Source organism: Aricia agestis, chromosome 18, assembly GCF_905147365.1.
Source record: "Aricia agestis chromosome 18, ilAriAges1.1, whole genome shotgun sequence".
Classification (NCBI taxonomy): domain Eukaryota; kingdom Metazoa; phylum Arthropoda; class Insecta; order Lepidoptera; family Lycaenidae; genus Aricia; species Aricia agestis.
The window spans coordinates 6,787,504-6,908,828 of NC_056423.1; the positions used below are offsets into that span (position 1 = coordinate 6,787,504).

At 36.6% G+C, this 121,325-nt stretch overlaps 8 protein-coding genes and 1 long non-coding RNA gene across 10 annotated transcripts in view; 5 read left to right on the top strand and 4 right to left on the bottom strand.

The window, feature by feature from the left end:
• LOC121735801 (mitochondrial pyruvate carrier 2-like) overlaps positions 1-1,519 on the bottom strand; it is a 3,519-nt gene extending 2,000 nt beyond the window's left edge. Inside the window, exons 1-3 of one of the 2 annotated variants that reach the window (XM_042126760.1) lie at positions 1,314-1,489; positions 1,196-1,236; positions 388-622 (exon numbers count right to left, since the gene is read on the bottom strand). In XM_042126760.1, the coding sequence (XP_041982694.1) occupies positions 395-622; positions 1,196-1,236; positions 1,314-1,401 (357 nt within the window). In that variant the 5' untranslated portion in view covers positions 1,402-1,489 and the 3' untranslated portion in view covers positions 388-394. Of the gene's footprint in view, positions 1-387; positions 623-1,195; positions 1,237-1,313 lie in introns of those variants that run through there. The other variant, XM_042126761.1, reaches the window with a different exon arrangement.
• Positions 1,520-2,837: 1,318 nt separating this feature from the next.
• LOC121735800 lies at positions 2,838-4,745 on the top strand. The gene has a single exon (XM_042126758.1). The coding sequence runs from the start codon at positions 2,969-2,971 to the stop codon at positions 4,649-4,651; it is 1,683 nt and encodes a 560-aa protein (XP_041982692.1). The 5' UTR covers positions 2,838-2,968; the 3' UTR covers positions 4,652-4,745.
• Positions 4,746-8,239: 3,494 nt separating this feature from the next.
• Positions 8,240-16,742, bottom strand: LOC121735802. Its single transcript, XM_042126762.1, has 5 exons — positions 16,702-16,742; positions 15,626-15,694; positions 14,373-14,471; positions 9,054-9,152; positions 8,240-8,377 (listed from the first exon to the last, which is right to left on the bottom strand). Exons 2-5 carry the CDS (start codon positions 15,666-15,668, stop codon positions 8,280-8,282), a joined length of 339 nt encoding a protein of 112 aa, XP_041982696.1. The 5' UTR covers positions 15,669-15,694; positions 16,702-16,742; the 3' UTR covers positions 8,240-8,279.
• A 3,606-nt stretch (positions 16,743-20,348) lies between these two features.
• On the top strand, positions 20,349-39,134 carry LOC121736012 (UDP-glucosyltransferase 2-like). The gene is made up of 8 exons (XM_042127035.1): positions 20,349-20,588; positions 27,094-27,187; positions 28,195-28,384; positions 29,602-29,793; positions 32,367-32,586; positions 33,307-33,526; positions 34,381-34,615; positions 38,866-39,134. Exons 1-8 carry the CDS (start codon positions 20,454-20,456, stop codon positions 39,122-39,124), a joined length of 1,545 nt encoding a protein of 514 aa, XP_041982969.1. The 5' UTR covers positions 20,349-20,453; the 3' UTR covers positions 39,125-39,134.
• A 2,897-nt stretch (positions 39,135-42,031) lies between these two features.
• Positions 42,032-45,563, top strand: LOC121736014. Its single transcript, XR_006036958.1, has 3 exons — positions 42,032-42,104; positions 43,620-43,621; positions 45,537-45,563. It is a non-coding gene; the product is annotated as an uncharacterized LOC121736014 (long non-coding RNA).
• A 259-nt stretch (positions 45,564-45,822) lies between these two features.
• On the top strand, positions 45,823-57,803 carry LOC121736013 (UDP-glycosyltransferase UGT5-like). The gene is made up of 8 exons (XM_042127036.1): positions 45,823-45,988; positions 49,006-49,093; positions 52,541-52,730; positions 53,490-53,681; positions 54,848-55,067; positions 55,652-55,871; positions 56,537-56,756; positions 57,435-57,803. The coding sequence occupies exons 1-8, from the start codon at positions 45,848-45,850 to the stop codon at positions 57,694-57,696; spliced, it is 1,533 nt and encodes a 510-aa protein (XP_041982970.1). The 5' UTR covers positions 45,823-45,847; the 3' UTR covers positions 57,697-57,803.
• A 3,387-nt stretch (positions 57,804-61,190) lies between these two features.
• Positions 61,191-79,803, top strand: LOC121735901 (UDP-glucosyltransferase 2-like). The gene is made up of 9 exons (XM_042126899.1): positions 61,191-61,386; positions 70,106-70,261; positions 70,551-70,641; positions 72,283-72,475; positions 76,180-76,377; positions 77,058-77,277; positions 77,498-77,717; positions 78,615-78,834; positions 79,278-79,803. The coding sequence occupies exons 2-9, from the start codon at positions 70,109-70,111 to the stop codon at positions 79,555-79,557; spliced, it is 1,575 nt and encodes a 524-aa protein (XP_041982833.1). The 5' UTR covers positions 61,191-61,386; positions 70,106-70,108; the 3' UTR covers positions 79,558-79,803.
• A 101-nt stretch (positions 79,804-79,904) lies between these two features.
• On the bottom strand, positions 79,905-92,041 carry LOC121736195 (UDP-glycosyltransferase UGT5-like). Its single transcript, XM_042127284.1, has 8 exons — positions 91,856-92,041; positions 86,890-86,980; positions 86,191-86,371; positions 84,017-84,208; positions 83,457-83,676; positions 82,221-82,440; positions 80,454-80,673; positions 79,905-80,175 (listed from the first exon to the last, which is right to left on the bottom strand). The coding sequence occupies exons 1-8, from the start codon at positions 92,000-92,002 to the stop codon at positions 79,905-79,907; spliced, it is 1,542 nt and encodes a 513-aa protein (XP_041983218.1). The 5' UTR covers positions 92,003-92,041.
• Positions 92,042-92,915: 874 nt separating this feature from the next.
• LOC121735902 (UDP-glucosyltransferase 2-like) lies at positions 92,916-105,350 on the bottom strand. Its single transcript, XM_042126900.1, has 9 exons — positions 105,331-105,350; positions 98,710-98,853; positions 98,059-98,161; positions 96,662-96,851; positions 95,721-95,915; positions 94,973-95,195; positions 93,955-94,174; positions 93,512-93,731; positions 92,916-93,192 (listed from the first exon to the last, which is right to left on the bottom strand). Exons 2-9 carry the CDS (start codon positions 98,851-98,853, stop codon positions 92,928-92,930), a joined length of 1,560 nt encoding a protein of 519 aa, XP_041982834.1. The 5' UTR covers positions 105,331-105,350; the 3' UTR covers positions 92,916-92,927.
• Between the last annotated feature and the right edge of the window lie 15,975 nt (positions 105,351-121,325).

Sequence of the window (121,325 nt, forward strand, 5' to 3'; positions counted from 1 at the left end):
TCTGTTCGTATGGAATATAATAAATATTTTATTAGTTATTACCCTTGGTATGTAATGAAATGATTTATTAAATAAATCAAGTGTCATACATATTTGTCATATTAATTTAATGGAATTTCTAAGATGAGAAATATAACTATTCTATTTGCATACTCATAGAATACAGCTTGTATTTATTTCTTGTCTAATTAAAACTACCCATGTCTAACTGATCAATGAAAACAATATTAATCTAACATATCACAGTAAAAAACATATCTACTAAGAGCACCATGCTACGAGTTGTGTTCGTAACAGCACATACAAAATGCTCTATGACATCTGCTAAATATATAATTTAATGAGATTTGCCTACATTCCCTACTAATTGTCATTTCAACTATACAATTGTCTATCACTGTTTGCTCTTTTTTGCCTGTTCATATTTAATGGCTCGCCCTATTTGATAGAGACTCGTCATGGCTACGAACACATTGACGGCAAAGAGACTATAGTTCTTGGGTATGATGACAAGTGAGTAACGAGACCAGATGAGTCCTGTGGCGGCGAGCGATACTGATTGAGGGATGGACAATGTCTCCACAGGTCGATTAAGGTCACCCAAACCAGCGATCACCAAACCCTGAAATTGTTAAACATGTCAACCACAATTTTTTTAATTCATGCAGTCAAAGCATTGGTTTTACACTCCATACAGTCACAGAAATGACTCAAATCTGTTGTTTATAATATTGCTTTTGAACTGTAAGAATTATAATTCAGTTATGACTTATGAGCAATGAATTTTGTTATTGATGACTGAACTGAGTGAAATGATATTGGACATATTTACAATGTACTCTCACCAAGCCATAACAACTTAGAACTAGAATTTACCATTAACAGGCAAAATATTATAAAATAACCTTTCGTTAATTCTATTTGTTGTTTTAATAATATTAGATATCACACTCTCTTTCATCATTCTTATCTACTAAGCCATCAATAATTATTGAAAGATAATCTTAAAAAGAAACTGAGAGTGATAAACATAAAATTCTAATGAGAGAATTTACAATAGAAAATGTAAATGTTTATAATGTAGGTATTGGAAGTCATTAGCATTGGAAATGATGTTGTTTTCAATCAAACTCGTTATTGACCTTAGTAAGAACAAGGTTTTATAATAATAGAGCGACCTTGAATAAAAACTTACCCATTTGAATGCTGGCGCCCAGAAAAATATGGTTTTTGGACCTAAAATATAAAAATATTTTATAATTACGTAGCAGTGTTGGTTCGGATTTGATTTGATGCTTTAAATCATCACTTACCAGCTTCATGTTCCCAGAGGGGTCTTAATTTTGATGGAACAAATTTATCAGCCGCTGATACAAGAGTTTTATATACCACTCTGGACATTTTTTGTAAGTCTATATTTCAGTTAACTAAATATATATTTTAGGGCTCCAACCACACAATCATCAAGGCACAGACTACCAAGATCATCAAGAATTTCAAGAAAAGACCCCGTTTGGAAATTTTTCTGAGCTTATCACTTATCAGTTTGACATTGACGTTTTTAAACAATCTGTCTATGGTTTGTGGCTATATGGGCAACGCTCCCTTTGCCTGTCCCGACCGGGACGAATTAAAAAAAAATTGTCTATGGTTTGACAGCCTGTTTTTTTATTTACTATAGTAGGCTACAGTTTGGCATTTTTGTGACGCAAGTCGCAACTTGCGAGTTGCGACTTGCGATGCGTTTTAATACTCAATACTCATACAGCATATCTACTGCGGTCTGTGTACAAGAAGTTATTAAAAGGTGATATTGTTAGTAAATACTTAAATAATAATAGATCATTAAATATTATGATTATGTCATTATGTGGCGGTGCCCACAATTCACCTAACATTCCTGCATCGCGCTATCTAAGTTTTCTAACGGCCGTTCCCAATATTTGATCTATCTCTGGTTTTGCCCTACTAGAGATAGGTAGGATAGCTCACAATTGACATAAAATATAATTTAATTTATGTCAATTGTGAGCTATTCCTATCTCTAGTAGGGCAAAACCAGATATAGATCAAATATTGGGAACGGCCGTAAGCGCGTCGGTATAATAATATATTATACGACAGCTGAAATATATCACGTGGGCTCCGGCCTGACCGAGCATAACATCTCGCTCGGTCAAAAGATCTTTGTGGCCGCCACGCTTATTCCCACAGGACACGCCTCCTTCATCATCATTACTCTCCGCCCCTCCGCACCGCGCCAGCCAGCATCGCCTCATCGGGTACCTCGTCCACTAGCCGCAATATACCGCGGCCTGAGCGACTCCGCATCGGCATCATCGGGCTTTCTCACTACACCAACCGGTCAGCAAGCAGAGCACATCTCTCCTGGTCAGCACGTAGCATCGGCCCCGCACGGCAGCGCGACAGGACTTCAAGATGTGGAGTGATGTGGCGCCGTGGCGGTACCCACAATTCGCCTAACATTCCTGCATCGCACTATCGAAGTTTTCTAAGCGCGTCGATAAATATATACGACAGCTGAAATATATCATGTGGACTCCGGCCTGACCGAGCATATATAGTATATACCACCTCGCTCGGTCGGAGGTTCTTTCTTTGTGGCCTCAACTCACATTCCCACAGTTATTATTTCATAAATAGCTTTACAATATGAATTACTAAAAAGTATTTGCACTTTGCACTCAATAATTTTAAATGAACCGTGTATTGTTCATCTTTCATCTGTATAAACTCTATAGTCTATGGATAGCAGACGCGAAGTCGCGAAATGACTAGTAATCTGTGGAAATGATTGAATGCGTGTGAAGTGTGATCAAATGTGTCAAAAGGGCTAAATTAAATTTAGCTGTTCTTTGTTTACTTTGCTTTTTTACGTTTCTTTTTTACTTTTTCCTTTCATTTCTGTGTATGGATTATCATTTCGTTTAAAGTTTCACAGTGTAATATGGGTACCAGCACGATGGGGAGCGATTTACACAGTGATAAGCAAGACAAAATGTTGAAACTTCAAGCCCGAAAGAAGGAGCTCGAATTAATGTTGGCCTCGAAAAATGAGGAATTATATAAGCTATGCGTTCAGGAAGTTCAACTCACTGGTATAATGCCGCCAGAAGCACCTTTAAGTCCCGAAATACCGCAACGGGAGAGACTAGGAAGTGTGCGTAGCGTTGACAGGTCTACCGAAGGCACTGATGTTCACGACGGCTCCGATACGTCTTCGCGACGTTTGAGACAAGGTATAGATCGCGTGCATGACTCCGATCCAAACTTGCGAAAGAACCTAGCCCATAGGTTGTCCACCCCGTCGATATCAGGCATATCCACAAAGAGTGCGCAACCACGGCATGTGAGACGGCCGGAAATAAACTCCAATTTCTTTCCTTCGCCGCCGCACGAACGCAATCCTGAGACTTTTTCAATTCACCCTTCTCATACGTATCCGGCTTTGGCTACAAGACAGGATGGTCACAGTGACATCATGAATGATTTACAGCATGGTCCGGTGCACAGACACCATACCATGACAACAGAATATTCAAACAAGATATACTATAATAGTCCAACAGAGGCTCACAGTGTCTCTAGACTGCGGGAAACACACTTTAGCAGTAGTCATCCAGATATAACCACACATTACACTCATGGAACGATTGCACAGTCCCCGGTACCCACACACAACGGAATGCGAAACACCCCCCTCATATACCAATATGCTTCTCACTTAAAGGCACAGAATCAGCATTTAGGTGCTTTACATCACCATCAGATGCAACCGAAGCGCCGGGCCGATGGTGTGAGACGCAACACCTTGCAAAGGACTCAAACATACCACCTCACTTCTCATAGCGATTATAATCAACATTTGGAGAATATGGGTGAACCGTACAGGCCTCCAGCCCCAGTATATCAACATAGATCTCAGCCGGACATCCAAGAACCTGTAGAGAGAAGACAAGCACCTATAGAACGAAATATACCTGTGCCCAACACTTTGCCATTACGAGAGAGAAATACGATACGAAATCCTATGTATATGCAGCTCCAAGTGTCCACAGAAGATTATGGTCAGGAAGAAAGAAGACCGTATCCGAATGCAATGAGTCCACTCAGTCAAATGTCAGGCTATTCCCAGGGGAATTTTGATTCAGTCAGCATGAACAAGTTTTCACCTCTCTCTCAAGATAACAAGGTCAAAGAGAAGCAGTGGTACGAGACATCTTTGGATTCTCCAACTAAAGAAGTGCCCGTCCTGAAGAAGAGCCCAAGTATCAAACGAACTCCGAGCATTGGGAACTCTCAGACTTACGAGGTAATGATATCCTCGGGCCGTCACTCTGCAATGCAAAGTCCAAACCAAGTGCCTCAAAGTCCACCTGTGCTGTCTACAAGTGCAGTGTCACTGGAGTCTCCTAAAAACTTAACCGTTATAGAACAAGGCAAGTGCATTCCGTACAGAGAGGAGACCAAACCATTTGAGATGTCAGACTTCTACAAATATTCTACAAAGTTCCGACAAGCCAATGCTCAGAAACCCTCGGGTTCTAACCATCACATCAGTATGTACAATAAGTTACCTGTTGATGCAATGCAATATAGCCAGGATCAATGGCATAGTCAAGGTAATTAAGAAAAGACAAATAATTCTAGAAACTGTGCCCTAAATGAGCCTAGAAAAGCCAGTTAGTATGTATATTTTTTGTATTTTAAATTCTAGTTATAATATTAGAAAAGTTACTTAATTTTATTATATTATTCTAAGTATTGCTTAATACACAATAATACACAAATATAATTTGTATAATAATATTATACAAATATATAAAATATGATGTAACAGAAATGAAATTATAAAATATGTTCAATAAATTGAATTGCCATTTTAATAAATTAGTAATAATGACTGTAGATGTTGTAAGTTACAAAACTGTGATATTTTTATCCAGATTTTATTCTCAAAGAAATGTTTCAAGACCATTACTAAGTATAATTTGGTATTGGTAGTGATATTACAAAATGAAACAATGCAAATTCAAGGTCTATTTGATTAAGAACACAACTTAGGGTGAGGCCAAACGAGCGTAATTTTGTGAGTTGTGAGTCGCAGAATTTCAGTCACGTAAATTATTTTTCATACTAAGCACAACTCACAAAATTCTACCTGTGTGAATGAAGTAGGAATTTTCTATGTAACTGAATGCAGCAGAATTTCCGCCAACCAAAATTCTGTGACTCACGAGTCACGACTCACATATTACGCTCGTTTGGCTTCATCCTTAATGTTATGACTTATGTTACTTTATGCTTTAACAAAATATGTTATGCCTTAAAAACTTTTAGGCCCTAAAGTTTAGGGCCTGTCTGCACTGCGAATTTAACCGCGCATATTATTATTTTGGCGAATTTATTCATACAAATTTTTCATTGTCAGTGCGGATACTCTCATCAGATTCAAATTCAATTCAATGTGTTACAGAATTGCGAAACAAAATCCCCGCGTAATTCGCAGTGCAGACAGGCCCTTACTGCATGTTAGATTATTGCCAAAAGAGTTGAATCTGAATATCAAATAGATATGGGTACTTTCAGAAATCTTTAAATAATTATTATATTGTAATTTGTATGATGTCTAAGGCCGGTATAAATAGTCAGTACTCAAGATGCATCTCGGTCTCAAGACGCGGTTCGCCTCTATGGTTGGTCCAAAATTTGACAGCCAACCAATCACAGAGCCTGAACCGTGTCTTGAGACCGAGATGCATCTTGAGTACTGACTATTTATACCTGCCTAAATGATGAAGCAAAATGAGGGAACATAAAAGACTAAGCAAATAACTCACATAGGAAAATAGAAGCTGTAAACTTATTTACGTTAATTAATGTTTATATTATCTAGATTCTAGGGTCTATTTTATTGCTTAAATGTCAGTACTTTATTATGTGTATTGTATATTACCCATTTATTTGTAATGTGCTCTATTTAAGTTATAGTTTGAATACTAATACTAGTTAAACAAAGTCATAATTTAGTTAATACAATATAATATTGTATGCTTTTCCCACCGCTTACACAAAAAAAAAAAACTTACTCAACTTTTCAGGGTTATATCGGCAAAAAAGCAAGAAATATTTTTTTCAATCATAAACATTATTACTAGTGTGTATGATATTTTAATGTTTGAAATGTGGACAATGGACATTTAAAATGCATTTTTAAAATCTAAAATTATAACTTTAAAATTTTAATACTGCTGTAAGTTTTATTGCATTTAAACATTACAAAAGAACATAACATTAAAAAAAAATTAGTATACGTTTTTTTAGAGTTGCAGTCTGATCAAGTCTTATTTTTATTATTTTTATATTTTTTATTTTTATTTGTAGAAAACTCTGATATAATAACTCTGATTAAACTGTAGTAGCTAGTAAATGACTTGCCGCATCATTAAATCATTATAAAGATTGCCCGTTATAATTAATTAATTATATTTTGCATTTATTTTAAGAATGTCTATATATGCTTTAAGAAAATTGGAACATCTAGTTCTGTACAAAAAATTTATACTACTATAGCGCCATCTATTGTTAGAGATGAAAAACAAAATAAGATTTTATATTTTGTGCCTTCAAGTAATACAGTGGTATTTTTAAACCGACTTCCAAAAAAGGAGGAGGTTTTATTTATCTATGAGAGTGATATCTAATTAATATAGGACCTGTCTAAAGGCAAATTCTGTGGAGTCCAAAATGGGCCAGAAAAATGGAGATGTTGCCAATATGCCATATTTTTAATAATAACTTGCCAAGCAATATTTAATGCTTGCCTCTGCTAGGCCTCAACTCTGCCTTACCTACTACAGTTTTCGTCCAGTTTGCCAACATTAAATTTAAGCCTAGGATAAATTATTGTTAAAGGGATTTGGGATCGTCAAAAATTCATGAAGTTTTAAGTTGTGTGAATCGTAACATTAACTAATAATTATTTTTGTAAAGATTTATTAAAAATTATATTACTTAAATTATTATACATTGTGCATAATAATTATGCATTGTTTTATGTGTAAATAAAGAATTTAAAATATTATTTTATTGTATTTTATTTTTAAACTGGGCTGTGGTAACAATTTATTAGCATTCAAAACTTAATATTGCAAAATAAAAGGCAAGGGTCTACCAGAATCTGATGGCAAAAAGTGAGAAAAGAAATTGACTAGCAATACCGGGGTAATTGGAATAAAACATTTTGAACGTGTTTTGAACCTTTTTTAGGGTTTCACAAAGGGTATAAACGGGACCCTATTAGTGAGACTTCGATGTCTGTCCGTCTGTCTCTAGGCCGCTATAACAACAAATACGGTACTTAAAACAAAATAAGATTAATATTTAAGGGGGGCTCCCATACAACAAACGTGATTTTTTGGCCTTTTTTGCTCGATATCAAATATCAATAAGTAATCGTGGCAACAGGTAGCCACTTGATATTTTCACAAAAGTCTTAATAATAATATGTTGACTTCAATAATAATTCATAATACTTAATATTAAAATAAAATGAAAATTTAAGGGGGGCTCCCATTCAAAAACACAATTTTCGGTCTATTTTTGCTCTATAATCGTACCGCAATTCAAAGTTACCCAAAATGACTGTAAATTTTATTATTTTATGTACTTACAATACATTCATGCAAATAAATAAATTGAATTGAATTTAGGTACTTGCTAGGTAGTAGGTACATACTTAGAAGGAGAAAATATCATCCATATAATATAAGTAGGTACTAATATCATAAATACATGCATAAATGCGATTTGCGAAAGTGTGTCTGTCTGTCTGGTATAGTCTGTCAAGAAAGTGAAGAAATTAAAAAGTGGCAACATCGTAGTGTCATCCCTTTTTTCTTAGATTGATTTGAAAGGGATGACACAACAATGTTGCCACTTTTTAATTTCTTCACTTTCTTGACAGAGATACCTCTTCACGCTCAAACCACTGAACCGATTTTGCTGAAATTTGACATGGAGATAATTTGAGTCCCGGGAAAGGACATAGTCTAGTTATTATCGCGGAAAAATGTACGGTTTCCGTGCGATAAACGAATTTTGGCACAACGTATCTGCGGGCGTCATCACTAATCTACTAGTTATCAATAATCAAATAAAACCAAAACTTTCAAGATCTGCTGACGCACAATATTTTTATTTCTGTCAGACCATATTTTCTACGTATAATTTATGTTTTTTTCTACAATGCAACTGCATTATTGGTGTGATTTTGATTTGTGCACTTTTAGAAGCCAGGCTTGTAGCGCGCGTTTCCCGGGGTTGAAACCGCCATTCAGGTAGTCGTCGTCACCACCTGAAAAAGCCATAAGTACTAAAATTATGTTTATGAATAAGAAAGTGTGTCTGATAACACATTATCACCACCTAAAAATAAAGTAAAGCATCTTAGAAACCGTCAAATATTACTAGCAAGGGCGGATCCAGGGGGAGGGTCATGGGGGTCATGACCATGGGCTGGGTCCAGGACCTAGGTGAACCACATAGTAAATAATCAAAATTAAATTGTAAGTTCTTGTATCTTGACCACGACTATGTGACCCCCCCTGGCGCCAAAGCTGGATCCGCCCTTGATTACTAGGTATTAGGTAATATTAATTATTAAGTATAGGCAATTATGCGACTTGCGAAATGTGTGTGTCTGTCTGTATGTTACCTCTACACGCGCAAGCCGCTGAACCAATTTTGCTGTTAATGGATATACTTTGAGTCCGGAAAAGGACATACCATACCAAAATTCATCAACACAAACAGACATACAGAGACATACAGACAGTGGCGGTCTTACCTATTGCGAGGCCCCGGGCGGCAGGTCTTTGCGAGGCCCTTTGTCTTACAAAAAATACCTTGCGAGGCCCCTGCAAGAGCGAGGCCCCGAGCGATCGCCCTATTCGCCACCCCCTAGAGCCGCCACTTTTCCATTAATTATAATATTGGTATGGAGATTTATATTAATTTTATTAATATCTTACCAGCTCCGTTTAGCTGTCCGTTGACACACCCCTCGTCCCACACGTTGACGCAGCGTTTACCGGGGTTGAAACCCCCGTTCAGGTAGTCGTCGTCTCCACCTTCAGGATATGGGGGGATTTGTTAATGCCAACAGAATTAATCATCATCCGGATATGATTCAGAGGTTACCTAATACTTTGGCTAGCATTAGGTATAAGGGTCAATTTATATTAGCGCAGAGTCGAAGCGCATCGAAGCGAATTATTAAAACTGAACATAACAAATTCAACCTCCAAAGTGTTAACGCACTTTATTACTTCTGAGAATTTAAAAAGGCGCGCGCATCCGCGCGAATTCGCGTGGATGCGCGCGACCAACGCTGATTGGCCTCGCAGAAGTAGGCGCCCATACAGTCGGCATGGCCGCGCCATGCCATGCCGACTGTATCCAGGGCGCCGCAGACTCGATCGCACAAAAAGTCTGTCGTCTGCGATCTCTCGTAGTGTATGCGTTGCGCTCTAGAGTTAAGGTTGAATTTTCTGTGTTCGGTTTTTCAAAATTCGCTTTGCTTCGCTTCGACTCTGCGCTAATATATATTGACCCTAAGTAATTGCCAATAATGAGATCAGGCGCAGAATCTTTGATACAATATATATATTTTTTTATTTATTTATTTTAATGCACAAAACACATTAAAATCGAAATGAAATAACATGATAAATACAGTTTATCCAGGTCGGATTGTAAAGTAACATATGTGCACACTATTAAAAAAAATACTTTTAAACTATAAGTCTATAACATTAGCTCATTAGGGCATTTTCAAAAAAATGTGTACCCCTGGTTTTTACCTTGTCCCTTGACTTCGCTACAGATTAATTAATACATTCACGTTTGTATAAAATTTTATTTAGTATGAGATTTATAAGGGTTTTTAAGTACCGAAACCTATTAAATTCACCTGTCCCCTTCCCAGAAGTTGTAACAAAATCTTTAATAACTATTTTTTTTCTTAAAGTAAGTTACTTAAAAAACATATGTTAGATTCCTAAATACTTAATGTATCAATTGAATGTCTTGTTATTGAAAAATCCAACATAATTTAACTACAAATTAATTAAAATTATAATCATGAAAAAGCAACCCGACCGGAATGTTCGGTTTAGTGACCGTTTTTTTTAGTTTTATAAACATACTACAAAAATATTTTCGGCACTAAATGATAGCACTATATTTCATTGTACATCGAGAAACTTCAATTTGAATTTAGTAGTTAAAAATCTGCTACAAGACGCGGACGCAGGTTGGATGGTTCTTCAGGAATGGTTTATTTGTTCAGATAAGTGACCATATTTTGTAAGCATTATTATACTTTCTCCAACTGTTTCTACTGTTGACACGTTGCAAAATTAGCTTAGTATTTAGTATAAAAAATGAAATTGTGATAACTATTATAGGTTATTTACAAACACTTTAAAAGTAAAAGAAAGTAATATTACGTGACTTCCGACTTGTGACTTTTCGTATGGTCACATATAATGGAACGGACAAGTCACAACAGGCGGAAAGCATAAGGCTTAGTTCACATTTTAAATAAATTATTTTTTTATTCACAGATTTTATTAAGAAAATTGGAGATTTTTAAACTGGTACGATTAACGTACAAATATATTTTTTATTACTTATGTGTTAAGGTGACGCCGCGTTAAAGTAAAAAACCGTTTTGGATATGTTTTAGATTGCTAGTTTTCTATGAAAGCCCGGCCCGGCCTTTCACAGAAAACAAGCAATGGAACAGCAAAAAATGGAAAGGGCGTAAGCGACAAAATAGTTTTGTCGCGTAATTTAAAAACCATAAATACATTTCATATAAGCTATGGGCAAATTAAAGTGTATGCTTGAACCAAGCCATGTACAAATTTGGAAGCTTAAATCACTCTCCTCTGTTGGAAAAATAGGAATCCTTTTTTTTTACACAGGTCTATTTGATTGATTATTCTGTGTTATAAAAGTTGACCAATCGTGTTATGCTATGGGTAAATCAAAGACAAAGACATGATAAATACTGACAATGAACTTTAATTTCTTAGCTTTAGTCATTGAAAAATCGATATCGCTACAGCCAAATTATCAAGGCGTCGCCTTTACTTAACAATAACAAATATTTAAAATTTAAGTACCTAAAAGTTTTTTTTTTTTAATTTTGATTTTATTTCCACTACTTTTCTATCAGTAAAGTTGAAAATCATTTTGTGTCGTTGATATTTGCAGATTTATAATAACTAGACATCAGATTATATTCATTTGCATACTTGCATATGCAAATGCATATAATGTCACTTTTTAGGCGATAGTGCATATTTTGGCAATTTTTCGTTGATAGTGCATATTTCGGTAGTTTAACTTCCATGGGCATTAAGATTGCAATCGGAAAATGTTGGTAGAAAATTATTATTGGCGTATAATAAATAAATAAAAAGTCTTTATTTCAAGAAATTAAAAATCCTGGATTTTATGAAATTATAAAAATTGGCGCTTTTATTAATGTCACTACCGGAAAAGTCTTCAAAAAAATAATAAATTTTAATATTAAGTGACTTTTGATTGTGCATATTTTGTGCATATTTCGACCATTTTTCGTGCATATTTGCATGGATATTTCGGCACTTTGATCGTGCATATAATCCGATGTCATTAATAACTTAGGAATTCGTAGACATGTGAACACATCTTTATGATTATGAGATGTTCGTCCCTCTAATTATTGAAGTTAAATCTATGAAATCAAAGAATTTTTTACTTTTATAAGTAGTGCAACAATAAAAATGTTTAAATAAAAGGTTTTTGTGTTATAAAAACTCCTTTAAATATGTTAAATATTACTTACTCATGTAAAAAAATGAAAAATAACCTAGTGGTTGGGTCACATAGTCACACTATGGATTAAAAATAATTGCTACTCTTGTTGATCCTTGAAATTATCTAAATTTTTTTTAATAAACAATTAAATATGCATTTCACTAGATTAAATTAACGAAGAAATCCATTTATTGCTGTATTTTTTTGTATTAAATTATATTTTACATTTAGTCGCACAACGGAATCTGTTTCATCGAAAATTCGATTTTGTTTCAATAATATCAGAATAATATAACGTTTTCAGCGTTCTTTTTAACTTATTCCATTAGTTCAATATTTTTCCTTGTATATGACATTCAAAAAAAGGTAAATAAATGACCATAAAAAATATAGACATATTTTTGCAAGGGTACACGTTTTTTTGAAAATGCCCATTAACTAATACTTCTAATTTATGTATTTAAAAAAAAAAAAGAAAAGAAGGTGAACAATAAAAATAGTTTAGTAAAAATTATTTATGATTTTATAGAAGTAAAGAAGATCAAAGAAGATGCGCCTATTCTCAAGAGTCTGTATTTTGAGATTAATAAGCCTATCGTGATAATTTAAATTAGAACGTCCTGGGTTATAACGGTAAAAAAGAACCTTGACAAATTTCCTTTGTACGCGCTCAATGTCCTCTACGTGGACTTTATAATTTGGAGACCATACGGGGCTCCCATACTCTAAGATAGTCCTCACGAGAGTTAAGAATAGATATAGAGTACTGTTAGGTTTTTTGAAATCTTTAGTTGTCCTTAAAACAAATCCTTGAATTTGATTAGCTTTGCAAATAATGTGTTCATAATGAGCACGAAAGGAAAGTTTCTCGTCAAAAAGGACACCCAAATCTTTAACAACTTGAACGCGGGTAAGTGCTTGACCATCAATGCTATATATCCAGTTAACTTTATTACGTTTTTGAGTGAATGAAATAACAGAGCACTTACCAACGTTCAAGTACATATGATTTGCTTTACACCAATCTGATATTTTGTCAATGTCTCGCTGAAGGGCCAAGCAGTCTTCATTTTTAGATACCAATCTGAAATGGTCATCTGCGTACAATAGACAATTACAAGACAGTTCAAGTATTAAATCGTTTATGAAAATCACGAATAATAGAGGCCCTAGGTGGGAACCTTGAGGTACTCCCGATGTAACATTGGCTGGTGAGGAAATGAAACCCTTCAACGCTACTAGTTGATTCCTTTTTATTAGATAGGAGCATATCCATCTATACAAGTTTCCATGAATACCATAGGACGCTAATTTACGACAAAGTAGGTGATGATTTACTTTGTCAAAGGCCTTCGTAAAATCTGTATATACGGCGTCTACTTGGCCACCAATGGAAAAAGCTTGGCAGAGATAATTTTTATACTCCAATAAATTTGTGACAGTTGATCGACCCTTTATAAAACCGTGTTGCTTGTGTGAAAGAAGTGGTTTCATGTGACTATAAAGATGACCATAGACTAAAGACTCAAATATTTTAGCGAAACAGGAAAGAATACTTATAGGTCGATAATTTATGCAATTTGTCTTATCGCCACTTTTAAATATTGGGATAATATGTGCTGTCTTCCAACGGTCAGGGAAAGCTCCACTGGCTAGAGATTTATTGTAAATGATAGTTAGAGGTATTGATAACTCCGTAACAAGCAGCTTTATAAAATAAGGGGGTAACAAATCTGGTCCAGCACCTTTATTAAGATCTAGTTTTTTATTTTTAATATTATATCACTTTGTTTAATTAATACATTGGACAACGTGTCAGGTATGCAATTGCTGTTAGAGCTAGTGCAATAGTGATAATCACATTGGAGGTCATCATTGCTGTCAAAAACAGAAACAAAGTAACGGGAAAAAAGATTTCAAACCTCCTGACCGTTTGATGACGATTTACCATCAAATTTGACAGTGTTCGGTATTGAAACGTTACCTTTTCTGTTATTTACATACCGCCAAAATGATTTCATGTTAGTTTTACAGAATTCTCGGTCGCGGAAATATATTTGTCATAACATGTTTTAGTTAGAGCTTTACACCTATGTCTAAGCATAGAGAACACATCATAGTCCAAGGGTTTCCAAATTTTTTGTAAAGTTTATGATATTTATTTTTTTCTTGGTTGCATTTTATTAAAGCTCTACTATACCAAATAGGGGATGATAAAGTTTTGTTAGATACGGTAGGAGTATGGTTTTTTATTATTTTAAAAAGTGTGTCATAAAAGGCATCTGTACACGAGTTAATATCATTAGATCGTTGAATCTTTGAATTTTATTTACGACGAAGTTACCTGATCCCACCTTAGCTCTTATTTAGTTTTACACAATTAACTTAGTGACTTTTTTTAGACCCTTGCGTTTTAATAGCTCGCAGCTTTACAAAGTTCACACTTAGTTTCTGTCTGAACTAGCACTTAAGGAACTGACCAGCCCCGTTCAGCTGTCCGTTGACACACCCCTCGTCCCATACGTTGACGCAGCGTTTACCGGGGTTGAAATTCCCGTTCAGGTAGTCGTCGTCACCACCTGAAAAATTCATACCAATATTATATATGTGAAATTGTCTGACTGTCTACCTCACTCTTAATATTCTTAAGCTGCTAAGCTTGTGTAGATGAATTTAGATTAAGAAAAGTACTACCTATGACTTATAAGTGCCGAAAGGACATTTAATATTTTTACGGGAAACTTTACGGTTCTCGTGCAAAAAAGTAGCGGAAAACATTAAGAGGATGCACTATGGGCGAGAGAAATTGAAAATAGGTATTTGAAAATGTATTGCTGTCTCACCAATATCAAGTCTCCCACCGCAGAGCGCGATAGAGACAACACGACAAAAGTTCTAATAAAAGAACAGAAAATCTTCGATTCGTTGTCCGCTGATTCCTTCTCCAAAACTTAACCGATTTAAGTACTTTTTTCATTAAGAATTAAAGCAAGGCTTGAGATGTGTTCCTATGTTTTATTTTTTTTTGTATATTTTAGCCAGTTTTGTTTTCTGGGTGTTTGAACACAGAGGAAAATCTTACCATTTTTTTGGATTTTTGGACGTTCTTATCTTTTTTAATAATAAAATTATGACAAAAAAGAAAACATAGGGACATGCTAATAGTGGCCATAGATTTTCAGGAAAAAATCATAACTCTACCGGCATTATCCAGGGAGGAAACAGGGGACAGCGTTTGTATGGAAAAATGGCGGTGTGGACTCCTCTTAAAGTATGCAATATCCGTAATAATTATTAATAATGTTATGATTTTATGAATATATTTTATACCGTGCGATCTTGAGTATGACAATGCAATGAACTCCGGCGTGCAACCGAGAGCTCAAGTGCACCTATATTTATACTTATTCTTGCATTTTTATCTTATCGTCTTGCTAAAAATACTTTTTAATGTTAATAAAATCCAACATCTTTATTTTTAGATAAGTACGAACTTTTTTCAATGCAGTCAAAATAATGATGTATTGTGTACCTAGTACCTACCGGCTACCGCAACGGTTCTCGTCAGATTTCCTTTTTACTTTAATATTTAATTTAGTTGGCTTGTTTTTGGTTAGCTTCCCACCCAAGAAACAGTACTTCTGGGAAACTGCGAACACTGAAGATAGTTGTATGTCTCGCTTCTTCTTATGGCTCAGGCTTAAAGTGTGAAAGAGACGAGAGAGAAGTATACCTGATCCAGGGAGTTGGCCGTTGATGCACCCTTCATCCCACATATTAACGCATGGCTGGGCACCTGCACCTATAAGAAAGTCGGGCCTAAAATTGGTCTCTATGTTGAGCGTTTATTGTTTAAACTTTAATGATATCATAGCCGTGTCCTTACACGGCTAGGTTACTCAGCTGCATATCTTTATATTGTATTTAGCTGTTTAAAAAGTGTGGAAAAAAGGTACCAATTTGAAACTATGGCTTTTAAAGGTGATGAATGATGATGCATGGATCATGATGCATGAATCATGATGCATATAAATGGTATAAATGACCTTCTTTGCACCTGCATACCTATTACCAACAAATTTAATAGATATCGTTTATCCTGTCTTGATAATTAATCACAGGAAAGTAATTAAAAACACTAAGGTTGGGTTGCACCAACTAACTTTAACTATAACTGTAACTTTAACTATAAATTTAACTTTAACTACAACGCAACATGTCAAATCTTTGGTTAAAATTAAAAATGGACGCCGTCAAGACGCCATATTTAGCCATAACCATAGAGCTCGACAAGGTTTTAAATGCACGTGGTGAAAAAAGGAACTAACGCTGTCATCATACAAAAACGCCATTTTTGACAGTTCTCCTTTACCAGCAGCGCCCCGCCCACGTTCATTTATAAAATTATAACCTTATTGGACCAGCTGTCATCTGTCAATTTCTCCGGTCAAAGTAAAGGTTAAAGTTAAAGCTAAATTTAGCCTTAACTATAACCATAACTTTAAAGGTTAACCTTAACTTTAACCACGCCTCTGGTGCAACCCAACCTAAAATTCCTCCTCCCACATTGAGTTAATATTATAATGTATAATTACTTACTTGTTAATTTTTTTTTAATACAGATTTCTAGCCAGTTATGTTGAAATCAAGCCAACTACGCAGAAACCATTTTGCCCATGTACAAGGCACTCTCTCTAAAATATCTTATTAAAATACTAAAAAGATTCAAGTTGGCGGCGTACATTCGCTTAAAGACTCATTGAGATGTATGTACTTAGATTTAAGACTTTTGCAGAAAAAATGGAATACCTAATGGAATAGTGAAATTGAAGTCTCTTTGGCGGGTCGTGCTATTGGTAGATCAGTCATGTGACATGTCGGGTCGTTAATGGAATAATGGCACATAGGTGATAGGACAATTTGCTCGTCTTGTAACAAACATAAAGGACGTGTAAAATCTGGAATAGCTTACCAACTCGATGTCTCGCATATATTCCACAGACAGCAGAAAAAATGCACAGCAAAATGTAAAAAGTCTTCATGGTTTTTGGTTAGTTTATTGCTTGATCAAACCTATTCAAATTGATAAGGACTGTGGTTTCTGGTGCGTTTTATACGAAATATTTTAATTAAGTTTTGGCCACTTGAATATAAGTGCCACTTGTTAGAAGTGATTTTTTAGAAACTGCGATAACTCTTTATTATTATTGGCTATAAATTAATTCCGATACAGTTTTTATCAGATTATTTTTATTGGTGTGGAGATTCTAGTACAGATCATAAAGTTAATTTACCTATACCTACCTAGCGGAATAGAGCAACAATCTCGAGCTGTCAAACGAAACCGAAATTGGTTTCATCTGTGTGAAAAATATGTGTAAGTATACACTTACACAAGCATGATTGAACATGATTTCTATGAGATTAAATTGTCAACGTGCGGCACGTGCCGACTAGACGTCAAAAAAAGAGTGCTGCTGTCATGTATCACACGTCTCTTTTTACTACGCAGTGTTACTGATAGTGACATCTCTCTTGCTCAGGCCTTTGCTTCTCTATTCAGCTAGGTATATTAACTTTATGGTACAGATTATACGTGGGAGAGCCATGCTTCGGCACGAATAGGCCGGCTTGACCGGAGAAATACCACGTTCTCACAGAAAACCGGCGTGAAACAGCGCTTGCGCTGTGTTTCGCCGAGTGAGTGAGCTTACCGGAGGCCCAATTCCCTTCCCTATCATCCCCAATTCCCTTCCCTTCCCATCCCTACCCTCCCCTATTACCCTATTCCCTCTTAAAAGGCCGGCAATGCACCTGCAGCTCTTCTGATGCTGCGAGTGTCCATGGGCGACGGAAGTTGCTTTCCATCAGGTGACCCGTTTGCTCGTTTGCCCGTTTTGCTTATTTCATAAAAAAAAAAGACCGTAATGTGCCGTAATCTAACCAATGCAACGTTTGGCAGGACAGTGTCGGATGACACTTGGACTTTGTCGGATTATATACTCCCCAAGAGTTTCCCGTAATAAAAGTTTTATTTGAACTAATGTATATAATTTTCCAGAAGAATTCACGAACAAAAAATTTTAATAGTACGTCTTCAACGTAAATGAAACAAAAACTTAGGATATTTAGATTTAAAGATAACATTATTATTATGTAATAGACAACATCTAGCTCTGCTGTAGTCAAAGAAAACTTTAAAAATAATAATTGTTTGTACTTGGACTTTGTTATACAATAAAGAGTAGGTGGTACGTGGGAGAGCCATGCTTCGGCACGAATGGGCCGGCTCCACCGGAGAAATACCACGTTCTCACAGAAAACCGGCATGAAACAGCGCTTGCGCTGTGTTTCGCCGAGTGAGTGAGTTTACCGGAGGCCCAACCCCTACCCGATTCCCTTCTCTACCCTCCCCTATTACCCTATTCCCTCTTAAAAGGCCGGCAACGCACTTGCAGCTCTTCTGATGCTGCGAGTGTCCATGGGCGACGGAAGTTGCTTTCCATCAGGTGACCCGTTTGCACGTTTGCCCCCTTATTACATAAAAAAAAAAAAAATTGAATCTGTATTGAATTCTTGCCAAAAATATAACCATCCAGGCAATTTCAGTATACAGTGTGTAACAAAAATAAGTGATAATACTTTAGGGTGTGTACGTGTTCCTTGTAGAGAGTTCACCGTGAAAGTAGCAGCGCTGAAAGACCAAAAATTTTTTTCACTTTTGTATGGGGAAACTCGTGACGCTCGGGCCCTTGTCCATACAAAAGTGAAAAAAAGTCTTTCAGAGCTGCTACTTTCACAGTGAACTCTCTACAAGGAACACGTACACACCTTAAAGTATTATCACTTATTTTTGTTACACACTGTATATGTAGATACCTAATTATTACATTGTTATATTTTACCTTTACAGCGCGCAGCGTGAAGAGGTAATGACAGATAGACTGTATATTATATAATTAGAAAATTAAGCGAAAAGACGGAAGACTGTCGGATATACTTTGCGTCCATAATACAAGTATAGCCATATTTATCTATATTCAATAATGTCTGTCTGTATGTTACCTCTTGACCGGTTTACCCAAAATTTGGAATGGTGTCCCTGAAACACTAAAGAATACCGGTTTACCCAAAATCTGGAATGGTGTCCCTGAAACACTAAAGAATACTTCGAGTCCTGGGAAAGGACATAGTATACTTTTTATCCCGGAAAATGTACGGTTTTACGGTTAAATTTTGGAGTGTAACGGAGTTGCGGGCGTCATCTATCTATACTAATCTATACTAATATTATCTATACTAATATTATAAAGCGGAAGAGTTTGTTTGTTTGAACGCGCTAATCTCAGGAACTACTGGTCCGATTTGAAGAATTCTTTCAGTGTTAGATAGCCCATTTATTGAGGAAGGCTATAGGCTTTATTTTATCACGCTAAGACTAATCGGAGCGAAGAAATAGAGGAAAATGTGGAAAAATCTATACTAATATTATAAAGCGGAAGAGTTTGTATGTTTGAACACGCTAATCTCAGAAACTACTGGTCCGTTTTGAAAAATTCTTTCAGTGTTAGATAGTCCATTTATTGCGAAAGGCTATAGGCTATATTTTATCACGCTAAGACTAATAGGAGCGAAGAAATAGAGGAAAATGTGGAAAAAACGGGGGGAAATTATTTGAAAGGGTTTATTTGAACGCGCTAATCTAAAGAACTACTGGTTCGATTTAGAATTTTTTTTCAGTTCTAAATAGCACATTTATTGAGGAAGGCTAAAGGTTATATTTTATCGCACAAATATTAATATGAGCTAAGAAATAGAGAAAAGTGTGGAAAAAACGAGGGAAATTATCTGAAAGGGCTTATTTGAACGCGCTAATCTCAAGAACTACTGGTCCGATTTGAAAAATTCTTTCAGTGTTCAATAGCCCAGTTATCGAGAAAGGCCATAGGCTATATTTTATCACGCTAAGACTAATAGGAGTGAAGAAATAGAGGAAAATGTGTGAAAAACGAGGGAAATTACTTGAAAGGGGCTTATCTCACGAACTACTGGAGCAATTTTGCTGTTATTTGGCACACATAAGAAGTAGACCACGTGAAGGATCATAGGCTATTTTTTGTGGACTAATTTGTCTGTGAAATATCTAATTTACGCGGGCGAAGCCGCGCGGAACGTTATATTTCGCGTGGTCACGACATCACCCGTAAACGGCTGAACCCATTTTGCTGAAATTTGGTATAAAGATACTTTGAGTCCCGAAAAAGAACATAGGATACATTTTGTCCCGGAAAAATGTGTGGTTCCCACACAATTTATTTTTCTGATTTGCGCGTAAACGATTCAATCGATGTACGGGAACAACTATAATCTAAAGTCCACGCGGACGAAGTCGCGGGCAACAGCTAGTGATCTAATATTAAGCATGCGAAAATAAGCGTCGCATATATTATTATCGGTCAAGACTCAAGCTGCGTAAACATTGAAAGGGTTTCCAAGGCTTATCGAGGTGCAGCTCATTCCTTAACCTTGCTCTGTAAGCTGCTGACGTGTCGCCAATCGCCATGTTTAAGTGTCTCCTGCTGCTGTTTGGAGTGTGTAGTGGGTATAAGGTGCTAGTGGTGTTCCCTGTACCTGGCAAGAGTCATGCTATTTTGGGAGAAGCGTACGTCAGGCATTTGCTCGAAGCGGGCCATGAGGTATGTTTATTAATTTATTTATTTCAGTTTTTCTAATTTAAAGTTAACCCTTTGTTGAATATCGTGTTATCTCTTTCATGAACAGGAAGAACAGAGAACAGATATTCAGACATGATATATAACACCGGATCAACCTTAACCCAGCGGTTCTCAAACTTTTTTGGTGGTTGAACCCTTTTAAAAAGTGTCATTTTTGTCTTTTGACCAATCGTGGGAGAGCCATGCTTCGGCAAGAATGGGCCGGCTCGTCCGGAGAAATACCACGTTCTCACATAAAACCGGCGTGGAACAGCGCTTGCGCTGTGTTTCGCCGAGTGAGTGAGTTTACCGGAGGCCCAATCCCCTACCCTATTCCCTTCCCTACCCTCCCCTATTCCCTTCCCTTCCCATCCCTACCCTCCCCTATTACCCTATTCCCTCTTAAAAGGTCGGCAACGCACCTGCAGCTCTTCTGATACTGCGAGTGTCCATAGGCGACGGAAGTTGCTTTTCATCAGGTGACCCGTTTGCTCGTTTGCCTCCTTATTTCATAAAAAAAATCACAAAAATGAAAAATGTTTTGATTTTCAACAATAATTATTGTATCCGAGAGAGATAAATTATAATTTATCGATTATAGCGATCGAGTCTGCGGCGCCCATAAAAAATCTGTCGTCTGCGATCTCCCTAAATCGCATAGTATATAATATTATATACTTACCAATGGCTATAGCGACTTATGAGAACTCGCACATTGCATCCAACTAAATTGTACAACTAAATAATTGGACACCAATCGTATAAAGAAGCGCGATTCCTTTCCGATGACCTACAAATTGAAAAGTTGTCCAACTACGCAATTTAGTTGTACTGTACTTATTATCTATTCTGTGGTTGTACGATAGTCGGCCAAATTGAAATTGTAAGTCTGCGGGGACCCTCAGTCAGCCGCAGCCTTGACGGGGGGGATTTGGGGGGGCTGCACCCCCCCAAATCCCTCCCACCTTCTGGAAATGTTGCTTATTACATAAGGGGACTATAAAGGAGAAAATTATCCATCTCCGTTATTGTACCGTACTATTACCTAACGCGGACGAAGTTGCGGGCAACAGCTAGTCTAATATATAAAAATAAGTCGGGTTTTCCTTCCCGACGCTATAACTCCAGAACGCACGAAGCAATTTCCACGGTTTTGCATTCGTTGGAAACGTCTTGGGCTCCGTGAGGTCTATAGAAAAAAATCAGAAAAAACTTCAAGACAAAAGCAGGAAAACAGGGAAAATCATTTTATGGCAAAATAACGTTTGCCGGGACAGCTAGTAATATATAAAATACTATCCACAAGAGACTACGTAATAATATGCTTAATGGAGATAGCTAAAAAGAGAAAAATAATTATTTTTAAACAAAAAATTTAAACCGACTTCCATAGTAAACTGCCTCTAAAAAGTATGAAATAATAATTCTTACTCTATTTAAGTGCCCTTTATAGGATTGGCCTAAGCCTTAACTATATCTTTACTCAATCTTTATAATTTTGAAGTCGGTACCAGCTCCTAAAATTTCTGCGATTCTCGACATAGCTATAACTTACGTCAGCTGGTACCGACTTCAAAATTAAAAAGATTGAGTAAAGATATAGTTAAGGCTTAGGCCAATCCTTTAAAGGGCACTTAAATAGAGTAAGAATTATTATTTCATACTTTTTAAAGGCAGTTTACTATGGAAGTCGGTTTAAATTATTTGTTTAAAAATAATTATGTATGGACAAACTCCCCAACTTCACGAGTTTCCCTATACAAAAGTGAAAAAAAATTGGTCTTTCAGCGCTGCTACTTTTACAGCGAACTCTCTACGAGGAACGCGTGCACATACTAAAGTATTATCTCTCAGTTTTGTTACAACTTACACCCTATAGACTGAGTGAGTGGAGTTGAGTATGCAAACAGGGCCGCATTCTGTTCATGGTATTGAACTCAGAAAAGCATGCAGATTATGATTTTGAATGTTGCCGGGTGTTATATTGCTGTATTTTTTAAACCATTTTTTGTAATGGACCGATATAACTCCCGGCAACGCGTAGACATTCTGAAAAGATTTGTTTCTTTACTCAGAAATAAAACAATTTTTATTACTTAGTTATTTGTTTAAGAGGGCGACTAACCCAAAAAATCAAACATCGTCCTTCTCTCTTCACACTCACGCCCGTCTTTCATATGCCAGGTGAAAAAGGACGACGCGGATCCATCGCCAAATTAGTTTTTTCTCATTAACTCGATAAATATACAACAAATTTAAAAATCCGCTAGATCAGTTTCTCAATGATAGAATTTTATACAATGTGTTAAAATATTTCTTAGTTCAATGCACGGTTATGGCAATAAATGAAAAATTCGTGAAAATTAGATGCATCTTTGTGATTTTTTTCTATCGAGAAAATTTTAAGATATCGTGTTTTTGCGCAGATCGAATTCTTGGAAATATAATGTAGTATCTAATTTTAGAAAATGAAACAATTTGGGGCTTATTTTCAAGTATAAAAATGAATCATAAAATTAAAAATTTGGGTTAGTAACTAACGACTAACCCAAAATTGTCAATTAAGTATTAAATACTAGATGACGGCCGCAACTCCGGTGCACTTTCACATTTATAATATTAGTATCTATGGGTGGATATAATATTATCGTTTAGTTGAATAAAATATATTTAATAATTTGCTTTAGTATTTACTTTACGCAAAACACAAGTCAATCAGATTATAAAAACACTAGATGACGCGTTATAACTCCGTTGCGACAAAATTCGTTTATCGCCCGGGAACCGTACATTTTCCGGGATTAAAAGTATCCTATGTTGAATGAATGAAAATGAAAAATGTAGAAGAAGAAAGTGGATTATAAAATGCAGGCGGAGGCATGTCGCACCAAATTTAACATTAATTCATCTATACTTATAAAATTACATGTCCTGACTGACTGACTGATTCATCATCGCTGAGCAAAAACTGTAAAAGTTACAGCCACGAAATTTGGTGAGTAGGGTTGTTTTATTAAGTAGACACCCACTAAGGAAGGAATATTGAAAATTTTACCCCGAAGGGGGTGAAATAAGGGTTGAAAGTTTCAATGAAAGTCCGTCATTTCTTGAGTTAGAAACATGAAAGTTTATTGACGTTTGCGTTTGACGTTTGCTTAAATAGGGTCCGTTTTTACCCTTTGTATAAGGAACCACAAAAACAAAAAGGAGAAAACTATCCATTTTTGTTATTATACTATGTTAACGCGGATGAAGTCGCGGGCAACAGCTAGTAAATCATAAAATATACCTCCGACTGTATTCTATAATCCACTTTCTTTACATACAAGATACGCGCTAAAAACATAACCCTCCTGGCAGTCGAGTAAAAAGACAGACAGACACACTTTCGAGTTTCGCATTTATATTATTTAATTATAATAAATAAATAAATAAATAAAAATTAAAAAATAAATAGTAAAAAAAAATATTACGTCCATGAGTAAACTCTATATTTCTCTTTGTAATAATTACTAGCCTCACTTAATATACGGTACTTACTTCCCAAAATTGTTTTCGGCAGAGTGAGATTCCCCTAGTTAACACAGGTAACTTTACTTAAAAGGGGGTCTCAAACACTGTTATTAGTTTGTGAATAAAGATTTTGTATTTGTATTGTATTTTATTATTACTTATTAGTACAATAAGTATAATTGTATGGATGCATTTTTGCAAGTTCTATGTTCGAACTCCGGTTGTGGATTTTTTGTAAGTCAATGTCGGCTAGAATGCTTTAAAATTACATTGTAATATCAGTTTCTCAGTTTAGTGCGAAATAAACATTTTGCTCAATATAATTTATTAATACTTAAGTAGATATTTTATTGCTATTTTATATCTAGATATTATGTACACCACATTATTATCCTTTTTTTATGAAATATAGCAAAAACCAGCCATTTAACGCGGTATTTATATTCTATTGTTAAAGGTACATCGTAATAATATATTGCATAATATTACGTTATTTTATTATATGACACATTTTGCATTTTACGTAGATATAAAATATAATAATATTATCCCACCAAAAACATTTTCATGTAAAAATGTTGCCAAGATGAGAACATAATATCGTGTCAAAAAGTAGTGAGATCTCATGTAGAGCCAAGTTTCTAACCTTACATACTCAGCCCTAAATCTAAAAACATTAATTTTACCCTAAAGCGTGGCAAAATATTTGATAATAATATTATAATGTGTCAGCCGCACCAGAAGAATCTAAAAACTCTACACATTAGTCAAAATCGGTGGCCAGGCCATTTATCATTAGTTACTGTATATAAAGTTCAAAGCCCTGGCGAATAACAAAATGGCCAAAAAAACAGTTTTGATGATCGGTGAGTCAGTGACCAAATTGTGGATTTTTGGACACCTATAAAATCTAAAGTATAATAGCTACGATATTCAAAATTTGCGCATTTAATAACTATACCCATGTCATTATATCTTAAAAATTTTAACTATCTGGCATTATTCAAACCAAAGTTACGAGGGTTCAAAAATACGACGAAACGTTTCGAGAAAAGGTAGGTAGTGCCCTTGCGCGCTTCGCTTGGCTCATCTTGGCGGGGGCACTCCCGTGCCCCCAGATCTATTCGGATAACGTCCGCAACTCCAATGCGCCAAATTAGCTTATCGGGCGGGAACCGTACATTTTTACGGGATAAAAAGTGTCCTATGTCCTTTCTCGGGACTCAAAGTATCTCCATGCAAAATTTTAGAAAAATCGGTTCAGCGGTTTGGGCATGAAAAGACAGACAGACAGACAGACTTTCGCATTTATTGTATTCTCTTTATTATAATATGAAATATAAGATATTATAATATAATACACGTCCATGACCAAGGAACCTTATGAATGATTGGAATCATTCATTTAAGCAAGGAACACTGAAAACTTTTTGTCCGGTGGTATTCGAATCCGCAACGCCGGTTTGCGCCGCCCGCGCCAGCCCGCCACGCGCTCACCCATTGAGCCACAGAGGTCGTCATATTAATTTAATGATGTCATTTTATAAAACCAGACTACTCAGACAAACTGCACTCCCTAGTTCCAAAAGCGAAGGTAGAATTCAATAACATAACCGAAGGTTAAAATCTAGAAAGCGCTATTCATATTGTTTTATTTATTTTTATTTATTCGGACAACTCACAGCTATTTTTATAAATTAACCTTCGAAATTAACTTAAGTAGATTGTAACTATGTCCAGCAGTGGACTATAGGCTGATATGATGATGGTGATGATGAAATTGTAACTATGTATAAGCTATTTAAAAAGTTTTCGCAAATAGTTGAAAATGAAAGTGTACAAAATTATTGTGAAGTTAATCGAGCACACAAAAACAAAACAAAGAAAAGTTAAGAACTAACTAATATTTAAAAAAAAAGAGCATTATTCATGAGACATGGTGTAAGAAAGTTGTAAAACAGACGAACATATTATTATAACCCCCTACTTTTTGGAAGTCGGTTAAAAATAGGTAGTTATACTATACTTAATACTGTATTTACACTACCTATTAAAAATTTGTAGTAAGTATAAATAAAATGTCAACAAAATTTGTTGATAGTTGTCGCCTACCTGAAAGTTTGGTGACTGGTGTACCTGGTTGACCAAGAGCACTGTCAGCACTGGCGGGAATGTGCTTTTAGACAATTTGATTGGCCAAGAGCACTGTCAGCACTGGCGGGAAAGTGCTTTTGGACAATCTGATTGGCCAAGAGCACTATCTGCACTGGCGGGAAAGTGCTTTTGGACAATTTGATTGGCCAAGAGCACTATCTGCACTGGCGGGAAAGTGCTTTTGAACAATTTGATTGGCCAAGAGCGCTATCTGCACTGGCGGGAAAGTGCTTTTGGACAATTTGATTGGCCAAGAGCACTGTCAGCACTGGCGGGAAAGTGCTTTTGGACAATCTGATTGACCAAGAGCACTATCTGCACTGGCGGGAAAGTGCTTTTGGACAATTTGATTGGCCAAGAGCACTATCTGCACTGGCGGGAAAGTGCTTTTGAACAATTTGATTGGCCAAGAGCGCTATCTGCACTGGCGGGAAAGTGCTTTTGGACAATTTGATTGGCCAAGAGCACTGTCAGCACTGGCGGGAAAGTGCTTTTGGACAATCTGATTGGCCAAGAGCACTATCTGCACTGGCGGGAAAGTGCTTTTGGACAATTTGATTGGCCAAGAGCACTATCTGCACTGGCGGGAAAGTGCTTTTGAACAATTTGATTGGCCAAGAGCGCTATCTGCACTGGCGGGAAAGTGCTTTTGGACAATTTGATTGGCCAAGAGCACTGTCAGCACTGGCGGGAAAGTGCTTTTGGACAATTTGATTGGCTCGTCTCGCCACTCTACTCGGTACTAAGGCCCTAACATCGGCTTTAGCTATCTTCGTTATCGAAGCTACCCTACCTACCTAAATACTCTGCTTTGTTCCAGGTAACTTACATTACGCCTCTTCCAATCAAAGGAAACTTGCAGAATCTTCGTCAGGTCGACGTGTTTAAAAGCACCAAGCTGCTACATATGGCAGGTAAAGTGTAACCACGGAACATTGCTTCTTGCATTCGGATTTCCGAATACGGAAATCGAATACGAAAACGTGTGTGGCGATTATGAATATTACGACAAGTAAGCAACAGGCGTTTGACAGCAGATATTGCACAATATCTGCTCTCTGTTAAAATTTTCGTATATTAATCTGATAGAGATATTGTGCAATAATATTATGCAAGTAAGTACTGTCAAACGACGCCTGTTGCATTACTTGACTCAAGGTCCTACGAGCAGAATACCTACCAACCCTACCCCTTTTGTTTTTTGAATGTATTCCTTTTATGTAGTAAAATTTTTCACTAGAATAAGTATAATTTATGTGGACACAAGAATTTAAGACACCTAACAAAATTTAAGTGCATCTAATAGTAATGAAAATTACTAAAAGTAAAGACGGGAATTCGACTCTAGTTTTCTACGGGAGATTTGAGACGCCAAGGTACTATAATGCAGATTGCTACGCAAAATATAATGTTGAAAACAGTGAAGACTAAAATAATATTGTAGTCGCTTTTGGTGTTACAGCATTTTGTAACCGAGTTCCAAAAAAAGGAGGTTCTATGTTCAGCTGTGGATACCCAGCCCCTTCTACCAGCTAAACGGTTGCTTCTGGAAATGTGAAAAAATTCACGGGGTAGGAAATATGCTGAATTTAAAAGGAAAACTATCACGGCTAAGAAGACTTCATAAGTTATTGAGTTAATATTCGATCAACAAAAAAAATGTATTCGTAGAAGTATAAAGGAACTTTCCGTTCAAATTCCTTCGAACGGAACTGAGATGATGTTGTTTTATACTCGTAGTAGTGTTTTACACTACTAAAGTATAAAGGAACTTTCCGTTCAAATTCCTTCGAACGGAACTGAGATGATGTTGTTTTATAGTAGTGTAAAACACGTTATAAATGTGCATTCATTAACTATACAAAAATTATCAAAAACTAGCGGAATTGGCCGGTTTTTTATCGTTGATTTTGCTTTGCAGATGTATTTGATCTACAGAAGCTGATGTATCACACCCTGGATCTTCAAGGTCCGGAGATGATTTTCGATATGATGTACGAAGTAGCGAGTTTGACTCTACGCAGCGAACCGGTGCAGAACCTCATCAATGATCCCAATGAAGAATTCGACGCAGTCATTGTAGAGTGGCTGTACAATGAGATGGGAGCTGGGTAAGGGAGGAGCATGGCCAAAAAGCCACTGACACGTGGCTTATTGGCCATGTTTACCTATATGCCCAAAAAGCCACATTTGAATAGGTTAGGATCTAAAAAAGAATTTGAAATGAATGTCGATTTTTTTTTAATGAAATAAGGGAGCAAACAAGCAAACGGGTCACCTGATGGAAAGCAACTTCCCTCGCCCATGGACACTCGCAGCATCAGAAGAGCTGCAGGTGCGTTGCCGGCCTTTTAAGAGGGAATAGGGTAATACGGGAGGGTAGGGAAGGGAAGGGAAGGGAATAGTTGAGGGTAGGGAAGGGAATAGGGTAGGGGTTAGGGGATTGGGCCTCCGGTAACTCGGCGAAACACAGCGCAAGCGCTGTTTCACGCCGGTTTTCTGTGAGAACGTGGTATTTATCCGGTCGAGCCGGCCCATTCGTGCCGAAGCATGGCTCTCCCACGTCTAAAATATAATAATACGATAGGATCGTTCTGATAAGTGGTGCAGATAACAACGACTTAAGAAACTCGTGTTTCTAAAAAAGTCAACCCCTTGCTGTTTTAGTATTGGAAAAATTTGGCTTCTAAGCTATTTCTATCTATATACTTTTGCTGGAACTATTTGGCTCTCACTTCTTCACGCTCAAACCGCTGAACCGATTTTACCGGGTACGGAGATACTTTGAGTAGTGATAAAGAACATAGGATACTTTTTATCCCGAAATAATGTACGTTTCCGGCGCGATTATTGAATTTGGCGCAATGGAGTTGCGGGCGTCATCTATACAGTTTGCAATTAAACCTTCCTGCCAATTTTTTTCCAGGGCTTAGGTATCATTAGGAGAGTTCATTTAACCAAAAAATAGGGTGTTATTTCTTTTTCAATGACATATTTTATCCCATTGAAAATCGTTGCAGAACAGTCACTCGCGGCGCGGGGGAATAAGCGGGGATACGCGGTTGGAGGCGCGCGCGCGACGGCACGTCACGCGCGGCCGACGCATCGTGTCCATTAATTGTAGTGTTTTTTAGGATAACTTTCGGAGAATATTTTTCAACATTTTAGTATTGAGTGATTATAAAAGAAAAAATACATGTATTCTTATTTTTAACAAGGATCAATATATCAAAATTTGGCAGGAAGGTTTAATTGCACCCTGTATAATTAGGATATCCGATATAGGGACTTTATCGTGTAAGAATTTAACTTCATTTATTTGTTGCAGCTTCTCCTCAGTATTTGGTTGTCCGTTGATCTGGTCATCCTCCATGGTCCCACACACGTCGATCTTGTCCCTCATCGATGAGCACATCAATCCAGCGTACAACAGATTCCACCTGTCCAGGCAACACTCGCTGTCTCTGGCAGATCGGGCCTACAACTTGTGGATACACTTACGGCTGCATTATCATAAATGGTGAGAAATATTCTTAGGTTAAGCTACATTTCTTCATAAGAATAGGTTCAACAGTTTTCTTTTGCCCAGACTATAATATGTTATAAATCTTTTAGCAATAGCCTAGGATTTTTGCAAACAAAAGGATCATAAATTAAAAATATTATAGAATAATTAGTTGACGGTAGCAGTACATATAAATAAAATTATACAGTAGACTATCTTTATACAAGTAACTAGACAGAATTAGACCCTCCGAATCGGGTGCACGCAGACATAAGCGAGACTTTCGTTAACATAAAATAACAGAACGATGCAATAACACGTCGCGTAAGATATAAGACTAAATGAAAAATATACGCAAAAAGCGTGCCCAGATAATGTTAGGGCCTTTTTTAACATGGGGAAATGCTTAGGCATCCCCGGCAATTTGGGGATATCGGCCGGGGTATGTGGGACTCCTGTAGTCTACCCACTAAAATCTCATGGTGCTCCACTCCTTGCTTAAGGCAGAGTTGCGGGTACGATAAAACCTACCGCAACATATAATGTTACGTCCTAGGGGATTATTTATTTATTTATTTAACTCTTTGTTGTACAAAAGTAACACATAAAGATACAATTAACACGGAAAGACGACACAAAGGAACTGCTAATATTTCTAAAATAAATCTCTTACAGCAGCTCTATGGAGAGATACAATGTAAAAGACAGCAGATAGGACGTGCACAATCAATAGTTATTAACTAATTAAACTTGTCGCGCAAGCTGAAACTGAGTCTGTGTTGCACGGATTTGATTTCAAGGTCAAGTCTAAGTTCCTCTACTGTATGCTATTTGCACTTTGGTAGTAGTACTATGCACATTTCTGTGACTATGCAGCATTGTATTCAGTAATTTACATTGTTATTATGTCGTTCTATATATAATTAGCTAAATGGCTATTACAGGATCCATGTCATTATTACTAACGACATAAAAACTATATAGTACAAGCTATCAACAATGAAAACAATCAACAATGATTACAGGATTATTTTTTTTACAAGCTATCAACAATGAAAACAATCAACAATGATTACGGGATTTGATTTTGATTTTTTTTGGGACATTTAAAGCAATTTATTGCGTAGATGAAATGTGATTCCTTGTAATAGTTTTTAAATACACGTTTAACAACTGTGTTTCTGCCATTAAAATAATGTCATTAAAATACATAAAAACCAACAACCAGAAGATCGCGCGATCAGACGTGCGTGTGTTGTACTATAGCGTAAGGGATAAAATTAAGAAATTTAAAAAACCCCCTCCAAAAAACTTTAAAAAGTAATGAAATAATATTTACTGACTTTAAGTTTAAATAATTCCTAAGAGTAAAGTAATATTTTAGTCCATAAATGTTGTCACGGTGTGTCGGGGGACCGCCAACGCGTAAACTACGACAACAGCGACTTTTGCATTTTGTATCGCCAAGTCACTGATTCAATCGATTCGGGTCGCTGTGAACCTACCCTTAAACTATAATGTAATGTGAGTTCAAACATCTAGACTTTAGCGGTCCCCCGACACACCTTGACAACATTTATGGACTAAAATATTACTTTACTCTTAGGAATTATTTAAACTTAAAGTCAGTAAATATTATTTCATTACTTTATAAAGTTTATTGGAGGGGGTTTTTTAAATTTCTTAATTTAATTTTATTTTATTTTATGCTGTTTAAACTTGTGCTGAATTGCAGATATAATGTCCTCTTGGATGAGGCCGTTAATACGAGCCCAAACATGAAACATCCACTTTGGGTTCATATGGAGCTCGGCTCCTATAGAATCCAGGTGATGCTGCAGCAGCAGCATGAAAATATTTACTTTTTATCTACGTCTTACTAGTTGTCGCAATTAAAATGAGCCCAAACACGAAACCTCTGCTCTAAATTGGTGAGGAGTTGGGTATCCTATTGATTACCAGGTGATGCTACAGCACCAGGTCAACTTTCTATTAATGTGTATAATATATTCATAAGTGTCATGAACCAAAATGCAAAATATAAAACCCATCAAACAACAGCAAGTTGCTAATCGGCCTATCACGAACCAGATAAACCATGGTATTTCAGCAATGAACAGGCGGATGATGATGAACTATAGCTAAGAACACTCTCGATCATGTCAGCTTTCAAACAAAAGAAACTAGATCAAAATCGGTCCACCCGTTTGGATGCTACGATGCCACAGACAGACAGACAGACAGACAGACAGACCGACAGACAGACACGTCAAACTTATAACATCCCTCTTTTTGGTCGGGGGTTAAAAACACGCGTGCGCGTGTTTTCCCATACGCTATAGTAGAACACGCGCACGTCCGCGCCCTAAAGTATTGACTCGTGCGTTGATGTAACTCAGAGACGAATATGAATTACTTAACTGTAATTAAAGGTTTGGACATAAGCCTCATACATTATATCTGTTAAAATCTTCATTTAATTACAGTTAATTCAATTAACTCTGAGTACGGCAGTTAGTATTTAGAACTTAAAAGTAGATAAAAGTTATTACGTTATTTAATGGCAAATAAACTTTTAAATATTTCAGGAAACTTGAAGCAAAAGAAGATGACCTTTTCAAAGAAGTGTTTGGGCCAGCTATTAAGAAAAGAGGAAGGGAACTACCTGATTTCAACGACGTTAGATACAACGGTTCCATGGTTTTGGGAAATTCAGATGTTTCGATAGGAGACAACATAGCGCTGCCTCAAAATTACAAAAACATCGGCGGTTATCATCTAAAAAATGAAGTAAAGCCACTGACACAGGTACTAACTTCGTAATAAATGAATGTTTAGATAAAATATGAGAAAAAGAGTGGACAGTTTTGTGTGGAAGATGTAAGCAGGTGAATCAAATTCATTTACCGTCCAATAACTAATATGATGTTTGGAAACTGGACGTCTATAATTATAGACATTAGACATGGTATGTTTAGGCACAGTTAAGGCAAAAGCAAAAAAAATAAACTAAGTGGTTAACTGTTTAAGGCCTAATTCGTAGCCTAATTCATATTATGAGGAGTATGCATATAGTGAAACTTTTTTAAGTACTATTAGAAAAGTTGATTCATAGGCAGACCTACATAGTTTGGTCGAGTTTACATTGAATTGATATAATCCAACCAAATGATGTAGATCCGTCAACTGCCTATGAATCAATTTCTTCGATGGTATTTTTTCTGTCAAATGTACATGATGCCACACTTAAGGGGCCGGGTGCCATCAAAATTCTCATACATACGTAATACCAAAATCATTTTCTCAAAATAATTTAAACTCTAAAAATATTTTTTAGTGTTTAAATATTTTGTTGTAATTTTTTGCGCAGGAACCTAGGTAATTACTATTTTAAGCTGAAAAATAACTCAAACATGTTAAATATTTTCGTATGAGAAAATGATTTTGGTATTACGTATGTTATATGTATGAGAATTTCGATGGCACCCGGCCTCTTAAGTTTTGAAGTTCTTGCATTTACTATTTCAGGAGATGAGGAAAATCATGGACGACGCAAAACATGGTGTTATATACTTCAGCCTGGGTTCCATGCTGCAAAGCAGTCGCATGCCGGAGCGACTGAAGAGGGAGACGATACAGATGTTTGGTCAACTGAACCAGACTGTTATTTGGAAGATAGACGAAAATATACCAAACTTGCCTAAAAACGTGCATTTGATCAGCTGGGCACCGCAGCAAAGTATTTTAGGTAGATATTTGTAACAAGTATCAGAATTCAGAGACCATTTTCCTTAGTCTACGCAAGTATTAATACCTCGATCGTCTGATAACGATAGTTTTAAGACGCCTTGATAATTTGGCTGTAGCGATATCGATTTTTTTCAGCAATGACTAAAGCTAAGAAATTAAAGTTCATACTTCATTGTCAGTATTCATCATGTCTTTGTCTTTGAATTACCCATAGCATAACATGATTGGTCAACTTTTATAACACAGAATTATAATCAAAAACGCCTCTGTAAAAAAAGCGATTCCTATTTTGCCAACAGAGGAGAGTGATTTAAGCTTCCAAAATTTGTACATAGATTGGTTTAAGCATACACTTTAATTTGCCCAAAGCTTATATGAAATGTATAACTTATGGTTTTTAAATTACGCGACAAAAACCATTTTGTCGCTACGCCCTTTCCATTTTTTACTGTTCCGTTACATGTTTTAAACATATCCAACACGGTTTTTTACTTTAACGCGGCGTCACCATAAACGTGAACAACGAAAAAATCCAATAGAATATTTTATTAAGTAGGTACAATGTTTTCACGCTAGAGGTAGCATTAACACACAAAAAATTTTGTTCAACGTTTAACAACGTTTCTGTCAATATTCTGATATGACGTATGTAATTCCGGTCGGATTACTTACTGTATCTCTCGGAAATCTTGGTTTTCCCATCACAAAACCTAGGCTATAATAAAAATAATGACAGATTTTAAAGGCCGTAGATGGAATAACTGAGAATAACACCATGCCAAAACATGACATACGACACATAATAATGGAAATCGTGTCAGTACTGTAAATAATGTTTACTTTACGTTCCAGCTCATCCAAACTGCGTTCTCTTCATCACTCACGGTGGTCTCCTATCCATCATCGAAGCCATCAACTACGGTATACCGCTCATCAGCATGCCATTCTTTGCTGACCAATACATTAACTCAGACAGACTCGTAGAGAAAGGATTTGGGAAACGACTAGACTTGACGGACGGACGGACGGATGATTCTCCAAAGCGATTGAAAGGCTTGATTGATGAAATGCTTATTCACAATACCAGGTGTGTTATTTTGTTAGTTTATAATAATTCACGGGCGTACTACTCCCAAATTAATGATGCGCATGAATGACCGTGAATAATGACCGTATTACAAAAGCTACAGAAATATCACGACCAACTTTGACTAATACGTCATGTATCTTAAACGCAATGCAATCTCAATGCAAAATCGTCTACCTTCGCTCGGGAAATACGACCATTGTCGTAAAATTGCGAAAATTTCTATGCGCATTAACACTTTGGGAGCACTGTATATATGTAGTTTTGATAGGGGGGGGGGGGGGGGGGGTCCCTAACGTAAATAAGCGAATAAGCCAAGTGGAAGTTGGACTCGCCCATAAAGGGTTCTGCAGCAGCCTAAATACCTACTCTGCCTACGGACACGCTCCACAGTAGTTATTAATATAATATTATTGTAAATAGAAAAAAAATACATATTATCGATTGGACAAGTAAGATGGATAGTAATGGGGAGGGAGTCCGGACCTCAAGGATATATACACACATATTGTGTAATATTGTAGGGCGCGTAAAATTTTGAGATCTCACGAGAACTGCTGCCGACAGAATAAAAATCGAATCAGCTCGAACTCAAAGCTTTTGCTGCTTCCGAGTTCCGATATACAGGGTGTAACAAAAATAAGTGATAATACTTAAGGGTGTGTACATGTTCCTTGTAGAGAGCTCACTGTGAAAGTAGCAGCGCTGAAAGACCAATTTTTTTTTTCACTTTTGTATGGGCAAGGGCCCGAGCATCACGAGTTTTCCCATACAAAAGTGAAAAAAAATTTGGTCTTTCAGCGCTGCTACTTTTACAGTGAACTCACTACAAGGAACACGTACATACCCTAAAGTATTATCACTTATTTTTGTTACACCCTGTATATTATACTTATACTAGCGCAAAATCGTGCAGCGGCTCAATTTAGAACTAATTCGATCTCAACGGCTTTTCCCAAGAGGCTCAATTTGAAACTAATGAGACTGGTAAATCAAAATCGTGTCAGTTTCCTCTCCACCGGTCTTACCCCGAAACTGGCGGAGAGGAACGACAATGGCCGCATGGTTACAATACATTACAGTAACGTACAATAGCTACCAATAGTGTGCCATCATCTGATCGCGATCCACCAATAGCGGGTCCCGGTTCGCAGGCTCACTCTTCACCCCACCAAATAGCTGGGGAGGGGAAGAGGGGATTTCGGGATAAGCTCGAGCGTGTCAGATTAAGCTTGTATTTGCTTCCGACATGACGTGTCTAGTTATCATAGTATAGAAATCAGATTTCTCACATAGTAGGGAAATGTCATCGGATCTGTCAGATTAAGATAGGGGATGTTTAGAATACCCCAAAGAAACTTCCATATAAAGCACTGACGATTCAAATGTTAGGTAAGCCTGTAGGGACATTTTAAAATATAAAAAAATAAAGGTTCATATTTTCCTAACTAAGCTTCGCAGATATTTTATTTTGCACTAAACTAAATGATTTAGTCATTGTTGTCTGAAATATACATATTTATAACTAACCTAAATAAGCAACTTTCTGGATATATTTTCTTTTTCAAAACTTTAAAATGGCTGCAGTTTTTGAGCCCACCGCTAAAATAAAAAACGCTCTTATTATTTTTTTATCAGTTTTACCTAATGTAAAAAACCTACTAGGTCTCCATGACGCTCGAGTGACTACAAAATTAGCACCTTCCCCTCCCCTACTAAAATAGACCTACAATAATAATATCAAACACTGCGTATTCCTTTTTTGGGGTTCCGCACCCAAAGCGTAAAAAGTAAAAACGGAACCCTATTACTGAGACTTTGATGTCTGTCCCGTGTCCGTCTCTGTCCGTCCGTCTGTCTGTCTCCAGGCTGTATCTCAAGAACCACTATAGCTAGACTTCTGTCACAGATTGTGTTTAACTGTTGCTGCTGTAACAACAAATACTAAAAACAAAATAAATTAAATATTTTAGGGGGGCATTCCATACAAAAAACACAATTTTTGGCCTATTTTTGCTCTATAACGGTACGGAACCCTTCGTGTGCGAGTCTGACCCGCACTTGCCCGATTTTTTAATTATATTATGTAATTAATATTATATACAGGGTGTAACAAAAATAAGTGATAATACTTTAGGGTGTGTACGTGTTCCTTGTAGAGAGTTCACTGTGAAAGTGGCAGCGCTGAAAGACCAAATTTTTTTTTCACTTTTGTATGGGGAAACTCGTGACGCTCAGGCCCTTGCCCATACAAAAGTGAAAAAAAAAATTCGTCTTTCAGCGCTGCTACTTTCACAGTGAACTCTCTATAAGGAACACGTACCCACCCTAAAGTATTATCACTTATTTTTGTTACACCTTGTATAGTTAAATAGTTGACATAAAATACCTTCTATTGTGGCACACTGATGATAATAATGAGGAATAATTACATAAGAGTTGAGAAGATAATTATTAAGAAACCAGGAAGTGCCATAAATATAATATAAATATAGTAATTAGTATTTTAAATCTATACATATAAATAAAATTGGAGTGTCTGTTTGTAATATTGAAATAACCGTTTTTTACTACATGCATATGAATATTTAGACGGTACTTACACCAAAATAACACTTTTTAGAATTTTTGTCTGTCTGTATGTCTGTCTGTTTGTTCCGGCTAATCTCCGAAATGGCTGGACCGATTTTGATGGGACTTTTATTGGCAGATAGCTGATGTAATAAGGAGTAACTTAGGATACTTTTTGACCGACTTTCAAAAAGGAGGAGGACATGTTTTTACTTTTTACCTTAGATGTATTTTACATTTTGTTGACGCGGACGAGGTCGCGGGTAACAGCTAGTAATAAATAATGATACCCAGACAAACTGTAATATTAGTACTTTTGGTACAAAGTACGAGCAAGGTCACAAAATTGCATAATATTATGCTAAGTACTCACATATACGGTTTTGCTCAATAGTTTTACTCCGAATCGAAGGAAATGACATATTTGACATATTTAATTCCATCGAGCTGGCTCGAAGCGAGCTTTCGAGCTGTCAGTTTTGGCGGTCCACACGGTGGTTATTGCTCGATTTGGAGTAAAACTATCGAGCAAAACCGTATGTGAGTACTTAGCATTAAAAGTCAAATAAGTCTAGTTTAAGACCATGATAAGACAAATGCAGTAGTCCTAGTCTGTTAGGGTAACTATAACTTTAACTACAATGCAAAATGTCAAATCTTTGGTTAAAGTTAAAAATGGACGCCATCAAGACGCCATAACCATAGAGCTCGACAAGGCTTTAAATGCACGTGGCGAAAAAAGGAACTAACGCTGTCATCATACAAAAACGCCATTTTTGACAGTTCTCCTTTACCAGCAGCGCCCCCGCCCACGTTCTTATAAAGCCTTGTCGGACCAGCAACGTCTTCTGTCAAATTCTGTGGTCAAAGTTAAGGTTAAAGTTAAATTAGCCTTAACTATAATCATAACTTTGACTATAACTTTAACTTTAAGAGGATACACCAGGGGCTAGAGAAATGAAAAAAAAGTAAATGTAATATCTATAGCTGTCTCCCTTACCTCAAGCCTATACCGCAGAACGCGATAGAGACAACTGCAGAAAATCAACGATTCATTGTCCCCTGATTCCTTCTCCAAAACTTAATCGATTTAAGTAATTTTTTCATTAAAGATTAAAGAAAGGCTTGAGCTGTGTTCCTATGTTTTATTTTTTTTGTATAATCTAGCCAAATCTGTTTTCTGGATGTTTGGACACAGCGGAAAATCTGGCCATTTTTTTGGGTTTTTGAACGTTCATATCTTATATTTTAATAATTTAATTATGAAAAAAAAGAAAACATAGGGACATTGTATTAGTGGCCGTAGATATTCAGGAAAAAAATTATAACTTTACTAGCATTATCCAGGGAGGAAACAGGGGAGAACGTTTGTATGGAAAAAAGGGCGGTGTGGACTCCTCTTAACCACGCCTCTGGTGCAACCTAACCTTAGTAGTCTAGCGTTTAGATTGCAATTAATTATTAACTTAATTTTATTAGCTTGGGCTGTGTGTACGTAACGGAATCTTTGAGCCCGATTTTGACCTATCTCCAGTAGTCTAATTAATTCGAAACTTTAAATACGAATTAAGAGCTAATGACAATGAAATAATTTATTAAAATTTTTGAAAAAAAGGGTTTTTTTTAGGTTTTTTTTAGGTTTTTTAAACTATTAATTTTCATTAAATCCCTTTTTTCAGCTACAGTACGAAAGCTATGGAAGTGTCAGCGATATTCCACACCAGGTTGACACCTCCAGGGAAGGAACTGGTCTTCTGGGTGGAATATGTCATCCAAACTGGAGGAGCAAGGCACCTTCGATCGACCGCCTTAAGCATAGAAGCATACAAGAAGCTACACCTAGATATTATTTTGATTGTTGCTTTAGTAGTGATCTCAGTTTTGTATGTACTGGTTGAGTTGATAAGGGAATTCCAAATAAAGGTTAAGATAGAGTAGATATTGTAAACTAATTTAATCCTTCGATCGTGGATTCTTGGAAATCTATTGATATTCTATTATGTCTCACTCACCGGTGAGCTTATGAGGCATGATGGGTTACTTAAATAAAATAAATTTGGTAATCTGCTTACAGACATCGAAGTATTCGTTGAACATTAATATTATAAATGCGAAACTGTGTCTGTCTATTTTTCACGCTTTAATTACTGCTGAACCAATTTTGTTGTTAGGCATGGACATATTATGTACTTTGAGTCCTGGGAAAGGACATAGGATACTTTTTATCCCGCAAAAATGTACGGTTCCCGCGCAATGAACGAATTTCTGAGCATGCATCATCTGATGGACTACGTGTTACCAATGTGCACGTGCTTATTTTACGGCGCTGCTAAGGGATTTTCTTAGTACGCCTGATCGAGTTTGTCGATATCACAATGTCGACGGTGGTAGACCTAGTTTAGCTAGCGCGGTAATGCGATAAGCTATCACCACGTCAACCTGTGGCTATTGTTGAGGACATCAATCAGCCGAACGCAACAGAACATGACAGAACCTCTTCCTTTTTACCCGACTACGGCGAAGAACTTGGGAAGACGGTTTAAAAATTAATTCCTACTTCACTTGGTCATGGCATATGAACAGGTAAACCGATTTTTATGAAACTTGGTACAGATGTTGAATAGACCATGCAGAAGAACATAAGGCTTCATTATATTGTGACAAAGTGTACAGTTCCTGTAAGATTTGTATTTTACGCTTACGGAGCTGTGGGGAACAGCAGCTAGTGTTCTATAATTGAATAATAATAACTCTCACACCGGTATCGGTGACGGTGGCCGGTTTCATTGAAACCAGGCCTGTTACGCAATATTATAGTGCCCAAGTGTGTGCGCAGTACACAAGAGCACTCTCTATTCCTTTACTCTCATAACCCAGGTCCCAGTGGGATGGAAGACCGACATGACCGGCGAGATATCAGGCGCAGGACCGACTTTTTACATGCTCATCCGACGCATGGATCATCTATACTTGTCAGACAATCAGGTGATCAGCCTGCATTGTCCTAACCAAACTTGGAAATAACATGTTTCCGACGCGGGAATCGAACCCACGACCTCCGAGTCGAGAGCCACGCTCTTAACCACTGGACCACGGAGGCGTTTATAATTGAAGTCATGGGTGGAAGAAGCAGGTAACAGTTAAAACATTGGCAAAGCCAGATGATGAAGTGGGTAGGTTGCAAGGTTTGTTTAGATTATAATTTACTAGCTATTTGATAAAACACGAATAAAATGACATTTTCTAAAAATGATTCCTAGCTAGATCGATTTATCGCCCCCGAAATACAAAATATATACTAAATTTCATGAAAATCGTTGGAGCCGATTCCGAGATTCCAATTATATATATAAATATATTACAAGAATTGCTCGTTTAAAGATACTAGACATCGCCCAACGGTCGAAATTCGACCTTAGTTTCAACGACATCAGGACTACTACCTATATTTTGTAAAAAAATAATGACTTTATCATATTTTTTTCAACTCTTGTATCTGGGACTCAGCTGATCTCAGACTGGCCGTGTAAGCATTGTCTAATAGTATCTCAGATTCCTTAAAAAAAAACTATAATCCCTTTTCAAATTGTCACCTTGTTGTCAACAGACTTCAACCATAAATAAAAGAGTATAATTCGTATGTATAGGCTTGTCACTCAAAAATCTATCATTTTTCCTAGTGTGTGTGTTGTAGTGTGTGTAATGTTTTATTTGTTAAAAAAATGTGATAAAAGCATAATTTCAAAATAATATTAGCTCGATGCACTCCTTCACCATATAAACTATAACTGTGCAAAATTTCATTCACCTACGTTTCCCCATTTTTCGTCAAAAGGGATACAAAGTTTTTGGCCCACGTATATTAATTTTATATATAGATATAGATAAGATAAGGGAAAAAGTGATTAATATTGTCCTTATGTTAAAAAATGACAGTTATCTGGTTCTTCCACTCACTTTTTTAATCATTATTGGTTTGAATTTTATTAAGTGACACGTGGAGTATTATTGGTTATAATTGTGCAAATTATGTTACATAGAAAACTAAAATATGTCATAGTTCTATGCATCTGTAATTAAATTGATCATATAACTGTTACTTTGTATAAACACTTAACTGGAGATCAATACGACCTTAAAATTGTTTACGACCTACACCTATTGGTTAATAGGTATAGGTCGCAAACAATTTTAGGGTTGCTGGGCGAAACTGCAGAGCCAACTATAGGTCTAACAGAATCTGATGTCAAAAAGTCAGAAAAGAAATTGACTCTTTGACTCTATTGACTCTAGCAATACCGGGGTAATAGGCATGATGACTATTTTTTTTTCTTATTGGTAATTGAAAGACCCTTAAAAAATAGAAACATCGCTGAAAGAATGACTCTGATAGCTTAAAAATTCACCAAGATATGACAATTCAAACATCTCATAAAATAGACCTGCCCGAAACGCTCCATACAAAGTGCTACGAAAGTATGACGTCACTCTTTCGTAGTTTGTACGCATCGGGAGAGAACTTTGTTCGACAGGTATATTAAATATTGCGTTTATGAAAGTGGTTTCATAACAAAAGTTGCTTTTAATTGCATACGTTATCGAATGGTATACAAATATTAAGAAATTTAATTGAAAAAAAATTCGACTTCAATATCCAACTTTGAAGGCGCATAACAAAAAAAAAAATACAAATGCTATCAAGTTGAAATTTTGGGAACACTTATTTTTTACCGTGATTTCTTTATTTTATTAACAAAATTTGCTAATCTTTGTCCTCATCCCTATTGGAATAAAACATTTTGATCCTTATGGCAGCTGATTCTGTGTGTGAAACATGCAAATATAAAAAATGATTTGAAATAAAAAAAATCTGGATTTTATGTGTAGCCAGACATAATATTAGCCAGTTGATGAAGTAGTTACTAGTTGAGTTATAACTGACAAGGTTTGTTTAAATTATAATCGAAAAAATGAGTAATAAGTAGTTCATCTATATATATAAAAGAAAGTCGTGTTTGTTACAACACTTATAACTCGAGAACGGCTGGACCGATTGCCATGGTTTTTGATTTGTTGGATTTGTTTCCGTCCTGAATAGCAGAATACATCTTAAAAACAATGAAAACTCGATATGTGTAATGATTAATGAATACTTTATCATTTCGATAGATGCTGATTTGTTTATTACATGTCAAACATTTGTTGTCCAATCCTGTCAAATAGTGTAACAACAATTTTTTTTTGGAACTTATGGCCTGGTTGCTGAGACCTTTAGCCCGGCCGGACATTGTCCGAAATTTCTGATACGAAACATTTGAACGTCGGCCGGACCGCCACACCTGACACCGCACACTACGTCGGAAGCTGGCTGAACCGGCAAGACTAGACGATAAAGTACGAGACGTCATCTTGCAGGAGTCAAAGGGCGAAGCAGGTCATGACAAATTTACCGGCGAAAATTACCAGCAGAGTCACCGGGAATTTTTATAATTTTGTAATTTAGAAGACAAGACTATATTTTATTACTTATTGATTATGTTTGTTTTAGACATTAATTTTCGAATTTTTTTTATGAACCGAAAATAATACCTAAGATTGCCATTATTGGTTCCGCCACCAGAGCCATTGTGCTCCCTGCTTTATGGCGAAACACTAGAATCACGACATTTTCCTTCGGTTTTCCTTCCTGGCGCTATAACTCCAGAACGCACGAACCGATTTCCACGGTTTTGCATTCGTTGGAAAGGTCTCGGGCTCCATGAGGTCTATAAAAAAAAAATTAGAAAAACCTTCAAGAGAAAAGCAGAAAAATTGCGAAAATAATTTTATGGCAAAACAACGTTTGCCGGGACAGCTAGTAAGTTATAAAATGTTAGTTAAGTATCTGGTTCTTCCACTCATGATGTCTTTAGTTATAAATAATAAAAATATATTTTTATTGACATTTATGTGCCGGACGTAATTTTAATTAAAATACTATAATAAATTGCACATTTAATAAATTAATGATAAATATCTAAGAGCTAGCAAAGGAAGCATTACGACTTATTGCCGCGCCATTGGTATGTCCGTTTTGCTGATCTAACAAAAAAAATATATCCACAGCCGAACATAATATAACCTCCTCCTTTTTGGAAGTCAGTTAAAATTAAAATAAAATGTCACTTTGTGACACGCTAAAGGTGCGCTAAAGCACCTATGATTATTCTATTGTAAAAAAAATAAAACCCCGATTAATTTTGCTCGGGGTCCATTTTAAGAAATGAAATGGCTTTCGCGGTCCACACATTTCATAAAAAAAATATTTAATAAGCAAAGGTAAATACAGAAATTACAAAGGTATTTAACACAATTAAAGTCTGTCAAATCCATACTTTAGAAATGCATCTACTCGTCGCTTTGCGGTCTGAATTGACCCTAAAGTGTTAAGCAGAAGTGAATAACAACTAACAAGATGTATAACACGTCTTTGTTTGCAAAAAAGGAAACCAAACAAGAATTTAAATAAAAATAACCTATGTTATTCTTGTAGTCTAATCTATGTCTAAGCTAATGGTTTATTGGTCACAAAACACTTTACAACCCCCTGGAAAATGATCTATGAATACTCGTAATATTTTTAAAAAACCTATTTAACGACACCCTACACGATGGGGTGGACGCGAAAAAAAATTCATCCCCGCTTGATGGTACCATAAAAAAAAGTAATGTTTTAAGATTTTATATACCATTTTGTAGGCATCATTAATATTAAGTCAGTCTCTGAAAAAAACCGAGGACAGACAGACGGACAGACGGACAGACGGACAGACAGACAGATGGACAGACGGACGGACAGATCGAAACTATAAGGGTTCCTTGTTGACTACGGAACCCTAAAAACCATGAAATAATGCAGTCTAAACAAAATATTGCGAACACCAGCTGTCGTCGTAACTCAAAATCCGCGTAAGCCACAGACATAGATCAAAATAGATACCGCATGTGTATGTACTTCGCGTGCCATATCGCGGTCCCAAACGACGAGCAATGCTCGTCTTTCGAAAGTCTGTTCTTTAGTCTGCTATCGGAATCTGATGTCAATCGGAATTTTAAAAATGCCTAAGTGCCTAATTGTTCCGTATTGAGCTGTAGAAATTCGAATAGAAACGTTGGCCTATATAATGGACACGTTTCTTATTATCGGTACGTCACAGTAGGTTGGAAAAAAGTGGTACACTCGTTTTCATACAAATTGAGGGACATGCGGTATCTATCTTGACCTATGTCTGTGGCGTAGGCGTAGTCGTACGCGCCAAACGCAAAACCTGTTTTGTTTTGCATAATTGAAGACATGAGAGGAAGAAGCATGTAAGTAGCAGTTAAAAAACCAGCCAAGTGCGAGTTGGACTCGCCCATGAAGGGTTCCGCAGCAGCAATAAGTTTTATTTCTATGAATTTAAAAGGTTTTTGATTTATTTTTATATTTCAGTTGATTTAATGAAAGTTAAATTAAAGTTTACAATTTATGACGTATAAAAAAAAAACTACTTGCTAGATCTCGTTCAAACCAATTTTCGTTGGTAGTTTTTATAGTAATGTACATCATATATTTTTTTTAGAATTATCATGCCCCTACTTTAGAAGTTAGAGGGGGGGGGGACACACATTTTACCACTCTGGAAGAGTCTCTCTCGAAAACTATTTAGGTTAGAAAAAAATGATATTAGAAACCTCAACATTATTTTTGAAGACCTATCCATAGATACCTCACACGCATAGGTTAGATATAAAAAATATTTTTGTTTCAGTTGTACCTATGGGGACCCCTAAAATTTTTGAAAATTTTTCCATTTTTGTATCAAAATCTTAATGCGGTTTACAGACTACATCTACTTATCAAGTTTCAACTGTATAGCTCATATAGTTTCGGAGAAAAGTGGCTGTGACATACGGACGGACAGATAGACAGACAGACAGACAGACAGACAGACATGACGAATCTATAGGGATTCCGTTTTTTGCCATTTGGCTACGGAACCCTAAAAATTGCAGGTTTTTTGCACAAATGGAGGCTTTTGGGCCTGTAAAATGATTTGAAAAAAAAAGTGGATAGTATGTGTGGCTACACATACTATCCACTTTTTTTTTCATATCTTTTTTCATTTCATATTTCATATTGTATATCTGGCTAGATATACAGGGTGTTTCAAATAAGGAAAGTATACTAAGCCGAAAGTATATACTTTTGAAAATTCGCGAAAAAAAAGTCGTAGAACAAAAGTTGTTCAGAATGACCCCCTAAGTTACCTCCTTTCGGCTTACTATACCTTATTTGAAACAACCAGTATAATTAACCAGTTAATAAAAGTAAGTTACAAGGTTTGTTTAAATTATAATCGAAAAAATGAGTAATAGTCCCTAAGGGCTCGTACTGTACGAACTGCGATTCGACGTCGCATTGCAAATATTTTCGAATTTTTTAAGTGTTGGAATGGAGAATGGAATGTTTTCGCCGCCGATATTTGCGATGCGACATCGCATCGCAGTTTTGTGTACGAGCCCTATCTTATAAAATATTACTTGCTTAGGTATCTGGTTCTTTCACTCACGTCTTTGGTCTTTGTTTACGATCGCGATATTATCATTTTGGCGTCTATCGTAGAATCGAGCGCGCGCACCATGCTGCTGCATACTATATTATTATGTTCTGTATTGTCCGCGAACGCGTACAAATTGCTCGTAGTGTTCCCCATACCATCGAAAAGCCATGGCATTTTGGGTGAAGGTTTCGTAACACATTTATTGAAAGCTGGACATGAAGTGAGTACATTTAATTTTAATTTCCGTGGAAAATGTGATTTTTTTTGTCCTCTAAACGTTCCGTGATCCGTCCAATTCATTAAAGTTTATTTATACTTAATTAACAATAATTTATAAATTTAAATGTAATTGTTATAAGGAAAATAAGTTTTTTTTTACTGTTGCGCCTGATTTTGGTACAGTAGACAAACGTTATTAATTACTATACTGTACTCGGCGAAACATGGCGGTAGCGGTCATTGACTCCCTGTCAAAACCTTGTAATTTTCTATATAAACCGCGATTGACGGCTTTGTATAGAAAATGACAAGTTTTTGACAGGGAGTCAATGACCGTTACCGCTATGTTTCGCCGAGTACAGTATTATGACGCCCGCAACTCCGTTGCGCCAAAATTCGTTTATCGCGCGGGAACCAGTATCTCCACACCAAATTTCAGCAAAATCGGCTCTGCGGTTTGGGCGTGAAGAGGTAACAGACAGACACACTTTCGAATTTATAATATTAGTATGGATTATAAGACGAAACCATCCAAAGATCACCAACAATTAATATTTTTAAAAACGAGTCAAAGAGATCTAAAACAGCTGTCATGTTGAGTAGAATTTTAAGGTTGTCTGGAAGAAACCGCTTTCAGCGGTAAGACCGCCTGTTTGTACAGATTCTTGTAGATTGTTTTATTTTAAATTATAGTTTAGTTTTGTACAAATAAAGAATTTTCTATCTATCTATAGTAAGTATATTGATTTTAATAAGAAATAACAGTTAAAATTAGTTAGGTTCCCAACAAACAAAAACGTCTGTACTTATGTAAAAACCACTGGATTGATTTTAATGGCAATCACTACAGTCGTTAAAATATAATAATATGTACGTTGTTTGTACCGTGTACCTACGTGACCTCACAAAACAGCTAAAGTATATACTTACTTAGAAGAAGTCACACACTCACACCTAATCTACAGGGTGTAACAAAAATGTGTACGTGTTCCTTGTAGAGAGTTCACTGTGAAAGTAACAGCGCTGAAAGACCCAAATTTTTTTTCACTTATGTATGGGGAAACTCGTGACGCTCGAGCCCTTGCCCATACAAAAGTGAAAAATTTTTTTCGTCTTTCAGCGCTGCTACTTTCGCAGTGAACTCTCTACAAGGAACACGTACACACCCTAAAGTATTATCACTTATTTTTGTTACACACTGTATAAATATAAAACTCAAATGTGACTGACTGACATGGTGATCTATCAACGCACAGCTTAAACCACTGGACCGATCGGGCTGAAATTTGGCATGCAGCTAGATTTTATGACGTAGGCATCCGCTAAGAAAGGATTTTGATCAATTCCACCCCCAAGGTGTTAAAATAGGGGATGAAAGTTTGTATATAATAATACTTCTTAACGCGAGCGAAACCGCGGGCAAAAGCTCGTTGATAATAAAAAATAATGAAACAAAAGGAAGTGCAATTAATGAGACAACATTAAATAATGCTAAATATAGAAAGAAACGATTTTTAATAAAAGTTATTTCCTCTAAAATCTTAAAATACGGAACACATCGTGATTCGTGTGCGATTAAAAAAAAGGTCTCTGTATTTATCGAGAAGGTCTGCCAATGATTTAAAGTTAAATTTTACTTTCATTATAAAAAAAACCTCAGGAAGAAATACAAACTATGTTAGTGTTAATTAAATCATAAATGTCATGAGTTACAATTAATTTTCATTATAATGAAAATTAATTGTAACTCATGACATTTTATTAGCTTAGTACAGAATAAATAATGTACAAAGCTAATAATTAAAGATGTTACTCACGTTAATTAAATACTTATTGCAATACAATTCGAATAATATAACATATTTTATTTTTGTAAATAAAAAAAAAAAAACTATATACTTAATTGCAAAAATGTGGTAGTTCCTTATAGTAAGTTTTAAAGATATGTGTCCTTAATATACCACAAGGACAATAAATAGGTGGTTAAAGGAAACGGGCGTTAGAATCATCTTATTACTTTCATCATCAGGGATGCTGATTGCTGAAAATACTAAGTATTTCCAGTAATCCTGTTAATGCCATCATGTAAGTCTTACATGATGACATTAACAGGAAATATAATTGCAGTAATAAATTACGGAAAATAATTGCGATAACGAAGTGCATAATTATATTATAAATATTAATATGATATCATTGATAAGGGGCGAATGTTAATTTATCTTAAGCGCCAGATTCACCAAACTAAATATTTGCTGTGGTAACTGCGTGGAAATATTTATATAAGGTGTGGTTAAATCAATAAATACTGCTTAAGAGGGCGACTAAACCAAGAAAGAAAAAGAAGAAATCAAACATCGTTCTTCTCTCTTCACACTCACGCTTTCATATGCAGGTGAAAAAGGACGACGCGGATTCATCGCCAAATTAGTTTTTTCGTAGGTTTTTTCTCAATAACTCGATAAATACTTATACAACATTTTAAAATCCGCTAGGTCGGTTTCTCAATGATAGAATTTTATACAATGTGTTAATATATTAACTTAGTTCAATGAACGGTTATGGCAATAAATGAAAAATTCGTGAAAATTAGATGTATCTTTGTGATTTTTTTCTATCGAGAAAATTTTAAGATATCGTGTTTTTGCTCATATCGAATTCTTGGAAATATAATGTAGTATCTAATTTTAGAAAATGAAACAATTCGGGGCTTATTTTCAAGTATAAAAATGAAATATAAAATCGTAAATTTTGGGTTAATCGCCCCCTTAATATTAGAACGTTAAAAATAAAAATAAAAAGTCGCGAAAAAAAACATTGGTTGACTCACCACTCACCAGACACCGCTAAAACATACCTACCCATTTTTTTACCTATAGAATTAGCAGTGGTTCATATTATTATTATTATGCCAAAAATATATTCTAGATAGATTAAAAAAAATTAAAAACAACGATAAAAAAATATAGAAAACCAATGCAATTTAGTGCTTATCCTTACTGTAAAATTTTTTTTCAGGTGACATACGTAACGCCTATACTCATAAAGGAATCTCCTGGATTGCAACAAATCGATGTGTCTGAAAATGCAAGAGTTCTGTCACCAGGTAATACAGTTTTGCATAACGAATACTGTACTCTGGAGGTTTTACTTTTATTATGAAAAGCAGAAGCGTAGCGTGCCTTGGCAGGGCCCCGTATAAAATTGAGGTCCGAAAATTAAAACTCTCACAAAACAAAAAAAAAATTGAACAAAGAATTGCTTTTTTTTAACTTTGTCAATTAAAAAATTAATATTAGAAAAGTTTTTATTAATTTTTGCATACGCAGTACGTACGTTACGGCAGATATGTCGGGAGTTATAACTTATAACGCCCCTGATGAAAAGTATAGAGTCGAAGAGAAATATTAAATTGATAAATATTGTCTCTTTTACCACAGAATACATATAGGTTGGGGAGAGTGCTCGACCGAAGACAGCCCACAAGAACAAACTGCTCATCACATACTCTGGGAGTGTGATCTCTGGCATGAGGAAAGAATCGATTTGTTAAACAGCCTCCAATGTGTTTCTGGAGTCGTATATTACGATGACCTCGTAGGGAGCGCAAAGAATTTCCGTGCTTTCAAACGTTTTTGTCATAAATACTATTGGAAACAATCGAACACAAGTTTGCCACTATAAAACTATAAAATATAAATGTCATTTTTATGAAGTAGGCATATTGTATTAAGTATAATTTTTTCCCGTGGTGCTTCCCCCTTTGTTCGGACATCAATGTCATTACAATTTGGCTGTCTCCCGCTTTGCTTGGGGAGGAAAATTGGATATCTCCTACTCCTCTTAAATTTCTTCTGATTAATTTCGTTGCGGGTCCCAAGGCATCCCTGAGATCATATTAAAGAGTTTTCGTGGTGGGTTACCACTGTTGATCCTGGCGACACAGGAGTTGCATTAGTCGGTCGGTGGTGGGAATGTGTGGTGGGCCTTTTGCCCGTTTAAAAAAATATATGTTGGGGAAAAAGTTTCTTCGCATTTTTTATAAAAATTCAAAAGGTTTTTTATAAAGTTTATTTACAATTATTGACTCAAGTATATAGGTGCCATTTTGTTCGATAACTTTTTGCCATGACAACTGCGACAATTGGTTTTGGCAGTGCTCTTGTGATGTCAACCTGACACTGCCTAAGGAATTCTGCAACGACCGACACAGGCGGAAATCTGAAGGTGCCAGGTCAGGACTATACGGCAGATGCATTAACACCTCCCAGCCAAACTCCCCTAATTTTTGCTGAATGGCTAAAGATGTGTGAGGTCTAGCGTTATCATGGTGAAAGATCTGTTGATTAATTCCGGCCGCTTCAACTTCTTGCTTTAATCTCATCAGTTGTTGAGATTAAAGCAAGGTGTCATGGTCCTGCTTGGCGGTAACAGCTCATAATTAATCCCACCACACACACACAGCATCACCTTGTTGCGAGTTAACCCGGGTTTCGCCACAGTCTGTGAAGCCTGACCGGCCTTTGACCACGATCTTTTTCACACGTTCTAGTCGTACGTGATCCACTTTTCATCACCAGTTATCAGCTTCTCCAAAAATGGTTCGGTTTCATGACGTCGTAATAAATAATCACAAATGAGTACACGGTTCATTAGGTTTCTTTCAGTGAGCTCATGAGGCACCCAAATATCGAGCTTTATTGTGTACCCAGCTTTTTTCAAATGCGCCAAAACCGTTTTGTAGGCAATTCCCAGTTTTTCAGCTACATCGTAACTACTAATATGCCGATCTTGCTCCACTTTTTCAAAAATGGCATCAATTTTGTCCGTAACAGCGCGACCAGAGCGGCGTGCATCTTTGATATCAAAATTTCCGGATTGAAAACGCTTAAACCGCGCTACTCTCACAGATACTGCATTAGGTCCATTAACATTACAAATTGTTTTCGCGGCTTGTGTTGCATTTTTACCTTTTTTGTAATAAAATTTTAAAATGTATCGAATTTCTTCATTAGAATCACATTTTAATAATCAGAAAAACAAATGAAAATATCACATTTACCTAATTTGAATTTGGAATTGGCTTCTGTAAAATTAAAACTTTTTAATGATACCAAAATCAGCCAGATACACATACAAATAGCCTATGGGATTTTATGACAAGTTCATACATTCTATAATGCGAAAAGACTTTTTCACCAACCTATTATTATTAGTACAAGCTTTTACTCATAAAATAATTCTCCCATCTCCCATGCGACGGGGGCAATAGGAGAGTGATAGCATTATTTTCGTGCGCTAATGATAGATACAAGATAGGTCAATGGACGTATATCAATGATATTCGTTCGATGACGAATATCATAAAAAATGCTATAGTCTGGTTTGTAGCGTTTATTGCCTTTCTTTTACTTCATTCTTTATCAAAATTGCGATAAAAATAATTCGAATTTGCTGATAATATCGTATTAAGGATATCAAACATTAAAATCAGTTATACGTTTTTGAAAGGTATTATGAAACTTCTATCGCTTCGTTTTCCGTCGCGATTTGTATAGAGAACGATAAATCACGTCAAGGTTTTTTAAAACATGGTAGATAGCGGTGGAGTTACAAGACTGGCTGAGTTCACTATTGTAAATGTCAATTTTAACTATACTGTACTCAGTGAAACATGGTGGTAGCCATTGAGGTACTATAGACTGGAGAGAGCCTTATATCGGTGTATAAGCGTCAAAAGCGTGTAATACTAGGACATAACAAAGGAGTCGGTCTGCATATTTCATGCAATAAAAGTGTTAATAAAGGTTTTTAGTGAACATTTAATGCTAGATATTGTTGAGTTTCGTGGTTCCGCTAAATAATAAACCATAAGAATGGTCAAAGAATGCCTCAAACACGTGGATTTAACATTAAATACGTAAGTTTTGAACAACGATTTTTGGGCTTTTCAATCGGTATTTCTGTAAGCTTAAAAGGTAATTTATAAGTTTATTAATCCCTTATTCGTGCAATATAAAGCATTAGTGCTAAAAATGTCACATCAATTAATAATTTGGCTATAAAAATTGCATAGCTTTTTACGTGTGTTTACGTATTCTCATCACTTGAACTATAGTTAATCGATATCATGAACTTTCTTTCATAATGTGCTTCGAAATAATCGACAAATAGAAATATTCAAGAAAATAAACGCACGCTACTTGTATGAAAATAAGCACTAAATGGCCACGCGATGACGGGCTAAGACTACATCTATACTATAATACTTTATCTATGGTGGTAGCGGTCATATACTCCCTGTCAAAAACTTGTCATTTTCTATATAAACCGCGATTGACAGTGAAGTGTCAGATATTGTCAATCGCGGCTTTGTATAGAAAATTACAAGTTTTTGTCAGAGAGTCAATGACCGCTACCGCCATGTTTCGCTGAGTACAGTATAGTAATTGGTGTTTGGGACGTACTTAGAACGACGTAAAAAAATTAACTTAAGACTATAATATTATATAAATTTATTTGTACCATTATCATAAATACATTGAATTTTCAGAAATTTTCGACGTATCTAAAGTTTTAACGAAGGAACTAAATCTACAAGACTACGAATTATGGTCGGTGGTGATGACAGAAATCTTAAATATAACTTTTAATTCTGATAATGTCCAACGCCTCCTGAATGATAAAGATGAGAAATTCGACGCCGTGATCGTAGAGTGGCTGTTTACAGAACTGGGAGCTGGGTAATTAATCAATTGATTAACTGTTTTTATGTCGGCACTACATATTATTATAGGCGAACGCGTTGGCCGACGCGTTGGCCGGCGCGCTGGCCCAATGTGTAGACCGGGCGTTCGCGCGTTGGCGGTAGCTGGTATTTCGCCCGTTCTACACTGTACACATTGGGCCAGCGCGCCGGCCAACGCGTCAGCCAACGCATTCGCCTATATGTAGACTTAAAAGATATAAACGCCTAATCAGATCTTATAGATCAGTGGTTCTTAACCTTTTAGTCTTAAGGGACCATTTTACCAAATGTTTGTGTTGCTGGGGACCACCCAGTTTTTTTTCTTATTTCTTAGGAAAACAGGAGCAAAATAATTCGCACTCATTTATTTTTTATTATAAAAATCTAAAAAGTACAAAATATTAATTTAACCCGTCGATCGTTCACTAGTGAGCATATGTGGCTTGATGAATTAATGTGATTTTTGTAACTGCAACTCTTTACTAACTTCGGATTTCTCAGATACGATTAAAATTCCTTCGCGGACCACTTGGAAAGCCTCCAGTGGGCCGCGGACCACCGGTTAAGAACCACTGTTTTAGATAATTATTATGAAAGTGGGGCACATCATATCTTTTTAGATTTTTTTTTGCCTCGATTGCCATTTGGACCTTAAGTCTGAGTTAGTAGATTTGCTTGCAAGACCCATCTAGTATCTGCACAAACTCTAAATTTATTACTTAGGCTAATGATTTTAATTTTTTTCTACTTTTAGATTGTCTGCTATCTTCAATTGTCCATTAATATGGTCTTCATCTATGTCACCACACACATACGTCACGTCATTGGTAAATGAGCACTTAAATCCCGCATACACACCGACACTTTTGTCGACCAAATTTTCTTTTGACTTTTGGGACCGTGCCTTGAATTTGTGGACCTACCTAAAGATTTGGAATCATAAAAGGTTAGTTATGACTCTTACAAGAATATAATGTAACGTTTGCCGTAGCTAACATACAGGGTGTAACTAAACTAAGTGACTATAATACTTTAGGTTGTGTAAGTAGCAGCAGTGAAAGACTAAAATGGGAAAAATCATAGCGCTGGGGGCTCCCCATACAATTTTTTTTTCTTACTTTTTTCTTATTTATTGGGAACAACAACAGCCGTCATTTATATAATATCACTAACACTTGTATAACTAATAGGTATTATTAGTAAACTATATTAAGGCAGTAAAAGCTATACTAACAATAGGAAATAGGGCCAATAACACTTGTTCACTTATTACCGACTTATATAGGTAATATTACTGAATACAATCCTATGTAAATAAGTTAGTTAAGTTACGTTTATTACATAATGTACTAGAGTGAGTGACTCAATGTAAAGTAGACATATTTCAAACTTATATAGGTAATATTACAATCTGAGTAGTACAAACTTATGTATGTAGATTACATATTTTATTAATAACCTTCTGGATTGAGTGACTAATAGAGAATATTACAAGATATAGGCAAATTGTATTAGATTACAAGGCAGCTACGAATTAAAATATTTAACTTGAATGTTAATGATAAATTTATATAAACCATACCAACCATAGAGTATATATATAACCCTAACCCTACGACATAGTCTTGGGATTAAAGATCAAATCACAAAAAATTCTCTTTCAGCGCTGCCACCTTCATCTTCACAGTAAACTTATAAGGGCCGGGACACAAAAACACGATACGACGCCGTGTCGTACCACGACGCGGCGTCGTTTCACGATGCGACGTCGTGTCGTGGGAATCCACGACGAGCATCATCGTGAAGCATAAAAAACTACGACGCGACATCGTGACGTGCCACGATATACGGCACGACGTCGCGTCGTAGAAACTCACGTAGAAATTCATCGTGAGTTTCTACGACGCGACGTCGCATCGTGAAACGACGCCGCGTTGTGGTATGACACGGCGTCGTATCGTGTTTTTGTGTCCCGGCCCTAAGGGACACATACACAACCCAGTATCACTTAGTTTTGTTACACCCCGTAGAACGGAATATCACAATTTTAATATTTGAAAACATTAAAATACGTTTTGATGTAATAACAGGGTTATATCGTTTTGTCTTCAGACAGTTTGCAGATAAAGAGACTAAGGTCTATGAGGAAGTGTTTGGACCAGCCGCTGCTCTGAGAGGACAGAAGTTACCAGCTTTCGACGAAGTCAGATATAACGCCTCACTTATGTTTGGTAATTCCCATGTGTCGGTGGCTGAGACTATTGCTCTGCCACAAAACTATAAAGACATCGGTGGATATCATATAAAAAGAAACGTTGATCCTTTGCCACAGGTAATACCATTGATTATCCATATTATCCATTGATTTTCTATCAAATTTAACCTTTCGATCGCGGAAAAACGAGCCACAATAGCTTATCTATTATTATCGCGACCGGATGTGGCCGCTTGGGGCTTCATGAAGAGTCCTCCATATTTAATTATTTTTTTATGAAAAAGGGGGCAAACGAGCAAACGGGTCACCTTATGGAAAGCAACTTCCGTCGCCCATGAACACTCGCAGCATCAGAAGAGCTGCAGGTGCATTGCCGGCCTTTTAAGATGGTAATAGGAGAGGGTGGGGAAGGTAATAGGAGAGGGTAGGGAAGGAAATAGGGGAGGCTAGGCTAGGGGATTGGGCCTCCAGTTAACTCACTCACTCGGCGAAACATAGCGCAAGCGCTGTTTCACGCTGGTTTTCCGTGAGCCCGTGGTATTTCTCCGGTCGAGCCGGCCCATTCGTGCCGAAGCATGGCTCTCCCACGTTAATTTAATATTTATAACAAGTTTCAGACGAGTCGTTTTTTGGTTTGAGCTCTACAAATTGAACAGCTTTGTTGCTAAATACATTTTAAATGAATGCAAATTTTGTTTTAGAATTTACAACAAATTATGGACAACTCAAGAGATGGAGTGATATACTTCAGTTTGGGTAGTTTGCTTCAACCCCAGAAAATGCCCATAAAAATGAAAAGGGATCTTCTGAACTATTTCAGTGCACTAAAACAGACAGTCATTTGGAAGTTAGGGGAAAATCTGACTGATGTCCCCAAAAACGTACACTTATTTTCTTGGGCACCTCAACAAAGTATTTTGGGTAAGTTGAAGTAGGTATAATATTATTTTTTTATTTATTTATTTAGGAAAACTTACAGAACTTACAGCTAGATTAACAAGTATTTTTAAAATAACACAGGAAGGCTATTTACAAGTTTTCGCACATAAAAAATACACTAGAAATGTTAAACAAGAAACAAAAAGCAAACAAAGAATAGAACAGTAACAGGTTTGATGGACATAATATTTGCATACATATTATTATATTTATTTATTACAAAAAGGTGGCGCTAAGGTTCTTCTTTAATCTGCCAATACTGGTACAGAACAAATCTATTTCTATGTTCCGAGTCGCCTCATTGCATTGTACTCTACTTGATCTCAAAATATAGGAGTTTCGACGGTAATTGGTTGACACTGGGGGAAAGTATAATATTATTATAACTTTGGGAAATTATTATCAACAATGACACAGAGGATATTAACTTTATTTAGGAATTACGAGATGTGTGGGGTGTTATGAAAAAGTAGGTATTTGAATTAATGTCAAAATTAAACTGGACGTCAAAAAAAGAGTGCTGCTGTCATGTATCACACGTCTCTTTTTACCACGCAGCGTTACTGATAGTGACATCTCTCTTGCTCAGGCCTTTGTTTCTCTATTCCGCTAGGTATATTAACTTTATCATTTTACTACATTTTCAGCTCATCCAAACTGCGTACTTTTTATCACTCACGCTGGATTACTCTCGATTCTGGAAGCCATATACTTTGGGGTCCCAATAATTGGGTTGCCGTTCTTCGCTGATCAGTTCGTAAATATTGAGAGAGCAGTAGCAAAGGGCTTTGCCAAGAGGTTGGACTTTAGTTACAATTCACCAGTGGAACTAAACGAAGCGATTAAAGAAATCCTCTCTAATACAAGGTAAGTAAGGAAGGCCCAATTTGTTAAAATTGGAAAACGCAAATTGAATAAAATTGGATGATTTTATGCCATACTATTCTTTTCATAATATAATATACTAGACGTTCTGCGCGGCTTCGCCCGCGTAAATTAGATTCAAAGATAAATTAGTCCACAAAAAATTGCCTATGATCCTTCACGTGGTCTACTTCTTATCAAATAACAGAAAAATTTCCCCAGTAGTTCGTGAAATAAGCCTTTTTAAATATTTTCCTCCGTTTTTCCAAATTTTCCTCTATTTCTTCGCTTCTATTAGTCGTAGCGTGATAAAATATAGCATATAAGCTTCTTGGGTAAATGGGTAAAAAAAATCTAAAACTGAAAGAATTTTTCAAATCGGACCAGCAGTTCCTGAGATTAACGCGTTCAAACAAACAAACTCTTCCGCTTTATAATATTAGTATAGATATTAATATCAAGAGTTTCAAATTTTTTTTTCAAATTCTCACTCTTAATTTGTGAGCTCATCACGTATGCAAAAAAAAAAAAATTAAACGCTTCTATTTGACCTTACTCCTTAGGGTCAACCTGCCTACGCTACACCATAAAAATGTGTACAAAAACAAAAACCCATTGCTGCCTGCTGGTCTTACGATACAAAACAATTTGACTATATTTACGTAATATTTTCATTTCCAGTTACCGGGATCGCGCAAAAGACTGGTCATCTATTTATCACGACAAGTTGGTCTCTCCAGAAAAGGAGTTGGTGTTTTGGGTGGAACATGTCATCAAAACTCGTGGTGCAAAACATCTCAGATCAATTGCGTTAGCAACAGAGTGGTACAAGAAATATTACATGGATTTACTAGCATGTTCATTACTTAGCATTATAGTGTTATCTTTGGCGCTGTGTAAACTTTTACCGGTGTTTAAAAATAATAAAAAGAAGACTGATTAAGCATCATTTGCACATTTATATCGTTTGTTATATTGCTTTGCTGTTATGAATATTTTTGTGATATTTCTTTTTCGTTTTAAGTTCTTATGTTATATCATTGCAATGTATCGTACTTTTAGATAATGCAGAATAAAATTGACCACTATTTTTTTTTTGCCTGCATCATAAATTTTTTATTTGCATTTTCTCATGTTTTAGCTGTTTATTTTAAAGATATCGTTTTATTACTTTGACTTTGTATTTTATGCTGATTACCAAATTCATTGTCTGATAAGATTTTAGTACCGTTCGTGCAATGTGCATCTTGTATTATATTTGGATATTAATATTTCCTGTTTCCAAAGCAATTGTTTTCTGAAGTAACTACAATAGATAATCTCATCTCTCCTTTTTTGTAACAAAATCTTTTAATATACTCAACAATTCCACTATTCTATTATAATGTACATAAAATTACTATTAATATTACATTTGACATAAATATACCTCGTCTAATATAACTTTTGAGCCAATGCCAAGTAATTAGCTTTAGGATAGATTATAGACCCTTGTTGTACCCCATCTTTAAAACACCAAACTTAACTCTTTGTCATATTCCGACGATTTTATAATATTATAATTCATAGATATTAAAGCAAGCATATGAGTACCTATTTTTTGCAAGTAAACGCTCAATAACAAGGTTATTATTCTTAACTCTTGTGTATTAAATATAATGTTTTTTGTCGAAAGCTTTTTAAGAATCGAATGGTAACAAAGCTTCTAACTTTGCATTTAAAAGACTGACTGATGAAGTGCAAAGCTCATGATTAGATAACAGCTTTGTCGCAAATATACTACATGGATATAATTTTAAAATAGCAACGTAAAATCACACTACAAGCAAAATATTTCGTAAGGCGTATTCTTCTACACATCATAAAATCGTAGGTAAGTCTGAAACTGTACCTACATTGAATATTTTTTTAAAGAGTCAAGAGAGCCCCAAGTATATGATCTACAATCGGTATCGAAGCTAAAATTTTTAATAACGTAATGAAAATTCATCATCATCATCATCATCAGCGTATCGCTATTCACCGCTTACTTAGTTTTCTTTATCTGCGCAAAAATTATCTAAATATGTTTTCATTCGTCAAATTATTGTCATGTAAAAAAGGGAAATAGGGACTTTTTATGTATCTGAACAATTTTCAATAACCGTTCTTCTAAACTCTATAGTAAGTAGATATAAATTGTTGCAACAATACAGGGTGTTTGTGTGTTTTTGTTGCAACAATATAGTGTCAACGGTACACGGTCTAGTGATGTCCGGTCTATCTACGGTGTCGATTAATTATTATTACGACGATATGGATGTATTTTGGTAGGTACTTAAATACTATTAAAATAATGAAAGTGATAAATAATTAATATTACAGAGTCTAACAAAAATAACTTAAATGCCGAAAGGGGTTGAAATCATCCATGATTACAAAAATCTTTTACTATGGGACCAACTCAATTCGGCAAAATAATCAGCTCTTTGGCAAAATCGTAACTAGGCAGTAGATAAACATTCATAATATTATATAACGGTATATCTTAATAACCACTACACTTCTGAAATTTTTACATAATATTGTGTATGTCTGTTACCGATATAATAACAGATACTAAAACAAATTAAATTTAATATTTAAGGGGGGCTCCCACACAACAAACGTGATTTTTTTGCTATTTTTTGCTCGATATCAATAATGGCAACAGGTACTAGGTAGGCACTTGAAAAGTACAAAATACTCCATTGAATTTATTCTTTAACAATTAATAATAAAATTAAAATAAACTTAATAATTAAGGATTCGTACAAAAACACATTATTTGCCTAATTTTGCTCTATTATGATAAGGAACCTTTCGTGCGCGAGACCAACTCGCACTTGGCCCATTTTTTTCATACATTTCTCTTTGAATTTTGCGTCTTTGGGAAAACTGAAATAGGACTAAAGGCGATAAGGGAATCATTCTTCAAAGATGCACTAATTATTGTAAGTTATTATATGAGTAAGCATTAAGCACCACTTCTTCGAATATAAAATAAAACTTACGCATATTTAAAATAAATTTAGACCTTCCGCGCGGCTTCACCCCCGTAAATTAGGAATTTCAAAGAAAAACGAGCCCACAAAAATAGCCTATGACCTTTCAAGTCCTTTCAAATAATTTTCCCCGTTTTTTCCACATTTTGCTCTGTTTCTTGGCTATGAGCTATCTAACTCTGAAAGAATACTTCAAAATTTCAAATCGGACTAGTAGTTCCTGAGATTAGCGCGTTCAAACAAACAAACTCTTCAGCTTTATAATATTAATGTAGATAATAACGCAACCGCATAAAAATTACGATTAAAATATCGATACCAAAATCTGCATCACACCACATCACTAGTGCCTTAGTTTGATAGTTCACGGAACATTTTTCGTGAAGAATAATTGATTTTTAAATTAAAAAGTCGTATAAATTACAGTTGGCTGCGATAGGTGATCCCGCTATTTTTTAAATTCACAGTATCGCTGCAATTTTTGTAGGTAATTATAGCACAAGTCAGCATTTTGTTCGCAATTTACGGCGTAGTGAAAACGTGTTTGCCGCGGAGTGATTGACATACGACTGACAATTTGTGCCCATATGGGCAGGATTTGGCGACATGTGACAAGCTCTATAACATATCTCTTACTTCTAAATTATGTGGTTACAACAATAGCATATTATGACAGGATAATCAACTTCCATCTCTCAGTCATCAAAAATTTATGTTTCCGAATTCCGATGATCAAACTCAATTCATTTTGTCTCTAATTAGTAATTACCAATAAATATTTACCTATTAAAACACAATTTAGTTTACCTAATAAATCGCGGGTAACACCGCGGGGCACAGCTAGTGTGTGAATATGCTACAGCTTGGGTACAGGTTCCATTCAAAAATGCCACTTGTTCTTTGTATTGAATTGACAGATTTGAATGACGTCTCACTGCGTCATGCGGACCCCGGTCCGCCATTTGGTGACTCCTGTCCTATATACTAAATTTCATGAAAATCGTAGGAGCCGATTCCGAGATTCCAATTATATATTTATATTTAATATTTATTATACTAGCTGTCCCGGCAAACGTTTCTTTGCCATATAAAGTATTTCGCCCGTATTATTTTATTGAAATGACTAAATAAGTATGTCACCATGGCAACATCCATCGCTGTCCCGTCGCACAAACAATGGTCGCCGTCAGTCTCGAGTTGTAATAATTTACTATTATTTATTCAACAAATGCTCTTATCAATATAATTTAAGTACTCAGTAGCCGATTCTCAGACCCACTGAATATGCATATAAAATTTGGTTAAAATCAGTAAAGCCGTTTCGGAGGAGTACGCGGCCCAACATAGTGACACGAGAATTTTATATATAAGACAAGAATTGCTCGTTCAAGTATAAGATTTAAGTATAAGATGATAAGATTTATAAATTACAGTAACCAAAGTCCAAAACTGAATTAGTATCGTACGAACCACGCGTTGGTTGTGACTTGTGTCGATAAAAATTTTTTGCGCACGTGATAAAAGTACGAAGAAAACAGAAATAATTTGATTGTTTGTATGAATTGTTTGAAGATGTTCTAAAAGTGTCATTTTGTTTTTAATGCGGTGACGTAAGTACTTCAAAATTATATTTTACTAGATGATACCCGCAACTCCGTTGCGCCAAAATTCGTTTCTAGCGCGGGAACCGTACATTTTTTGGTATAAAAATATCCGATACTCATAGAATAGAATAGAAAATTCTTTATTTGTACAACATAAAACTAAACAAAATATAGGAAAACTATGTACAGTCCGTCAAGAAAGTGAAGAAATTAAAAAGTGGCAACATCGTAGTGCTATCCCTTTCTTGTTAGATTGATTTGAAAGGGATGACACGATGATGTTAGCACTTTTTAATTTCTTCACTTTCTTGACGGACTATACATAATATATAGGCGGTCTTACTGCAGCTAACAGCAGTTTCTGCCAGACAACCTTTTTTCATACCAGCAACTAGTATCTATACCAAATTTCAGAAAAGTCGGTTTGGTTGTTTGGGCGTGAAGAGGTAATTGACAAAAATACAGACGGGCAGACACACTTCCGCTTTTATAATATTACACTTACTAATTTTATTTTGGTTTTTTACCCAAAAAAAAAAAAATGTAATAACTTTTATTCAAGTTGCCTATGTCTTCCTCGATGTCCATACCTCATGGTGTGGACTGTGGGAATGCTTTGTGCGTGAGTTCGACTCGCATACCGATATTTAGGGTTCCGCGCCCAAAGGGTAAAAACGGGACCCTGTAACTAAAACTGCGATGTCTGTCTCCAGAGTCCAGGCTGTATCTCAAGAACCGCTAGCGCTAGAATTCTGAAATGTACACAGTACCTACACACATTAAATATATTACGTATTTCTGTTGCCACTATAACAACAAATACTAAAGACAAAATATTATTAATATTTTAGTAGGGCTCCCATACAACACACGTGATTTTTAGGGTTCCGTTCCCAAAGGGTAAAAACGGGACCCTACCACTAAGTTTTCTGTCCGTCTGTCTGTCTCCAGGCTGTATCTCAAGAACCGCTATAGCTAGTCTTTTGAATTTTTTACAGATTGTGTATATCTGTTGCCGCTATAACAACAAATACTGAAAACAAAATAAAATATTGGGGGGCTCCCATTCTGAAACAAACGTGTATTTTTCGGCCTTTTTCGCTCTTTGTCAATAATGGCAAGAGGTAGGCACTTGAATTTTTCACACATTATTTTTTTATAACTGATAATTAATAATTAATTTCAAATCCAATATATATTTCAGGGGGGCTCCCATACAAAAAAAATATTTTTTTGTTTATTTTGTTTTATAACGGTACGGGCTTCGTGCGCGAGTCCGACTCGCACTTAGTTGATTTTTTAACGCTATTACAACTTTATTTTATAGCAGCGAACACTGATATTTTATTTTTAAAATATTTTAAAATGCTAATTCAGACATAAAATGTATATTAGCATAATACAAAGAAAATTATTTTTCCCAGAAGTAAAAACGTGAACAAATATTTGTAACTGACTTTCAAAAAGGAGGATAATATGTTATAATATGTATAGTAAATTATAATATAATATGTTCGTTTGTTACATATCTTTTTTTAGTTATAAGTAAGTACATACTTGGATTTTGGTTATTTTATTTTTCCCTAAAAATAAAAAACTGAACACCTTTCGACTTAAAGTTTTATTTCAAAGGTAGATGAAATAGATCATAATTATTGTGTAATAATTAAATAGAAGGCCTTGGCTTTGTCATTGAGATAAGATAAATAATAATCTTATATCTTTAAACGAGCAATCCTACTTCCTACTAGTCCTACTATCCTACTATATATATATATATATATATATATATATATATATATACAGGGTGTAACAAAAATAAGTGATAATACTTTAGGGTGTGTACGTGTTCCTTGTAGAGAGTTCACTGTGAAAGTAGCAGCGCTGAAAGACCAAAAAAATTTTTCACTTTTGTATGGGGAAACTCGTGAGGCTCGGACCCTTGCCCATACAAAAGTGAAAAATTTTTTTGGTCTTTCAGCGCTGCTACTTTCACAGTGAACTCTCTACAAGGAACACGTACACACCCTAAAGTATTATCACTTATTTTTGTTACACCCTGTATATATGTATATATATATATATATATATATATATATATATATATATATATATATATATATATATATATATATATATATATATATATATATATATATATATATATATATATATATATATATATATATATATATTCCCGCCCACTGGTACGACGGTGGGTTATAAAAGACTGTTATTGACGTGTTCCGACACTTTTGCTCGAGTCGTGATCGAAGCAGTATCTCTGTTTGACGTGTTAAAGATAAGTATTACTTTCTATAGCCATAATGTTTATGTATGTATGGTATAATATAGTGATTTAACTGTTTAAGTAAATTTGTGGATGTATACCGAGCTATAAATGGGTTATCTCATATAAAAAAAATAAAAAAAAATAAGAAATACTTATGTTGTTTGAATGTTATGAACCTTGCTTTAATAAATGCTTAAATGGATCTATAGAACTTTTATTTTATTTTCAAACCTTTGGAATAAATGTTTTTATATATTTTTTTTATTATACTTTTGCTTTAGTTTATAACAAACGCGCTAATCTCAGGAACTACTGGTCCGATTTAAAAACTTATTTCAGTGTTAGATAGCTAATTTATCGAGTAAGACTATATACTATATTATATTATCACGCTAAGACTAATACGACCGAAGAAACTCAGGACAATGTGGGAAAAACGGGGGAAATATTAGAAATTACAAACTACTGGAGCAATTTTTATGGCAATATTTGACACAAATATAGAGTAAGTAAACCAAGTAAAGGGAGTAGAGACATAAGAGCTATTTTTATGGGAAAATGTACGGTTTCCGTAAAATTCCTAAATTACGCGGGCGAAGCCTATATATATTATAAATCTTGTTAGTATATAGGGGGTTTCGGGGCGATAAATCGATCTAGCTAGGAATCAATTTTAGAAAATGTCATTTTCATCGAATACCGAGCTAAGCTCGGTCAAATAGCTAGTAATTTTATTATCAGCTATGTCATTGTGCAATATTTCTTTAAATCGGACTTTGGCCCACCACACATTCCCACCACTGTAACTCCTGTTTTGCTAGGATCGACAACGGTATCCAACCACGAAAACCCTTTGACATGATCACAGGGAGCCCGAGGGACATATTAAAGCTGTCTTGGAACCCGCAACCAAATTAATCAGAAGATTAAAAGTAGGAGTATACAATATATTTATATTTGGAATCTCGGAATCGGCTCCAACGATTTTCATGAAATTTAGTATATAGGGGGTTTCGGGGGCGATAAATCGATCTAGCTAAGAATCATTTTTAGAAAATGTAATTTTCATCGAATACCGAGCAAAGCTCGGTCAAATAGCTAGTAATTATAATATCAGCCATGTCATTGTGTAGTAATATATCTATAAATCGGACTTTGGCCCACCACACATTCCCACTACTGTATCTCCTGTGTCGCCAGGATCGACAGCGGTATCCAACCACGAAAACCCTTTGATATGATCTCAGGGAGCCCGAGGGACATGCTAAAGCTGTCTTGGGACCCGCAACCAAATTAATCAGAAGATTAAAAATAGGAGTAGGAATAATTTCAGCTTCCCTCCTCATACAAAGCGGGAGACAGCACAAAGTTGCAGTGACCGGAAGTCAAAGAACTGAAGAGTGAAGGGTCATAATATTTTATTTATATCGGTAATGTTTTTATTACCAATTAGAATTAAGATAACATTGAATAGATATAACTAGTTCAGATTACATATACAAATTACGATATGAATAATATTATTTTATAATCCCTTTTTATGAACTTTTTTTTTAATAATAATGTAATGTAGTTTATGTTTATCTAATAATAAACTAGCTGTGCCCCGCGGAGTTACCCGTAAAAGTAAATTGTATTTACAGTAAGTAGATAATTTTTCGCGAATTCTTTTTCATTGATTTTCTCGCAGGAATCAGTCATTTTTCGAAGTAAAATGTGTAGCCTATGTATGTTAATCCAGGTTTTTTTTAATGAAATAATTAATGAAAAAATTTTAAGAGAGGATAGGGTCATAGGGGAGGGTAGGCATGGGAAGGGAAGGGAATAGGGGAGGGTAGGGAAAGAAATAGGGCCTACCCTATTTTTTTCCCTACCCTCCCCCTCCGGTAAACTCACTCACTCGGCGAAACACAGCGCAAGCTGCGCTGTATCACGCCGGTTTTCTGTGAGAACGTGGTATTTCTCCGGTCGAGCCGGCCCATTCGTGCCGAAGCATGGCTCTTCCACGTATGTCAGTAAAACTCCATGCTAAATTTTATCGAAATAGCTCCAGCCGTTTAAGCGTGAAGACTGAAGAAGTATTAAACATACACACTAGCAAACTTTCGCCTTTATAATAATATGAATTAGTATGATAAACTCTAGCAAAGGGTTATCATCTGCTTTCCGGGAGGAATATTTTTGTACCATTGAAGAAATTTATTCATAGGCAGTTGACGAACCTACGTCATTTGGTCGGATTATGTCAACTTAATGTAAAGGAGTGAGCACATTGAGACGGGCGTCAGCGTGCCGGGGCTCATCGCAAAAATCCGCCTCCATACAATTTGTATGGAAGCGGATGCGCGTATCAATAAAAGCATAATTTCAAAATAATATTAGCTCGATGCACTCCTTCACCATATAAACTATAACTGTGCAAAATTTAATTTACCTACATTTCCCCATTTTTCGTCAAAAGGGATACAAAGTTTTTGGCTCACGTATTAATATATAGATATAGCAACGTTTTTGATACATCGAGTCACGAGTGATTTAAGAGTGGTCACACTGAAGCTATCCAAAGTACTCAAAATCCGTCAATGCGATGCGACCCGGCCCGGCAATAGTGTGCTATAGCGCATTTTGCGCTGCACTGAGCCCCAATCCGCCCCGGCATGGCCCGGCACGCGCCGACAAACTGTGCGCTTACCTTAAGTCGTCATCAGTCGGCTGGGTTCCGCCATCTGCTATGAATCGACTTCTAGGATAGTACGTATAGCACACGTATAGTAGGTATGTTTACATCCGTACGTACATCTGAAGGCCGTATGATGTAATTATTTCGTCTGCCGTCATTGTCGCTATCAATGATATTATATTAATTGGTTGGTTTAACAAGAGTGAGGGCCACCGCACATTAGAGACAGTTTTTAGACATACTATCGCATAATAAAAAGTACTAGACGCGCACATTTGAAACAAAACGTCTCTATAGAGAAAGTTGTCTAATGCGTACAAGTACTGCACGGCGACAAGTCTGACTAACGACTGTCGGCTTCCCTTTGAAGGGTATGCGAGCGCGCACATCAACGACAAAACTGTCTAGCCGCTAGCGGTATACCTAGTCTGATGAATAGATGAATATACAATTGTATGCGTTGCGTCGTCGTAGACAAATCAGTTTCGTCTTGATATGCGCCGCGTGGTAGACACAACTGTTTCTCTTTAATTGTAAAGCTGACTCGTCTATGTGAAACAAGATTGTCTAAAAACTGTCGTGTCTCTAATGTGCGGTGGCCCTGATTTTGCTGAATAATAATATGTGACCAGTATATTATTAATATTACAAGCAATCCCCATACTAATATTATATGTGAAAAAACTAAAATGCGAATGTGTATCTGTCTGTCTGTCTGTCTACGCCCAAATCGATGAACCGATTTTGCTGAGATTTGTACCTTGTACCTTGAGAGTTGAGAATTGAGATACAGCCTGGAGACAGATAGAGTGACCTTTGGGTATGGGACCCTAAAAAGACGCCTCGTGTCACGACCATAAAGTTAAGAGAATTCTCCAGGGGCTAGAGAAATGAAAAAAAGTACGTGTAATATCTATAGCTGTCTAATATCTATACGTGTAATATCTCCCTTACCTCAAGCCTATACCGCAGAACGCGATAGAGACAACTGCAGAAAAACAACGATTCGTTGTCCCCTGATTCCTTCTCCAAAACTTAACCGATTTAAGTACTTTTTTCATTAAAGATTAAAGAAAGGCTTGAGCTGTGTTCCTATGTTTTATTTTTTTTTGTATAATCTAGCCAAATCTGTTTTCTGGATGTTTGAACACAGCGGAAAATCTGGCCATTTTTTTGGGTTTTTGAACGTTCATATCTTATTTAATAATTAAATTAAAAAAAAAAAGAAAACATAGGGACATTGTATTAGTGGCCGTAGATATTCAGGAAAAAAATTATAACTCTACTAGTATTATCTAGGGAGGAAACAGGGGACAACGTTTGTATGGAAAAAAGGGCGGTGTGGATTCCGCTAGGTATATTAACTTTATGGTCGCGACGCAGTGTGAGTTGTGACAGATCCGTTCTATCAGTAATGTTTAACTAGACAGAGATAAACTATGATAAGTGATAACTGATAAGATTAGTCCACGCAGAGTACCACGGTCGAAATGTACCATCGAGGAAGTTGATTCCTATGCAATTGACAGACCAACGTTATTTGGTCGAATATGTCAATTCAATGTTAATTGTGATCTGTCAGCTGGGTTTGACGTAACGCAACCAAACTACTTAGGTCCCCGATTTGCATAGCGCGCATAGGAATCAACTTCTCTGATAGTAGGTACCTACCCGTGTTTCAATTGACAAAGCATGATTGTTAATTTTATATTGTTAGTTGTTACACACCAACTCTTTGCCACTTTAAACCGCCCAAATAAAATAGGTAGCCACCTTTAAGGTAAATATACCTGCTTTTACAAAAGGAAAATTGATACTGCATACCAGTTATGTGCTAAACTGGTATGTTTTAATTACATTTTTATCAAAAAATCCGAAGATTATCTTGGTTCGTGATGGGGGTTTCATGCCCTATTATTATACATGGTGTAATAAAACTAAGTGATAACTGATGAGTGATAATACTTGGTGTGAATGAGTCCCCCGTGTAGAGTTCACTTGGAAGTAGCAGCGCTGAAAGAGTATTTTTTTACTTTTGTATGGGCAAACTCATGAAGCTAGGGCGCTTGCCCATACAAATCACAAAAATTGGTCTTTCAGTGCTGCTACTTTCGCAGTGAACTCTATGGAGAATGGGACACATACACACCCTTTAGGTGTGTATGTGTCCCATTCTCCCAAACACGTGATAATACTTTAGTATTATCACGTGTTTGTTTTGTCACGCGATGAATCGAAACGATCGAACACAAAAAAGTTGGCTCTACAAAAAGTAGTCGGAAGTGAGTAACACTCGAACCAAAAATGTTATTTTTTATAATAGTATGATTACATAAAATATAGTTTTTTTAAATATTTTTATTATAACCTATCAAGTCCCAAGCGGCAGCCGGCTGCCAGCACAACAATTGAAAATCTATTGTGTCTGCGATACCCACGATGGACGGATTAAATACAAATCTATCTTGTCTTTAAATATATAAAAATGGATTTTCAAATGTGTTAGTCGCGCTAAAACTCGAAAACGGCTAAACGAATTTGTCTGATTTTAGTCTTAAAATATTCGTAGAAGTCCAGGGAAGGTTTTAAAGTGACACGAAGTTCACCGGGACAGCTAGTCTTATATATAAAAATGGATTTTCAAATGTGTTAGTCGCGCTAAAACTCGAAAACGGCTGAACGGATTGGGCTGATTTTAGTCTTAAAATATTCGTAGAAGTCCAGGGAAGGTTTTAAAGTGACACGAAGTTCACCGGGACAGCTAGTATTTATCTATCTTATACTTATAAAATTACATGTCCTGACTGACTGACTGACTGATTCATCATCGCTGAGCAAAAACTGTAAAAGTTACAGCCACGAAATTTGGTGAGTAGGGTTGTTTTATTAAGTAGACACCCACTAAGGAAGGAATTTTGAAAATTTTACCCCGAAGGGGGTGAAATAAGGGTTGAAAGTTTTAATGAAAGTCCGTCATTTCTTGAGTTAGAAACATGAAACTTTATTTTTGGGTTACTGATTAAAAATGAACGGATACGTATTTAAGCGTTTTTGGAAATTCTACCCCCAAGGGGGTGAAATTAGGGTTGAAAATTTGAATGAAACTCCGTTAATCTTGAGTTAGAAACATGACATTTTATGTTTGGGTTACTGATTAAAAATGATTGGATACGTGTTTAAGCGTTTCTGAAAATTCTACCCCCAAGGGGTGAAATAGGGGTTGAAAGTTTAAATGAAAGTCCGTCATTTCTTAAGTTAGAAACATGAAAGTTTATTTTTGGACTGCTGATTAAAAATGAATGGATAGGTATTTAAGCGTTTTTAGAAATTCTACCCCCAAGGGGGTGAAATTGGAGTTGAAAATTTGAATGAAAGTCCGTCATTTCTTGAGTTAGAAACATGAAACTTTATTTTTGTGCTACTGATTAAAAATGAATGGATACGTATTTAAGTGTTTCTGGTAATTCTACCCCCAAGGGGGTGAAATTGGGGTAGAAAGTTTCAATGAAAGTCCGTCATTTCTTGAGTTAGAAACATGAAAGTTTATTGACGTTTGCGTTTGACGTTTGCTTAAATAGGGTCCGTTTTTACCCTTTGTATAAGGAACCACAAAAACAAAAAGGAGAAAACTATCCATCTTTGTTATTATACTATGTTAACGCGGATGAAGTCGCGGGCAACAGCTAGTATTAAATACTTTTTAATCATCTTCTTTTTCTCATTTTCTTAATGTGACTGTACTATTGTTACAGACAATGGCGAGGCTGGCATATATTTTCGTTGCTTTGCTGTCGTTGGTATACGTTAGTAGCGCATACAAGATATTATTTGTGAGTCCACTCAAAGGAAAAAGCCATGCGATCCTCGCTGAAGGGATACTGAAGCCTTTGCTGAAAGATGGACATGAGGTAAATAATAATTATAGTTAAAAAAGAAAGTAGAAACTAAAAAACACGCTTTTTCTTTAAATTTTTTTTTTACAAAAATTTTAACTAATAATTGCATTCTATTATATAAAAATATAAAGCGTCACAAAGCTTTTGATCTTTTTTGTTAGCCAAAAAGTTTTTCGCGTCAACCCTGGCATAGTAAATTACTATGACCCTGGCTCTTTTTGAGATTGTTTTTAATTTTTATGTCACGTACTTTACGAATGACCCCCTAGGGCTGTTAATGACCATGAATAAAATATTTCAGATAACTTACGTGTGTGGTCTACCTCCTGACAAACCATTACCAAAAGTTACCCTAGTAGAGACCACTTATAAGTATCAATCAACTGATAAAGGTATGTGGTGCTTATAAAGCTTATGCAAAAATTATTTAATTAAAATTGATGTTGTTTCATGTTGTTTCCTAGTACATATAATTATATTGTTTTTGCTCTTATAGGTCAGTCATTAATCATAATTCTTTTAACACGTTGGCAGTTTTAAGGCTATCTATAAATAACTAACAAAATTATACAATATTAATTATTATGTTATATTATATCAGACGCTAAGTAAAAAATAAAAATATGGATGGATAAAATAGCTCCCACAACCATTTCGGCGTCCTTGGCCGGAGCCCGGATTAATTGAAACCGAGCAAACACATGAGTCATTTATAACCGATCAAGTGTGTGCGCAATACGCAAGACTCTTTTACTTCAATCAGGCAGTTAGGTGATCCGGCCTGCATTGTCATAAGACCATAACCAAAACGGGAAATGCTTGAACGCACCGCATAGTACACATGCGGCGCGGACGGTGCGGACGAATGTGCGAGGTTTCACATCATAAAGCCCGTCACAGACTTAAGCTATAATATATTTTAATATATTTATAGCTAGACATATTTTCTATACTAAATCCACATGCCACAGAAATATATATTATAGCTGAGTGTGTGGTCACGCGAAATTAGTATAGAAAATATATATTAATATGCCGAGCTATAAATATATTAATATATATTATAGCTAAGTCTGTGACGGGCTTTAAGGGTGGGTTGCACCAGAGGCGTGGTTAAAGTTAAAGTTATGATTATAGTTAAGGCTAATTTAACTTTAACCTTAACTTTGACCACAGAATTTGACAGAAGACGTTGCTGGTCCTACAAGGTTTTAAATGAACGTGGGCGGAGGCGCTGCTGGCAAAAGAGAACTGTCAAAAATGGCGTTTTTGTATGATGACCGCGTTAGTTCCTTTTTCGCCACGTGCATTTAAAGTCTTGTCGAGCTCTATGGTTATGGTTAAATATGGCGTCCATTTTTGACTTTAACCAAAGATTTGACATTTTGCATTGTAGTAAAAGTTATAGTTAAAGTTACAGTTATAGTTAAAGTCAGTTGGTGCAACCCACGCTTAATACAACGAAATCTAAAATGCGGTGCGTTCGGCGCGGGCGTGCTAATAAATGTGCGATAACCTTTACTGAACCATGGAGGCGCTGCAGGCTACTAAAGTTAAGAAAAGTTTTCTAGAGAATAGATTAAGTACTTACTATATAGAGAAGTTGATTCCTATGCAGATGGCGGATATAAGTAATTTGGTCGCGTTAGGTCAAACCCATAAAGTTAATTTACCTACCTAGCGGAATAGAGAAACAAAGGCCTGAGCAAGAGAGATGTCACTATCAGTAGCCACTGCATGGTAAAAAGAGACGTGTGATACATGACAATTTAATCTCATAGAATTCATGTTCAATCATGCTTGTGTAAGTGTATACGTACACTTATTTTTCACACAGATGAAAACCAATTTCGTTTTCGTTTGACAGCTCGAGATTGTTGCTCTATTCAACTAGGTATATTAACTTTATGGTCAAACCCATCCGACCGATCACAGTTAACATTGAATTGACATAAGCCGACCACATGACCAAGGTCCGCCAACTGACTATGAATCAATTTCTTCGATGGTGCATCAATTGATTATTTTTCCAGATTCCTCCTTCAGCTTATCAGAACAAATGTCTAAGAAGATGTCAATCAAGGACTTGACTAAGATGTTCGGTCTTCTCTCTAATATCACAAACAGTGTCATGAGGGAGACGTCCGTCCAAGCTCTCATTAACGACCCTAAGCAGCATTTCGACGTCGTTATAGCCGAATGGTTGTACACCGACATATATGCTTCGTAAGTAGTTTATATAATGCCTACCGATTTCTGCAAGGGCAAAAGGCGAAGGGCGAAGCTTAGGGCGAATACGTATCTGAATGGCAGATTTTACAGACCGGGCGCGCGGTCGTTTGCAAATCGTTTAAAAGGCATAATTTACGGCAGAGTAATATCTGTTATAGTAAAAAAAAATGACACATAGCAAGCATATTGGCAGCTGTAAAACGAATAGCTTACTACTACTTAGATACTGACGATTCTGCATTACAAAGTATAATGAAAAACTATACATTGCTCTTTTAACTGCAGAAACTCTTTGATAACTTAAACAATACACGACTTGTATAGCTTGTTAAAGTATTACGACGCCAGGAAAATAGTAAATTTTTATACGTGGGAGAGCCATGCTTCGGCACGAATTTGCCGGCTCGACCGGAGAAATACCACGCTCTCACAGAAAACACGCGTGAAACAGCGCTTGTGCTGTATTTCGCCGAGTGAGTGAGTTTACCGGAGGCCCAATCCCCTACCCTATTCCCTTCCCTACCCTCCCCTATTCCCTTCCCCTCCCATCCTTACCCTCCCCTATTATATTATTAATGCTATTTATCTAAAATCTCACATTCCCTTTCGCTTAGTTAGTGCTTCACCACAACCACCTCCTGCGGATACCGCCGAACACCTTCTTATTGAAATTGAACTGCGTCATGTCAAATTGCTTCTCGGTGTTTTTTATAGTCCCCCGTCACAAGTAAATTATTTCGCTTCTTTCGAGTCCCTTCTAGAGTCCTATTCAGCCTTATATGATCACACGATTATAATGGGTGACTTCAACACATGCCTTTTGAAAAATGATAATAGAGCTAAGAAGTTACAGTCAAGTGTTGAATCGTGTAATCTCCATCTGTTATCCCTTAATCCTACTCATAATGTCCCATTATGTACTCCCTCCCTACTGGACCTAATCATCGTCTCTTCCTTAAATCACGTAACAAGTCATGGGCAACTTGACTCCCATTCCTTTTCCTATCATGATCTCCTTTACCTGTCATACAACATAAAGCCCCCTAAATTTAAGCCTAAAGTTATGATGCGGCGTAACTTTAAGAGGATGGATTTAGTGGCTCTGAAGCGTGATGCCGGAAATCTCGATTGGACTGAGCTCATACAGGCGCCTACAGTTGATGCAAAAGTCGACATACTTACGCGACAGCTCAATAAACTGTATGATATGCATGCACCTATAATACCTGTCAAGCAAAAACATCTACCGACACCCTGGCTTACAAACGAGATTAAGGCAATGATTAGGAAGAAGAATATTGCTAAGCAAAAACTTAAATGCAATCCTTCTCAAGTAAATATAGATAAATATAAAACCTTACGTAATGTTTGCAACAGGCTTTGTAGAGACGCACAGAGGCGACATATTCACACCTCCGTAGAGAACGGTGACACCAGTAAAGTATGGAAGTTCCTCAAAACAGTTGGAGTTGGAAGACCTCACCAACAGACTACTATCAAGACCGGCAATATCGATGGCCTGAACCAGCATTTTGGCTCTAATTTTTTAAATTTTGATAAAAATATTAAGGTTAAGACACTATCTGCTCTCAGATCGGTACCAACTCTTAATGTCGAGCCGTTCTCAATTAAGAAATTTGCAGACCTGGAGGTTAAAAATGTAATTTTGTCCATAGCTTCGAATGCCGTTGGTGATGATTTGATCAGTCGTAATATGATTCTCCCTATCCTAGATGATATTTTACCTGCTATCTCACACATATTCAATACTTCCATTTCTTCTGGTATATTTCCCGAAAAATGGAAGGATGCGCTAATTATTCCCATTCCCAAAAAAAGCAAGCCTATCAATTTTTCAGATTATCGTCCCATATCAATTTTACCGTTTTTGTCCAAAGCTCTTGAAAAGTTAGTACATCGACAACTCAATAACTACCTAATTAAAAACAACCTTCTTGTTCCTCTGCAATCCGGATTTCGGAGAAACCATAGTACTGTTACGGCTCTTACTAGAATTACCGACGACATTCGATTAGCGATGGACAACAAAAAAGTTACATTTTTGATTCTCTTGGATTTCACTAATGCATTTAATTCTGTGGATTTCGACATCATGCTAAGTATCCTGCAGTCACTAAATATTTCAAAAGATGCTATAAACTGGTTTCAGAGCTATCTACATGGTCGTCGACAAAGAGTCAAAATCGATGAAACTGCTTCAAACTGGTGCCGCACTCTTACTGGAGTCCCACAAGGCGGTGTACTCTCCCCGTTGTTGTTCTCAATCTATATTAATTCTATATGTAATAACATAGCGTCACTTTACCACATGTATGCCGATGACCTTCAAATATATTCGCATGCTACTTTAGATAATCTAATTTCAGCTATTTCTAAGTTAAATCAAGACCTATCGAATATATTTGACTGGTCAACAAACCATGGTTTGCAACTCAATCCTGCAAAAACACAAGCTATTGTTATTGGCAGCCAAGGCATTATAAAAAGAATAAGTTTTTCGGATCTGCCTCCTATTATGTTGAACAACGTCATAATAAAGTACTCTGAGACAGTTAAAAATCTAGGGGTTATCTTTGACACAACATTGTCTTGGTCGAGCCAGATAAATTATGTCTGCAAAAGAGTTTTTGCAGCATCCGCTTCATTAAAACGCCTTAAAAACTTTTTGCCCATTCCGACTAAAGTAATGCTTGCACAGACTTTACTCCTTTCCATTGTCGACTATGCTGACGTCAGTTATATAAATTTGACAGAGGAACAATTAAATAAACTCGAACGCATGCAAAACCTATGCATTCGATTTATTTTTGGGCTGCGTAAGTTCGACCATGTCTCGGAACATAGATCAATTTTGAAGTGGCTACCTATTCGTTTACGCAGGAATGCTCATGTGCTACACCTACTATATAATATACTTTTTGACCCCATGGCTCCCCCTTATCTAAAGCAAATGTTTACTTTTTCTGACAGTGACAGCGCGCGTTTTGCTTTCAAATTAAATGTCCCTGTTCAAAAGACAAAATTTTTTGGTAACTCCTTTTCGGCTCGCGCAGTGCGCTTATGGAACTCTTTACCTAATCATGTAAGACAGTCAGAAAACTTAAATGCATTTAAAAGACAACTTAAAAATTATTATCTGACTAAATCATTGAACAATAATGACACGGATGAAACATTGTAGCCTTGTTAGTCATTAGATTTTTTAACATTAGTAGTTAAGTAGGTAATTAATAGTTTTTCATCGTGTACTTTCGCTTTAATTGTTTTGTGTGTGTGTTTATTAGTTTTAGTTTGTTATGCACATTATGCATCCACTCGTTTTTAAGTTATCTTTATATCAATGTTCTAGTCGTAAGATGGTTGCCTGGAAGATATCGCTACTTAGCGATAAGGCCGCCAGAATTGTGTTGTCCTTTTCAGATTTTAGTGTTTTCTTGTATTATTTTGTGGAATGCAATAAAGTATATTATTATTATTACCTCTTAAAAGGCCGGCAACGCACCTGCAGCTCTTCTGATGTTGCAAGTGTCCATGGGCGACGAAAGTTGCTTTCCATCAGGTGACCTGTTTGCTCGTTTGCCCCCTTATTTCTTTAAAAAAATACATTATGGCATATTGATGGTATCCACCCACCTGGGATATTGTTCGTACAAAATTCACCAACAACAAATTTTCAGGTTTGCAGCAATATTCGACTGTCCATTGATCTGGTTGTCCAGTTGTGAGCCCCACTGGAAGATCTTGAGGAATGTAGACGAAGCCACCAACCCCGCTTACACGACTGACTTATTCTCAAACAATATCCCACCATTCTCGTTCACACAACGTCTCACAGAATTGGGATTCCAAATCATGGGTCATTTTATAGATTACATGTGAGTATACTCATTCAATGTATATAGCTTTTCTTGACTCTCGAAACCTACCTATAGAGTAAAAGTTTTCCGATGAAAAAAGTTTTTCTATGAGATAAAATACTCTTTTGTTTTTCTCAATAAGTTCTTGCTCACAGTACCATTTATGATTTAAGAATAATTATTATAGTAATGTTTTCTAAATAGAAACTTGTTTTTTAATTTATTTTGATAATTGATCCTAATAATATAAGTGAACAACGGTCAGTATGAATATACTTAATATTAGCAATGAATATATTATGTAATTGATTGTACTGTCGGTTCTCGGTGGAAATTCATGTTGAACACTAATAAAACACAATTTTTCGTGCACTTTTTCCACTATATTAAGATATTATTACAACTTTTAACAAATTACACGACCGGTTTCGAAACACCTGATGATGATTTGTTTCGAAACCGGTCGTGTAATTTGTTAAAAGTTGTAATAATATCTTAATACAGTGGAAAAAGTGCACGAAAAATTGTGTTTTATTAGTATTAGCAATGAAAACAATACCATATGATTTATATCACAATAATTTCGTTCGATTTTAAACTCTATGTCTACGTTTAGATCCAAACTAATTTAAACACCACACTAAATTATTACAGCAATTATAACATCTAGTAACCGTACTATTGTATCAATCCTTCAGGTATTTCGCTGACACAGAAAAGGAGATTTACGATCAAGTTGTGGCTCCTGCTATACGTAAAAGAGGTAGACCAGTGCCAAACCTCGAAGACGTCAAATACAATGCCTCCCTGGTTTTGGGTAATTCCCATATATCTTTGGGCATGCCAAACAGACTTCCTGATAGCTATAAGCATGTAGGAGGATATCATATCGATAAAGAAGTCAAACCTTTGCCAGAGGTAATCAATTGCTATCAACATACCTTGTAAAACTTAAAATCTTCGCTTATACTCTCCAAACATAGCTCTGCTTTATTATCTACTTGAAATTAACACATCTATTATTCTTGCAATAGTAACCACCACTTCTTCGTTCAATTTCAAATTAGATCTTTTCGGTAATACGAAAAGTATAAAGTATTATTTCAGAATTTTCATAACATTACCGTGTCTGTTACAGAATCTAAAGAAAATAATCGAGGGTTCCCCGAATGGCTTCATTTACTTCAGCATGGGTTCGAATCTGAAGAGCAAGACTTTGCCAGACGTGATCAAGCAGGATCTGGTCAAGATGTTTGGTAAACTCAAACAGACTGTGATCTGGAAGTTCGAAGAAGATCTACCGAATAGACCCGCTAATTTGCACATAGTGCAGTGGGCGCCACAGCAGAGTATACTAGGTAATTATGTAATGCAGAAATTTTGACGTGGGAGAGCCATGCTTCGGCACGAATGGGCCGGCTCGACCGGAGAAATACCACGTCCTCACAGAAAACCGGCGTGAAACAGCGCTTGCGCTGTGTTTCGCCGAGTGAGTGAGTTTACCGGAGGCCCAATCCCCTACCCTATTCCTTTCCCTACCCTCCCTTATTCCGTTCCCTTTCCATCCCTACCTTCCCCTATTACCCTATTCCCCCTTAAAATGCCGGCAACGCACCTGCAGCTCTTCTGATGCTGTGAATGTCCATGGGCGACGGAAGTTGCTTTCTATCAGGTGACCCGTTTGCTCGTTTGCCCCCTTATTTCATAAAAAAAAACAAGATTAAATACCATAGAATTAAAAAAAAACTAGGCCTTTACATCCGTTATGGCTGATTTATACAGTATTTTTCAGAGCGAAGTAACCACTCCTCAAATACTGTAGTGCCTGGGACAAGATTTTTAAATGTCCGTATGGTTGCCCAAGCGCATACGGCATTCTCGCATCATAGTCGGCCTAGTCCAGAGGAAAGAACTAGTCAATACGTCTGGGACCAACTATGTGCGGGTTTCCTAACGATGTTTTCCTTCACCGTACGAGTGTCCGTATTATGTACTTGAGATCAGAAAATGTATCCCAGGTACACGCCTCCACCCGGGTTCGAACCTGCACCCTCTAAGAGTGCGAACCAAAGGTCTACCCATTAGGCCACGGACGCTCTACCATAGAATATCTCTATGTTAAATACCTATTGATTGAGATACTACTACATTGGGATACTATATCCATACTTCTTCACAGTTGAATGCCCATAAAATTAATGCAATCGAATTCTTTTGCATGTTCGTCTAAACTTAAGAATCCACTTTCTTTGCAGCCCACGAGAAATGTCTTCTATTCATCACTCACGGCGGTCTTCTCTCTACTACCGAATCCATCCACTTCGGTGTCCCAATCGTTGGAATACCAGTATTCGCTGATCAGTTCATAAACGTTGCGAGGGCAGTCAAAAAAGGTTTTGCCAGGAGGGTTGACCTATCCTATTCCATGGTTGGCAAACTTCACGAAGAAATCAATGTCGTATTATCGGATCCTTCGTAAGTATTTTTTATTTAGTAATTTAATCAATCGATAATATTCAAGAAAATTAAAAACCAGTTAGCCCTTTGTCACTTTATAATAATGAAGACGATAGTGGATAAAGCAAGAAGGTAAAAAAATAATCCCTTTTTGGATTATTGGAGGCTTTGTAGGACGGGGAAAATGATATGAAAAAAAAATGTGGATTCCATATTGTATAGCTAGATATATTAGCTAGATCATAAAGTAGATAAGTGACAAAGTTTATTTAAATTATAAGAAAAAAAATTGTTATTTTGTTAAAAATGTCACTTACCGTCTTCGTCCACTCATTTCATTAATTGTATCTGATCTGCATCTTACATTATTTTCTATCTCTTCAAATCCTTCCATTTTTGCTAAGGTTCCGAAGTAGTTTTCCGTATTTTCTCTTGTACTTAACTTGTTTTTTTCTGTACAGTTACAGACAAAAGGCTAAAGAATTGTCTTTCATCTATCACGACCGACCAGTGACACCGTCTGCAGAACTGGTGCACTGGATCAACCATGTTGTGAAAACCAAAGGCGCCAGACACCTTCGCTCACCAGCACTCGACGTAGCCTGGTACCAGAAGACCTACCTAGATCTAGCACTTGTGTTGCTAGCAATAGTTCTAGCTATTGTCTATGGCATTAAATTCCTGATAATAAGTTTATTCAAATCAACGAAGAAGCCGCAAAGTAGTAAGAAGAGAAATTAATGCTAAAAACAAAAGTGCCGTTGCTTGTAAATAATGATATTATACCATATGTTTTGAAAAAGTATTTATTACTAATTGTACGTTTGTATGTAATGTTTTGAAAAACTATTATTGATTGAATTATTTACAAGAAACGGCACTTTTATTTTTAGCATTAATTTCTTGTCAACTGACAAAGATGCTAATGTATTTGAATGATTGATATAGGATTTACTATGTGAATGGGAAAATAAAACAATTTTAAAATAACAATATTTTTATCAATTTGTAATAAAAATATAAGTAATTTAACGGAATAAAAAAAGACCTAAGCATTACGAACAATATATTCAAATAGTAACTCTGAATTAGTTAGTTTTCTTATTTTTCCTAACAACAATATTAACTTGAGACCTAGTGTATTTAACTATTATCAAAACAGCTACTAGAGCCATCAAGAGAATGGCTAATAGATCCAAATACAACTTCTGATACCATTCCACTTCCATAGCGTAAGATCGTAGGTGCAAGGCACCACGTGTTTGGATGACGTGTTCCACCCAATGTACCAATTCTTGTCCTGGTGTTATCAGCCTGTGATGGTAGATAGATGATACCTCCTTAGCACGTTGACGGTACCTGCAAAAAGAATTTTATCAAATTGTCTCTCTTGCTTTTCGTAGCATTAAAAGAGAAGGCAAACAGTGAACACTATCATAAGGCAGTTATGATTCACACATTTGCAGAAACATTTATGGTAGTAATATGAGTTGTATAAACCTAAACATTGCAAATGTTCTAGGCAAACATGATCACATTGAGAATAATGCAAGTTACTTTATAATTCCTTGCATACCTCTAGTATTCGTCAAAGTAGAAAATCTTCAAAGATAATTGTACGATTTCATAGAAGTTACCTCGGTTTGTTCAACATATCATCAATAACGCCTTCTAAATCGTCCAAAGAATTTTTAGACAAATCAAAGTTCTTGCCGAATCCTGTCCATTCGGCTTTGTTGATGTTGTTGAATTGATCAGCGAAGAAGGGCATACCGATCACAGGGACTCCGAAGTATACGGCTTCAGTGATTGAAAGAAGACCCGCATGCGTTATGAACAGCCGACAGTTGGGGTGACCTGAAAATATTCCGTAAGCAGACGAGTCCAAAAGATTGGTGTATGGCCTTATTACACCAACTGAGTAGATAGGCGAGACAGTGCAATCGGCCGAGCACATAATATGATATACATAGCGATTGCTCGGCTGAGGGCACTGTCTAGCCACTCTACTCGTTTGGTGAAACAGGTGAAATCATTTACTAAATTTGGAAGGCATGTGAATAATTTACTCTGCACTGCCTGTGAGCTGAGCGATGCCCGAATTGACCATCGTGCTATTCCAGCGGAAGCGGAGCGGAGATTTCGAGCATGGTGATTGGTCAATTCGGCACAGCTAAGCTCCTCTCCACTCCGCTCCGCGTAAGTGGAAATGCGGCCTAAACTCGACAGGCCTACATAATACTTCTAACGGCCGTTCGCAATAATATTCAATCTATCTCTGGTTTGACGTACGACCGATCACAGCTAACATTGCATTGACATAAGATAGATAACTATTCCTATCTCTAGTAGGGCAAAACTAGAGATAGATTAAATATTGGAAACGGCCTTTAGCGACCTCTCTTACGAAATCTTGTAGGAGCCGTACAATAGAGAATATTAGGCAAAGGTCGAAGCAGAGGGCGCTGCTAGCAGATACAGTAAATAATCCGACATGTTGCACACGCCATATCCGTAAAGTTAATATACCTAGCGGAATAGAGCAACAATCTCGAGCTGTCAAACGAAACCAAAATTGGTTTTCATCTGTGTGAAAAATATGTGTACGTATCAGCGTTGCCAGATTTTTGTTGTGCCAAGTCGGGACTTTGGAACTTTTTGAGTGAAAAAGCGGGATTCTTCAGTGAAAAGCGGAACAAAGTAAAAAAAGGTATAAAATCAAAAGCTTTTTTAAGTTTTCATCTTTTTATTTGCGATAAAATAACGTTTACGTGACAATAGATAGCTAAAGTAGCCAAAGAAAATCCACCCCTCTACCTCCCGGCTCCCACACTCTTATCTTCATTACGCACCTTTCTTTCTCAGCAGTCAGCACGCTGCACGTACGTTCGGGCTTTCCCCGAAAAGCGCGACTAAGCCTGTCCCGCGCGGGACATTTAATTTTGATGAAAAAATCGTTATGTCCTGCCAAAATCGGGGCGTCTGGCAACGCTGGTACGTATACACTTACACAAGCATGATTGAACATGAATTCTATGAGATTAAATTGTCAACGCGCGGCACGTGCCGACTGGACGTTAAAAAAAAGAGTGCTGCTGTCATGTATCACACGTCCCTTTTTACCACGCAGTGTTACTGATAGTGACATCTCTCTTGCTCAGGCCTTTGTTTCTCTATTCCGCTAGGCAGACGCTAGGTATATTAACTTATGGCCATATCAGAATATTGACAGAAACTTTGTCAAACGTCGAACAAAATGTTGTTTACTGTCTTTGCTGGTACTGCCTCTAGCGACAAAATATTGCAGTAGTAGTTGTATCCTATTTGTAGTAATTTAAATCAATCTATCATTTTAACCTTGGTCTGACATTGATAATAATTAATAACTATAAATAAAAAGTTACCTAATATTCTTTGTTGAGGCGCCCAATTCACAACGTGCACGTTTTTCGATACATTATGGATGGCTACATCCGATTTCCAAATAACAGTCTGATTCAAATTGCTGAATATTTTTAGAAATTTCGCTTTCATTTCTTCACTCATCGTTCGAACTGGTAAAAGTGACCCCAGGCTGAAATAAATGGCTCCTTCGGTTGCATTGTCCATCACAGTTTTGAAATTCTGTAAAACGTGAAAATAATCTGATTTATTAAGGAATAACACATTGAGGGTTGACGAATACATCTATCTCAGAGACGCTTAAAATTATGAAAGTAGGTAATTATGTATGTGTTCAAAAATTATAACGTTTGAACTTTGAAAATATGTTTGTGTACCGTGGCAGCTAGTCTATAATAATTGCTAAAATTAAAATTCTGCTGACGATTATATAAATCTTTCAAAATATTTCCATAACATATTAAGTATTTTATCCGAATCGGATCAGCTGTTTAGGTGTGAAGAGGTAACAGATAAACAGACGAAAGTAGGTAAGGATAATACAACGACCACCTACTGTTGTAAAGCCCTTCACAGACTTAGCTATAATATATATTATAGAAGCTACCAGAAATATATATTATATAATTTTGGTAGCTACTACTGGTAGGTACTATACAGGGTGTAACAAAAACAAGTGATAATACTTTAGGGTGTGTACGTGTTCCTTGTAGAGAGTTCACTGTGAAAGTAGCAGTGCTGAAAGACCAACATTTTTTTTCACTTTTGTATGGGGAAACTCGTGATGCTCGGGCCCTTGCCCATACAAAAGTGAAAAAAAAAATCGTCTTTCAGAGCAGCAGGAAAAAAAGTAGTAGTACAAGTATATACTTGTACTACTACTTTTTTTTCCTCCGTGGTCTAGTGGTATAGAGCGCGGCTCTCGACTCCGGAGGTCGTGGGTTCGAATCCCGCGTTGGAAACATTTTATTTCCAAGTTTGGTTAGGACAATGCAGGCCGATCACCTGATTGTCTGACAAGATGATCCATGAGTCGGATGGGCATGTAAAAATCGGTCCTGCGCCTGATCTCTTGCCAGTCGTGTCGGTCTTCCGTTCCACTGGGTTATGAGAGTGAAAGGAAGAGAGTCTCTTGTGTACTGCGCACACACTTGGACACTATAAAACTACTCCTGCGTAACAGGCCTGGTTTCAAAACTAAAGCAGCGCGCTATGTTTTTCACCAAGGTTTGATTTACCTGAGGCAAAGGATCTGCTTTCTCATTAATATGGTATCCTCCTATGTCTTTGTAGTTGCTCGGCAAAGCGACAGGGTCACTCGTGATGAGATTACCGTTACCCAACATAAAAGATGCGTTGTACCGGACCTCATTATAGCTTGGTAGCTGTTTACCTTTCTTTGTAAGTATAGGTTCAAATACACTTCGGAATATTGCTTCAGCTTCTCTCGTGATGGACCTACAAGTGAAATTGACTTTTATTTTTACATTTGCATCCTGTTATTAATTGGTTTCATTATAAAATACTAGCTGTTTGACCGAGCTTCGCTCGGTATTCAATAAAACACGAATAAAATGACATTTTCTAAAAATGATTCCTAGCTAGATCGATTTATCGCCCCCGAAACCCCCTATATAAAAATAATTTATTTTTATTACTAAAATGAATTTTTCCATTATTCCAATCCAGTAATCCAATCCCAGTGCTGGATTAGCAGCTGGAATGTAAACGGGCCATTACGGCGTAATAAGTTTGTTACTAACGTCTTTTAAGAATTTGCTTCAACAGCTTTACTTACCATCTTTCATATTGTATCTTAATCGTAGTAAACAGTTGATCAATTCTTTTACTCAGCGTGAACGACCGAGATTTTGTTTGCATATGAAAGGTGTAAGCGGGGTTCAGATTGTCACCAATCAGAGACAGTACCATCGTATGAGGTATCACAGATGACGACCAGATCAGGGGACAGTCGAATACTGTTGCTAATCTGTAACAAAATGCATAAATGATAAGATTCCTAAAAGGTGATCGCACATTTATCAGCGAGCACGCGCCGGACGCGCCGCGATTTTTAACCGACTTCCAAAAAGCAGGAGATAACCTAGATAATATGTTCGGCTGTGGATATATTTATAGTAAGGGAGCTTTAGAACAATTTTTTTTATTACTAACAAGCTAATTTTTTATGAGAATTTAGGGTACCGTAGTCAACCAAGTTTTGTTGATTACAGAACCCTAAAACGGAACCCTAACCAGCAGATTTTTTGTATATTGGTAGGTAAATAGTTATATAATTTAAGAGTAACATTGTCCCACAAATAGAACAGTCCATATTTTAGGACCATCAAATCAAAGTATGAAATCCTTTCTATCTCTGTTAGCTTCCACTTTCAAGATTATTCGCAGATAAAAAAGTTGTTTGTCTTATCAAAATGAAGCTACTCACAAAAAATAGCTTGATAGTAATAAAAAAAAATGTTCTAAGGCTTGGTTTCACTATTAGAATTCGTTCTGACATGAAAATATTATGTTGTGAAACCTCGCACATCACCGTCACACGTCCGCACCGTACGCGCCGCATTTCCGTGTTAGGGTTGATTCAGACCGCAACGCGACTCGTAGATGCATTTCTAAATTAGTATGGATTTGACAGATTCGCAAGACGTCTGAACTCTGACCCAATTGAAATCTGTCAAATCCATACAAATTTAGAAATGCATCTACGCGTCGCGTTGCGGTCTGAATCAACCCTTATAATATGCGGTGCGTTCGACGCGTAGACCGTACGGCGCGTACGGTGCTGACAAACGTGCGATCAGCTAAAATCTATATAATAATACGTGAGCCAAAAACTTTGTAACCCTTTTGACGAAAAATGGGGAAACGTAGGTGAATGAAATTTTGCACAGTTATAGTTTATATGGTAAAGGAGTGCATCGAGCTAATATTATTTTGAAATTATGCTTTTATCATACATTTTTTTAACAAATAAAACATTACACACACTACAACACACACACTAAGAAAAATGACAGATTTTTGAGTGACAAGCCTATACATACGAATTATACTCTTTTATTCATGGTTGCAGTCTGTTGACAACAAGATGACAAATTGAAAATGGATTATAGTTTTTTTTATTGAATCTTAGATACTATTAAACAATGCTTACACGGCCAGTCTGAGATCAGCTGAGTCCCAGGGACAAGAGTTGAAAAAAATATGATAAAGTCAATATTTTTTTACAAAATATAGGTAGTAGTCCTAACTCCTAATGTCGTTGAAACCAAGGTCGAATTTCGACCATTGGGCGATATCTAGTGTTACTAAATAAGCTTCTCTGAAACATTCAACAGGCAGTCAAATCTCCTTTCATTACACATAATATATTACTAGATGACTCCAACTCCCTTGCTCCAAAATTTGTTTATAGTGCGGGAACCGTAAATTTTCCCTGGATAAAAGGTATTTTATGTCCTTTACCGCGACTCAAAATATGTCCATACCACGGACATAGATCAAGGTAGATACCGCATGTCGCTCCATTTGTATGAAAACGAGCGTGTCACTTTTTTCCTATCTACCATGATGTACCGATGATGAGAAACGTGTCTATTATCAAGCCCAAAGTTTCTATTTGAATTTCTACAGCTCAATACGGCACTTTAAGGCATTTAGGCATTTTTAAAATTCCGATTGACGTCCGATTCCGACAGCAGACTAAAGAACAAACTTTCGAAAGACGAGCATTGCTCGTCCTTTGGGAACGCGATATGGCACACGAAGTACATACACATGCGGTATCTATCTTGATCTATGTCTGTGGTCCATACCAAATCTATAATATATATTTACGATTCATATAATCCGGGAGAGGACATAGGATACTATCCCTGAAAAATATACGTTTCCCGCGCGATACCGAATTTTGGCGCACCCGAGTTGCGGGTGTTATCTAGTTCTACTTGCCCAGCTGCAATTTCATTATACATCCATTCTACGATCACTGCGTCAAATTTCTCGTTTGGATCCCTCATGAGCTGTTGTACAGCGTCGATGTGCAAAGTGTAGTTGTACACGCTGTGCATCAGGGTGGTTATAGATACACTTCGAGACTCTTTGTTCACTTTCTGATCTATGTTGAACATATCTGAAAATATACGTAGTACCTTCAATAAACTAGTTAGTACCAATTTCTGAGCAATAAAGAGTTTTGAGTTGAGAGTTGTGAGTCGCAGAATTTCGCCTGGCAGAAATTCTGCTGCATTCGTTTTCATACAAAAGTCCTTATATGAAAAGATATTTACGCGGCAGAAATTCTATGACTCACGACTCACAAAATTACGCTCGTTTGGCTTCAACCTAAATCTCACGAACAACTGAACCGATTCTTATGTAATTTGGCACATTGACACACAGAATAAACCACGGGCTAACAAAAACAACACAGGCTTTTTGTGGGTCCCTCGGTAATCCTTATTTACATAATTATTAGGAGCCGCTAGGTCTTTGTATAGTCTACACTCTATAATATTCTAGCCGGTGTATGTTTAATGTTTATATTTCTCTATGATTCTAGCGCATAACGGTTGTAGCTCAGAACAGGGAAATAAGGGTTATAGACTATAGTACGAATTATTTAGGTACTTCTAAAAATGTTATTCTGACCTTTGGGAAATAAAGTTATACATGCAGAAGAATCAATCTGACGAAGTCTGTAACTGTTTATTGTCGATGATGCGGACGCTATGTATGTGACCTGCAATTAAAAAATAATGGTTATAATAATTTATTTTTTCTAATACTTATATAAAATACTCGTGTCACAGTGTTTGAGTGCTAACTCCTCCAAAACGGCTCAACCGATTTTAATGAAATTTTGTATGACAATTCGTTAGGTCACTTAGGCCCGAGCATAGGTATCTACTTTTTATGTTGATACTAGCTGTCCCGGTGAACTTCGTGTCACTTTAAAACCTTCCCTGGACTTCTACGAATATTTTAAGACTAAAATTAGCCCAATCCGTTCAGCCGTTTTCGTTCGAGTTTTAGCGTTACTAACACAACTGAAAATCCATTTTTATATATATAGACTAGTGTCCGACCGAAACTGATTTTTCAGCCGAAACCGAAACCGAAACCGAATTTTCAACCTTACTCTTAGTTTCGGCCGAAACCGAAACCGAAACCGAAACTTGGTAAAACATTCAAAATTACGATTATTTACTGAAATTTATTGATTTTTAACTAAAGAACTAAAGAAAAAATACCACATTGAGTTTTTTACTTTTTGCGACTAAATATTATTATTTTTAGACTCGAATAACTTTTTGTACTATATTTCGTTTTTTTATACGATTCCAAGTAAAGACGTTTCGTCTCATTCACAGCAAATCCGATTTTTTTCTTCTGAACGCCCAATATTCGAGTTTTAACTTCATAAAACACATGTCCTGTCGGTGTAGTGTATGACAAGTCGAAAAACATAGGCGAAAAAATTGTTAAGTTGACAGTTTTCACAGATTTGCGTTTGGTTAGCTTATTTATCGTTTCTTGCTATTTGTTACTAAAATAACGTGACAAGGCTCAAAGATGATAAAAACGTATAAAAATCATCAATCAAACGTATAACGTAAACTTAGATTCATTAATCGCGATTAAATGAAGAATGTAAAATCTATTTGAAACAAAACGAGATTCACGTCGCCATATAAACGCGTTCATTGTTCAATAAGAACTTAGTTTAATAAAACGTGTAAATGTGATTGGTGAAATTCCCCTTAATGTATTATAACGAAGGATTACCCTAAGAAACAAGAGCAAGAAGTTATTTGAAGTCATTTTATTTAGGTGCGATTCACCTAAGAAATAAAACGCGCTTAGTGTACACTAAATTGGTACTACACGTATAAACGCGTTTATAGCACCATGCATTTCACTAACATAAAGTTCACAACAAATCCGAGTTTTATCTTCAGAACGTCCAATGTTGCACGGTTAAACTTCATTAAAGCCGTTAAAGACCTGCCAGTGTAGTGTCATGGCGGATCAAAAATCATAGACGAAAAAAATTATGCGTTTGGGTAGTATATATATCGTTTCTTGCTTTTTTATTGATCCCCGTAGGAACGCGTTTAATGAAAACTAAGTTTTATAAAACGAAGTTGTGCGATTGGTGAAATCCTCCCTTAGACATACTACTGAACGACGTACTACTGAAAACAAAATCAACAATTGCAGTATATTATTTTTATGGGAGACATGGACACGACCGCGGTCGAAGTTCAAAACGAAATGACTAAGCAAACTTGCAGTTGACTTCACTTTTTTTTTCTCCAGAAGGCGTTTTGCCACTAAACCTGAAAAATATACTGAGGGCCACAAGAGTGAAGCTTACGGGGAAGTGGGCTAGATAAGATTCTAGCAGGGTAGGAACGGTGTAAGTCCTAAGAGATTGCGTGTCCAAAAAAAAAAGAGTGAGGCGAGATGATTTACTAGATAAATCTCACAAGATATATCCTAAGATATCTTATAGGTAATCTCACAGTCAAACAAAACTCTTAAGTAAATAAAGTTCGAACACAATATAATCAATTTATCATAGCATTTACTAAATCGTTTGTTTGGGAAACATTGTTAAAATTGCACGTAATTTGCCAACAGTTATATATATTAAGTAAGCCTGCTTTTATCGAAGAAATAAAATTCAATAATATAATTTCGATAAAAATAAGTTAAGATAATTTAATGAAAATAAAACGAAGTGCTAATTTTTGATTGGGACTAATCTGGAATACATAATCTCAAAACATGATTAAATAGATGGTGGCGAACTGAGCCAGGGCCTCGCTGGCAAGCAAGCTCGAGTTACTGCGAAGTTTACCGAACGAATGCATGAGTTTCGGTTTCGGTTTTGGCTATATTTTGGCCGAAACCGAAACTAAGGCCGAAACTAGATTTTTGGCCGAAACTGGCCGAAACCGAAACCGAAACCGAAAGTTCGGTCGGTCACTACAATTTATGTATTTTTTAAACCTATAGCTATACTGAATTTTATTTAAGTACATTCAAAATTTCAAATCATATATAAGTCGAAACGGAGTATAATATGAGATTATTATTCAGACATTCTATAACTTATAATATATTATATTTTCTTAGAAATTCCCATTTGCCTTTGCACAGTTATTTTACCGTAGCAAAATTACGTATTATAAGGTGGTTTTTTTTTATAATGTTCTATTATCGCATCGTAAGAGTCGTGCACTTAAGGTGACACCGCGTTAAAGTAAAAAACCGTGTTGGATATGTTTTAGATTGCTTGTTTTCTATAAGAGGCCGGCCCGACCTCTCATAGAAAACAAGAAATGGAACAGCAAGAAATGGAAAGGGCGTAAGCGACAAAAGCCCAAAATGGCTTTTGTCGCGTAATTTAAAAACCATAAATACATTTCATATAAGCTATGGGCAAATTAAAGTTTATGCTTGAATCAATCTATGTATAAATTTTGGAAGCTTAAATCATTCTCCTCTGTTGGCAAACTTAGAATCCCTTTTTTACAGAGGTCTTTTTGTTTGATTATTCTGTGCTATAAATGTTGACCAATCGTGTTAGGCTATTGGTAATTCAAAGACAAAGACATAAATACTGACAATGAACTTTAATTTCTTAGCTGTTATTGCCGATAAAAATCGATATCGCTACAGCCAAATTATCAAGGCGTCACGCGTCGCCTTAAAGGCGTGTTCAGACATGCGCGTTTTCTATGGAAACAAGCAATCTTTAAACATATCCAACAGGCAACACGGTTTTTAATTTAACGCGACGTCACCTTGAGACCTTAATTTATTTCGAAGTGAACAATTAATACTGTTTTGCAAGTCAATGACTTTATTTGGAACAGGTTTTTAACAGTTAATGCAACTAGTTGATGCCCGCAACTCCGTTGCGCCAAATTCGTTTATCGCACCGAGACCAGACATTTTTCCGGGATAAAAAATATCCTATGTTCTTTCCCGGGACTCAAAGTATTTTCATACCAAATTTCAGAAAAATCAGTTCAGCGGTTTGGACGTGAAGAGGTAAAAAACAGACATACACACTTTCGCATTTATAATAGGTATTAAATATGAATTTTTACGTTACGATCACTGGAATTTAGTATGTAGCCCGTAGTGTAACGCTAATAGTTTTTAGGGTTCCGTACCCAAAGGTTGAACACGGGACCCTATTACGACTTCAAAGATGTATCTCAAGAACCGCTATAGCTAGACTTTTGCAATGTTTACAGATTGTTTATTTCTGTTGCAATAGTAATAGTACTATGTCTGATTACATGTTTGTCTTGTTGTATTTCATTAGTGTGTATATTTGTGAAGTACGGAACAAATTGTTGTTTTAACCGTGGTCGCAGGATTCGAGGTTCATCTCAAAAAAGAGTTGTGTTTCCATAGGATACTGTGATAACATAAGTATTGTACAAGTCATCAAGAGTGTAAAGCCCGCTGTACACATTGGGCCAACGCATGGAGCCAGCGCATTGGGCCAACATGTAGAGGCCTACTTGGCCATAAGTTGGAAGCGTTATTCCATACTCTATGACTACACATTAGCCCAATGCGCGGGCTCCATGCGTTGGTTTATATTGAAAGCGAACTGCCTTTCGAATAAAACCGTTAGCTATTTGTAGGCTATTTGTGCTCTGACAGTTATGCCATGACTTATTTTGCTATTCACACGCCTTAGGGCGTTTGTGCACTACACGGAATTTTACCGTCCGCCGTTCCTATTTCTTACATTTTGATATGGTAAACCTGAAAGTTATGAACGCCGGACGGTAAAATTCCGTGTAGTGCACAAACGCACTTAGTTACTACGACATAAGTACCATCTGTACGAAAGAAGTAAAAATATAACGCTGAATACTGATGGAAAAAAATACAAAAAAAAGGTAATTTAGGAAATATTACGTGAAAGGTCGAAGCAGAGGGCCCTACTAGATTCTGTCTACTCTGCTACTAGCACATACAGTTAACAGTTCGATCAAAATCCGATATTTTATACACACGTCATATTAAAATATTGACAGAAACGTAGTCAAACGTCGAACAAAACGTTTTGTTTACTGTCTATGAGACACATATATAGAGTAGACCAAGTGAAGGGAGTAGGGACATAAGAGCTATTTTTTATGGGAAAATGTACGGTTTCCGTAAAATTCCTAATTTACGCGGGCGAAGCCGCGCGGGACATCTAGTTTTATTATAAATTATTAAAATGCGAATAAAATAGAGTATTTCGTGAATATTTCAAGTGCCTATGTATTGCCGTTATTGATTACGAGCAAAAAATACCTAAAATATCACGTTTGTTGTATGGGAGCCCTCCTAAATTTTTAATTTATTTTGTTTTCAGTATTTGTTGTTATAGCGGCAACAGATATACACAATCTGTGAAAATTTCAGAAGTCTAGCTATAGCGGTTCTTGAGTTACAGCCTGGAGACATACAGACAGACAGACGGACAGACATTGAAGTTTTAGTAATAGGGTCCCGTTTTTACCCTTTGGCTACGGAACCCTAAAAACACAATCCTCCTAGTGCAATCGGGTATAAATTAAAAAACAATACCTACATTATGGCCAGCTTCCAGTAGATTTCTGACGTATCCATCGCCGAGTATCGCGTGACTCTTGCCGGGGAACGGGAAAAATAACAGGACATTGTATGCATCACTAACCGTCAATACACACACGAGAATATAAACGCACAATTTGGACATGTTGTCCCGATTCGAAGACTTAACTGCGACTGGTTTTTTCGATTCCAATTTTGATCTCATACCGTTTTGTATATACCTCGAACATAATATTTGAAGCGGTGAGTGGAAGAAAGGTAAGTAACAGCTAAAAAATCAGCCAAGTACGAGTTGGACTCGCGCACGAAGGGTTCCGTACCATTATAGAGCAAAAATAGTAAAAAAATGTGATTTTTGTAAGGGGGGCTCCCTTAATTATTAATTTTATTTAAATTTTATTCTTAATTATTAAAGTATGAATATAATCAATGCCATGGTGACAAATGCAAGTGCCAATCTGTTGTCATCATTGATACCGAGCAAAAAATGTTTGAAAAAATTACGTTTGTTGTATGGAAGCCCTCCTTAAATATTTAATTTATTCTGTTTTTAGTATTTGTTGTTATAGCAGCAACAGAAATACATAATCTGTGAAAATTTGAACTCTCTAGCTATTACGTTCTTAAGTTACAGCTTGAAGACATACATTCTTATAAAATGCTCTCACAACCTGTGACTTACCTGATGTTAATCACGATTTTAGCTGAATGTATTTATTACCTGGTGACCCCTTAACACAGGGCAACCTAGTAAGGGCACCAGTCTCCTGCTATAATATTTGTAACTTGGTACATCAAAATAATTGTACATCTTGTTTTGTGTTGTGAGAGAAATCAATAAAGATTTTTGATTGACACAGACACACGGACAGACAGACAGACAGACAGACATCGAAGTCTTAGTAATAGGGTCCCGTTTTTACCCTTTGGGTACGGAACCCTAAAAAATGTTAGCCAATCAAAGACGGTAATAGTTACTACACTTAGCTACTTTACGAAATGTAGTTATTTTGAAATCATAAATACACGGTTTGATTTTTAGATTAAAACATCGGATGCTTTGTCATTGTTTAATTTTTCTTTGTCTTAATTTGCTTTTTTGATTTGAATTTGTTTATCAATTTTTGTATTGCGATTATTGATCCGATCAATACAAATATAAGAACTACTAAATCAAGGTAGAATCTCTTGTAGAAGGGCAGTGATAGGGCTGGGGAGCGTAAATGTAGAGCTCCTTTTGTCCTTATAACATGTTCTATCCAGTACACCATTTCTTCACCAGGATTCCGACGGTCGTGGTAAAGTTGGGACAGTTCTTTCGCTTTTAGTGCGTAACTGAAAAAAAAGATTAAAAAGATCAAATCAATTGTACGTAAGTAATTAAGAATCAATATTACCTATCTCAAAAACTTCTAAACAGATTTTGATGAAACTTTTGTACACATGAAATACCGAAGTGATAAGAGGTGCTAATATTATGTATGTAGGCTTAGGTGATGTAGCTTCTTACTCAAGGGGAAATTTATTCATATCCATCTATCCTATGTGATCCGATCGCATTACGTTGTCTATATTTGTTTTGATTTATCTTGGTTACAACCCGACCACATTACCTAGGTCCCACATCTGCCTGCTAATCTCTGACAGTCCCTACCTGTTATCACCAAGTATTTTCTTGATGGCGACCTCCATGTCATCCGCCATGTCTTCTCCGAGGTCAACGACGATGCCGAAGCCCTTGTCAACGACGGACGCCATGTTGACATGCTGGTCAGCGATGACAGGTATACCAACTACTGGTACTCCGTGGTGTATGGCCTCTATGGTCGATAGCTGACCGCCGTGGGTGATGAACATCTTGAGGTTTGGATGGGCTGAAAAAAGTATAAAATATTAGATGACGCTTACAACTCGGTTTATCGATATTGTTCCGGGGTATAAGTATCCTATATCCTTTTCCGAACACAAAGTATCTCCATACCAAATTTCAGCAAAATATATCCAGCGGTTTGGGCGTGAAGAGCTAACAGTCAGAAACATATCGCATTTATAATATTAGTAGAAGTATGGATTAATGTTCATTATTTTGTAACTTACCGAGTATGCTTTGTTGAGGTGCCCATTTGATCAAATGTACATTGGACGGAACTCGATCTGACTGGGTCTGGAATTTCCACAGCACCGTCTGCTTCAGTTTGCCGAACATCTTCAGAATGGAAGTGATCATGTGCTCCGACATATCCTCGCTATTCAGGTTGGAGCCCATGCTGAAGTAAATAACGCCATCCTTCGCTCCGTCCATTAAAGTTTGGAGATCCTGAAAATTTTATAATAATAATATCCAAAGGCATCATAATATACGCTAATAAAAATTGTAAAATATTTTAGGGTGTATATTATGTGTTCCTTATTAATTCACTGAAAGCAAATTTTTGCGATTTGTGCAACGCCCCGACGACGTGGCGTCATGAGCTCATAGAAAAGATTCAATAAAACCTTCAACGCTGCTACTTTCAGAGTGAACTCTGTATAGGGGATTCATATTATACCCCCTAATCACTGTTTTGTAACATTCTGTATTATTAACCTAATTGAACATCAGTTTTATATTCATCCAAATAGTTTAATTGAAGTAATTGATGATGATTACTAAAATTATGAAGAATAGAACATAGATAATTTTGTCTGGATGAATAGTTTTGTATTTATATTTAATCTTTATTCAAGTTAACAAAAAACTAAGCTTCATATCCGAAGGCCTTCCCCATCCCAAAAAACCCAATCATAATGACTTGCATATTTTGAAAAAAAAAAAAAAAAAACTGCATCGTGTATCCCACGCATAAACAGGTCCACGAAATATTTTAACTTTGAACATGTTTTTATTCGTGATTTTTGATCTAAACGTAAGCAAAGACGACCAATTTAAATATTACTTTTTTAAATAAACAATAGATCGTGGCCCGTTAGGGTCAATTCAGACCGCAACGTGAAGCGTAGATGCATTTCTAAATTTGTATGGATTTGACAGATTTCAATTGCGTCAGACGTCTTGCGAATCTGTCAATTTTAAAATCTTACCAGATTATTAAGAATTATGTAGTTATTATCTTACCTTCGGCAACGGTTTAGTTTTAGTCTCAACATGAAAGCCTCCAACGTATTTAGCGTTCTGCGGCAATCTGTACGCGCCTCCGAACGATGGGTGTGAGTTTATAAAGAGGAACGACGCGTTGTATACCACTTGGTCGTAGGACGGAATAGTTACTCCCCTCTTCGCTGCTATCTCATTGAACACTGAATTGTATACCGACTTCTCGAGGGGAGTGAAGACAACACTAGAAAATTATACAAGATTACTAATTATTATTATTATCTATGAACTAGAAGACGCCCGCAACTCCGTTGCGACAAAATTCGTTTATCACGAGGAACTACCCATTTTTGAGCTGAAAAAATGGGTAGTTCCGCGTAGTAGTACAAGTATCGAATGTCCTTTCCCGGGGCTCAAAGTATCTCCATTATAAACAGCAATCGCTGTATGTACCGACTCACGCTCTAAAGCCTAACCTAACAAAGCTTTGGGCGTGACGAGGCACAGACAAACATACAGATAGACACACTTTTGCATTAATAATATTCGTATGGATATAGTTGGCTGAAATTGAAGACTCAAAAGCTGGATATGTACCTCAATTGAAGGGATCTCCAAACAACTGTCCATAGCTCCTGGGCTCTTTCCCAAAAGTCGTGCGGTAGTTTAATGGCCGTGAAGAGATAACATACACAGAATCAGACAGCCACACGTGCATTAGTATGGATATAGTTGGCTGAAATTGAAGACTCAAAAGCTGGATTTGTACCTCAATTGAAGGGATCTCCAAACAACGGTGCATAGCTCCTGGACTCTCTCCCAGAAGTCGAGAGGAGGTTTGCTCGTGGAGAATATGTCGACGTTGTACGACGGGTTGGGCAGCTCGTCGACGAGCCTCACCACATTCCAGCTGGCTTCCGTCGTCGCGAACCATATTAGTGGACAGTCAAATAAGGAAGCGATACTGAAATAACAATTAGTTAAAATGTACTTTGCGATAGCTAAATAACATGCATTTGACAGCAGAGGTCCGAGTTTGAGTTTTTGTTTCACATTCGATCGTGAACGCGTTTGGCGTTTACTTACTGAGATTTTGTATGTGATTTGTACAGCGCCACCTAGCGATGCTCACGGGAGTGACCCCTTCTCCCATACAAAATCTTAGTAAGCGCCAAACGCGTTCACGATCGAATGTCAAACAAAAAACTTACACTCGGCACACAGATATGGCGAAATATCTGGTATCTGTACTACGTTAATGTTTTGTTTACTAAGTTTTTGACAACTAGCAGTTATTTTGCAATAAGTATCAACTTGTTGCTTACCTGTCGCAAGACACCTACGAAATTACTCTGCTGGTTATCTAATAGAAATATTTTTTTACTGACGCTTGGTGGTACCTAAACCTAAGTCTTTAATTGTAGCTATACATAATTAGGTGCCGCTTGTTTAAAGTTTTCAATATTTTTAGTTATAAGGTCGCGTCGTGAGCCTTGTGGCTCGTCCCTTCTCATTTCGATATTAAAAATGTCTATTAGTCCCTTTTAACCTTTTTTTAATTTTCGTTTCTGACCCAGCACCATTTTGTTTCTGTTCAAACTGTCTGACTTTTAATTCCTTTTAACCTATTTTTATTTCTTACCTACCAACATTTAGTTTTTGTTCAAACTGACTAACTTTTGATTCCTTTTAACATTTTCGGTTTCTTACCCAGCAACATTCTCGTAGAAGAACCACTCAGTGATAACAGCGTCGAACTTCTCTTTGGGATCTTCTAGGAACTTCACTAGAGTTGGGTCCGTCAGTATTTTCTTGTTCATTTCGTACATAAGATAGTAAATGAGGATGGAGGTTCCACCGCGGCGGTCACCAACCCTGTTCTTCAATTTGAACTCGTCAGCTGCAACGAAAACATAAGCTTGAGTTAGGGCCGGGACACAAAAACAGGATACGACGTCGTGTGGTACCACGACGCGGCGTCGTTTCACGATGCGACGTCGTGTCGTGGGAATCCACGACGAGCATCGTAAAAACTACGACGCGACATCGTATCGTGTTTTTGTGTCGGCCCTTACTCTTCTGGGTTGTGGATTCAATTTTTAAACTCCCAAAGATGATCTTGGTTGATGATGACGGCGGGGCTAAAATGGTCACATTTAGCAATTCCTCTCAATCAATTCAGCAAATAAATTGTCAAAACTGTCAAACTGACAAATGTCAAATCATTACAAAAATACAGTAATGAATTGCAAGCAGAGTTGCATTTTGCGATTTTAGAAAAAATTAATCATATAATGATTCATATCATGATTCTTCAAAGCGACCATTTCAGCCCCGCTGATCATTCTTGCATAGTTTTTATGTTTGAAAGCTGACATGATCGGTTTTCCTAACCATATCATCAGCATTCAGTTTGATCAATGCTGAAGAATTTCGTTTTTCAATCTGTTTAATTATATTATAAGCTTATACATAGAACTTCATTAACAGGCTAAATAACTGGTTAAGTACCATCGAGGAAATTGAACCCTAGGCAGTTGACGGACCTATGTCATTTGGTCGGCTTATGTCAATTCAATGTTAGCTGTGATCGGTCGGCGGGGTTTGACACAACGCGACCAAATTACATAGGTCCGCCGTCTGCCTATGAATCAACTTCTCTGATAGTACATGGCCTGTGTAAGAAAGGACAGAAAAATATTTTGTCAGAACATAACATTACAATATTTTTTCGTATGATATTCTATAATATCTCTATTCTCTAGTATGCGCCATAAGCAACTACAAAATATACTACAATATACATTGTGTTAGTGTAACACCGTTATCCTTGAAACCATCAAATGAGCCCGTCAAAATGAACAACTTATTTTATGAGAAGAATCATGCTGGGAACTCAAAAAAAAACTTCTTCATACCCATACGGATGCCCAGATCGGAAATTTTTATGAGTATGAAGACGGATTTTTTTGAGTTCCCAGCATTGTTCTCATAGAAAAAGTTGTTCATTTTGGCGGGCTCATATTTTGATGGTTTCAAGGATAACGGTGTTTACACTAACATCTTGTATAACATAGCTACCACCAAAATATTGACTTTCTACTTACTACTGTCTTTTAAAGCGGTGAAGTAGTCAGCAATGGATGTCAAATCCACTTCTTTCAAATTCTTGACAGTTTTCCCATGGGGGTACGAAGTTACGTGCACTACCTGGAATCGTTTAGAAGTGGATATTAGGTAAGTATTTAGGTACTATTTATGAAAATACTAGTTGATTAATGAAATGAATGAATTCGTTTATCAGGCAGGAGCCGTGCATTTTTTCGGGATTAAAAGTATCCTTTGTCCTTTGCCGGGACTCAAAGTATCTTCATATCAAATTTCATCAAAGAAGAATAACAGACATACATAATTTCGCATAATATTAGTAATTACTAATTAGTGTCGATATGATGCGGCTTAGTCATAACTCATAATATAATATTATTATAGGATAAAAAGTACTATCAGAGAAGTTGATTCCTAGACAGATGGCGGACCTAAGCCCAATTCCCTTCCCTATCATCCCCAATTCCCTTCCCTTCCCATCCCTACCCTCCCCTATTACCCTATTCGCTCTTAAAAGGCCGGCAACGCACCTGCAGCTCTTCTGATGCTGCGAGTGTCCATGGGCGACGGAAGTTGCTTTCCATCAGATGACCCGTTTGCTCGTTTGCCCCCTTATTTCATAAAAAAAAAAAACTCGATGGTACATATACCTCATGACCGGCATCCAGCAAATGGTTAACTACTCCGTGTCCTAGTATGCTGTGACTCTTCGATGGTACAGGGAATACCACCAGAATACGATACGCTTCGCTGAGACATAACAGCGTTAAAAACAAACCGATTACTTTCATCATCTGGAAAGAAAAAAATAAAAATAGAACGAATAAAATGATATAATATTAATATAAAATTCTCGTGTCACAATGTTAGGCCCCGTACTCCTCCGAAACGGCTTTACTGATTTTAACCAAATTTTATATGCATATTCAGTGGGTCTGAGAATCGGCTACTGGGTACTTATTATATTGATAAGTGCATTTGTTGAATAAATAATAGTAAATTATTACAACTCGAGACTGACGGCGACCATTGTTTGTGATGATGACGTTGCCATGGTGACATACTTATTTAATCACTTCAATAAAATAATATGGGCGAAATACTTGATTTATATTATGGCAAAGCAACGTTTGCCGGGACAGCTAGTAATAGTATAATATCATCATACCTACATCTAAAGAGAAACGAGAGATTTACTACCGCACTCAGAGTGGAACATTAATTACTTAAATGTAATTAATTCAAAATTTTGACATAAGCCTATGGAGCTTATGTCAAAATTTTGAATTAATTACATTTATATGGTACATTTATATGGGGTATAAGGGGCCCATCTTACACCTTAGGAGCCCAAGCCAACCTCACCTGCACGTGGTATACCCTGCTGATCAACGAACGAGGCTCTGGCGAAAACCCCCCCGCCAACACGCATTGGACAAGCGCGGCGGGTTATATGGTTTAACCATATAGTCCATCCCCCTTCTTATCATGGCACAAGTTCACAGACACAGGCCCCAAGTTCCCGGCAACTCCAGATGCCGGGGAGACCAGGACGGGGGTCGACCTGGCGCTGGGGTTAGGGGTGCGAAGAATCTCCGGGCGAGATGCTCTGACCGTTCGACGACTTTGGCTTACTCCAAAAAGGACACCGATACTCTAAACATTTTGACGTTTAATGCTAGAACACTAAAGGAAGACGCTCGACTCGTAGAAATGGAAAATGCCTTACTACACATCAACTGGGACATTTTAGGACTCTCTGAAGTCAGGAGAAAAGGCGAGTCTACCGAAGAAAGGGACAATGCAATATTTTATTACTACGGTGAAACCCAGGGGCAATACGGTGTGGGTTTTATGGTATCTAAAAAGTGGAAAGATAACATATCAGAGTTTATCGGCTACTCTGAGAGAATCGCAGTTTTAAAATTAAAAATCACGTCAGACAAACAAATTACAATTATACAGGCTTACGCACCTACAAGCACGCATCCAGATGAAGAAATTGAAGAATTTTATGATGTTCTGAATATGGCTTGCACTGAAAATCCAGGTACTTGGAAACTGGTTATCGGTGATTTTAATGCAAAAATTGGTCAAAAGCAGCAGTTGGATAATGCCGATACGATAGGTCCTTATGGTATTGGTACCCGAAACGAAAGGGGAAGTCGGCTTATCCAATTTGCATTTGGCCAAAACATGAAAATCATGAATAGTCACTTTCCCAAAAAACCACAGAGACGCTGGACATGGGTGTCGCCAAATAACAATACAAAAAACGAAATAGATTTCATATTATCCTCTCAAAGACATATTGTTTCTGACGTAAGCACAATAAACACATTCAAATTCAGTTCCGACCATAGACCCATAAGAGCTAAACTCAGATTTAACTTCAAATTCCAACGCTCCATTTTATTTCGCAGTCATAAAAGACACACAAAAGATAACCTTATCGCTAATAAAGAAAAATTTAACCTTCATCTTCAAAATTCATTTAATGGCCTAAATATAGAAGAAAAGGACACAGAAGTAATATATAAAAACATTAAAGACAGTATCGCAATAGCTAATAATAAAATAAAATATTCCCACACCAAACACAAGAAGTTAACTGAAGAGACTTTAAAATTAATCAATGAAAGATCCAATTTGCAGAAAGGTACAATAGAATATAATAATGTTGATAAAATAGTTAAGCGAAAAATCAGACAAGACCTAAGAAAACTAAATACTTTAATAGTTAAAAACGCTTTAGAGCAAAATACTTCATTAAGAGTTGCAAAAAATGGAGTAAACCACAGAAAATTTTGGATAAGCTATTTAAAAGACGAACAAGGAAAAAAACAAAGAAGTAGAGAAAAAGTAATGGAAATTAGTACTAAATTTTATAAAAATCTATACAGCGACAGCACAAAAATATTTGAAAATATTAATTACACCTGCCCTGATACAGTTCCATTAATATCAGAACAAGAAATACACAAAGTCATTCTCAGCTTAAAGTATAATAGAAGCCCAGGAGAAGATGGTATTACCTCAGAAACCCTGAAAATTTGTGAACCAATTATTCTTCCACATTTATGCAACCTTTTTAATAGAATCTTAAAAAAAGGCACTCTTCCCGACCAGTTTTGTAGTTCCAACATAATACTTCTACATAAAAAAGGAGATAAGTCCGACATATCAAATTATAGACCTATTAGTTTAGTATCACATATATATAAAATTTTCATAAAAATAATACAGAATCGCATAGACTGTCAGTTAGATTATCACCAGCCTCCTGAACAAGCCGGCTTTCGGCCTGGTTTCTCAACTACGGATCACATCCATACTTTAAATCAAATTATAGAAAAGTGTCAAGAATTTAACCTCCCATTATATTTAGCCTTTATCGACTTTAATAAAGCTTTTGACAGCATATATCATAAAAGCATCTTTTCAGCTCTCAACAAACAGGGTATTGAACCTATTTACGTAAACTTGCTTAAAACAATTTACCGAAGAAGTACAGCCGCCATTAAATTACAATCTGCAGGCCCAAGATTTTCTATCGAGAGGGGTGTTAAACAGGGTGACCCAATTTCTCCACGCCTTTTTACGAGCGCCTTAGAGGAGGTTTTTCAGAAAGTCTCGATTGGCTGGGGAGACAAAGGTGTTGTTATCGGCAAGAAAAGGTTAACAAACCTTCGCTTCGCCGATGACATAGTTCTGTTTGCCACTTCAGCTCAAACCCTACAGTCAATGCTAGACGACCTCAGCATGGCGAGCCTCGAGGCGGGACTTCAAATGAATCGAACAAAGACCAAGCTCATGTCAAATAGCACGAAACGTAGAGTCAAAGTGGATGGGGAGGAGATACACTATGTCGACGAGTACGTTTATCTAGGCCAACTAATATCTTTTTATAACAGGCAAGACAAAGAAATAGACCAACGTGTTGAGAAGGCATGGAGAAGCTTTTGGTCAATGAAACATCTGATGAAAGGGGACCTACCAATATGCCTAAAACGTAAACTCGTGGACATGTGTATCTTGCCTATTCTGACCTACGGTGCCCAGTCCTGGTCTTTGACAGCTTCACAGAAGTCCCGACTCGGAGTTTGCCAACGAGCTATGGAACGCAGCATTCTAGGTATAAAAAGGATTGACCGCGTCCGGAATACCACCCTGCGTTCCCAAACGAAGCTCGTTGACGTAGGCAGAAAGGCAGCTAGCCTTAAGTGGAGCTGGGCAGGGCACGTTTCCCGTATGCACCCGGACAGGTGGGCGCGTCTAGTTTCGGAGTGGCTACCGAATGGTCGGCGTAACAGAGGCCGACCCAAGAAAAGGTGGCGCGACGAACTAGATGCGTTTGATAAAGAGTGGCCAACAACTTCACAGGATCGTGAACTTTGGAAAGAGAGAGGGGAGGCCTTTGCCCAGCAGTGGGACACTGTAGGCTGATAATAATAATAATAATAACATTTCATTATCTGTCAAACTCTTCATTAAATTGAAGGTTAATCGTAATTTTTTTTTTAATGAAATAAGGGGGCAAACGAGCAAACGGGTCACCTGATGGAAAGCAACTTCCGTCGCCCATAGACACTCGCAGCATCAGAAGAGCTGCAGGTGCGTTGCCGGCCTTTTAAGAGGGAATAGGGTAATAGGGGAGGGTAGGGATGGGAAGGGAAGGGAATAGGGGCGGGTAGGGAAGGAAATAGGGTAGGGGATTGGGCCTCCGGTAAACTCACTCACTCGGCGAAACACAGCGCAAGCGCTGTTTCACGTCGGTTTTATGTGAGAACGTGGTATTTCTCCGGTCGAGCCGGCCCATTCATGCCGAAGCATGGCTCTCCCACGTATAATTAAATGTCTCTGAGTACGGCGGTTAGAATACGTCTTTTTGTGAAAATCTCGTTATCTTAAATAACTAACATTGTTTACACTTTACAAAATAAGACGCAATCCAACTTAAGGTCAGAAGTGCAAATTAAAAAATAAACATTATGAAAAACATTCAAATTAAATAATAAGAATAACAATTTTAAGTAACCGTTCCGGAGTCATTCAGAGGGTTGTAATGATTACTTAACTATTACGACGTAAGCTTGACACAATTTCTGACAATTTTTGAAAAACCATTGAGTGAAAAACTGTTTTTTTTTGTATCGAGAAAATTTGAAGATACTTATCATGTTCTCGCTGGTACGGATCCTCACAAATAACTAATTATAATGTATATAGTACCCACCAAAAACATTTTCATGTAAAAATATGTTTTTTTTCGTTGAAATAGGGTATTTTAGAATATCAATTAAATATTTTTTTAATTCATTGGCTAGTTTTTTTTTAATAAATTTTTAAAGTTTTCGGATCTATGACTTCATCATCGGCTGCCGGCTGCATTAAGTACTATCAGAAAAGTTGATTCCTATGCAAATCGGGGACCTAAGTAGTTTGGTTGCGTTATGTCAAACCCAGCTGACAGATCACAATTAACATTGAATTGACATATTCACTTTTGTATGGGCAAGGGCCCGAGCGTCACGATTTTCCCCATACAAAAGTGAAAAAAAAAGTTGGTCGTTCAGGGCTGCTACTTTCACAGTGAACTCTCTACAAGGAACACGTACACATCCTAAAGTATTATCACTTATTTTTGTTACACCTGTATAGAGTATTATAGTGATAATGTAATTCATCAGGGAATTATAAAATAAAACTTATGATGGTGGGCAAACTAACCCAGCAGTATTCCGATCATCGATTGACAACCCGGTATCAAAAAATCCTTAGGGTTGTCAAATTGGACATTTTTAAATACTTTTAGTAATTTACTAAAAATCGATGTTATTTTTTATTACTGTATGCCTTGCTCAGTAATAACTAATAAAGCAACAAAAACATACCAGTTATTTATTTAAATAGAAACATTACTTCTTGTATTGTTAAATGCTAACTTATTTATAATACTGTCGTTATATGGTTTATTTCAGGCAACATCTGTACCAATAGCCTCCACTAACTGCAGATAAAACTCGTATGTCGTACCTATGTGAGAGCGAGTCACAACTTCAACAAGCTATGCCGAGATTACGATCTTGATGTATTCATTACTAAAAAAGCTTGAGCTGTAAATTTTTTGACAACTTGATTTTCTAAATTTGTATCTGTTCAAACCACAATACTATGGTAAATTGTACGATGTAGTTAGCATGTTCTTCTTTTTGGTTTTTGGTCAAACTATCCTTTAAAGTTTAAACTTTTTGCTTTACTTGTTTTTGTTATAATATATCTTACTTAAAAACATCCCTATATCTAATTAAGATCGTTCACAATATCATGTATTTAATTGTTTCTGTTACTTAGAGGTGTAAACTTGTAATTGGCTTTCTGATTTACACATAAAATTGTCACCAATATTATTTAGCTGTAAGTTTTCCGTGTTTCTTATATGAATAAATAAATAAAAAGATAATTAAGTAATTTTATAGATATGTGGCAGCCCTAGTACTTTTACAGACCAAATTGTATGGAACAGGAAAAAAATGTAAGGGTAACATTGCCCAGTCAATTTAGTAGGATATTATTCACGATATCGTTTAAATGTCTATAGTAAACACCATCTTTTCCAAAATTATTTTACTGGATTTTGATGCCACCTGCGCAAAGTTCATGAAAATCAATCATAAATTGAATTATATGAACAGAAATAATGTTTTCGACATTCCTACACCTGCACATGTAGCCTTGTAGTGGCAGAGGGCAAAAAAAAAACTTACACTTCTATACATTTTTTTTACAAGAATTAAAATTATTTGAAAAAAGCTGGCAAAGTTGGCATGTTTCGCGGTATTTATTTGTAATATAGATAATAACTAGCTGTCCCGGCAAACGCTGTTTTGGCATATTATAAAGTATTTTGCCCATCAGATTTCACTCATATTATTTTATTGAAGTGACTAAATAAATATACGGAATAGCGGTGGACGTTGCCATGGTGACCATGGCAACGTCCACCGCTATCCCGTCGTACAAACAATGGTCGCCGTCAGTCTCGAGTTGTAATAATTTACTATTATTATTCAACAAATGCACTTAACAATATAAAAAGTACCCAGTAGCCGATTCTCAGACCTACTGAATATGCATATAAAATTTGGTAAAAATCAGTAAAGCCGTTTCGGAGGAGTACAGTACCTACCTAACTAACATTGTGATTTGTGACACGAGAATTTTATTTATAAGATATTACGATTTAAGTACAAAATATTATGACATCATACCTTGCGTCTAACACAGCAAACAGCTATGGGTATACTAACAATAAAACATAATAATATAATGGTTAGGTTTTCCTCCCACAGACATAGATCAAGATAGATAACGCATGTCGCTCCATTTGTATGAAAACGAGCGTGTCACTTTTTTCCTACTTACTATGATAAGAATCGTGTCTATTATCTTGTCACTTTTAGGCACTCAGGCATTTTTAAAATTCCGATTGACGTCCGATTCTGATATCAGACTAAAGAACATACTTTCGAGCATTGCTCGTCGTTTGGGAACGCGATATGGCACGCGAGGTACATACACATTCGGTATCTATCTTGATCTATGTCTGTGGGTTTTCCATATTCCACTGGCCAGCTGATTGAAGATTTTTATTATTACCATCTCAGGGATTAAGGATAAGAAACTCTATTACCATCGCCATAAGGTCGTTAACGCAATAATATGCTGTGTAAACATAATTCTTCTAGTCATCGTGACAATATTTGTTTAGTTACTACAAAAAATTGTGTATGAAAACATTAGCTTGACAAAATGCGTACGATAATGTTATCAATTTACATATTAAAAAAAACACTAATGATGATCCAGTGATTTTCGTTGAAGAGATGCTAGATGTCGCCCGCAACTCCGTCGCGCCAAAATTCGTTTCTAGCGCGGGAACCGTACATTTTTCCGGGATAAAAACTATCCTTTGTCCTTTCCCGGGATTCAAAGTATCTTCATGCTAAATGTCAGCAAAATCGGTTCAGCGGTTTGAGCGTGAAGAGGTAACAGACAGACAGACAGACAGAGAGATGGACAGACACACTTTCACATTTATAGTATAAGTATATAGTATGAAAGTATGGAGGTATGGATCCATATCCATACCTCCATACTTTCATACTATGGATGTTCTTTGTTGCAACGTAGCAAGATTCGATATCTTATTAGGGTTTCGTACCCGAAGGGTAAAGACGGGACCCTATTACTGAAACTTCAATGTCTGTCCGTCTGTCCGTCTGTCCATCTGTCCGTCTGTCCGTCTGTCCGTCTGTCCGTCTGTCCGTCTGTCCGCCTGTCCGTCTGTCCGTCTGTCCGTCTGTCTGTCCGTCCGTCTGTCCGTCTGTCTGTCCGTCTGTCCGTCTGTCCGTCTGTCCGTCTGTCCGTCTGTCCGTCTGTCCGTCTGTCCGTCTGTCCGTCTGTCCGTCTGTCCGTCTGTCCGTCTGTCCGTCTGTCCGTCTGTCCGTCTGTCCGTCTGTCCGTCTGTCCGTCTGTCCGTCTGTCCGTCTGTCCGTCTGTCCGTCTGTCCGTCTGTCCGTCTGTCCGTCTGTCCGTCTGTCCGTCTGTCCGTCTGTCCGTCTGTACGTCTGTCCGTCTGCCCGTCTGCCCGTCTGTCCGTCAGTCTCCAGACAGTAACTCAAGGACGGTAATAGCTAGAGAGTTGAAATTTTCACAGATTATGTAATTCTGTTGCCGATATAACAACAAATACTAAAAACAAAATAAATTAATTATTTAAGGATTGAGATTGACAAAGTGATTTTTCAATAATTTTTTGCTCGATATCAATGATTACAACAGGTAGGCACTTGAAATGTACACAAAATACTCATCTATACTAATATTATAAAGAGGTAAACTTTGTTTGTTTGTTTGTATGTTTGTTTGTTTAATTGTAATGAATAGGCTCAAAAACTACTGGACCGATTTTAAAAATTCTTTCACCATTCGAAAGCTACATTATTTTAAAGTTTCGGCTACTCGTCACTAGTGGCAGTGTCATCGCTCTGCACGGTCCCTATACCTAATTTAAAATGTAAGCTCTGTGTGGCAATCACTAAAAGTGAATTTATTCAACGACATCCTTAAGTACTAATATTATAAATGCGAAAGTGTATCTGACGGTCTATCCGCTTCGGTCTATGATCTGTCTGTCTCTCTATCAGTCTGTTACCTCTGCACTCCAAGCTGAACGGGTTTGCTGACATTTGGTATAGAGATACTTTGAGTCCCGGAAAAGGACATAAGTAGGTGATAGGATACTTCTTATCATGGAAAAATGTACGGTTATCGCCCGATAAACGAATTTTCATTTCGTTATTAGCATCTCTTCAAAGGAAGTCGGAATTTGTCTTATTAATTTCGGTTACTTTCCAGCGGTCCTGGTCACGGCCACGCGCCACGGTTGAACTGAGGTGACAGACGTCTAATAACGGCCGTTCCCAATATTCAATCTATCTCTGGTTTGACATACAACCGATCGCAGCTAACATTGAATTGACATAAAATATATGTCTCTAATGTCTAATGTGGGCTATTCCTATCTCTAGTAAGGCAAAACCAGAGATAGATCAAATATTGGGAACAGCCGTAACTAAATTATTTTAAAACTATCTGAATATATTTTATCAATCACTACATGACCTTCCTTCCTAATATGAAACCTTTTCTGGACTTCCCCGAATCTTTCAAGACTTAGATTAGGCAAATCGGTTCAGTCGTCCTCGAATTTTGGCAGACTAACAAAATTTAAATTTATATAATATAGGTATTATTATATATTGATAGATTATTATAAATGTGTTCCGATCTATGCAACATTAAGTAATTGAACCAATTTCTTGCTGGAAAGAACGCCATCTATGGTATGTTTGTAGTAACAATGTCCAATGTTAAGGCCATGTTTAGTTACATGTATTTATCAAGGTAGTTTGGTTTTTTACGAGTGTATGCTAGCTAGAAGTAGTGCCAACACATCGGTTCTCTGCTAGATGGCTCGTATCTTGACTTGTTTAAATATTTACTTGTAAATTATGTGAATGTGAATGAAAACGAATTTACCGATCATCACGAAACTTTGTAGACATTAGACTGATCAGACACTATAGTTTTTAAAGCTAAAACTTTTCTTTAAACATTTTTAAGTAAACGCCAACGATTTTAATATATATTTTATGGTTGCTGTCATACAGATTTCTATTTTTTGTAAATTGTTCTTATTTTTTGTTAAAGTTTAGAGCAGTGATTCCCAAAGTGGTCCAGTTGGACCCCCAGGGGTCCACGTGAGACTAGATGGTGGTTTACGATGGCCCTGATAAAAAATGGGGGTCCACAATTGTGGGCAGGGGTCCATGTAAATTAATTAGGTTAGCAGTGATTTATGCATATTCCATGTAAATTGATTAGGTTAGCTGTTAATATTATGTAGGCTTGATTTCCCTTATTAGAAAGTATAGGCCAGGGATGGCGAACCCTGTTATCTTGACGCGTATATTTAAAAATATAATCCTAGCCTAAGTTAGTTATAAATTATAATAGTCATTATAGATTTTGTAGAATAATAATTTTGTGATCAGTAGGGTGTATAAAATATTCTGTCGCGACTCGCGTGCCATTGGTTCGCTATTCCCGGCTTAGGCGGAATTGGGCTAAGGGGATCCGCAGTATGCGCCACCTGTGGGCCACGAAACAAAGGAGTTTGGGAACCTCTGGTTTAGAGTTTTTTTTTTATTTATTAACATTGACAAACGATAATTTACTAAAGTTAGATCTGACAGTAAGGATTATTACGCAAAGGTCGCAGCAGATGGCGCTACTAGCGCATATAGTAAATAATCCGACCAAAATCCGACCAACATTGCACACGCCACAGTTGTCAAGCGTCGAATAAAGATTTTTTGTTTACTGTATGTGCTGGTGCTGCCTCTAGCGTAAATACAATGCATTAATATACTTAGTGCCTGTTTCACCACTTCCTGATAGTAAAGAATTAACTTGACAGATCAAGTATGGAGAATCAGTCAAAAAAGTTGTGAATAGCCTATACGGCACTTTATCAGGAAGTGGTGAAACAGGCCCTTAATATCCTAGTACTTGGATGACCGAGCTTTGCTCGGTATAGCAAATACTCATTGACTTCATGTTACTTAATAACGCCATCTGCTGGTCGTTAAAACAATTAGTTGCTAACAAAATAGTATTATTATTCGCCAATAGATGTCAGGAAGACTCATATTTTTCAGTTTATCGATTATCGATAAAACACGAATAAAAAGACATTTTCCGAAAATGATTCCTAGCTAGATCGATTTATCGCCCCCGAAACCCCCTATATACTAAATTTCATGAAAATCGTTGGAGCCGATTCCGAGATTCCAATTATATATATCGATGGCCCCAACGAATAAACGTGCAATCGAAAAAAGACAACTTTTCAGGAAGACAAAAAAACGTTTGGAACCACATAACTTTGACTACATAATAAATAGACAAATATAATGTAGAATCAAATTAAAGGTAAAAAAATATCTTTCAGCTCATATATTTATTAAAAATTAAATATTAACCGTTTACCACATATTTAAGAAAAACCATATTAAATTATTATTCTAGTGACTAATATGTGACTCGTTAACACTATTGTATCAATGCACGTTTATTCGTGTCATAAATGAAATTTTAACAAGTGCAGTGAAATGTTGCATGGTTATTCCACGTATATTTTTTTCCCCTGAGCCATGCTCTAGTCATTTACACGCTTATTCCTGTACATTTTGTTGCTTTTACATGTTTGTAAAGATAAAAGCCCGTATATTAGTGTTAAGAAGATCGACTTATTATTTATGTAATACGACCTTATAAGTGCTTGGTATAAAATATATATCTATACTAATATTATGAAGTGGAAGTGTTTGTTTGTTTGAAAGCGCTAATCTCAGGAACTACTGAACCGATTTGAAAAATTCTTACGTTGTTAGATGGCTCATTTATCGAAGAAGGCTACAAACTATAAATTATCACTCTAAGACTAATAGAAGCGAAGAAACATAGGAAAATATGGAAAAATTCGGGAAAATTACTTAAATTTTCATTTATTAACATTATCTCGCGAACTACTGGATGAATTTTTAAGTTATTTGGCACAGATGTAGAGTAGACTATGAAGTAAAGGAACATAGGCTATTTTTTGCGAGAAAATGTACGGTTTTGGTAAAATTTATCATTTATGTGGTCGAGACCGCGTGGAACATCTAGTTAGCTAACATTTTCTTGTTGACGGTTCAGTGAAAAAATATTGTTGACCTATTGTTGTTGTTGATAAATATTGACCTCCCTCACGCCTATGCGAGGATACATACATATAAAATGGAGTACAACCTTGCCTATAGATCCTTAAAGAGAGAGATCACTCGGGCAAAGTAAACAGCACGTCAATAGTATTGGTGAGAGACTCGAGTGCCTTTCTTTGGGAACCCGTGAATTCTGGTCCCTAGCCTAAGCTATTGAAGGATATTTCTGAAAGCCATCCTACCATCCCTACAAGTAGGAAATGGATCGTTAGCCCACGACGACGCGAATACAAAGACGATCTTCTGTGTAAGCTCTTTGCGTCAAACTCGACCCTTGATGACCTTGGGATAAAAACCGCCGACCATACCACAGTGCAGGGGTATCATGTCGGATATTAGGTTACATCATCGCCCAAAGTGAATAGCCCCGCGTGCCCTTGATATCCAAAAGTCGAGTGGGCCTGACGGAAACCCTCCTATTGTGTTGAAAAAGTGTGCTTTAGAGTTGGCTCCGGTCTTAACGCGTCGTTTTCGGTTCTCCTACCCTTCTGGCATTGTCCTGGCTTCTTAGATGACAGCCTTAGTGTACCCGATCCCCAAAAAAGGTGACTGTTCAAATCCTTTCAACTACAAACCAATTGCTAAAACCTCCTTCTTCTCAAAGATAATGGAATCCATTATCAGCTCTTTCAATACTTGGGCGGCCAGACATTACTAAGCGATAAACACGACAAACAGTACGGGTTCCGAAAGGGTCGCTTGGCTGGTTATCTATTGGCGTACCAAACTCATCTTTGGGCTCAGGTGATTGTATGGAGAGGAGAGGCATTGGCTGTTAGTTTCGATATTGTGAAGTCCTTTGATCGGGTTTGGCTTAAAGCACTGCTATCAAAGCTTCCATCATAATAATATGGGCTTGCCGAGAATTTATGCAAACAGGTCACAAGTTTTTTGGCAGATCAATGACATGCTACAGACCAACGGCATTTATTGTTATGCAGATGATAGTACAGGTGATGCCCTATCTACCGGCTACCACCATATTTCTCTATTTTAAGGAGTAAACATATCGAGCGAAGTCCAGTTCCAATGTCATCTAGAGGGTGATGCCAAGTTAGCCTCGAAAAATCTTGGTGTTCTTATCAGGCGAGACAGTGTTTCAGTCTGGACCAATGACTGCAACTCTACAAGATGCAGGTTTGGCCTCATATGAAATACTGTTCTAATCTCTGGGCGCCCCTGCCCCAAAATACCAACTAATCCCTTTGTTTCGTATCCAACGAAGGGCCGCTCGAATTGTTGACTGCCATAATGTTTCAAACAGACTGAACCCCTTGGAATTACGCCGAGATGTAAATAGCTTCACTCTGCATCCTCAGTCGGTTGTATCACGGGGAGTTCTCTGAGGAATTGTTGTTGTGTGTTGAAAATTGTGTTTGTTTGGAATCATACCTCCTGCAACTTTTCGCCATCATTCCACGTGAAAAATATACCATCCTCATAACTTTGATAAATGGCAGTCTTCAGCAGTCAGCAGTATTTCCGGACCTATACGACCTGCAACCTTCAAGAAGAGAGCGTATTCCCTCTTAAAAAGACCGGCAACTCACCAGCAGCTCTTCTGATAAACTTTACAATAGCTATTCGAATAACCTTTGAGAAAACAGAGAAGACAAGAGAAATTAGTAAAAGATAATAGAATAGCTGTGATTATTAAAATCAAAGTTTCGTCATCTGCAATGAGGCATTACTCATAGAAGTCGCTTGCATTTTTACACGAATAATCGTGCAAGAGTTATAACCCAAAGGTAAGGATAGACACGTGCGCCAGATTGTTTTAACACGTTTATTCTGGTGAATTCAAATAAACAAAATAATCTGCAATAAGCGCATGTTTTATTATTAATGTGATATATGTTATTATTTTTTCCGTACAATAAAGGGTACATTGCTATAAAATCGTTATTTTAAGTAAAAAAAAATCCAAAAAATTTACATAGGTGTATCATAGGCCATGCAAACGAAAAATAAAAAAAAAAATCTTTTGGGTAAGAGCTCTTGCACGTTTATTCGTTGGGGCCATCGATATATATATACAAGAATTGTTCGTTTAAAGATATAAGATTTGAGGGAATTAACCATGTTCAAACCATAAAGTTAATATAACTAGCGGAATAGAGCAACAATTTCGAGCTGCAAGCCGAAATTGGTTTCATCTGTGTGTAAAAATACACGTGTACGTATACACTTACACAAGCATGATTGAAAATGATTTCTATGAGATTAAAATATTGTCAACGTGCAGCACGTGCCGACTGGATGTCAAAAAAAGAGAGCTGCTGTCATGTATCACACGTCTCTTTTTACCACGCAGTGTTCTGTGTTACTGATAGTGACATCTCTCTTGCTCAGGCCTTTGTTTCTCTATTCCGCTAGGTATAATATTAACTTTATGGTTCAAACCGTTCTGTCTACTCTGTTCAAACCTTCAATTCAACCTAGACAGTTAAGTTTAAAAGTCAGAACAAAACTCGAAGTTATCGCGGTAACGAGTTATGCTAACTGTCATCCCGGGTATCTTAAATTAAATACAACTCCCTAACTTGTTAACTTGTTTAAGTATTAACGAAGTTTTTGTACATTTCATTCGCAGTTCCGTACAATAGGTCAGTTGACAGTTACTTTTTAGTTTGTAAATGAATTTCCAAGTTTTTGATAATAATTAACAGTTTGCGAGTTGCGTCTTAACTTTTGAGGGAATAATAATTTTAAGATTGTATGTTGTCCATTGTGGAATGAGACCGTTCAAAAATATATCCAGACGAACTTTTGCCCGCGGCTCCGCTCGTACCATAGTATTATTATATACAAACTTTCATCCCCTATTTTAACCCCTTGGAGGTAGAATTGATCAAAATCCTTTCTTAGCGGATGCCTACGTCATAACATCTACCTGCATGCCAAATTTCAGCCAGATCCGTCCAGTGGTTTGGGCTATGCGTTGATAGATCACTGTGTCAATCAGTCAGTCACCTTTGAGTTTTATATATATATATATATATATATATATATATATATATATATATATATATATATATATATATATATATATATATATATATTTATAGCAAATAAACGATTTGAATTTGAAAATTTGAATATCCGTGGCATCGTAGCATCCAATTTTGATCTAGTTTCTTTTTAGGGTTCCGCACCCAAAGGGTAAAAACGGGACCCTATTACTGAGACTTCGTTGTCTGTCTGTCTCCAGGCTGTTTCTCAAGAACCGCTATAGCTAGACTTCTGGAAATTTCACAGATTGTGTATATCCGTTGCCGCTATAACAACAAATACATAAAATAAAATAAAATTTGTATTCAAGTGGGGCTCCCTGTATGGTTCCCCAAACGTAATTTTTTTACCTTTTTCGCTTTTTGTCGATAATGGCAACAAATAGGCACTTGAAATCCTCAGTTATATGTGTAATGCTATGACTAATAATAAAATTAAAATGAAAGGGGGGCTCCTATATCAAAAACTAAAATTTTTGTCTATTATGCTCTATAACTTATCTATGAATTAGCCTATTCAATGCTAGAAAGTTGGGGTTAGACCTACCTATTTCGTGACAGATGGCAACTTCTAGTGATAGGATCGGTTCAATATTTTGTATTCACCATTCTGATTCCTGACGTTTTGTATGGCAGGTTTTATTTTAGTTCTACCTATAAGTACTAATATTAATAAGTGCAAAAGTGTGTTGTCTGTATATCTGTCTGTCTATCTGTTACCTCTTCATGACCAAACCGATGAACCGATTTTGCTGAAATTACTTTTTAGGGTTCCGTACCCAAAGGGTAAAAACGGAACCCTATTACTAAGACTTCGTTGTCTGTCCGTCTGTCTGTCTCCAGGCTGTATCTCAAGAACCGCTCGAGCTAGATTTCTGAAATTTTCACAGATTGTGTATAACTTTTGCCGCTATAACAACAAATACTGAAAACAAAATAAAATTAATATTTAAGGGGGCTGTTGTATGCAAAAAACATGTTTTTTTCGGCCTTTTTTACTCTATAGCAATTACGGCAAGAGGTAGGCACTTCAATTTTTCACACATACTTTTGTTATATGTGTACTTTAATATTAAATAATAATATTGAAATAAAATAAAAAATTAATGGGGGCTCTCATACAAGAAACACAATTTTTAGCCTATTTTTGCTCTGTATCGGTACGGAACCCTTCGTGCGCGAGTCCGACTCGTACTTGGCCGATTTTTATGACATTGAATACATCCTATCCTGGAAAAATGTACGTTTCCTTCCCGATACTCAAACCAATTTTGGCACAACGGAGTTACGGGCATAATCTCGTAATGTATACTTTAACTTTTTATCTACGCAAGAGGATGCTACAAGAACATGACTTGTAACGTGAAGCGAACAGTCTAGATAAACCAGCTCTGGCGTATATTAAGTACGTAAATGTTGCCAAAGCTTCGGATAATAGGGGCAATTAATTTTGCAAGTCACCCACAAAATAATGTCCCGTTTAGCCCTGAAAATGGACGTCGTGTAAAATTAAGGACCGCAGAGTTTTGTGCACTAGATGTGGTATAATCTTATAAGGAAAATACATTGATAGTCGTAGATTCATAAATAAACTAAATGTCCCAGCAAACGTTGCTTTGCCATAATATAAATCAAGTATTTCACCCATATTATTTTATTGAAGTGACTAAATAAGTATGTTACCATGACAACGTCCATCGCTATCCCGTCACACAAACAATGGTCGCGGTCAGTCTCTGTTATTTATTCAACAAATGCACTTATCAATATAAAAAGTAGCCAGTAGCCGACTCTCAGACCCACTGAATATGCATATATAAAATTTGGTTAAAATCAGTAAAGCCGTTTCGGGCCTAACATTGTGACACGAGAATTTTATATTTATGATTATCTTGATGATGTCGGCTGGGATTGTTCGTAGGGCAAACTGATAAATATTAAATCGTTGACGAACCTGTTATTGGTACCTTGGATTTTTGTTTCAAAATACTGGTACCAGAAAAAAATATAATTAAAAAAAAAGAAGTAGATTTCGTCACATAATTAATATTTCAATACTAAATGTTCGAACTACGTTGCTGCTTAGTTTAAAGCGCAAGATGCAGAAACTAAAATTATTTTCTCTTATTTTCCCGGACTCAAAGTATCTCTATACTCATCAAAATCAGTTCAGTTTAATTTTAAAGACGGACACGGAGCTAATAAGACGGACATACACCCGTTCTGTATTAATATAAGTATGAAGAGCCCATATGACCCTAACTTGACTACATACATTAACCTAGATCTCAAAATCTGTAAGGTCTAGAAAACTGATTTTTTGACACAAGTAACTTCAGTTCATAAAGATTAAATGCTCAAGACGAAAACACGATTACTCAAAAAATGCTCGATAGTTTCTTTTTTATAAAAAACCTTGTTTTAGACACATTTTTGCTTGGATCTTCGAAGTTTGCTGTCTTTTCTTTAATATTTTTTAATATCTAAAAAGGTATTGATAAAACCTAAATTTGCTCAAAACACTTTTTTCATAATCATTATAGTTCGTCTTTTATTCAAGTAAAACTAAATCGGCGATGATTCCGAGCCGTCCTTTTTCACCTGGCATATGAAAGACGGGCGTGAGTGTGAAGAGAGAAGGACGATGTTTGATTTTTAGAGTCAGGTGAGCTCTTAAGTATAGAGCAAAGACATTCCATTTTAACACATATCCGCGTACCTAATATGGAGTCGCGTGCTTTGTTAATTTTCTGGGTAAAGTCTGGCGGATGATTTTACAGTGTGTTGAGCGGGGAACAAAAACAGCGGGCATCCATCACCTTATACTGCAGTGGTACAGGGTAACTGTAGAGTGTACTGTATAATTCAGCTACTGTAAGTTGTAATGTGTTTAATAATAATAATAGCTCCCACACCGGTTTCGGTGACGGTGGCCGGTTTCATTGAAACCAGGCCAGCTACGCAGGAGTAATTTTATAGTGCCCAAGTATGTGCGCAGTACACAAGAGCACTCTCTATTCCTTATAACCCAGTGGGACGGACGACCGACACGACTGGCGAGAGATCAGGCGCAGGACCGACTTTTTATCTTACTTGTCAGTCAATCAGGTGATCAGCCTGCATTGTCCTAACCAAACTTGGAAATAACATGTTTCCAACGCGGGAATCGAACCCACGACCTCCGAGTCAAGAGCCGCGCTCTATACCACTAGACCACGGAGGCGTTAGTTGTGTTTAATAATAACTGATACAAAGCTAAACTGTTCAGTTTTCAAGTTACATAGTACTCTACAGTGTACTACACGAAGGTTCCGAAAAGTTACCTTCACAGCAAACTCTACATAGGAGATACACACCTAAGTTTTATCACTCAGTTTTTTTATACCCTGTATGTAAGAGTCATGTCATGCATTTGTCGCAGTTATCCGAAATGTTACTTTCACAGCAAACTCTACATAGGAGGCCCGTACACATCTTCAAGTTTTATCACTTAGTTTTTTTCTCAGTTTTTTTATACCCAGTATACTCAAAAGTCAAGGCGACATGTCATGCATATGTCGCAGTCATCTGGTTAATCTGCTATCTGATTGAATGACTAGCGAATTCATAGAATGAAACCACGTCGTCGAACATGAAAAATCGAGATTTTGAGTGAGGCGGCTTTCCGATCCTCGCGGCCCGCGACCACCACCGACAAAAGTTTTAATGAAATTAATTTTATTTGAATTTTTGTCGGTCGAGGTCGCGAGCTGCAAATTAATAAGGGCATTAAGAGGCCGGGTGCCATCGAAATTCTCATGCATACGTAATACCAAAATAATTTTCTCGTACGAAAATATTTAACAATTCTTTTATCACGCAGGAACCGTACATTTTTCCGGGATAAAAAGTATCCTATGTCCTTTCCCGGGACTCAAAGTATCTCCATGCCAACTTTCAGCAAAATCGGTTCAGCGGTTTGGGCGTGAAGAGGTAACAGACAGACAGACGGATAGACAGACAGACAGACACACTTTCGCATTAATAATATTAGTACGGATGTTTGAGTGATTTTTCAGCTTAAAATAGTAATTACCTAGGTTCCTACACAAAAATTTACTACAAAATATTTAAACACTAAAAAATATAGTAAAACACTAAAAATATATATAAATCAATAGTTAATTTACTACAAAATATTTAAACTTTAAAAAATATTTTAAAGTATTTTTTAGAGTTTATTTATACGAGTATAATATATAAAGTAATTATTTTTAAAAAATATTTTTTAGAATTTTTTTAGGGTTTAAATATTTTGTAAAAAAAATTGTCTAGGAACCTAGATAATTACTATTTTAAGCTGAAAAATAACTCAAATATGTTAAATATTTTCGTATGAAAAAATGATTTTGGTATTACGTATGTATGAGAATTTCGATGGCACCCGGCCCCTTAAGGTAACGGCGATTAGATTGGATGGACCTATGGATTTTTTAAAATATATTACCTAGCCAACAGACGACGACGCCGACTGGTACAAAGGCGTCAGCCAATCAGCCCATTTGTCACGTCTAGATTGTTGAACGTCGCCTGCGTATGTGTTCAGCCATCGCTGAACCGCCTCACGCAGCGCTGCTCTATGGGATAACATGAAACAAGCACTCCTCGCGGGTGCGGCCACCCGGGCGCACGCTTAACGCAGCGAACGCCCTAAAGGAATGCTGCACTTAATCACTTGTCCATGTCCATGGGTCATTTTCAAGAGACCGCGTTTACCAACATTAGCTACATTACATTATGTTCATGTCACAAAATAGCAACAATTAACTTTATTTCCTTCCGTAATAAACTTTGTAGTAAGCATTTCAAGCACGTACAAGAGTTTTGCTAGCGGAGCATTCCTCACATACAGCTCGTATGAGTCGTATGTGATACTCGTATTTTTATTATTGTAGATTATGTCATTCTTGCCGCACTGTACTGAACTCAGCTTCGTGTACATTTTTTGTCTTGCATTTTTTCTCATGAAATTTTGAAAAAATGTGCCCCTTTGCGCCCCGCCACCCAGGCCGCCACATGACGCCGCCATTGTGTGCGAAGCTTCAGGCAAAAGTTACGGAAGTATAATATGGAAGTCTTAAAATCCCGTCAGTCCTCTGTCAATCTATCTGTTACATCTTCACGCTCAAACCGCTGAACCGATTTTGCTGGTATTTGGAATGGAGATAATTTGAGTCCCGCGAAAGGACAAATGATACTTTTTATCCCGAAAAATGGACGAAAAACAAATTAATTTTGGCGCACGGGGTTGCGGTCATCATCTAGTTGCAAATCTTATATCTTTAAACGAGCAATTCTTGTATATATTATATAATTGGAATCTCGGAATCGGCTCCAACGATTTTCATGAAATTTAGTAGGTTTATAGTTTATAGTTTCAGGGGCGATAAATCGATCTAGCTAGGAATCATTTTTAGAAAATGTCATTTTATTCGTGTTTCATCGAATACCGAGCGAAGCTCGGTCAAATAGCTAATATGTTATATGCAACTGTCCTTTAAATATAGTAAAATGCTTGATTTAACAAAAGATTCAATCCAAGTATTTGTAATGCTGATCGCTGCGAGTACACGTGACGCCATTACGTCGCGTACGTGATCTCCTCCAGCTCATGCTGTCCTGGTATTTTGTTTCTGGAAACTTCTGGAAAGTAAAAGATTAAGGTCGTATAACAAGTGTACTTTGGATTTACATATGCGCTAGCTTGGGATTGGGTTTTTATTTGTTACTTAGTCGGGTAAAATCTGTTTTTCCTTTTGGAATGTGAGTTTTGACTATATATTATACAGTCACTGTTAAATTGTAAATACCGTTAGATTGTAATATTCCTAAGCGATCGAGTTTAAAGAAACATCAAGCATAGATAATATATTTATTTTGTGTTTAAAATAGTTATAAGAAGTAGTTTTAGAATAAGATTTGGTGATTTGATTAAGAGTGCAGTTTAAATAATGTTGGACATTAAATATAACATACATTTTACCTTTGAAATGACCTGATTGTGAAGGTGATAGTAGAAATCTATAAAAATGTGATATTTTTTTGTACACTAATCTATAGACAATAGAAATCTAAAACAGGTGTAATAAATTTTTAACAAAATTTAAATCATCAAAAACTGTTCATCATTTCTGTCACTTAGGATTTAGGAATATTACAATATTACGGTATTTAATATAAATTACAATTTTACGGTGACATAAACAGTTGAAAGCTGACAATGTTTCGTTAAAAGGGATTGTAGTTTTTATGACAGTTCCATCGTATGTTACAAATGTAACCGTAGTGGTTCAATGCATTTTAAACGTTTGAACTAGGTTTAGTAGTCTTTTATGTCTAATCAGATGGAGACATAAAATGTGAAAGTATATCTAGTTCTGATCCTGAAAAGGTGATGAATAAACTTCCAGCCATTCCAGACTTTTTATGATTGTACTAAACATTTTACTAAGCTAGGAAATAACGTTATATGGCCTCTCCACGTTAGCCTGCAATGGACAAACACTAGCGATTACGAATTAAGGCATCAGCTGGATTCGATAGCGAAGTTTGATGTCAAAAATTTATGGGATATAACTCACGTGACCATTTATTTTTTTGTCAGAGCGGGACATCTACGGAATACCCCCCTGCCCCCCCTTTTATTTTTATTAAAGTACAAATACAATTGAGTATTTTGTGAATATTTCAAGTGCGTATCTGTAATACAGGGTGCAATTAAACCAAATCTTGATATTGATCCTTGTTAAAAATAAAAATACACGTATTTTTTCTTTTAAACAACAAAACAAATATCGAGAAGTCGCGCGGTTTCAGAAAACGGGACAATTTGGCGTGCCAGAGATAATTTCGGGGACACCGGGACACGTAACTATAAAAAGGGATAGTCCCGTTCAAAACGGGACGTCTAGTCACGTTAGATATGACTTATCACTTTGTATCAGAATTTTGGCGCAACGGAGTTGCGGGCGTCATCTTGTATCTATACAGGGTGTAACAAAAATAAGTGATAATACTTTAGGGTTACGCTAAAACTCAAAAACGGCTGAATGGATTGGGCTAATTTTAGTCTTAAAATATTCGTAGAAGTCCAGGGAAGGTTTTAAAGTGACACAAAGTTCACCGGGACAGCTAGTTATGGATATTAATGAAAAGTAAAAAATGATTCGATGGACGTAAATGCAATGCGGTCGATCCATCCATTTTTACTTACGTAACCTTTTTCAGGCAAAATTTGTCGCTCATTATAACGACTAAACTATTAGAGTGCGCAGGTTCCATTAGAACCTTGTCCAGTTTGTTACGTGACAACTCTGTCGCAGCTAACTTTTCTAGTTTGTTCCTGTCGGGGAGCTGTTTGGGAACAGCGCTGAATTTAATGGATTTATCTGTATTTATTTCGCTCCCGGTCCGATTGTAATCTAGCTCGTAGCCCGTGTTTGTGGCTTCGGTTTTTTAGTTTGTTTTTGGATGTGATTTATGTAGTTTTTATTTGAGTATGTAATACCTGTTCAGTTTAGTGATGATTAAGTATACTAATTATTAATGTTATAATGCTTAAGAGTTTGCTTGTTTGTTTGAACGCGCTAATCATAGTGTTGGATAGTCCATTCATCGAGAAAGGCTTTAGGCTATATAAATCACGCTGCGACCAATAGGAGCGAGGAATCAATGGAAAATAAGAAAAAAAAACTGTAAGAAGAAGTTGTAGGCAACAGCTTATTAATAAGTAGATAACGCCCGCAACCCCGTTGTGCCACAGTTCGTTTATCACGTGGGAACCATATATTTTTCCGTGATAAAAAGTAGAAAAGGTAACATACA

Excerpts from the sequence above, each read along its gene's own strand:
- LOC121735902 (XM_042126900.1), bottom strand. The coding sequence starts at position 98,853 with ATGATGAAAGTAATCGGTTTGTTTTTAACGCTGTTATGTCTCAGCGAA. Across the intron at positions 98,162-98,709 it reads TGCTGGATGCCGGTCATGAG|GTAGTGCACGTAACTTCGTA; the intron begins GTATATGTACCA and ends AAACGATTCCAG. Across the intron at positions 96,852-98,058 it reads CACCGCTTTAAAAGACAGTA|CTGACGAGTTCAAATTGAAG; the intron begins GTAAGTAGAAAG and ends TTTTCGTTGCAG.
- LOC121735802 (XM_042126762.1), bottom strand. The coding sequence starts at position 15,668 with ATGTGGGATGAAGGGTGCATCAACGGCCAACTCCCTGGATCAG. Across the intron at positions 14,472-15,625 it reads CGGCCAACTCCCTGGATCAG|GTGGTGACGACGACTACCTG; the intron begins GTATACTTCTCT and ends TGAATTTTTCAG. Across the intron at positions 8,378-9,053 it reads CGGACAGCTAAACGGAGCTG|GTGGTGACGACGACTACCTG; the intron begins GTAAGATATTAA and ends TGGCTTTTTCAG.
- LOC121735901 (XM_042126899.1), top strand. The coding sequence starts at position 70,109 with ATGGCGAGGCTGGCATATATTTTCGTTGCTTTGCTGTCGTTGGTATAC. Across the intron at positions 72,476-76,179 it reads TACACCGACATATATGCTTC|GTTTGCAGCAATATTCGACT; the intron begins GTAAGTAGTTTA and ends ACAAATTTTCAG. Across the intron at positions 77,718-78,614 it reads GCCACAGCAGAGTATACTAG|CCCACGAGAAATGTCTTCTA; the intron begins GTAATTATGTAA and ends CTTTCTTTGCAG.
- LOC121736195 (XM_042127284.1), bottom strand. The coding sequence starts at position 92,002 with ATGTCCAAATTGTGCGTTTATATTCTCGTGTGTGTATTGACGGTTAGT. Across the intron at positions 84,209-86,190 it reads TATAATGAAATTGCAGCTGG|ATTAGCAACAGTATTCGACT; the intron begins GCAAGTAGAACT and ends ATTTTGTTACAG. Across the intron at positions 83,677-84,016 it reads AAGATACAATATGAAAGATG|GTCCATCACGAGAGAAGCTG; the intron begins GTAAGTAAAGCT and ends TTTCACTTGTAG.
- LOC121736012 (XM_042127035.1), top strand. The coding sequence starts at position 20,454 with ATGTTTAAGTGTCTCCTGCTGCTGTTTGGAGTGTGTAGTGGGTATAAG. Across the intron at positions 20,589-27,093 it reads TGCTCGAAGCGGGCCATGAG|GTAACTTACATTACGCCTCT; the intron begins GTATGTTTATTA and ends GCTTTGTTCCAG. Across the intron at positions 28,385-29,601 it reads TACAATGAGATGGGAGCTGG|CTTCTCCTCAGTATTTGGTT; the intron begins GTAAGGGAGGAG and ends TATTTGTTGCAG.
- LOC121736013 (XM_042127036.1), top strand. The coding sequence starts at position 45,848 with ATGCTGCTGCATACTATATTATTATGTTCTGTATTGTCCGCGAACGCG. Across the intron at positions 53,682-54,847 it reads AAGATTTGGAATCATAAAAG|ACAGTTTGCAGATAAAGAGA; the intron begins GTTAGTTATGAC and ends TTTTGTCTTCAG. Across the intron at positions 55,068-55,651 it reads ACGTTGATCCTTTGCCACAG|AATTTACAACAAATTATGGA; the intron begins GTAATACCATTG and ends ATTTTGTTTTAG.
- LOC121735800 (XM_042126758.1), top strand. The coding sequence starts at position 2,969 with ATGGGTACCAGCACGATGGGGAGCGATTTACACAGTGATAAGCAAGAC.